At 39.2% G+C, this 144,179-nt stretch overlaps 6 protein-coding genes and 3 long non-coding RNA genes across 11 annotated transcripts in view; 4 read left to right on the top strand and 5 right to left on the bottom strand.

The window, feature by feature from the left end:
• The window catches only part of thsd7ab (thrombospondin, type I, domain containing 7Ab), a 137,133-nt gene extending 121,773 nt beyond the window's left edge, over window positions 1-15,360 (bottom strand). Inside the window, exon 1 of the mRNA XM_067600170.1 lies at window positions 15,225-15,360. Within this exon, the coding sequence (XP_067456271.1) occupies window positions 15,225-15,360 (136 nt within the window). The remainder of the gene's footprint in view (window positions 1-15,224) is intronic.
• Window positions 15,361-30,440: 15,080 nt separating this feature from the next.
• LOC137190912 (uncharacterized) lies at window positions 30,441-37,871 on the bottom strand. Its single transcript, XR_010930320.1, has 2 exons — window positions 37,288-37,871; window positions 30,441-37,204 (listed from the first exon to the last, which is right to left on the bottom strand). It is a non-coding gene; the product is annotated as an uncharacterized lncRNA (long non-coding RNA).
• Window positions 37,872-51,708: 13,837 nt separating this feature from the next.
• On the top strand, window positions 51,709-61,700 carry tmem106ba (transmembrane protein 106Ba). Its single transcript, XM_067600639.1, has 8 exons — window positions 51,709-51,829; window positions 54,245-54,455; window positions 56,125-56,188; window positions 56,334-56,493; window positions 56,856-56,996; window positions 57,672-57,721; window positions 57,817-57,870; window positions 59,769-61,700. The coding sequence occupies exons 2-8, from the start codon at window positions 54,257-54,259 to the stop codon at window positions 59,887-59,889; spliced, it is 789 nt and encodes a 262-aa protein (XP_067456740.1). The 5' UTR covers window positions 51,709-51,829; window positions 54,245-54,256; the 3' UTR covers window positions 59,890-61,700.
• Window positions 59,836-67,718, bottom strand: LOC137190911 (uncharacterized). Of its 2 annotated transcripts, none has more exons than XR_010930319.1 (4): window positions 67,658-67,718; window positions 67,296-67,372; window positions 60,183-60,238; window positions 59,836-59,964 (listed from the first exon to the last, which is right to left on the bottom strand). It is a non-coding gene; the product is annotated as an uncharacterized lncRNA (long non-coding RNA). The 2 variants fall into 2 exon arrangements; XR_010930318.1 differs by lacking the exon at window positions 67,658-67,718 and adding an exon at window positions 67,488-67,546.
• Window positions 67,493-72,338, top strand: seraf (Schwann cell-specific EGF-like repeat autocrine factor). The gene is made up of 5 exons (XM_067600638.1): window positions 67,493-68,028; window positions 68,908-69,003; window positions 69,953-70,057; window positions 71,675-71,770; window positions 72,106-72,338. The coding sequence occupies exons 1-5, from the start codon at window positions 67,530-67,532 to the stop codon at window positions 72,216-72,218; spliced, it is 909 nt and encodes a 302-aa protein (XP_067456739.1). The 5' UTR covers window positions 67,493-67,529; the 3' UTR covers window positions 72,219-72,338.
• Window positions 72,339-72,469: 131 nt separating this feature from the next.
• On the bottom strand, window positions 72,470-107,773 carry vwde (von Willebrand factor D and EGF domains). Its single transcript, XM_067600637.1, has 31 exons — window positions 107,398-107,773; window positions 104,074-104,264; window positions 101,320-101,551; window positions 99,479-99,553; window positions 97,653-97,882; window positions 96,538-96,627; window positions 95,699-95,846; window positions 94,966-95,180; window positions 94,579-94,652; window positions 94,068-94,341; window positions 93,453-93,649; window positions 91,998-92,878; window positions 91,739-91,875; window positions 89,806-89,970; window positions 89,077-89,181; window positions 87,283-87,397; window positions 85,548-85,804; window positions 83,979-84,198; window positions 81,609-81,746; window positions 81,160-81,372; window positions 80,036-80,479; window positions 78,758-78,853; window positions 78,457-78,552; window positions 78,258-78,353; window positions 77,047-77,142; window positions 76,644-76,739; window positions 75,295-75,390; window positions 75,066-75,161; window positions 73,891-73,986; window positions 73,480-73,577; window positions 72,470-73,259 (listed from the first exon to the last, which is right to left on the bottom strand). Exons 1-31 carry the CDS (start codon window positions 107,471-107,473, stop codon window positions 73,245-73,247), a joined length of 5,358 nt encoding a protein of 1,785 aa, XP_067456738.1. The 5' UTR covers window positions 107,474-107,773; the 3' UTR covers window positions 72,470-73,244.
• Window positions 107,774-110,582: 2,809 nt separating this feature from the next.
• On the bottom strand, window positions 110,583-122,797 carry LOC137190906 (uncharacterized). Its single transcript, XR_010930317.1, has 3 exons — window positions 122,760-122,797; window positions 111,199-111,296; window positions 110,583-111,114 (listed from the first exon to the last, which is right to left on the bottom strand). It is a non-coding gene; the product is annotated as an uncharacterized lncRNA (long non-coding RNA).
• On the top strand, window positions 117,710-121,614 carry si:dkey-30e9.6 (uncharacterized protein LOC564083 homolog). The gene is made up of 4 exons (XM_067600634.1): window positions 117,710-118,422; window positions 118,618-118,702; window positions 118,996-119,138; window positions 120,381-121,614. The coding sequence occupies exons 1-4, from the start codon at window positions 117,988-117,990 to the stop codon at window positions 120,465-120,467; spliced, it is 750 nt and encodes a 249-aa protein (XP_067456735.1). The 5' UTR covers window positions 117,710-117,987; the 3' UTR covers window positions 120,468-121,614.
• On the top strand, window positions 122,226-126,065 carry arl4aa (ADP-ribosylation factor-like 4aa). Of its 2 annotated transcripts, none has more exons than XM_067600635.1 (2): window positions 122,226-122,373; window positions 124,579-126,065. In XM_067600635.1, exon 2 carries the CDS (start codon window positions 124,680-124,682, stop codon window positions 125,280-125,282), a length of 603 nt encoding a protein of 200 aa, XP_067456736.1. In that variant the 5' UTR covers window positions 122,226-122,373; window positions 124,579-124,679; the 3' UTR covers window positions 125,283-126,065. The 2 variants fall into 2 exon arrangements, with proteins under 2 accessions (XP_067456736.1, XP_067456737.1); XM_067600636.1 differs by lacking the exon at window positions 122,226-122,373 and adding an exon at window positions 122,626-123,146.
• Window positions 126,066-144,179: the final 18,114 nt, after the last annotated feature.

The raw sequence follows: 144,179 nt of genomic DNA, 5'->3' as shown, positions 1-144,179 counted from the left end.
GTCTTGCAATACAGGAGCAGCACCCTAAGGAAACAACCTACAAGATACAGCAGAACAGTGATACAGGTTCAGAACCACTACCAGCTTTGAATACAGCCAAACTGAACAAGAACAAATTGTCAAAACTGAGTCTTTATTTGACAAAATCACCAACAACACAGTTATCTTCAAGGACTTGCTTAATCTATCTAAATGCAGACTGAGAATGCACCTGCACGCGGTCACTCTAAGTGAAATCATTATTCCAGGAGGACTGAGATGGCAAAAAGAGCCTTCATTAGGCCACCGCACGGAGGTATTTTGTGACCACTGGTGTGCCATACTTAACAAATGTTCTCTAGACTCTGCTGGTAGAACACTTGAAAAAGACATTTACAGAGATAGACCGCATTATAATGGACGCACAACTCTGGAGAGATCTATTAATGATATAAACTGTTTTAATAAAATCATACAGTCCAACCAGGAGACCAGTCACAAGTTGAACTAAAAGAGAAGAAGATTAGGAAATTCAGCCAGGACAAAAAAGGACAAAGAAGACTCCAGAGTCTACTTTTGGAGATCTGCAGACCGAGAATCCTCTCCAGTGACGCAGAGGTACACCTGAGCTCCATCGGATCACCTCTCCACCAGTGCGTCATACCTTTCAAGCCCTGATTTTATTATCCAGACACACATGCACCTGACCCCCTCTGAGAGTTGTGGTGAAAAGAAGCAGCCCACCCAACGTGGGAGGAAGAGGCGGCTGGCACCCACGGGGGACCGACGACACGCTCCTACAAGCAAGCAACCAAGAAAACAACGGAACTGAATATTTTAAACCTCTCAAGAAAGGTTTGAGCTTTTTGTTTCGATTGTTTAGAAATATTAGATTAAAAGAGTTTTTCTCTCCTGTCTGTAACATTAAATCCTTCCCTTAGAAAACTGTTAATACAGGCTTACGGCAAGAGCAAAGAAGTTCTAGGACACCCTTGAAAGGGAAGAGTTATTTGTTCCCCCTATTAACTGGAGCCCTTCTATGGAAACTTTTTGTAGACTAGTGGGGAGAGATGTTGAGGATATACTGCATACTAAAAATAACTATCAAACTTTTAACAATCTCAGTAGGGCAGAAAGACATGCCCTGTCTGACCTCCAATCCGACGCTTCTATCATAAAAGCTGATAAAGGTGGGGCTTTGGTTATTCTCAGTGCTCCAGACAACTGCAAGATACTAATTTTTATATTCATTTGCCAGGTGACCCTAACCCCCCGATTCAAAGTCATTTGAACTCGGGGGAAATTACTAAGCAAGAGTACAACTTTTTAATGGTACAACCCCCTAGGATTCCTGTTTTTTACACTCTCCCAAAAGTCCATAAAAAATCCTTCCCATCCATCTGGACGCCCCGTACTGTTGGGCATTGACTCTCTTATCTTGACTATTTATAGTTTTGTTGATTATTTTATCAGACCTCAGCTTCCTTCTTTTGTTAAAGACACAGTTCATATGATTTATATTTTCCCTGCAGATTGCATATTTGATGTAGAAGCATTGTACTCAAATATCTGGGAATATCTGGGAAAAATAAAAATAAATAATAGTGCAACCAATCCCTTCCTGCCTAACTTCCTGGTTTACAAGAGGTATGTGGATGATATATTTTGCTTCTTTAGGGACACTAGTGACCAACTACAGTCCTTTTGCAGTTTTTTTTAAAAATTCAGCTGCATGCAATAGCCTTTTAAGAGCTGACAGCTGTCATCCTCTTCCCATAAAAGAATAGTCTACCTTATAGTTTGCAGGTTGAAATATATCTGTAAAGACCATTCTGATTTTACTAGAAAAATGCATATAATGAAAGACAGATTTAAAGAATCTTGGCTTAAAGAATCGTGGCTACAAGTGTGTGACTACGTTCCTTCCCACCTGGTTTTTGTTTTGTTTTTTTAATTAATTTTTTGACAAAATATAAATATCACCAGCTTAAGGGGTCAAACAAGTGGTTATGGTTGCTTAAACTTAACAATACTTGAACCAGCTTTGTTTGCTGCAAGTAGATATTAAAGGAATAACAGTGACCATTGTGAAGATACAGTATGAACGTTGTATCTGATACAATACAAGACGTACTGTAATCCTGGTGACATTACATTTCTCTCAGCTTGTGTTTCTGCAAAAGCAATTTTACATTCACACTGCATGATACATCATTTGTAGGAAACAAGGCCGCCCTCACCATCAACTGGTAGCACAAGTTGGAGAATTCTTGATGGCATTAAAGTGCAAGCAGTAGTTTACTGAGCCTGCAGTGGCAAGCAATGGACATCTAAAATGGTACATTTTTGATAAGAGTGGACAATCTGTGAAAAACTGAGGGAAAGAAGTAATCTCCCTTCTTGCTCCCACTGCTTCACTCAATTTAATTTATCCCTGGATCACACCAACGCTACCTCTCTCTCCCTCTCTCTCTCTCTCTCTCTATGTTCATCCACTCCCCCTTCATTTCTTCCCTCATCTGGGCGACTGTGGCTCAAGAGGTAGAGCGGGTCGTCCACTAATCAGAAGGTCAGTGGTTCAATGCCATCACCTCCGATCCCGATGTTGAAGTGTCCTTGGGCAAGATATTGAACCCCAAAATTGCTCCCAATGGTCGTGCCATCGGTGTGTTTGTGAGCATAGAAACATTGTGGGAAGCGCTGTTGAGCAGGTTGGCACCTTGCATGGCAGCCTCCGCCATCAGCATATGAATGTGTGTGTGAATGATGGCATGTATTGTAAAACACTTTAAGTGGTCGATAAGACTGGAAAGGCACTGCAGTCCATTTACTATCTGCAGTCTCCAATCACGTAAACAGCAAAGAGCTGCAGGGTTTTCAAGCCACAGTTTTTTTACTCTCCAGGGACCCAACAGTCAACGAGAAAGGCTGTGAGCATAGACAAGTAGGCTTTAACCATATTAATCCTCTGTAAATTAACAGTGGTCTAAAGGAAGATTTCATCAGAAATGAGCCTCTCTTAAATATATGAGCTTCTCTTAAGTAGTGTTCAAGAGGCGTGGAGAGCTGACCCATTGCTCGCGGTGCTACTTACACAGCTCCCACGCTGGCTCTTCCTACTGTGATTTAGATGTCTTACTGGTGGGCTGCAGTATTTTTTTATGGAGATGGGTATAGTAGAAGATAAAAAAAAAAAAAAAACAGATGGGAGATCAATGGATGGGTGGGTCCACATAAAAGACACGTCCATGTACGAATGCACACATGCCAGTCCAGACTGTCCATACTCTTACTGGAGGGCTCACCAGCAGGCTACAACAGCAGGACTGACCTACATTTCACACATACAAAACACACACGCGCACACACACCAACATCTCCACTGTCGGGGGGGATAATGTCAATGAAACAACATCTGGACCAACAGGGGACACTAAAAAAATTCCCAGCTGATAACAGGAGTAAGTTAAATTCATTCAGGGATGTCAACTCTTCCAGGCAGAGTGACCAACTTCACGTGTTTAATGGAGAGCTCTGGGATACACACTTTCACACCTGCACACCTAAGGGCATAGTGAAGACAGGTTCAGGTAAACACATTTCAAAGCAAATGTAGCACACTGCAGTCTAGAGACGGGAGGTTTACATAAGTACTGTTAATACGTTTGATTTGAATGACTTTACATTTCCTCCACTACATTTCAAGGAAAATATTGTGCATTTTTTAGTCTGAAGTTACTTTGTAGATTAGGATTTTATGTTTGTCATCAGATAAGATCAGAAGATATCGCTGTTGTTGGATAAAACAACTGTGTTTGTCTATAATTCCAGCTTCTCAGTAACTCTGAGAAACAGCCTTGTTTCAGCTTGAGGACAAAGAATATCATATATTATCTAGAGAGTTTTGGAAAGGAGGAGAGGTACAAGAATTTCTCAATAACATTTTCAATGTATGTTTTAAGATAGATGTGAAAAATCTGAATCTATCCTTTAATTCTTGAGAAGATTTTATTGCTAACACTATTTTGAATGCAGAATATGGCTGGCGTCATTCTGTATTTTTTTTTTTATCAACAAATACCATTAAAAAGACCAAAATCAACACAAATGAAAAGTTTCATTTCTAATAATATGGACTCAAGTGTAGTTAGCAAATGTTACTCAAACTGAAATAAATATAACTTTTATTGGGACTATTTTTAGCGATGGATTAAAACATATTGGTGAGTTTTTACTAGAAATAGTGATTTTTAATATTTGCAGAACGGTGATCGTGGGATTGACTCAAAACAAACTGCAGTGACCATGTTCAGGGTAATGAAAGAACGTGACACCCAGTTTAACAAGCAACAAGTGTGGCTCTCTGGTGTGTTATTTCTAACTTTAAGGCGACGATGGAGCGCTATGTCACAGAGGAATAAGGCATGTCAGGCTCGGCTGTGCTGGCACTTCTTATCAGTAAGATCAATTCAGTTTGTTTTGGTGTTTTCCTGGGATTTGTTGACTTGAAGTATATCTTCCCACTGTGGCACTGCCACTTTTTTACTTAAGAAGATATGAGTTCCTCTACCATCCCTGGAATACACTGTCCAGACCTTATTACTGCTCTGTTGCAACAACAGCAGCAAAATGACTTGACAAACAATCAAAATATGAAATGAGAATAATAATGAAACAGAAACTCACTCATTGTGCTCCCACAACTTCTAGATATTGTTTTCGGCTACTAAACGACCACATAATTAACTGCATGACAGTTAAACAAATTCCCATTAAATAGATGTCAAGTGCGCCACACAGATACACACAGGTAGCGTGGCGGAGGCTCTGACATATACACAGTCATCATATTATCTCTGTTGCCATGACTACAGCTGTCAGCAGCTCACAGATGGGGGTGGGGGTGGGAGTAGGGGGGTGAAGGTGGAGGGTGGTGGGGGGGGCGGCTCGAGGTTTGACTGACAGCTGTGACAGCTATATAATCCTGTCGGTCGTGCTTTCAGAGAGAAACACAAACACAATATTCACTGAGGCAGGTGTGCCCGGCTGACGGAGGGCTGGGTCGGCCTGTTTGCTCTACGGCCGCTGACAGATGACAAGAACTTCTAATGACACGCTGTAGCAGAGAGCTGCGGGTACTCGTACCTCGTACAGAGGCATGAGATTTGTGTTATTTCTTTATTCTTGTTTCAATCGCTGCCAAGGAGCAAGACAGAAGCCTGATAAATTCATGATGTATGGTCCAATAAACAGTGAGCAAGCCTCTGCTCACTGAATTCCAACCGGCTAAGTGATGGAGAATGAGGCTAATACACCAGAGAGATAAGATATAAGCTCTAACAGTCCCACAGGGAATGTTTTGCCTTACTACTCTTTATTGCTCAATCATTGCTAGTTTTATCTCCCTCTTTTCTGCAGGTTAAGGAAAAAAATCCACCCAATAAAATGTTTGTCTCGTCATTTTTTAATAACAGTGCCAAACTAAAAGAATGAATAATTCCTGGAGAGTTGAATCAAATGAAACGCATGCCAGCAGATCTGCCAATAAGCTCCAACAATGTCTCTCATTCAAATGAAAATATGCTCAGCGACAACTAAAACAGTGTAACGGATATTTTCATAGCAGCACAAATTGATGTTGTTAAGAATAAATTATCTCCATAACATCGACGGATAATATTAGAGCTGAAGTGTATTTCTAGACCTGCTATTTTCCTCCAATGTTCAGCCATCATACAGGGAGAAAACCATCAAAGATGCGATGATACCAATTCATCAAGTGACGGTAGCCTTTGTAGACTATGAAGAAACGCTGCTGCATCTTGTGTTTTCAGTCAAGAGTGGGACTTTTGCCTTTCGTCAGCATTAAAAACTCTTGCTCTGTTATCATTTTCGTTCTCTCCACCAAATCATATCCAGCTGCAAGAACCTTTTTTCTCTGGTGGTTGTTGAAAGTCATTCAGTGAAACAGGAAATCACTAACTGAAATAAAAGAAAACGAAGCAGGTTGAACGAAAAGTCTGTAACCCAGGAAAATAAATTACAGTGCTCACAAGAAAATAAAAAATAAAAACTTACTCAGATTGATGATATCTAACAGTATGAGATCATCGAGGGTTGAGTTTTTCATTTAAAAGAAAGCAAGTCTGGAGCACACAGCGGTGTGCCCTCCAAGAACTTCTGGCAGGACTGTAATTCCACAAAACTTAGCAGTTTTTATCCTGAGTGCATGTGCGTGCCAGCAAATGGGTGAACGCCTGTAGCACACAGGCAATTTTTCACTGCTTCCAGGATGAAGCGACCCTGTTCTTCCCCTCCTTCTGTCTGACCACTGGGTTTTCAATAAGGGCCCTTTCAGAAAAAAAATGAACTGAAGAAAATGTAAACACGGAGGTGATGGATGACATTTTCTGAAGCTTTGTCTTGCAATTAGTTGTGGTTCAAGAGCTCCGAGGCCCCTTCAAAATCTTTCGGACATTCTTTCTTTGATGACAAAGATTTCCTGCTGTGAAGTTTTGGGATTAGTTTTGTCCAACTACACGCAGGTAAGAAAAGAGTGTCCACTAACTATTTCCCATTCTTCACCCAAAGTGCCAAAAAACATTCATCAAAGAATCAAAGAACTTAACATTTGTAATGTCAAGATGAACAGTATGTGACAAGGACATCCTGCAGTGTTTGCGTGCTACTGAGAGATATATATAATAAGTGCCTGCAGTAAAGGCAGGGGTCAACACAAACATGTGCCACATTTTATCACACAAGTCTCTAGTGACACGCGATGACGTCATTATTGAAATGATGAGATTGCTTCCAGCCACAAGTCCTGCGTGCTGCGTTGGTGCATGGAAAGAGCAGCAGCAAAACGTACACTTAGTGTTATACTGTAGGGCAAACAATAAAGAGGAAAAGCAGGGAGACAAACAGCTCATACATTAAAAATAAAAGGAAATGTAAAAAAAAAAAAATGGTAAGCATATAATGCAATTTGAACATGTTAATCCTTAAACATTTTAATCCGGTATAAATGGTGGCTGCAGGGTTTAAGTATCTAGCACATTCCTGTGTGTCTATGGAGGATGAAGAAGGGCACACAGTGAGAATAGCCGGTGGCATTGAGGAGAGAGGTCACACGTGCCATAATGAATTACAGTAGTCTGGGTTGTCTTGGCTGCTTGTTCATTAGTCCTCTTAGGGGCGTATGCTGTGACAAACACAAAAAGGACACACCAACGCTGCATCGTCTATTCTTTACAGTGCGTGTATGTAATATGCCGCTTGTTTTCGGATCCGATTGTGTGTTCTCACAATCCATTAGCCGATCTTAAAATGACAAAAAAGGTAATTTGCATATTTTCTGGGCGCGCTCTGATTTGATCACAACCCTTAGGACTGGAAAACCATTGACACGGATTACAGGATTATCAAAGACTGTGTGATTTTAGTTTGAAAATTAGACTTGATTATTAAAATTCACATCCATATAAGTACCTCACACACAGCATTTGAAATACTTCATCACCTTTAATCGAGAGTTTGCATATCTGTCAACAAACAGGCTATACATTTGAATTCAAATAGGTTAGACATATGCACATCCTCCACCCCTCCAGCCTGACCATGATAAATGCTGCGGAAACTGCAAAGTTGACTCATGGTCCCACAAAAACAGCTGTCTGGCCATATTCTGTGTGCTCCATATGAAATAATCACCAAAAAAATAAAACTGGATCTACAGTAGAGAAACCTATAAATAGAAGAGGGGTGTCAAAATGTAAGTACGAGGTTGCTAAGGGTGATACTGAAGATTCAGTCAAAGGCATTTTTAACCTGGTTTTAAAGGTAGTGAAAGTAAGGCCAAGTCTCATGTCCTCGGGGGAGTTTTTTCCATCTATGTGACGCATAACAACTAAATCTGCACCAGACTCAGACTCAGACTACAGATGACCTGAGAGGCTGAGGAGGTTCATACTGTATAAGACTGTCTGAGATGGATTTTAGTCCCAAACCCTCCAGAGATTTAGAGACAAGCAGCAGTATCTTAAAGTCTACGCTATAACTCACTGGAAGTAAGTTCAGAGACCTGAGGACTGATGTAATGTGTTTGTAAGGACCCAGGAGTAGCATTTTGAACGAGTTGAAGTTGTCTGGTAGTTTTTTATTTTATGTGTGTGTGTGTGTGTGTGTGTGTGTGTCATATGAATCATCAGATTTATTTAATGATGGTAATAAGCAGACCTACATGGCTTGATATGGCTATTAAAATTTACAATCTGAGTCTATTATTACACTAAAGTTTCTTATGCATGGGACTGTATAATTGCTAGACAGAGCTAGGTGAATCTGAGTATCGTCTGCTTACTTTCAATAGATGATTTAATTGTTTTGCATATTTTGTCCTAATGTAAACATGTTAAATTTAATAAAAAAAGGACTGATCTTTGGGAAACTGCATGTCATGATTGTTCATTTAGAAACATAATTGAGAGAGAGGAGTTCCTCTTCAACTATGACGGAGCTAAAAAAACATCCAGACTGAAAGTCAGCAAAGTAACTTTAAAAAATAGTTAAGTTACTTAGTAGGTGCAATATGTTTTAATCATTCTTTACTAACAAAGATTCTTTGTTAGTAAAGAATTGTTCTAAATGTCCTTGTTTGAACGTCTTAGGCTACACCTTCTCACTCACAGTGTCACTTTTGTACTTCAAATGAATGCTTTCAGCAAAATTTTAGATGTAATACACCAAAAATTAATCAATAGTTATTTAAAAAAATAACATACAATGTGTTTTTTAATGCATGGCTAGTGATAGCATGTATCTGAAACTCAGTAACAATATACAGTATATTTACCAGTGATGTTTTGCCAAAGAATATTATACCACAAATGTTCTGATTTCACTTCCTTTTTTTCCCACAAAAAAAGTGCTAGAAACCACCATTAGACACCAAAACATCATGTGGGCTAATCTACAGCTTCTGCAATGATTATGATGGGACACTTTTTGATTTAATCAGTTAAGACAAGTGTACAAATCATAATCTTAATTTGATGAATGTTGAACAATACCTAAACTCAGAAATGATTAAATATCAAAATCAGTGACTAACTTCTGCACAGAGATGACATGAGAGATAAGAATGGATGAAAAACAGCCTCTCCCACAATCTGTCACATGCTAGCACTGAGCTACATATAACCGGAGGTGTGACCACTAAAGAATACTCTTCCCCGACTGTAACCGCTAAAACACGTAAAAAAAATCTGTCTTGTTATCGACATTGTGTTAAAGGGAAATGCCAACTTTCTCTCTATGGATTATAAGTGTAGTCTTTCTGATATTTATTGTGTGTATGTGTGTGTGTGTGTGTCTGTGTGTAACTTGGGGTAAGTGTTTGCCAGAGACCTAGTGTGAAGTGACACCCATGAGTGCAGGCCCACGCCGTACACCCACAGCACACAATGGGTAGTGAGAGGAAAAAAAAGCTAATGGACGAACAGATGAATAGATATTTGAATCAATAGGTGGATGAAGAGTTGGATGGTGTTCAAGATTGTAGTTTTAGTTATACAAACATTTAAAAGCAGCAGAAATAACCTTGTTGGTTAAGCATCAAAAGACAAAGAACCACTATCTTTTGGAAGCCAAATTATCTACCTGATAAATATGAATCGAGTCCAGACTCAAGGAAATGCATTTGAATTGTAACTGTGGTTTGCACTGACAACCATGGATCGCTAAAAATAAATGAACAATACAAGACAAGCGGATCATTTTTGAGTTTTGAGTTAGATGAATAGAACAAAAGAGAACAGCCAAAGTGAGCTTTTAGATGAAGAGCTGCAGCCGGAGCACCTTCAATTTATCATCAAGGTAAACATGTGTGCTGCTATCCATGCCGCATGAGATCAGCTCATGGTTATTAAAACAACATAAAGTGATACATGTGCACTATAAACAGATACACATATTGCTCTTCTGCAGCTGCATTCCTGACAAAGTGGACGCTCGAGGCGTTTTTGTTGCTCTCAGTGGTCGATACATGTGTGATTTCGAACAATATCCGTCGTAGTGAAAGACACTTACCATTGGAGCCGGTAACCGACCGACTGTAATCATAAGAATTATAACTTTGAGGTCTGATATTTTTAATTTATTAAATTTTACCACTTTTTACAAACCTTTAAGCATGCTGTAATAATAACTGATTGAAGAGAACAGTTGTGTAACCTCTCAATAGAGAAATAAAGTTAGCTAAAGTAGCTAGCACTCGAAAACCGATGTTTGTTGTATGTCTGGGAGATGATAATGTTAAGATTAGACGATTGACTGAAAATTAACCTGAAAATTTTAAAATCAATTAATTGTTTAAGTGAAATATCAAGTAACAATCTCTGCTTCCACCTTCTCAGATGTGAGAATTTGTCATATCTTTATAAATTAAATCTGAGTTTTAGACAGCTGGTCGAACAAAAAGAGGAATTTTAGCACTAAAACTGCACTCTTTCACTCTTTTGTGACATTTTATAGACTAAACAATCAATCAATTAATTGGATACATAATCACTAGATTCATTGATAATGAAAATAATCGTTTGTTGCAGCCCTAAATGTTGGCAAACCTTATCCATCAAGTTACTTTGCATCATGGCTAATGTGCCAGTTAAAGTAGTAGTAGTGTGTATTAGAGTGGAAGAGTTAAAATTCCTCCTTGATTATGTTACTGGTCTTTGCTTCATAAATATACGGGTGGGCAGCGACCACCGAAACACTGACAGATATTCTGCACACCATGCTTGTCTGCTGTAGGCCCGAGGAGTCAGTGAGCCTGATCAACCTACTGGGATATTCGTATACGGTCAGCCCTGCCCTGCCTGGGGCCATCTGCTGCTCTCGCTTTAATCCAGGGGCTTGTCGCTGGTGATTAGCCAGCCACTCTATCCCTCTCTCTCTCTCCCTCTACCATTATATATTTCTGGCTTATTATGTTGATACTAGTGTTTAAGCATGGCGTAGTGTGCTCTCTCACCCTTAACTCCTCTGTATGGATTTTTGATGCTCTCCTCTACGCCTCCTCTGTTTGCCTCTGTCTCTCTCCATCCTTTTTTCATTATATATTTCAGGCCTATTATGTTGATCTTAGGGCTTAAATGAAGTGTGCTCTCACACTATTATTTTACATTATATTTTGTATACATTTTTAAGTCCACAAATTATCCACCTTATGCTATTTCTGTTGACAAGTGCACCTCTCATAGGGCTAAGTAAGTTCTTGGCACAAAAAGATGTGAAAGGCATTTCAGAAGCCATTTCAAGAACTTCCACACTGTATAACAGACTGAATGGAAATGCAATATTATCAATCAAATGATAATAACTGACAGATTTACTATCAACTGGATTTTTGAAATCAGTGTGAAATCTCTCTGTCTTTTTATTATTCCTCTGTGAGCAGTAAGTACTACCTGTTAGCGTGACAGTGAGCTCTTTGGAGAGCACTGGGTAGCAGAAGTGGTAATTGGTAGGATTATTAGGTGAAAATGACAACTCTTTCTTTGACAACAACACTTTCTTTTCTATGCTTTTAGCCACACTAGCAACACATCTCAAAGGGTGACAATATCAGTCTGTCTGCAACTTTACTAAAGACAGAAATACTGAAAACTACTATATAAATTGCCAAGAATTTTGTAAAATATTCAATGTCCCCAGAGGATGAAGCATGCTGACTTTGGTGATCCCTTAACCTTTCACTTAGCGCCACCATGTGGTTGAAATTTTTGCTTTTTGTGAAACGTCTCCTTAACTATTGGATGGATCGCCATGAAATTTTGCACAAACATTCATGTTTCCATGAGGATTTATCTTTGGTGACTTTGGTGATCCCATAGCTTTTCCTCCAGCGCTGGCATCACGTTGGCATTTGTGATTTTGAACAAAATGACTATTGGATGGATCCTCCTCAGGCTGAATTATATTAACTTTGGTGATCTATTCACATAAAAAATTTAATTTGTCCAATCCTTAATACCTGCTAGACTAATGACATTCCCATCAGCCTCATCTGCCTCAGCCTCACTTTGCATTAAATGCTAATTAGCGAATGTTAAAGCACAAACCGATGGTTAATATGTCAGCATCGTCATTGTGAGCGTGTTAGTATGCTGATATTAGAATTTAGCTCGCAGCCTCACAGAGCTGCTAGCATGGCTGTAGACTGTTAATTATTGCCCTGTAATCACTTTGCTTTACCAGTGTGCAGTCAAACTAAACTGATCAGATCAAAAGATCAGAAATCAGAATACATAGGGGTCAAGATTATTCCACAGACCCAACACCATCAAATTAGGGATTGGCAAAAACTGTCAAAAACAATTACCTCAAGCTGGGCACTCTGGTGGGCCTAATGGTTAAGGCGCATACCATATAACTGCGCCCCACACCCTCCCTCTCCTCCCCTGCCCTCCCGTCTCGCCACACTGACTGTCAAATAAAGGCAAAATGCCAAAAAAAAAAAAAGAAAAAATCTAAAGCCACTGTCCTCTCATTGTTGCTTAGGGCACTCTGAGGAATTACTAAACCATTTTTACTCAATGAACAAAGAACGCATGGTCCAAAAACAAGAAGAAAATCATTCAGAAATGGGGTCAAAGCTGCATCAGTACAGTGTGACTTTCAATAACAAAAAAACAATGTGGTTACATAAGATTCAAACCAGCAGCAGCTCAATACTCAGCGAACTTTAATAGCTTTAAAATGCGATTCCTAAGACCACACAGTAGATTATAGCAGTTTGTTTACAGTTCATCACATGATCTGATGATGAATTAATCTTCTTGCCGCACAACAATGAATGTTTTCCAGTGCATCTAGTTCAACATCAGCTTACCCCACTAGACAGCAAAGCAGAAACACCCAAACCACTGTCAAGCAAGACGCTTTCATGCTCAAAAAAGACAATATAAAATATACCCATGACTACCCCGCGAGTGAGCAAAAACAATTGATGGCCAGTGGGAGAGATGAAGGATTAACAACAGAGCTGCTGGATGGACGGGTGGATATTTACTCCTGAGCTGCCTCCATCTCTACGGCTTTATTAGAGCGGCATTGGAGGAGGCAGCACAGGCCTCCTTTCAGGTAAATGTCACTGCTTTATTCGATGACGCCGCTGTTCCTCTCAGCTCACTGAAGCCGCCTCGTAGCCTCTCGTGGGAGAGTCTAGGGCCTGTTTTGAATGCCACTCCCTGACCACGAAAGTACTTGGTTTCCCCACTAGGGGCATATAATTTGTATGTGTTTCAACTTGTGGCTGAGTAAAGATTTAAGTTTGTGAAGAGACACCATAAGGATCTTTGTGAGACAGAAAAACACAAGCCCTCTCTTTATCTTAAAGAAGATTCTGAAGAAAGATAATGGGTAAAGCAGGAGAAATTCCAGATTGGGGTTGTGACATTACTTATAAAACTCCAGGAGCAGACATGAATCAGAAATACACGCTCTGTCTGCAGCAAGTACCAACAAGGCATCTAACCTTCACCTTTTAGCCAACTGCAGCAGATTAGTAGACATGCAAAAAATTGGGCCAGCACACTCAGGAAAATTTACAGGAAGTTAAAAAAAGAGCAGGTCAGTCTTTTCGGTCATATACTAATCTTTTTACAGCGGCAGCAGCAGCACGTGTCACTTTGATATATCAGGTCAAGGCTGATAATCAGAGCAAAAACATCTCGACATAACATAAATCTATCACTGATCTGCTTACTCACGCCATGACCATCCACAAAGTACACTGGTGTTCTAGCTGAATCACATAGTGCCCCGCCGAAAATATGTTATGAGCCATTTGAATATGGTGGAATAAGGCAATGGGAATCCTCTTATGTCACTCTAAATAAAGTTTTTTGGATGAAGTGTAATCTCTAAGCCTGCCATCCCTCCTATATCAGTAATAGCCAGGTCTTAGTGTAAGCTCTGCCATTTAGATTAAACAAACTCTGGCATCTCTTTGGCATCTTTCTCCACTGGATGGATTGGCCATTTCAAAAAACGCAGCAGTCTGGAGTGGAGAGTGGTGGGGTAATATCTCTAAAGCCACAAAACAGATCAATCTGGGTCAAACGTGACGTATTGTGCTGCAAATGCTTTTAAAATCAAGTGCAATGTCATGGTACACTGGTGGCTAGCTGTGTATCATTTCTGCCGCAGCGACGCTGAGCCGCGGACCACTGGAGCTTGAGCCGCGCTCGCTCTTTTTCCACTGAGACCAAAAAGTAACTTTGAAAAATAGCTTCCTTCCTCTTTTTAGCCAGAAAGATGCTGAGGCCACATGGTGACTGCTGTTGTTGCTGCTTTCCTGAGCAAGACTCCACAGGCTGCTGAATACTCAGTTTCCGGTGGTTGTAGGGCCAGACACACATATAACAGACAAAATTAGCCTTCATTTCCACTCCATCTGAACTAAAAAAATGACAACAAAAACACAGGCATAAAGAATTAAAATAAAACCCACTGGCATACCCTGTAATGAAAAATGAAAAATCCCAAGGAAATTGTCTTAATTTATATGCATGGCCTAAATTTGTTGCCTGTTGCTAAGGAATTTAAACAGTGGCTAACCAATTACCTACCACGCTCTTGTATAGCAGGCTCTGCCCTCAGGTGCTATGCTAATGAGGGTCACAGAGAGTCACGTTGAAATGTTCTCACTAAAATTAGGCAGGAATCTCCAAGGGATATTCTCAGGTGGGATGATGCCAGTCACATTCCTGCTGCTATCAAATGAAACGGCTTTACCTCCTCAGTCAGGCGTGTGTTGGTTTCTGGCTCAATTCTAGACAACTGTCTTGACATAATACGCAGGTATTACCACACAGCTATTTAAGGCAAAGGACTCTCAGGGCGCAGAGAGAGACAGAAGGTACTAATTTAAACCTGGGCAAATGAAGTTGGTGTTCAGGTCAGTTGAGGACATCAATCAATCACAGACAAAGAAACCCACTTATAGAATGAGAAGCTGTAAATAAGAACATTTATCCAAAGTAATTACATACACATTAAGATGATCAAGGCTAACTAAAACAACAGGAAATAAGGTGAAATGTGATTAATTAGTCAGAGGCACCTGCAAGACATCAATACTGGACTTTTGTTTTTATCAACCTGAGGGCTCTACTTTTGTCTCGTCTTGTGTTCTGTTACTACGACCGCTTTGGCTGAAGGCATTTTGCCATATTAATGACCTTGCCTTGCTGTATTGAACTTCTGAACCCATCTCACCCGCTCTCCCTCAATTTCCTGGATGGCCTCTTCAGTGGGTCCGCTGTAATAGCAGGTGATTGTGGTAGAGCCACTAACAACCCTTAGCGAGGGCGACATCCTTCACCGCTAGTGCCTCTGTGAAGGGAGGAATGTATTCAGCTAACAATGGCCTGTCAGCGCTAGTCGCCCTGTTCCTCGCGCATTGAAAGGTGACATCAGCGAGACGCGGTGACACACAGCAGTGCGTTCAGGGCTCTGAAAGCTGCAGTGGTCCTCATTGTATGGTACTGTGTAGGACTAATACTCCATTGTTTCTGCGAAGTGACAGGTCATTAGAGATGAGGGCTGATGAATGCACAGACCGGCACATGCAAACACACTAACATACAGACACATACACATACTGCATGATTAATTGATCTGAAATTATCATTAGCGATATAACTACACTAAAAAAAAAAAAACATCTGCCAAGAATATTTTCTACCAGCCTCAGTGATCAATCAATAAAAGACAGGAGTGTTAAAGTTTGTGATTAAAATGCCACTGCTCTGGTGTGTAACAGGTGGCCAATCAGGAGTCTGTTTGATACAGAGGCATTAGTTTGCTTTTATCTGTCTAAACTCTGTCAGCTCAAAAGGTCTCAAAATGTTACCTGTCAATGTGGTGGCTGAAAGACAAATTTTAGCAGCACTTTGTTGGGTATTAACATCAGACGTGCTGCGTGCACTCGTAGAAAAACACACACACACATGCGAGGTAAGTACATCTGTTGGAACAATTAGTTGGATAGTGTGTGTGCAGGACTCAGGTGACTTAACGAGCCTATAGCTGAGAGACACGTGCCGAGAGGTGTGACTTGACCTGATAAAACGAGACGGTAGGTGAAATGGGATTGGCTTGATCAGAGAGCAGAGGCAACTCCTGCGTAATCTGAATGATAGATAATCTGGATCCCGGGAAAGATTACAAGTGAAACAGTGATCACATCAGAATGTCAAATCAGAACTGATGTATGATTTGGCACCTGTTGGCAAATGCCCCATTATATCATCAAAAAAGGTAATTGCAAGGTTGATTTTATTTGCAAAGTTCACATAATTCAAGGACAAGTGGAAAAAATGAACCTGCATCATCATCAAAACTGTACACTTACAGTCAGGCGTGCAAGAGAATGTCAGAATATCAAAATGTTACAGTATGTGTTTGCTTGACTACACCATCACCTACTCCACCACCTGTAATTGCTTTGTCCTCAGGCAGGCATGTGAGGTCTTGACAGCTCAAACCTGGCAACCCTGTCGCTCCAACAACAGACTCTAATGAAGCACGCGAACACAGTACCAGAAAACGCACCTGCTGAGTGTGTGAATGTGTGCCTTTGCATGTGCAGCAGTTCTCTATTACACATGAATACAGAGATATTTGTTTGATCCATTGTCATCCCGGTGTGGAGATTTATCCCTCTTTTCTATTGGCAACTGAAGAGGGTTACTGTGGAATTTCAGCATATTTTATTGTTGCAGTGATTGGAAAAAGCTGCAGATCTTAAAACTGCAATGCAAAATATAGTGTCAGTGCCAGACAGGGAAATAGAGCGATAGAAATGCAGAAGAAGAAGTGCATAGGGAGTGCACTGTTGAGAGGAAGCGACAAGAAGAAAAATGGTGTGAAAATAGCGTCTGAGAGGGAGACAAACTCTTTGCAATCTCTCAAAGGCACCGGAAAACTGTGGCATGCCATTATCACCATCATCATCACCACCGTGCTCATGGTGGCTATAATCATTCTCATTTTTTTTTTTCTGCAGTTATCCTCATCACCACCTTCAGAAATATCACTAGCAGTGTCTGGCGGAGTCTGTTGTCTCTATCTGCCTCATTTGAATAGAATTCTCAGACCCCCAAAAAAAAAAAAAACAGCATTCAACTGTCTCACCTTCCAAAACGGATACATCATATGTTCACAGAAGGCAATAAAAGCAATGCAGGCCCAATTCCCCACAGTTTCGAAGACAGGGGCCGTATTTCAGCTAGACTCATCAATATGCAAAACATCAGAGCATTGCTTGCCACAAGAATATTCCCCCCACTGCACACTCTGCAAATGTGCACAAACATCATCACATTTTGTGTTTTTTTTTTTTTTTTTAAAGCAAGCTTCGATTGGCAAGAAAAGTATGCAAATCTTGTGCAAACATAATCACATTTTGATGAAAAGCACTGGGATTCAAAGCCCTAAATTGCCCTATGTGATTTTAATTCTCTGCAGGCAATTGTCAAACCAAAGAGGCGCAGAAGAAGAAGACTCCAGGGCTGAAATCAATGCGCTACCTTTTATTTGAAAAGAAGTGAACAAACTCCCAACACTGGATTACATTTCAAAGCACAGAGCCTAGAGCTTTCCCGTTGAACAGTATGTATAGTGTGGGAGAAAGGTGCTGTAGCGTGGGAGAGAGGCGTAATCACTATGACCTACAGTAGGGTAGATGTAGGTTAAGTTAGTCCCTCTCTCTGCCTGCAGTGCTCACTCTGCCTTTCTCTTTCTCAAGTCTGTTCCCTCGGCTGTCTTTCCTGGGTTGTTAAATCCCTGCTCCTTTAATCTCCTTACTCAGCTACATCCTCTTTAAAGATGCAGAACCACAGGAGAGACGTGGGATACGTCAACCGGGGACTGGTGCTGGGCGAGGCGGGGCAGGACAAGTGGAGTGAGGGTGTTTGAGTTAGGGTTAGAGAGAGAGAGAGAGAGGGGAAGTTTTACTGGTAATGAGACAGTTTTATGTAAAATGTCTTTGTGTGAGAGAAGAGCAAGCCTTAACCTCTGGAACTTTTCTGCCTCATTGAGGATTATGTATAAATCGAGAGGTATGGTAATTTAATTTATACCTTAAAGGACTTCCCAAATATTTTCAGCAAGACTGCAGGGATTTATTTTATCAGTGTCCATTAGCAATTATCATGGTGATAATGAGGGCTCACTGCATCATCTATACTCCTTAAACTATATGGATGCACGGATGCTGAGCACTAATTTAAGAAGGTGGTGTGTTTCCCAGCATGTCAACAGCGATAATATAATTCAATGGATCTCACTGTGACACTCTATTGACTCCATGATTCCTTCTCTGATAGACACTTAAACACAGCACAGGACACAAGCATGTGTAAAGATAAGAAATACAGTAAACCGTGCATTAAACTCCACAATCTACCACACGTATGGATTTCAAACACATTCAGCACTGATCTCATATCGATACCATCAAAAAGCCATTCCGCTCCGCTTCCCTCCCAGAGCACTTATTGTGCAGAAATGTCTATCAATCATCCGCATGCTGTAACACACAGCGGCAACATTTCAATAATGGTGCATCACCTGAGACTCAGGGAGATGAAAGTAATCCATTCAAAAATGGATCACGGTTGTCCTGCGCGCCACATGCTATTCGGTAAGAGGAGACAGCTCTCTACTGTAGATTTCTGGGTCATCTTTCAAGTGTATGTATCTTTGAAGTTCGGCTGCGTTGAGTCTTATACCTCAAATAACAAATTTATGAGACAATCAAAGTGTGTCATCTAGAAGCATTGTCAACCTACGCAAGTCAGTTAAGCATGAGGATATGTCCGTTTCTCTATTAGATCCAAGAACCTTTTATTTATGAGATAGAAAAACAACACTGTTGGATGCAGTGATTTGAAATGTCTCTTAAAATCTTTATCGCACCCCAAATAATGAGCTGAAAAGCACAGATATGATTAGATCTGACTGATTGTTGTTCCTGAGTGTGGGAGGTCACATAACACAGCGGCACAGACGGCGCCTACGAATTCACCACCGAGCATCACAAACTGCTCTATATTTAAAGCGAGGGATCAAATTTATGTCTGATTAGTGGTTTAGCTGTACCTGTTTCCCAGAAGTAGACAGACTTCCCATCATCTGTCTGTGCGTGAGCCTTCCAGAAACCACAGAACAGCAGCAATGTCACCAAAAGGTACCAGCTCCTCTCTGTCCTTTTTCGAAGGGTCCCTGCACCCTTCCACCCCAGCCCCATGGTCCGCCACAGGATAAAAGTAAATCCACTCAGCTCAGAAGGTCAGTGAAGGCAGTGTAGGAAAAAAAAAACAAAAAAAACAAAAAAAACAAAAAGAAAAAGCACACACACTAGTCCGAAAGGCAACGAGAAGTGAAGTGTGAATCAGTTAACGGAGAGAGTGAAGGTGTGAGTGAGTGTATGTGAGTGTATGAGAGGGGAAAAATAACGAGGTGTGTGTGTGTGTGTGTTATCAGTCCTGCAGGAGTTGAGGTCCGGTACTTGGTCATGTGAAGGACAGAGAGTAGTTTTCTTCTTCTTCTTTTTTTTTTTTCTCCCTTTCGCTCCTAACTTGGCGAGATGGTCCCAGAGGGAGGCTGTCAGAATCGGAGACTGAGCTGCAGACGGATGTTACGGTGTCCCTCCTCCATCGTGTGTCCGCTTCCACTGTTGCCGTTGCTGCCTCTGTCCTCTGGCTGTGGAGCAGTGACAGTGGGAGAGAGTGTCTGCAGTGTTGTTCGCCTCCCTCCCTCTCGCTCGCTCGCTCGCTCACTCTCTCTCGTCGTCTCCTATTCGCTCACTCATTTGCTCTTCTCCCTGTGGCACCCTGCTCTCTCTCCCTCTCTCTCCTTCTCTCTTTTTCTACTCCTGGCTTTTTTCTATTTTTCTCTCCTGCCCTCATCTTCTTCTCTTGTCTCTCTCTCTTTCTCTTTTTTTTCCTTTTATTATTACACTCCGCATGTCTCACATGCTCACTTCTCACTTTCTCTCCCTCAATCTCCCTTTTTCCTCTCCTCTTTTTCCCCAGACTCTCCCCTAGGGCATGAGGATGAATACTCCCTCTCTTCCTTCTCCTTCTCCTCCTCCTCCTCCTCCTCCTCCACCACTCATCTTCAACTTGCAGTGCTGGGAAGGCGACTGGAGACCAGCAGGGCTCAGACTGGTCTGAGGAGCTCCCATAAGCACTGCTCCCAGGATCAGAGCGGCAGAGAGACAAGCGGGGCTTAATGCGGGGAGAGAGTGGAGGGGAGGGTGATGAGGGAAGCAAGGAGGAGCAAAACACTAAAGCAGAGAGGGAGAGAGCGCAAGAAGGAGATAAGGGAGAGGGAGTGTTTATGATAGTGAAAAAGCAGGGTGAAAGTGAAATGATGGAACAGCAGAAGCGACGATGAGTTTTTATTTTTATATTAAAAAAATATAAAAACTGTGCAAACCCTTGTCACTGGTTCTGACAAAGAAATTGTGAGAATTGTGTATACTGACAGAGATTATGGGACAGAATTAGTCTTACCAACATGTTGGCGGTTGCATCTAAGGATAAGCTTGGAGTGTTTAACTTTAAGGTGAGCAACTGACCGATCTTTGACCAACAGTAATTAATTTATTTCAAATACCTGCGCTGTACATAATGTGAGGTATTTAATGTGTTAGTGGGTTATTTTGAAACACATGGATGTCTAGCATGAGCAGTGGAGCCCAGCATGACTGAACAGATAAAGAAAAGAGCGCCACCACTAGGAGCTTTATCAACAAAAAATCCAGAAAAAGACGTCTTACATTATTTTTTTTAATAGAGCAAAAACACTACAAAAATGACAACATAGTGCAAACTATGTCACTGGATGACATCATGTCTTCCATGTGTTACTGTCTGACTTTCTCCATTTAGTTTCTAGTTTCATTTTTTAAAAAGACCAAGTAATTTCCTAAAACATCTGGACACTAGTTTTTAGGAAACATTACCCAAACAGGAGTAAGTGGTGAGTTTTTTGGGGGGGGATTATTTTCAGCTGGAGATTAATACACATTTGGTGCCCTAGTGCATACACACTCACTAGACAGACTCTGGTCCAGATCCGGGCTGAACAACATTTTAATCCAGACCGGGAACAAAATTTAACCGTAATCTGACCAATCTGACCCAGACTGTTTTTGAGAGACACATTACGTCATCTCACCTGTCATCATTCGGCTGCCCGCTAGTCGCCACACTTAGCAAGGTCGTTGTGGAATGCAGTGGTGGAAAGTAACTAAGTACATTTACTGAAGTGCTGTACTTCAGTACAGTTTTGAGGTACTTGTACCTAACTTGGGTATTTCCATTTGATGCTACTTTATACTTCCACTCCACTACATTTCAGAGGGAAATATTGTACTTTCTACTCCACTACATTTATTGACAGCTTCAGTTACTTTTCAGATGAAGATTAGACACAATGGATAATATAACAAGCTTTTAAAATACAACACATTGTTAAAGATGAAACCAGTGGTTTTCAACCTTTTTGGCTTTTGACGTCTTACAAAAAGCAGTGTGTAGTCAGGGTCACATTTCAGATGTCTATGAGTTGTTAACAGCTCCACCAAATAGTGATTTTTCCCTCTAAACTTCTCACATGCTTTCATTTCAATAAATGTTCAAATGATCAAACGATTAGAGAAAAAGTCTAAAAACTGAAACAGATTCAGAACTTCTTTCCTCTCCCATTAATCATCTCACAACCTCTCAGATTTATCTGGTGACCCTATGGAGGGGCCCGACCCCTAGGTTGGGAACCACTGGACTAAACTAGATAACTGTATATAAAGTAGTTGAAACTAGCTCCACTTCCAGCAGCTACAACAGTAACATGCTGCTCTAACACTGATGCTTCAGTATTAATAATCTAATGATGTCATATATAATAATATATCAGTCAGAGGGACCAAACCACTACTTTTACTGCAATACTTTAACTACATCAAGCTGAATACTTCAATACTTCAATACTTTTACTTAAGTAGGATTTTTCATGTAGGACTTTTACTTGTAATGGAGTATTTTTTACATTGCCATATTGGTACTTTTACTTAAAATATCTGAGTACTTCTTCCACCACTGGTGGAATGTAGGAGCTCCGGTTGATAAAGTAAAATGGCTTCTTTAAAACTAGCCAATACAAAAAAAGAAAGGTTGACAGAGAAAAATATGCATTTAAGGATGAACTGAGAAATACACATTCATTTTGCTTGAAGGAAGTAGATCATTTTGTTTGACTGGCAATGAAACAGTGGCCATAATGAAGAGTGGGGACTCAAAACACCACTACAACACCAAACATTCCTGTTTTGAACAAAACTATCCCAAAAACACAAAAGTAAGAACCACAAACTGAAAACTATATGTGGCATTCACTCAAAATAAACTAGAGTCTGTGTACACTGTCATGAAGACACATGACTCAGTGCAGTGGCGTGGCTTATTTGTGTGTTTTTTGACAACAGTGGAGGTCTGCGGCCTTGGTATAAGCTCAACAGGCTTTGAGTACACATGCTTGGTTCATTACTGATTTGTTTTTTGGCGTTTTTTTTCATGGAATTTGTTGAAAAATATAATGTTGTGTACCTTTTGCGTATAATGCATCAAACCAGAACATAAATTAAGACCCGACTGTGTGACAGTGAAAAGCCAACATATCAACAGTAAGCTGAGCGTGACGCTATAGCATGTGGGTGAGATTGTCGTACAGCACACAATCTTCAATCAAAGAGACAGCTAGATTAGAGGGGGGCAATGCAGGTGGAATTCATTTGCCTGAGTTTATTGTTCCTCTGCTGTCTAAACTGTTCTGTCTGCACTCCTGACAGAGTGGCCAGGCAAAGGTTGTGGGAGGACATTTGACTGACAGGCTTTGAGTTTGGCGGAGTCAGCCTGTCATACCTAGTTTTAGATTGGCTTTACTTGGACAAGGCAGCTGAAGGGATGCACAAGCCTACTGTAGTTAAAGCCAGATTCATAAAAGACTGAAGGAAGCCAACTCTTGTGTCACTTATTCTGATTTCACTTTTGTATTATATCCAAGAAGGAGCATTGAATTAGAATAGACAAAAAATTAAAATGAGTCACCAGCAGCAAGGTTGAACTCTCAAGCCAAAGTTTCTCTAATGGCAGCTATGAAAATGCTGGCTTGAAGAAAACTGTAAAGTGACTGTAAAAGAGACAAAGGGACCCGATAAACATACAACTTCTTTCTTTCATATGTGCATCTTGGTGGAAATGAGGTAAGTTTGGGGTTGTGTGTTTATCTGAGGCTATCTGACTCAGTCATGGTAGCTGCTGCTTGCTCTACCAAATGTTGCACGTATTTCTCCAGTAAGAGTAAGCTACTCAAATGAAGACTTCTTTCAAATACAAACATCACTGACACTGTGTCCATATTGTCGGGCACAAGGCAACTGTGATCAATACCAAGAAATCCTTGTCAGGTAACTGCACACAACACAGTCTACCAGCCAAGCCAGTCTGTGATGCTTCATATAACAGACTTCATTGTTCACTTTGCAAGGATGAACATGGGTGTGAGTATTAGTTATTCATATTTTTACAGGCAAAAGCTTTTCAGGAAAAGCTTATGCCTGAAGGCACTGACCGACTTCTTAACCTCATGTTCAGGATGAGCATTGTTGATTCCATCTAGGTCGTGGAGCAGTGAACCAGCTTTTAAAAGTGTACCACGGGGGTCATGGAAGGTTGCACACCCAGACTAAATGTATTTTGTGGACTAGGAAAAGGTCATGACTGTGTCCCTCTTGGGTGTCTTGCGTGGGGTATTATGGGGAATATGGGATCCCGGCCCCTTTGCCCCAAGCCATCAGGTCTTTAGTTGAAGTGAGAGCTGTGTTCGTATCCACGTATTTAAAATGTGGCTTCCTGACTCTGCCCAGGTTGTTCCTGGTTACCGTTTTGTTTTGTAAATTTCATAGAATTTTCTAGGCAAGTTATAAATAGTGTACAGTTTGGTGACCTCATATTCGCAACTCTGCTTTTTGTCAATGATGCAATCTGTTGGCTTCATCAGACTATTATTTCCCGTGCTCATTGGGGCTGTTAGTTGGGAGAATGGTCAGCACTTCCAAATCTGAGGCAATGGTAGTCTGCTGGAAAATGGTGTATTTGTGTTTTGGGGGTTAGTGGCTGCAATAGAAGAAGTCAGTGTAAAACTGAGTGTGATTTTGGCAGGCTGATTGGTGCAGAATCTGCTACAAAGTGAAGTGAAGCAGGTGTTGTAAAGGACTGTGATGATAAAGAGAGAGCTGAGCAGGAGGGTGAAGTTCTCAGATTGCTAGTTGATCTACGTTCTTATCCTCCCCTGTGGGCAAGAGTTCTGTTCATGGACTGAAAGGATGAGATCACGGACACAAGGGGCTGAAATTAGTTTCTCTTACAGGGTGTCTGGGCTTAGGGGAAAGAGTGAGGTCCCCAGAAAAATGCAAGAAGCTCAGAATAAATTGGCTTCTCTCTCACATTTAAGCCAGTTGAGATGGTTCATGCACCTGACCATGATTCCCATTTTATCCTTTTTGCCAGATGCCTCCCTGTAGAGGTATTCCAAGCACAAACAACTGAGTGGAGACTCAGGGCAGACTCAGAGCACACTGTAGGGAGTACATCTGGCTTAGCAGGAACCCCTCAGGATGACCCAGGAGGAGCTGGGAGTAGCTAGGGAGAAGGACATTTGGGCTAACTTGCTTAACCTGCTGCTATAATATGTCTGTTGCCACTATCTTACCTGTCTTACCAGTCACACCAGTACAGTAATGGGGCTTCTACCTGGAAGCTGTGTAGTTATCTGAAATAATACACAACATCCAGCCCAAACAAAATCAAGTATTCTGTGGGGCAGTGGCACAGAGATTATATCAAAGGAATGAAATGAGGAGACCTTTACTGATGATATCATCCCTATAAATTGAGATTTCGACAGCTAAAACTGTCAACCCTATTTCTGTTTGAATGGAGGACGTACAGTATACACACACAGTCAAACACACAACAGCTGTATCTCATCAGGGACATTATTATATTGCTTTATATCATGTGTAGACCAGACCATGTAAATTTCCATATTACTATATTATATAATACAATAATACAGAAAAATTTGGAGCTGATTTGATCTTGTATGCTGTGTGAAGTGCCATGACTTCCATTGTACTCAACTTATTTCAAACACCTAAAAGTACCTTCAACTTTCTGTCAGCCCAAATGACTTGACAGCGTAACAATAGCGTTTAAAGTGTCAGCGAATGACGTAGTGTCTGGATGTCACTGCCTTTGCCATTAAATGTCAACTGTGAGCAGGGCAATGGATTTAGTCAGACAGACAGAGAAAAACAGATAAGATGGGGGCAGATGTGGGTGGAACTGGCAGAGTGAAAAATCAACCAGGCACTACCTAAATACTGGCATGTTAATCTTTAACGGTAGATTATCAGTATACATAATCACCAGCTGAACATACTTCTCCAATCAAAAAATCTCATTTGTAAAACTGCGAGAGGAGCAGCCACGGTCTCCGGTAAACGAAAAACCTGCCCTTAGAGGAGAATCACATCACACAGTATGAAGACAGCAGTCTAGCAGTCTGACAACATCTAGCCCTGAACAAAGCAAAATCAACACTTAGCATCAGTGAGCTGGGAAGAACAGATGACGACTGAAATTTGAATGAGATGTCAGATCATTATCTGGCTGCCAACATGAGGTACAGCCTGCCGTTAAAACACGAGGAAGCACTCCAATCATCAACATTTGTTGTCTTTCTTTAAGGTTTTCCTATGATTGACATGCATTCATAAACGCAACATGTGTGTTAATTTTGTTATGCTCGGCTTTGAAATCATGAGCGACCGCTGCCAAATAGACATCAGTGTTTGTTTGTCTCGTCATACCCAGATGTATGTGGGATAATTTCCTGAGAGGTTAGAACAGAGCTAAAAATTTCAAGAGATGCTGGCTGTAGACACATGATGGCGGACCTCAACTCTGGAGGACATGTGACCTTCACAGCGGATGTATTCGGCTCGATGGCAGAAGTAGCGTTTTATCAATTCCCCATAATATTTTTTTTTAAATTAACCTCATTCAAACAGATAAGTCATTTAGTTTGTTCCATAATCTTATAATTATTAATTACTGGAGTCAAGAAATGTTTTTTTTTAACATTGAAAACATCACACATTTCAGTCATTTTAACAAGTTTGTATCAATGTAGATCTACAGTTTAATTTCTCTATTGAGCAATAAAAATAAATGATTTTAAATTTATACATTTACATTTGGGATTATGGTATTTTGTCAGTTCATTAATAGCTTAGGCTATAAATCCTATAGTATGTGGCATTGGTTGGTGCTCTATACTCCTGGATGCTCCTTATAAAAATAAACATTAAATAAATAAATACTTTTTACAAACATGTCTACCCAGTTTTATTTTATTTATTAATTTAAGTTATTTAAGTTCAACATTTGGTTTAAAAAGCAAGTTCTAACAAGAAAATTATAAAACAGTGATTCCATAAATTGAATGTTAACATGAAATAGACTATCACATTCATGAAGAACATATTCAAAAAATAATGAAATAAAAAATAAAATTTACTTTCCTCCTTCGAGGGTTTTGGTATATGATGAAAATTCAATTACAGATACCACAAGGGGGTCATTGGTACATTTTGCTTTTATTTATGAAATACTGCACCGATAAAATTATATTATTTATAACAAATTGAATTTTTTTGTTCGCCACAATTACCCCATAATGAATATTGTTAAATGTAAAATGGTCCACATTTATTTCTTTAGCTGTAGAACAAGTATTGTTGTGATGTTTCGATATCAGAGTCGCAGAAATGGCAATTATTTAAATTCAGATTTATCAAATTGAAGCTGAATATAATCTTATAGACATTTACAAGCACTCGCTGCTACTCTTTCGGTCAGAACCATGATGAAATAGCCTTGTTTACTGTTTGAACAAACTCCAAAACAAGATTCAAGATTTAGTTTGTCATTTTCTTGTGTATTTGCATACACAAAAAACCAAAATGCTGTTCCTCCCAGCTCACAGCAGTGCAACAACAACAGAAAGGATAAAGATATACTGTATATCTAAAAATTCCCTTTAAAAAAATGATAAAAACATAGAAATCCCAAGAGAAAAAAAAACAAAAAAACAAAAAAAGGACAAGCAGTTAGCAGCACAGTGCATTAAAGTGCATTAGGAGAGAAAAGTACATATCTCAGTTGGATGTAGACAGCTCTTGCATGTGAACGAGTGACCAGCACTGATGGAGGAGTTATATAATCCATTTTACTGTCCAGAGAACATTAGAGAACATTAGGCAACATGATTGTTGGGACTGCTGTATGTTTTTATGGGTTAACAGTTAGCCTAGCTTGCACTCCTCGCGCTTGCTTCGCTTCCAAGTCCTGTCGCACCACTTTCGATATTTCCTCTCCGGTGCAGCTCCAGGCAAGACCGTGGTCTCCTTTGGGCTCACTGGGTGTAGCAGACCAAGCTCACTCAGCTGATTAAGCTCCTAGACAGTATTTCTCATAGCAAAAGTCTTTGTTACGAATGTCCAAAAGAAACTGACGATCATAGACATATTTCCGTTGCACTCCACACAATGACACAGACGTAAACGTAGACATGGACAAAGACACTGCAAAGTTGGAACTAGGAGAGGCCGCCGCAAACCTTGGTCGCACCGCCATCACACCAGTTCATAGAGAGAGAGACAGAGAGAATACCACCAACAAGGACCCCTTAATTTCTCTTCTTGTTTTCACAAAATAACTCTTCTGTTAGCTTCCTCAGTGCAGTTTCTCCTTTTGAATGTTGGTAACAGTGGCAGGTAGCAATTAGTAGTTGACAGCTAGCTAGTTGCTTTGAGTTAAAAAAAATATATCCAAAAATGATAGTCTTTTCTGAAGATTATTTGAAGGTCACTCTGCAAAATGTCCAACTTTTTAGGTCCAAGTTTGAGATGTATTCAGGAGCTTATCTCTGGTGTAGCCACTCTCTCTCATAGAATTAATTAAGTAATTTGCTCTTTTACTGCATCTATAAGTCTTCCAATTTATCTTCTTCTTCTTTCAGATTCATTGACAGCCTGCAACCAGCATAAGGTGCATTACCGCTGCCTGCTGGACTCACTAATGTCTTATGAAAACCACGAAAAAAGAACCTCATCCGCCTTGGAGAACACGTGTCCTGTCCATGGTTGAGATCCATCATCTTGTCTGCAGACAGGTTCCACTCAAAAATTTTGACAGGTAGACTGGGCCAGTTAGTTTCATTAAGCTGTTGCTTTTATTTAGCAACAATAACTACTGTAAAGATAATAAATACAGCACACTGGTGGCACATTTGCAAGATTGTCCTACTATATGTTTGATGTTTGACCTTTTCTGTGCAGAATTATATACGTGCGGATTTGTTATAATGGACAATAATTACAGTACTTTGTTTTGCACAGATGTAGTTTTGTTCATACAGTAACTCAGTCTCAGTGCTTTGTATTGTACACACATAACCAATTCAACTTATTCTGTACATATGCTCCTGCAGTTGCATCTGTAACTGAAGATGTTGACTAAATGTATTTTTATGATGCATACCCACGCACTGCAATGACTTATATGCATATGTATGGCCATCTGTAGGCTTATTAATATGGTGCATATTTTCACATCTTATACATTGCTGTAAATTCATATATGTGCTGTTTCTTTCAGCAAACATGCTGCAACTTTTTAATGATGGTTCCAACATTTCATGGTATTTTTACTGCCATACTGTTTTTACTGTTGAGATTCATATTTTGGCAATCCATCAATACAGTCCCTTATTCTATTGTGTGTCTTGTACTTTAGTTTGCTTGCCTGAGTTTCATTTAGATGCATTTTATATCATTTCATTATGTCTTCTGATTGATTAGATTTTAGGCAGGGTCCTTCGAGACATTCTTGGAATGAAGGTTCATATAGAACAATTTCCTTACATCCATTCAGGTAAATAAATTAGACTCTGTGCTTTATAGTACACTGCAATACATTCAGGGAATTTATTCTGCAATAAACTTCTTTTCCCCCTGGGTACCATTACAGCTTCACTATATTTTGAGTATTATAAGCTAGTGTTATTTAATTCATCATTAACCCATAGTTTGTTAGGGTTATATTTAATTATTCGAAAGTGTTGTCCTGTGTTGCTATGTTCCTCCGAGTAGTTGCTTATCAGGGATTTGGGGTTTCTTGACTAATAGAGCAGGATAATCTACCAGCTGGCCTGAAGCACTGAGGCCACATTTAGTCTCTGCCTCTGTGTGTGTTATTTAAAAACCTCAAATGCAAGTCTTATCACATATTATATAATCTTTTGTATACATGATAAATTAAGACTTAATTCAAGTTGTATTTAGATATTGAATAGGGGGTGAAACACACTTCCCAATGGCTGTTATGGGATATAATTTCAAAATTTTCAATCTTTTATGGTTTAATTTGCAGTTATAATTACTTATTCTACCAAGTACATTTCTAAATATTTACAAGGATAGACTTTCCCCAAAGCTATAGAATCTGCATTTCTCTATAGCCAGCAGTTTGATTAACAGCAGACTGGGTAGATGTGGAGAAAAGAGAAGATGATTGAGATAATGATAGAGAACATTTTCACTCGACAGGAGATTACAACTATTAAAATTGGTTAATCAGACATGTGAATAAACAAAAAAACATTATTGCACTCCATGTAATGAATTTAAAATCAGCACTCAAGGAGTCCCTGCAGCATTTTATTTGGCAATCAGAGCAAAGCAACATCAAGATCAGGTTTCTAACAGCAGCACAGAGACTGCTACCTTCATAAAATGTGGATTTTATTCTTTCTACCATCTGTCTTTCTTTTAGCTGAAGTAGAGTAATAAGTTGTCAGTCAAGCAACTCAAATATATCATCCTGAGATTGATGCGATCGTTTTCGCAAATAAACAAATAAAAGTATTAATGTAATAAATCAAAACCTCATTTTGTGATTACTTTGTTTCTAAAAAAAATATCATCCATTTGATGAACCTGACACTGTCACGCTTTAAAAAATGATTGACGGCAAGACATTTCAACAAATTATAACTCTTTTGACGTGACAGCAGATGAAAGGCGGTTGTCAAAACTGTAAGACTTTTAAAGATCGAGTCTTTGTTGTCTTAGAGATACTGAGTATCAAACATGTCATGAGTTGATATTAGAGATATTAATATCACCTCATGACATTTTTTCTAAAGTAAACAAGCTTTTTGGAACTGATGATTAAAGAGGATTCTCAGGCTTGAGTGCGTGAAGGTTACTGGTTTTAATACAAATACTCTGCAACTGTACAGACGACAACAGATCATTATTATTGTGAGTTTGGCTTTGTTAACATGCACAGATAGGATAAAGTTATTGGCAAGCAAATGTTATTCAGCTTATGCAAAAAAAAGCCTCCCTGCTGCAGTATGCAGAATGTTCCTGTTAGTTAGTCAGCGGCGCTTCGTGCACAGACTCAACAGTTTATCAGCAGTTGTGAAAGCAGCCACCGACTGGGTAAAAAATAAAGGACAAATAAAAGTATAGTAATTACTGCTCATCTCCATGTTTTTGCTGACACTGAAATGTGCCTATAATGCTCTGCTCAGTATTCATAGATTTATAGTCAGCCATTCAATCTTTTTTAATGTTTTATTATATTCTAGTCAGAATGATGTATCACAAGAGGGGGGAAGGGGGACAATGAGTTGCAGCTTATCACAATGAAAAAGTTTTGAAGGAATGAGAGTTGTTGTTTTTTTTTTCTGCCCCCATTTCAGATATTGGTTAACCGATCTGAGGTGATTTGTGGTGTTTCTTCAGAAGTTAACCTATTTCTTTATTTCTTTTGTTTTTTTTTACCTCGCATTCTGCAATAAAAAAGGTAAAAACCTGCATTCTTCCATTGAAATATAGCACATGGAGTTTAAAATAATGTGGGGTTTTTCTGTGACTCTGATATTCAAGCACTCTTACTTATGTAGGACATTCAATAACCCAACTGATTACTCATAAGCTTGTTCTATATAATTATTTTTTGATACCATACTAAAACAGTGCCATAATAATCAGCAGTAATAATACATGTTTGATTAGAAAACTGAAGTACATCCTCAGTAGTTCAGTAGTAGTTCAGTAGTCTTGCTGACTACTTGTGTAGACAGCAAAATGAGCTCCTGTCACATTGTCACAATCAAAATATGAGTTTATCCTGGTAACTTAAAGTCAGTAGTGATATTTATGACCCAAAAACAAGTTAAGTGCAGGAGAAACCAGGATGGGAACTCAGTGCATGTAGAATTCTTAATAAAATGAAATTCTAAAACTTGCAGATGTTCTCTTAGCCAAAACATTACCCGTGCACTGCATCAGGGATGTTTTTCACTTCAGCTGAGAAAGACCTTCAGTGTCACACATAACAAACTTGTCATGCTCACGTCTGTCAGTTTGTACAAACAATATCAGAGCTAATCACTAAACCTTGGAGTTAATAAACTGTCTGAATCAGCGCCACACATGTTTGAAGTCTTTTGTACTGAAACACAGTTTCTACAGAGAGTAACTGGTTGTCAGCTGTATACCAGGTGCGACTGCTGTATTCTGCTCCATTGATCCACTGTAGAGGGGGACTGAAGAGTCAAGTCATCACAGTAAGCTCTCAGAAGCCCAAACACCATTTCAAGGTAAACTGACCATTATCACCTTGTTTGGGGGAAAAAAACAGCTTATTTTTTACACAACAAATGCTGTTGTGTGAAATGTCCTTAGACCTCTAAGAAAAAATATAGTTGTGGAATTAGCAGTGACTGAAGTGTTATGAAACTATGATTAAATGATGGTTAGACACAGATATTTTCATTAACAAGGACTAATTATTTAACATCTGTATACAAGTATATATCATTCATTGACTCTCTTTGCCAGTAGTTAGCTGCTACCTGCCGTTCTATGGAACTGTGAAAGGATATATTATTATTATTATTATTATTATCATTGTTGTTATCATTGTTATGTACTCTAGTCCATGGTTAATTTGCTGTGGGTGACAGCATGACTCACACACAGCAAAGGACAATGACAGTGTCATCAATGCTTAAGTCAAACAGAGCGGGAAGCCCAGGATTCCCTTGAAACTAGGTCTCGAGAGGATGACTCATGCGGTGGAGGGGGGACAAAACGCTACAACAACACTTTGAATTCTCATATCAAAACATACCCGTACACTAGCGCCTTATGGAATTGGCGACCGTGCCCTAGTATATGCTGCAGAGCATGGATGCACCACTTGTGACACAGTGAGATGAGATGTGCTGTAGCCCTGTGAGAATAAAGCTCCTGGATCTATACATGGCCACTCTAAACTTTATTTGTTTGAGTTAATTTACTTTGCACGGTGATAAGACACTGAAGAGAAGCGATACAAACACAATAATGAAATACAATAATAAAAAATCTATGACAGTTTATATCACATACCACCTCTGGCACTGTACGTGCACATCCCCGCTGTATTCTTCTCCTTCGTGAAACTTGCTGCAATATGATTTACAGCTGAATGAGCTTGTCTCTCTTGGCAAGTTTAAACTAATAATGAATTTTATGGCAGACGCAATAAAAGCTGCCTTTGCTTTGTTTAGTCAAGATTTAATAGGTTTGTGAATCTGCTGGTTCGGTAGAGGACTCGTGCATATTTTCATTGTTTGAGATTAAATTTTGTTCCCTATATTATGCAAGCTTCATTTTGATAATTTCACTTCTACTCTGAGGTTGTCCAGAGTGAGAGTCGCAAAGTCGGAGTGAATTTTTATAGTAGTAGGAAAAGAAAGAAAACACTGTGTGTATGCATTTAACAACAGGCAATGGTGGTTTACTGTAGCTGCCTACCAACATAATTTGAGCGGGATGGGGTTGATTTAGAGTGACTCTCAACTCCAAATGAGACTCTCAAATCTCTGTCAAAGATGTGGCTTTTAGGAGTTGTAGCCAAAGCGTGTTTGGTGTCTATCAGGTGGAAGCTGGGATACAGATGGGGCTCATAAAATGTGATATGAGCAGCAGTAGTAGCTGAAAGTGATTGCAGCAGTTACAGCAGAGTTCTGATTAAGCCCTAAACAGCAGCACTGAAAACAAAGAAATAAGCTGAATCTCACTTAACTAATATTTACCATTGATGCATTTCAGTCTCCACAAATTCTAACAAATCTTCAAGTCTGTGTTGATTTAACGGCCTTTGTTTTCTCCAGCTGAATATATAACCAACTGTCTGACCTTCTAGGTAAACTTTAAAAGTTCCCCATGTTCTTGGTTAGAAGACTGAGCCAATATTATGCTCTAGAAAGTATAAATAGAGTTGCACAGATAGTTGCTCAGCAAAGCTAACCCATGCTGACACTATTGTCAATGTTCTTGTAAAGAGTACAACTCACCCGTGGCTTATTTCACAGAGGGGTTTGTAGAGAAAAGTTTTTGCTACTGCTCCAAATCTCAGATTCAAATCATGCAGGCTGACAAAAAAATAACTGAGCACAGCGACGATTAATTTCAGAAAACCTATATACTGACTGAGCGCTTCACACCAACGTTGCTTGTAAGTCGTTCAGACTGCTTGGGGCTCTGTTGCCAACATGATCCTGAGTCTGACCCTGATAATCAGTCAGACGGATGGTTAGATAATACAACATTTCATTTATACTTCCTTTTCAGAATTTACATAAGCCCACAATGTGTAAAATTAAACCTGCAGTGTGGAACTTTTGTCTCCCCTTTCTAGCAATAAGAGTAATTACACAAACGCCGTTGACCCCTGACCCATTTTACCTGAGCCAGTCACCGCCCTGGTGACCCGAGGTTGGAGCACACTGAGGACGGTCCGCTCCAGTTAACAGTCGCAAACCAATCATTGCTGGTTGACGTGAAATGCATCACTGGTGTGCCAGTGTGGGAGAGTCGCAACAGAAACCAGATTTAGAAACTCTGGCATACTGCGAAATACAAAGAGATTTACGTGGCGTTGATAGGCTTAATCAGCATTGTGTTAACTCATTTGGCAAGGGCTTGAATGTAATGAACGTTCATTTATATGTAAGAGTCCTGCACTCCAGCTTTAAGATGTACTCTAAACTCAAGCTCTGCATATTCAGCAGTGTAAATCTGCAAATAGAAAGTATTGTGAATACATCATATCCCAACAACAATACTTAAAGCAAAAATTCATCTTGACATGACATATAGAGCTCAATATCAGTCCTGTGGGCAACATATACCAACATCCCACATTTCAACACAAAGATTAGATGATTTGTTTGGGATAATTTACCTGCTACAAGTCTCTTCTAGTCAGAGAGATTTTGAGCCAAACAGGTTTAAGTTACACACACCAATGGCCTTTCAAATGGATGTAGTACTGCAACGCTCCATTCTGCAGCAGGAGGAAGAAGGAAAGTTGTGTTTGATTTGTTGACCACCATGTTACGGAATTGATTAAATGCTGAATTCTGTGAAATGGTCCCTATATATCTTTCTTTGGACAAAGCTTTTATAGTGATTGCCTGAGCTAAAAGTCAGCACCACATTCACAAGGGACAGTTTCACAGTGAAATATCCCACATTACAATTAGCACAAACAGCAGTGTTATCCAGTGAATGTGAGATTATTCAGCAGTAACATTTGCAAGTAAAGCATACTTGACAGTATATCTCTCTGATCTACCTGACATAGAGTTTTCCCTTCTGGTGCCAGTGAGTAAAGGTACGACTCTAAAGTACAACTCTGCATCCTGTTTCCAGAGAATGGTACTTAATGTAATTAAGCCCCACCCATCTGGCCCTGCTTGTAAATGCTCGCCACTTTTACCTGACCTAGGTCCAGTGTTCATTTCAAAAGCCAGAAAAGAATCGACTTCACATAAATATATCCATCTCAGTTTTATACATATTTGGTTCACTTCAAGCTGAGATCTGATTTACAAACATTTGGATGCCAAACTCTCACTGCAGGCCTCATTAAAGTAATCCAATCTCTGAGTATGTGACCTGTAATCCATCCTAAAGAATCTTTCGGGAAGCACAAGGTGGGTAATGGCTTAATTAGATCAGCCCTGAGGTCAGAGCACTTCTAAGTCTTTACAGGAGTCTTTTGCAGCCCGGATCACAGATCCTGGCATGCCAACAGGGAAAAGTACTGCTGACATTTCTAAACATTTGACTAAAAGCCATATGGCAAGATAAATATTTACTCGTAGTTCAAACGGATATACAGAAACCATCAGCATCTGCTGTAATATGCGAGCTATGATGATGTCAAGGCTAATTCTGCTACGGCATCTAACGTCTATACATCTTTCCATCTCCCTCAGTCTCTTCCGCTCCCTTTCCGTCTCACGCACAAAAGAACATAACCACGCACGAGTCGGGGAGGAGCTAAGGCCAGTACGTGAGACCTACAGTAACACCTCAAGTGCAGCTTGCACACCCACACACACCATGCTGATCCTACTTAGGGAGGAATCCAGACCAGTATGTGTGTGCCTTTTCATTTCAAATGCAGCTTAGTTAAACACACAGTATGCTAAGGTGAGTGTATGTTGTAACCATCTGAAAGTGTTGTTAATAAAAAGGGTACTCAAGAGGTTTAGCAACGTACATCAATAGCGTTGGGGGACTCACAAGAGATATATTAAAACAAAACAAAGAGTCTACAGATGGCTGATGGCTCTGTGAGGCTGTAATGCTCATTGTAAGGAAAACCTGGATGTAAGATAGATAAAACAAAGAATTAGACAAATCAACATTTTGACCTGATGATGGTGCTAGATGAAAAGTCAAGGGATCGCCAAAGTTAAAAAGACCATGAATGTCTACACCAAACTGACTTCATGGCAATCTGTCCAATAGTTATTGAGACATTTCAGTCTAGACCACAGTGATGGACCAATCGACCAACCAAACCACAGACTGTCACTGCAATCCCAAGAGCCATACTGCTACTGTGGTTAAGAAAAACAGCCAAAGTTGAAGCATAAGAGGCTGCAATATCCTGACTTTCAGTCCTTAGCATAGTTCAAGCTCCAAAAACACTGGATCCTATATTTTCCCGTGATGAAATCAATATCATATTTTCATTAGACCCTGCCTGCCTGGTAAATGGCCATGTCTTCCAGACTCTACACCTCCAGTTTGTGTCAGGCTTTCTGTTATACATTTGTAATCTCCAACCCTGAGCTGACGACATCATCAGGGGGTTATTTTCTCAGACTTGACAAAGCTCCTCCAGAGCCACTGAAGACATTGCACTATTTTTACAGGCTTGTGTAGCACTCAGTGGAAAAAAAGATGCTTGGGTCCAGTTTCACAAATCCTTTAGGGAATAGCAATTGGTAATGACAGATAGCTCAACTTTTATTTTCAATCACATATTTATAAGTGTTTTAAATATTGATGAAGCCTGCCCTATCAGGATCTATTAAACATGTCACCTAAACCTAAATCAGAATGTTTCCTGAGACTACCTCAAGTGTGGTCACTGTTGACAAATGACAGAATGAAGTATACTTAAAAATACTTACAGAAAATCACTTGAATTAAGTGTGATAGGCACTGTGGACTCAAATAAACCTATCATGAAAATGAAGCAGTAACTTAGGGCTGTAGAGATGTGAAAAACGATTCGGAGACTAATTGAGGGAATGAAGAATTAAAATAATAAATACTAAATTTTACTAGCTTTTAATGACATTTTCAAATTGGCAGTAGAGTTCCAAGTTTTTGTTTAACATCCATTGGCACGTATTGTGCAAAATTGAAAAGTACATTAATGTATTCTATAGTAATTGGAAGAACAGCGGCAGAACAGTCAACATTAGCACATAGTGTATACTTTAAAGTAGTAGTATCCAGTCGAGGCTGGTGTGAAACTAGGTCATGGAACCAGGCTCTTGTAGAGGCAAGAAATCCATAAGATGAAGGGTTTATTCTATCTAACAGACCACTCCCCTGTCGTCCTCATCAAGTGGTCACCAGCCAAAGCCAATTAGTCTGATGACACACAGGAACACCATCCATTAGCATCACAGGGTCTTCTCAGGGAAAAAAAAAGGCTGCTACTTTATTTAACTTACCATTGATTACTTCTTCTCTTGGACTCAGACTTGACTTTCACCCTCCGCTATGGGAGACAGCAATTAAATCAATTGATGAACTCCTTGATTAATATGTTAAGACATTTATTAAAGCCTCGCTAGAAAAGGCGGCATATTAATGCAGTCATTAATCTGAAGTTATTTATTTCCAAACTTTTTTTGAATTTCTTTGGAATTAGCCAAATATAAACATGAGTCAGGCCAGGCAAAACATTTTTATCTAATATACATATCCTAATTTCTCAAAGATAATCCATCAGTTCCTCAAGCATACATGTCTTTTCCACTACTACATAAAAAAACTACCCCTTGTTGGTAAACTTGAGTGTGCTGTATGCAGCTCGCTGATGTTAGGTCACATGACTGATGGGTATGGATATTCAAATATTTCAAACAGGTCACAGTAAGCATCAATTTGGTAATTTGGAGGTGGAAAGACATCTCTGCTTCTTACACATAACTGTTGTTTCACTAAACACTGTAGTTACAATCCGCTACATACTGAAATATGGTCATTTTAATACTGTTGAAACAAAGTTTATATGTAACCTAGACATGTAAAACTTTTCAAAATAATTTTGACCAGTTTTAACATCCTTTAATCTGCAAAATCAACAAATCTTTGACAAATGCAGATCCAGTATTAAAATTTCAGGCTTGTCTCAAAAGGGCAAATTAATGAAATGTTTTTGTATGAGCAATATTTCCTGTAATTTAGTTTAATTACATTTGAAGATGCTTATTATGCTGTGTCAATATAGTACGTTTGATTAGCTAAGACGATATTCTGTCACTCTGAAACTGCTTCAGGTGTGTCATATTAACTGCCACTAATCAAACACTGCTGTCTCTGACAATCACCAAACACATCTAATCAATTTGAACAGTTATTTGCCTTCTGAAAGCACAATCTACAAGCTCTCACATGTTTCTCATTTCACTAGTCAAATAATTTGAAAACCGTTGACATCAATTTCCCTGCTTTCAACTTTGTTAGACTGACAAGCAGTTCTTAAAGAACCTGCTTTAGCATATCAAGCTAACTAAATAAACTAAATTTCAAGTTTAAATGAATGGTGTGGAAAAATCAATATGTATAATTAGAAATATGTTAATGTAAATGAGGCAAAAGTATCAAAAACCTACAAAATAAATATTTGCACATGTAAATTTTCATCATTAATCACATTAAATAATTTCATTGTTAGTTTTGCTAATGAAAGAATTAGTTTCAAGACTACATGCTGGATAACACTTGTTACACCCTTAAATTATGTGATTAGTTTAAACATCATATTATAATTTAGTGGGTGCATGGAGGCTGCTTTTTCTTCATTCTCATTTGGTTTAAACAGAGGGGTTTCTGATTCCCTCTGCATACATTTAGATAAAAAATTTAATTTTGGACAAACAAACTTGCAAACAAAACAGCACACAAACATTTGCAGCAAATATGGGTCAGTGTCATTATCAGAAGCGACCAAAAAGAGAGTGAAGCAGAACGAGGTCAGATAGGACTGCTTTTTTAGTGCCCACTCTGCCAAGCCACTGGAAATACAGAAAAAAAAAAAAAAAAAACCTCGACCCACATGCCAAATCTCTGCCTCCACGCCACGCCAGCATACAGAGCACCTTCCTGATATGAAAGCTTCTACAGCAAAGGATCATAGGATCATACCTATTGTGAATTACATTCAAAACAGAAACTGTGAAGGAGTAGTTATATACCAGAAAGTGCTAATAGTTGCCACTAGAACCTTACAGCTACCTGGGATATTTACAGAATCCTGATGCTCTGAGAGTTGACATCACACAAAAATTGCTGTGTGTTTATTTGTATTAATTTATTGTCCTTGATTAAATAGATTTTGATTTCTGACTCCATTTGTGCTGTCAACGACTTGTGCTTCCGGGGTATGACAAAAAAAATCTTGGCATGCTGCACTTGACTTCAAAGCAGCAAAATAACTTGGCATCATGACTTTGTCTATGAAATTATTTTCAAAATTTGACCTACATAGTCACAATCTGCCAAATGAAACTAAAGTAAATAGACTGCAGAATTCCTCAAATTCATGACTTTAGAAAGTTAAAGGTATGCTATGCAGGATTTGTCAGTTGGTGTTTGTAAACACACAGCATTCAAAGTTGGCCCCTCCTCCCCGGCTCAGAGAGAGAGAGAGAGAGAGAGAGAGAAAGAGAGAGAGAGAGCGGCGGTGGTCGAGTGAGGTAGGCTTCTCTGTTTTGCGGGTGTGTAGTTCAGCCCCGCCCTCAGTCAAGCCGACACACAGACCTGCAGCTCTTTATAGATCCATGACACAGAGACAGAGAGCAGAGCAGAGCAGAGCGGAATCAAGCGCGTATTTCCAGGTCTGAAAAGTGAAGCCAATGCCGAAGTGCCTTAAACCTGCATTCCTGCCATCAGCAGGCAACTCCACTGGCTCCAAAAATAAGTCTGATTGTATGGAAGTCTATGAGAAAATGACCCTACTTCTCACTTGATTTATTACCTTAATTTTATGGTCTCAATCGCTTGTTTCAAGTCTTCTTTAATACAGCATGATGTTCATTTTGTAAATTATGTTCCCATTTAATTTAAATTTGACAATAAAGCACAGTATGCTTTAGGGCGTGGCTACGTTGTGACTGACAAGTCGCTATGAAGGCGATAACGTTGGATAGGTAACATAACCATAGCGTAACCCCAGACTCACAGAGTATAGGCATAGCATTAGCCGTCGCTATTTCAGTGTTTTCAGTTCACAAAAGTTAACTGTAACATTTTGGTCACCTAAAAAAGTCTTGTGCAGCGTTTGGTTGTACTAAAATACCCTGTAAGGAGTCAGATGTTCAGTTTTTTCAGTACATTTTTTTAAAATCATTTTAAGCCTGTTTTTCATTAGCGAAAATTAGCATTAGCATTATCACAGTTAACCATAGACTGTAAATGCACTGTGCTAACCAAACTAGCAGCTAGCAGCTAGCGTCAGGGTCAGTGCCACCTTCTTGTCCAAATATGGTCACATCTCTCACTTCTGGCTCCAAAAATCCAAGATGGTGACGCTCAAAATGGCAAACTCGAGGCTTTAAAACGGGAGTCCACAAACCAACGGGTGACATCACGGTGGCTACGTCCATTATTTTTTTTCACAGTCTATGAGTAGAGCAGAGGAGAGAGACAGAGACAGCTATGCAGTGTTTCCCCTAGGGTGACTACTTTGGCCTGGCGGGGATGGGGGGGGGCCAAAAGCCGGGAGATTCAGCAGCCACATATTCCTCCATTCTCTATTTCTCTTGTTGCTAACTTTGGAGCTTATCCCTTCACTTTTCCAGCACTCGGTGAAACAATAGACGTGACTTTTCTTGGTCTTGACAAGCTGAAGCATTTATTAACTGACAAGCTGTAGTCTGTACTGTACATTTACTGCCAGACTGACAATTTACTGCTAACCTTTTCCTCTGCTCCGCTCGCATTCACCGTCACTTTTCTGCCACTCGCTCTCTCACTCAACCACTCACTCACCCGCTAGGCATACATATTACAATTATAGTGGAAAACACTGCAATGTAACCCGGTCGCTACGCTACGAGGCCCAACCTCACGCCCTGCGTGCTGTTATTGGCTGGGGGCTACACAGCCATTGCCCAAAGGTTGATGCCTAGAGGCGTCCTGAACACAAATCACAAAAAACACAAAATAATAAGAAAATACAGGCAGAGGGCAGGGAAACATACACCACCACCACACACTTCTAGTGGGTCATACGTGATGATTACTTTTGTATGAGTCTAAACATGCATAGTACGCTTTTAAAGTGATTGAGATTTGATTGAGTAAAAGTAAAGAAATTAGCATGTTTATTATTATTGTTACGTAAATTTGGATTATTACTAGCTGATCATCATTTAAAACATATCCTATTTAAAGAACAAAACATTCAGGGAAAGGGAAATAGGATAAGAAGAAAGAATAATTCATGTCACTACACGTCCAAGACAATTTTACATCCAATCTGGTCCTTTATTAGCTCACCTAGATAGCCCTAGTGAGAGATATTAACAGAATAAACTTTATTCTGGTGCTTTTACAATACTCTTAATGGATAGATGTGGAGGCCTGAAAGCTTTTGACCCCTTTTTGCAATGACAAATTGCAGTCATTTCATATATATCAACAGCACTTCAGTTATTCATGCGTTTTTTGAGTCACACTCTTACATTACATTAAGCACAGTGATGGGGGAGCAATCTCTGGTAGTTACAGCAATCTTACTGCTGCAGTCCTGTTGTTGGAGACGCCTGTAGGAACGGCCCATAGACGGCCATTTTTCTCTCACTGCTGCCATAGCAACCAGCTCAAAAAAAAGCAGCCTGACCTGATGTTAATATGATTTGACAGCCAAGAATGTGCATGTGTGTGTGTGTGTGTGTGTGTGTGTGGGTGGGTGTTTTATTGAGAGTATATACTTTGGTGCGTGTGCGTGTTCTCAGCTACACTGTTCTGTTGGTGTGTTTCAGTGTGCATGCATGTCTGTGTTTGTATGTAAAGCTCATTAATTCCTCAATGTGCCGTTGCTATGCTTCTTAGCTGATACTTAAACAAAAATGAGAGTGGAGACAGCCCTTAGTCCCCACGCTCGCCCACAAGGTTAGAGGGTTCGTGCGTGTGTGACACTTAAATTAATCTCTGCTTTCGCGGAAAAGCCTCATTACTGCAATTTGGGACATTTTTACATTTTCACATTGTGTGAGGGAATTTTGTTCAGCCCCTGAAGCACAAAATTATCCTAATACATCTGTGGGGGGTTGATAGGGTAGATGATCAATACTTACTTCCAGCCCACTCTCAATTTTAACATCTGATTAATGGGAGGACACACCACAAGCGAGCAGCCACTGTTAGTCCAAGTGTTAATATTTGCTATCTGGCTACTTCACTGAGCCTGACATTTATGATCCTAGAAGTCTAAAAAATAAAGTTATTAACTGGCTCTATTAACCTTCAATTTTATCTTTCAGTGTGTTCTAAAAATGCTGCTGTTTTTAAAGACATAATGTGCACAATTACATGCAGTATCAACAGATCAAGAGCAGCACATTTATTGTGAGATCAAATGTGACTGTTGATCTTTATACACCGCAGTAAAAGACATCATCAGCTGTGGAAACGGTCTTACTTCTTAACTCTTTTTCAGACTTATTTAGACATGGAGTTTTACAAAGTATTTGCTGCAAGGATGCAAAGCGTAATAATCATTTCAGCCTACCGAACTGCTGCCACAGCAATACGTTGTCATCTGAATTGTCATGAACATGAGCTCCTGTAAAAGCCTCCGTTAGAAATCTAGTTAAGGGTAACCAGCAAAAATTTTACCATGTTATCTGGGTTTGTCTAGTCCTTTATCCTGACTAAGGAAAGCAGATTTTGAGTTTATATGAAGTTTAAGAAATTATCACAGGGATGATAACAACCAGTGTGTTTATGTAAATCCACTGTATTTGAGAAAGAGACCACTGGGGTCTCCTTTGACCTCCATTGTTGTTGTACCACCCGAGACATCTTTTCCTCATGGTATGCCGAATATGACCGACAATTACCCAGCCAGCTCTGAATCAATCCTGTGTCCTACTCTGTCCCCCGTCCTGTCCTCTCCTGTTCCCTGATCAAGCTGCAATTTGGAAAATTAAAAGGTGATCAAGCAGATTAGAGTAACTGCAGACTGTCACATCCCATTTGCCATGCTCACCCCCAAAATAGCCTCTCAGACAGAATAAAGAGTCTTTTTATTGAATTACACCAGTGGCTGTGGGACTGTCAAACAACAGTATTTTAAAATCAGAACCTCTTACACCGTGACAATAAAGCTCTTTCCTCTTGTATATTCTGCATCTCTTAACGCTGCACACAATTCGTGTCACATTTATTTTGCATTCTATGTACTGTATAATTTCCAAAATCCGACTAATGTGAAAACATCTGCAGGGCTTAAATGTAAAAGTTAAGTTTTAAAAGTGGTGACCTGCAATAGTTTGTTAAAAACCCCAAAAATATTTTGTTTAAAGCAAACAAAGGGACAGACTGCTGAAGAACAAATAGAAAATGCTTTCATGAAATGTCTATAGTTTTAATTGCTATTCAGCTATGTCAACTAATGACAGACATTAGCAAACACACGTTTATAATTATGATAATATTATTGGTTACAGTTTTTTTTAAGTTTATCTAGGCTTCCATTGCTTGCATGCTGATGACAAGGTCTGCTAAGGCATCTGCCTCACAACACTGCCAATGACTGGGCTATCAACATGGCATCCTAATTTCCTCTATTCCTGATCTGAATACCACTACTGATTGGTACATAATGAAGTCTTCAGCCAGGGTTTACTCTACTATTGGTATTATTTCAGTGAGCACTAGAATATTTTTGTATGCCATACAGTACATTCAGCTAGTTTTAAGCCCAAACTTTGGATGCTCATTATGAATTCCTGCATAACCATTATTTGCAGTATAATAAGTTTGGAGTTAAAAGTATTTCCCATACACTTCTTCCAGTGGTAAATGTAGTTTCTGATGCTCCAAAGCAAGATTAATACAATGAACTCTAGATGACTGAATAAGTAATTGACCTATGTGGGAACCCAATTAGACCAGTCTGCAAACCACTGAGTTTAAGAAGACAGAAGAGATATCTATACCACTGACAGAGCTAAAGCCTCCCTATTAAATGAACGACTAGCTGCTGATCCTATAAGACAACTCTATATACATTTCTTATACCATATTGTGGCGATTTTTATAGTCTTACATGCTGACTACAGCATTGTTAAGCAGACATGAAAATACAGTATATGAGTTGAATAACTTGGATGCTTCTTCCATCTTCCCCTTCCTTATCTATTATCTAACCCTCTTTGTAAATCCCTCTGATAGTTTTTTTTTTTTTTCTTGCTGCGCTCCAACTAGAGTGCTCTCTTTTTAAAAATAGAGCATCAGATTGGATTCCAGGAGTTAATCAGAAATGCTGCATGGTGCTCAAAGATGACATGCTTTATAAGCGGGGTGGAAAATAACCATCAGCCTCCAGCCTCCAGACAAAATCCTGGCAAATTCTGACAGAAACCGGTTCGTGTATCAACCAGCCACTTTGGCAGGCACCCAACCAATGTGATACTATCTTTGAAAGTAAGTGGGCAGTCAGCTTTACAATACATTAATAGTTTAATGGTAATAAAAGTTAATCGTCTCTTGCTTATGACCTATTAGTCGCATTGTGGCTCCATTGGCAAACATGCAGCTAAGATGTTTTCCTTCAGCGGGTATAAGGAGGGTGAATCTGCGCCAAGGTCGAACAGATGTGAACACCTTGGCTCTGCTGGCCTGGAGTTGAATCGCAGGTCAGCTGCAAGAGACAATGACAACCATGCCCTAACATGGTAGATCAGCTTGGAATGATTTGACAGACTCCCTGCTGTGGTCTATCCGGTCCCTAAAGTGTCACAGCGCTGCCAGTGATGAGTGCTGGTTAAGTGCCTGGAAGCGTACACCATCCCTGCTGGATCTCACCCCTCTGATTCCTTTCTGCTGCATCTACCATACGCTGGGTTTTTTTTTTTCCCTCTCATGCCTCATGATAAAGAAAATATTCAGAGAAAGAAAGGGAGAGTAGATGCTCTGGTTTTGAAAAGAAAAAGTTTTTAAAACTCTTGTTATTTGATCTATGAATTACTGATTTTTTTTGTGTGTGTCTAAAGAAAGACAGTTCTTCAATCTGTTGACACATAATTGCAGAACAACAACAGCGTGAGCATCAAGAGCGGTGCAACAAAGCGAAGGCAACAAATTGTCTGTTTAATGTTGACACACAAAAAAAAAAAAAATACTTTCAAGTTTTCAAATTAACCCTGCGACTATTTCTTGTGCAAAAATGATGTGTTTATATTTAAGTGATAGAAAATAAGCTGTCAAAGACTCAAGACTCTTATTAAGATTTCTACTCATTTCGTTCACTTATCAGCAAACAGTACATTCATTTACAAATTGAGGATTCAATTTGTTCTACATATTTAGCAGAATCAAACACTGTGTTCAGTCGCATGGACATTTTTTTTTTTTTATATCCTTTTCTCAACGCTTACTTCTTCTTTCTGCTGCATAAAATGTTTGGGTGAGTCCTGTTCAAAATAAATCCCCCTACTGCTAGGTCAGGCCATGATGAATGCCTCTTAAATTTCATTCAATATGCAATTTATCCATGCTGCTGTTTTTTTTTTTTATTAGGTCTCTATTGGGTGAGTAATACTCCGACTTCCATTTCGAAAAGGCAAGATTTTGCAATGAGTAATCCCATTTTATGATAATTATTGGGATGATTCCACAAGCTGTGTATATCTGAACCCAGACAAACACTCATGATGAATATTTATGCCACCATCAACCCGGGCACGGCGATTCTTCTTCTCTTTTTATTTTATTTTACTTTCATGAACTGGTTTCGCATCAGTTGTTACCAAGTAAGCAATAAAAAACAAGTGCGTTGCGATTCACATGTTAAGACTGTATGGAAAGCTGGGATATAGCTATCTATCTTCACTGTCTGGTTCATCAGCCTTCTGACAGCTTATCTCTCATTGATGCTCAGTGATTTTCCATTAATTGAACAGGCTTGGTGTTAAATGCTATCACGTTTGATCACTCTAGTGGCCTTACACTGTAATGTTATAAACTGATTTAATATGCCGTAAGATGGATGTAAGCATATAAAATGTGTGCTTTCGATGTGCCAAACTATTGTAAGAACAATTGTGAAAAAAAAAAAAGCAGCAGGAAGCTTTCAAGAGAAGAAATCTAGCGAGTCACCACTCAGAAGATTCTTTTTTTTTTTTTTTTTCTTAAGGTTAAGAACAAGTTGACATCAGACATCAAATACTACAAACTCAGAATATCCTCCACTTCACCTCTGCTATATGGAGTTTTACACATTCCCTGTGAAGCCGTGTTTCCAGTTTGAAGTGCTGACACCTGAAGTAGGCTGACGTGTCCTCGCCACTCACTCCCTCTTATCGGGGACACGCAGGCATCTTTTCTTCACACAGTGGACTGAACCAGGGCTGCCGCTTTTAACATGCTTCCTCAGACTACTGCTGAGGTGTTTTCATATGCCTCGCAGTAATTCAAAATGAATCAGTCCTCTCTGTGACTGTATTGGTACTGTGAGTTGCGGTGATGGGATTGGGATTCTGAGATTATCAATAAACAAGGCGAGAGGTTGAGCTGTTTAACCAGTAGCTACATTGGTAAGCATCAAGTTTATAACAAGCATGATAAGAGCATATTTTCTTCTTTTAGTTTGGGTTATTTGGCAGGTAGTGGTATCAAATCTCCTCACCACGATGGAGGAAAAATTCAGATCTCAGTGCTCTCTGAAGCAAGCAAACTACAGCACGCTTCATTAGAAATCAGAATGTGATGCAAACTAACCTCAAAAAACAACCACAACACAAAAAGCCTGTTGCAAATAACCATCATGGGCACAAAATTTAGCTTTGCCGCAATTTTCCAACTTAGCAGAGTAATGATAATAATAATTTTTGCATCAATGGCAGCTCATAAAGCTCTGATACTGGGCTGTTGTGACATGGTTCGTGCATGTCTGAAAAGTAATGGGGGGTAAAAGAAAGTGATTTCTGCTGCTGAACTGTGAATACTAGCTGAAGAAAAGACATTTTAGGAGCTGCAGGCGCCTTTATCTCACAAGAAGAAGGCTACACGCGAAGAAATATTAGTTTAATAGCTTTACTTTGTCAGCTTAACAAAAACATTTAATTAATTATAAAGACAGTGTGGTAGATTTTTGGTAGAAATCCTGTGACTAGATTATTTCTGTCAATAGATAAAATAATGTTTGTATATAATGCAAAGGCATAAGTCAGTATAAATATGCAGGAGGCAACTGTGAGAAAACAGAGAAGTAAAGCTGCGTGGAAAATGACTTTGAGGTTGTTGTATTGCTGTGCTTTTGTCTTGTGGTACTTTGGTAAAGTAACTTTGTAAAGCGTCTTTTAAATTTGCATTTTTTTTTCCTCACTTCTCTTCTCTGCTCTGTCTGTCTCTCTCACTCACCGTTTCACCTTAGTCTCTCGCCCTCCATGTGTGTCCAATAAAACACTGATTTTACACCCAATTCCCCCAGACTCAGCTCTCTCTGCCCCAGTGGTTAGTCAGCAGTGATAAATTAAGTGCAGCAGATATGTATATGAATTTTCATTCACTCCTCCCGTATTTTGTGCCTCTGAAACAGAAATGCATGACACCAAACAGGTAATTTTAAGCAGGTGCTGCTTTTCTTCTGTTTTACAGGCGTAAAACCTTGGTGCAGTCCTTAGTAAATAAGCAAATCTCAAAAATAAAAGGGGCGCCACAAATCCTACATATCCCCCAAGCTATAAAGGCTATAAGGGGAGGAGTATTTACACCTGAAAGCCTTGGAGAGTAGAGAGTATAACAAAATTATAAAAACAGGAAAGCACAGTCAGCATTGATGCTACTATTTTTTTCACGAGTTCTTAACTGGAATGAACACCTGAAAAGATAGTAGTACAATCTCTCATGCGTGGCTAAAACATTGGGGAATGAAATCAACATTTCAAAATCTCTAACCTGGTGAGATGTAAGATTACCAGAAAACTTTTCCATGATGCTTCAGATTAGAGGAAAGCAAACTGCAGTGATGGGCTCCTTTGGATGCAACTGGAGCTCTGAGCAGCAGCTGTTTTCCTGCCAAAGTGCCTGGTGAGTTGACAAACCCACCACCACCACCACCACCGACTGGTACATAAAGTTTCCAACCCAGTTAATAATAGAAGAGGAAGTATTCTCCTCCAGAACTCTTATATCAGCAGCAGTGAATCTGCACTCTTAATCTTTATTTGAGTCCTCCAGGTTAGTTAATGTTGTTTCTTGCTGTACTCTAAGCATTTAATTATTGTGACACTTTGGTGAATTCGCAGTCTGGACGGTTCATAAAACATTTGGAAGATATTGTGAATGCACATCATTAAAAACATTTTTCCTCCAAAGTAGTAAATCCGTATTTAAGGGGATATTCAGGGTGACTGCTGATGCTGATTTCTGTCAGTTAGCGCTGGCGTTATGACAAACTTGTTGATGATGCCAAGTAGGTCATTGTTAAAGCCAACCCGTGTCAAATGACATTCGCCTTTTATTTTTAGCACTTTTTTTAATGTGACTACCAGATGGTTGCGGCACACAGCGATGCATAATGACTCATATGTGTAAGTGAGTAAAAGAATCACAGAAAAGTGCAAAAAAATCTAAAACATCTGACTCCTAAATTGCTGAACTCAATCCATCTGGCGCTCAAAACAAATGCTAATTGATATTTGCTGTTGAGCACAGTTGGTTCAGAAGCATTACAGATTATTACCTTTACGAGCCATTTTCCATCTCCTTGCCAGGTTAAGCATTATTCAGAGTGGTTTCTCAGAATTTAACCGATTAAAATAAATCTATTACCACTATAATTTGATGTTTGCTCACAGACTTTAACGACCACGTTGTTGTTGACAAGAGGATTCACCAGACTGGTGCTGCTGAGTCATACATTCACACATGGCAGCACACTGCCATCATCTGGCTGATGGAAAACACATCTAAACACCATCAGGAACCAAACAGTCAGTTCTTTGATGTCTGTTGGAGTGATATTTCAGGCTTTCTTAGTTCTTGTTTTTTTTTTTTTTTTATTTGTGGTAAAAACACAATAATTCATGAGTTAATCTGACTTATTTGTATTTTATTTTTAATGAATTGAAACAACATTAATGGTAAGTACTTTTGGATGGTTTTAATGAGTTGTGTTTTTCACTTTGCAGTACTATTTTGAAGGTCTAGTTCGCCTGTGTCTTGGCTAAACTCTAATGTGTCTAAAGATATTTTAATTGGGACGCATAAGAAACGCTGCACTTTGACTGACGCATAAAATAATGTTGTGCTAAATATATATACTGTATATAATCTATTCTTTGATTTTCTCCTGAAATTAAGTCTGAGTGTCTGTATTCACTACCAAACCTCTTGCCATCTGCTTGTCAATCCTCAGAAATGCAAGTAGCACAGAGAAACATCTGTTTTTTAAGTAGCTTAATGAAATAATACAGTAACTTCTAGCTAATTGAGTGACAATGGTGGTGCTTGTGCCAAAACCTGCTTACACAGAAAACTTCTTCAACATGTTTCTGTCAGCTGACAAGGCTTTCCAGGAACTGCAGCCGTCCTACATCCAGGATGTTGTCTGCTTCACCGAATCTGAGACAAAGTTTCCAAACGCTGGCCGTGATGCCTCTCGGTATGAGGAAAGGGCTAATTTTAGATTTGTTAACAAAAAGACTATGTATTGTTTGTACACTGAATATCCTGCCCAACAGTCAAACATGATTTATCTTGTTATCATGTTATTGTGATGCTCATTGCTTTAAAATTAAATATTATATATCAATTTGTTAACTAATTGAATACATTCAATAAAGATCACCATCTAAATTTGATTTTATTACAAAATTCAATATTGTTATCTCAGTCACAAAGCTGTATTTTCTTCTTTTTTTAAGTTATCAGTAATGGGTTTTACTGATACTCATGAAAATTACGGTAATTTCAGAATTTTCCTAAAGTACAACGTTCCTAGTAGAACAGTTTCTCAATCTTGTGATCAGGTCATCACATGAGGTTGGCTCATGGCCGGGCAGGGTAGAGAGAGATTTATCAGTCTACAGACAAAAACGCAAGTATGGAGGTAATAACAGGTCTAATTTTCTTTCTTTTAACTGATAGTGAGCTCAGTCAGAGTGACCAATTTTCTCAAAGGTCTATAATTGTACAACATTCCAGACAGTGGATCTGTGTCAGTGGGTCCACGAGTGCATTTACAGAGAACTAACCGCATTTTATGGTATTTAGTGTTTTCAATGGAATCACAGTAAATGTCCTATGATCCATCTAAAGTCATGTATAGTAAGTATGTGGAACTCATCATGATTTTACAGTGACTTTAACATTCAATTTCTCTACTTTGTACTTCATGTAGTATTACAGTAGCGATACTGTCATTCCTATCAGACATGGTGTACTTATTAAGTATCTATTAAGTTTGGTGTTAATAGTATTTTACAGTGGTGCAAAGTAAATACATTTACTTGAATACTCTTCTAAGTAAAATTGTGAGATACTTGTACTTTACTTGATTATTTCAATGTCCATTTTACTACATTTAAGAGGCAAAATATTGTATTATTTACTCCACTACATTTATTTCACTGCTTTACTTTTCAGATTAGGATTATAGAAATGAACTTTGAAAATATGATGCAATGTTACAGATTTAACAACCCAGCAGTATATAAAGTAGTTCAAATTAGCCCCACATCAACCAGCTACAACATTTAAATGCTGCTTATACGATAATACATCAGTAATAATAACCCAATAACATAATACATATACACCAATGTTTTCTCTACTACTATGCAATAGGCCAGTCTGCCCATAAAGGCAAGGCAAGTTTATTAGTATAGCACATTTCAACAACAAAGCAATTAAAAGTACTTTACACAGAGCATAACAGGCATCAAGACACAATATAAAAGCATCACAAGGCTTTTATATTCTGTCTTGTTAGTAAAAGTACTTTCACTAAATGATTCTCATAATGCTTTTGTTATTCTTTTTTAAGAATAGTACTTCAGTAAAAGATCAGAGTGGGACTACTTTTTCCACCACTGTTTTTTATAGTAATAATGGTATGTCAGGGGGATATAACATAGTAGATATGTAGTAATCTCATTGTAATTTAAGATATTTTGTTCATCATTTATGTCATTTTTTAAATTCAAATTTGCTTTATTGGCATGAATGTCACAACAACAATATTGCCAAAGCATCAAGAGTCAATGAAACAAAACAGCATTAACATAACGTTAAGATTGACAGATATTAATTACATTTAGTATATTACATATAGTATATCTATATGTATAGAGTATATCCTATGCATGTATTTGTGTGTGTGTGTGTGTGTGTGTGAAGGTCATTCACTGTCCCTAAGGTATAGTATAGTAGATATATTGATACATATAGGCAGTAACATATGCCCTGTCTCCTTCTCCTTGGACTATTTTTAATTTTGAGAGGTCATTAAGCTCTTTAAAATCTGAAATTTTACATTTAAACTTGTTAAAGTAAATATTCCTTATTTTATTGAATGTCTTACATGTTTTACACTACTCAGCCTGATGAAAGGCTTAGTTGGCTGGTAGTAAACGTCCACCTGTGTTGTTTTGGTGGAGTCTGCACGGTTGAAACCGATGCATCCATCAACGTGTCTGTCCAATGAGGAGAGGAGGGGGCGTTCCCATCGACCTCACTCGTCACTGGCGTGTAAACCACAACAAACAGCGACGATAAAGCGAATGGCAAGCAAGTCAGAATAAAACAAAAACACAGGTAAGACGTTAATTACTGGTAAAACAATCATAACGTTACCCACCGTCTGCTGCACATTTAACAGCTCCGGTGACGTATGTACGCGGTGCGGACTGTTGCAAACAGCGGCCGTTTGCTCGCGCGATTAATTCATAATAACGACGGACATAAATTACTGTTTAACTGAAAATGTTAAAATAACAATTTAAAAAATCAAACGTCGCTTTTACTAGTAAATATGACGCCGTTATAACAGTTTTCCTGCGGTCGGTACGTTGTGTTCCTTGCGGTGCGGCTCAGCAGCATGGCGGCCCTGCTAGCGATCAAACTGTATGAAGACAGACGCACATGAGACAGACATCATGTTCTGTGTCTGTTTCTAAGCAACAGCTTCTTATTTTCATATTCAACCAGAACATGCGGCACAAAGTAAAAACCTACAAAGCTGCTTGAGCTTACACAATGTAGTAATTATCAGCTGGTGTGGCCTAATGTACAGTGGATAACCTGAGTATTGTCATCCAGGCTGTTATATATATGTTAGGATATACTCTGTATTATCTAAACATGATGTAATATGTTTAGAAACATTAATAACACAGTATTATCAGTGGTAGAGGACGTGTTGAGGTCTTTTACATAAGTAAAAGTTGCAATATCACACTATATAAATAATGACAAGTCCTGCATTCAACATTTTACTCAAGTGAAAGAAGTATTATCAGCAAAATGTAATTCAAGTATCAAAAGAAAAAGTACTCAAAGTGCAAAATGCCCCCTGTCAGGGCCAGTAGTATTAGATCATTATTATAGGTGTATTGACATGTACTTAAATGTTGTAGCTGGTTGAGTTGGGGCTAATTTTAACCACTTTATATGTTTTGGGGTAATTTAATCAACAACAGTGCATCATTTTATATTAACTAATCATGCCTCGGATGTAAAATCTTAGCTTTTCTCGATTTCTAAGACACATTTCTTGAAAATATGCTCCATTTCCCAAATTTCTAAACACAAATGCATCACTGCACAGTCATCTTCACAAACTTCCATGTCAAAACCAAACTCTTCCACTCAAAACCATGTTTACATCTAAACCAAACTTTGCCTTCAGACATCACACAAAAGCCATCAATGACACAAACATTACAAAATAGCCATTACACAGTGGTGAGATCCATTCAAAACAATACCATTAAAAACCTGCTACTGCAATGAATAATGAATAATGAACACAATACCTCGCAGTACTGTAGTAAAATAAACTGAAACTGAGTGAAAAAGTAAACGTACTGTAAAAGAACGCAACTGATAAAGAACGTAGAATACAGTTAAATCATTTACATGTATTTACCAGTATAAACCAATGAAAAAAACCCAGTTTGTACATAAAGAAAGAAATCAGATTTATTCTGCCTCAGGTCTTTGTGAACTGATCCGCGGCCCTGTTATCTATCTATCCGGAGCTTCTGATTGGTGTGTGAACACTCTTTAGTGTTTCCAACTGGGAATTGTGTGTTAATTGGGTTCCAGCTGTGATGACTCGAGTTAATGATACTGAATGTCAGTGCTTTCTAAATGAGCGCATGAGTGAAAACAGGGGAATAGTGTTTATAGTTTTGGGAAATGTCTTCTGGTAGACGGCATCATGTTTTGGGACGTGTAGTTAATAGGCCCGGTTATGGTGTGTAAATGATCGAGAAAAACTGTAATATGAAAAGTAATTAGTGGCTACAGCTGTTAGGTAAATGTAGTGGGGTAAAATGTAGAATATTTCCTTCTGAAATGAAGCGGAGAGGAGGTATAAAGTAGCATTATATGTAAATACTCAAGTAAAGTATAGCACTGTACTTATATAAATGTGCTTATTACTTTACCACTAAGTACTACAAGTGATTTAAATACCATAAAAACTTAAAGTCAAACAGTAGCATCTGGTAACCCGAAGTGACAAATCTATAAAGGTACAATTGTGTAGTAAAATATTAGTAAAGGAACTCTAGAAATAGATTAATTTATTCCTGTATCTTTGCTTGTATTCTTGTTGTTGTGTTAAGCACTTTGTATAAATAAACTATTATTATCACTCTAAATATTTCAACAAATCAAATATAATTGAAAACAGTCTTTTTTTTATCCAGTATTAGTGTCCCTCCCCAGATAATATAGGCATTCAGAATATAAACTTGATATATCTTCAAAACCTTTCAGGGAAATATTAGCAATAAAGTCCCAACAGAATTATTTCAAAGTATTTTTCATCATGGAGGGTGCCCCAACTTTGTTTGTTCTCCTGGGAGATGATTCTTGGCCTAAGTCCAGGTCCAATTTCACATTCAAGTGGCTGTGTGGCATGTGGTTAGTCAGCACATCCTGCTGCAGCTACATGGCAGTTCCTGTCTCTTCATGCTATCTTTTTTTGTGTGTTGTGTACAGACGGTTGCAGCAATGGGCAAGTCCCAGTCACACTTGGCCAAACACAAAGACGAGAGTCAGGACGCGCTGACGGCTTCTGCCGAGTACAGAGACAACCAGACAGAGGAGGATGGAAAGAATGGAGATGTGTCCCAGTTCCCCTATGTGGAGTTTACTGGACGGGACAGCGTCACATGCCCCACATGTCAGGGCACCGGCAGAATCCCCCGAGGTAAAACTTTTTAATATTAATTATCATTACTCTTATCAGTATTGATAGCAAATCTATATTAGGAAGAGTTTCTTTAAAGCCCCTGAAAACTTCAAATCTTAAGTATTTTGCTATAACATTAAATATTTATGGCTACATAAACTATAATCAAAGTTAAAGTTCAGAAAAACATTAATTCAGGTATTATTTATGAAGGGTTTAACAGTCAGAAGCTAATCTGCTTAATCAGGTCTGTGTGGATGTGGTTTAATCACATTAAACTGACAGTTATAAGCAAACACAATTTGCTAAACTCTGATTGGTGCAAAGGAGTATGTGATATAACCTCCCTACCTAACCTCACCCACTTTGAAGCAGAGAGAAAAACAAGGGACAAAAACACAAATACATTAAAAAAAAGTGTAGTAGACGCACACATCCACTAAACTTCAAACAGGTGCTGGACCAACGAAACAATGTAAAAAAAAAAAAAAAAGATGAAAGTCTGCACACTGTAGCTCAGACAGTTATGTGAAATAACTGTTCTAGCTTTGGAACAAAGTGTGCATGTGTTCATGTAGGAAACTCACAGCATGGAGATGATGTATGTGCTTTCAGTTCCTTTAAAGTTGCAGGTGAGGAACCCGCACATGTATGAAGAAACGCTGATTCATTCTTAGTCACCAATACGCAGAGATTCTGTAACATAAAGTCAGTAATATACAGCATACACGTTCATGTTTACCTACCAGGCTAGTGTGTAATGTTTTATACTAAAGGTATTCCAACAGCAAAAGATCTAAACTAGTTATGGACAGAGTGTTCCCTCTCTGCTGTTGAGGTTTGAATTTTATACAAGCTTACAAACCTCTACCAGGATTTTATTGTAGCAAAAAGGGCGACCATGTAGTTGTTAACAGGTCCTGTGACAACCTATTTCAATCCCACTCAGTCCCCCTCCTCTCAGAAATGTGTTTTGCTTATTGTTACTTCACTTGGACTTCTGACCTTCACTGTGCAGAATGATATATGTGCAGAATTTCACACTAGAAGGCTGATTGCACAGGGGGAAAGTCTCTCTGTGCTCACCTTAAAGCTCAGTACAAGAAGAGTACCTTCGAGCATGATTTTTATACTTTCATGCATTCAAATATGCCTGGCCCTTAAATGCTTATAAGACACATTAAGTTTATGTAAACAGATCAGATGTGGCAAATATAATACTGTTCAGGAGCAATTTAGAAAAAGACTAAAGATAACTTAACCTACTTAAAAAGACTCTATCCATGTCCATGTTCAATTATCTGAAGAATATGATGTGTAGATTTTATTTAGTTATAGACAATATTTAGTTTAAAATGCTATTTTGGCACATTTTCCCTTTAACAAATATTATGCCTCCTACGATTTGAAAATTGCAGTAGGCCATATTGCAATTACAATAACATTTCGACTAATTGTTCAGCCCCACCAGTAACTAATTCATCTTTTCATAAAACATTATAGTCTTCACACAGTTGTTTGCGTCACTGTGGAAAGAATAAACCAGTCATACTAAAAAATCCATCACAAAGGTTAAAGACATGACTGACATTCTCAGTGTTGCATAGTGGAAAACTTACAACATAAGCCTTTCTCAATCCAACAGTAACACACAGCTTTCTTTTCCTTTTTTTTAATTATTCAACAGGTCAAGAGAATCAGCTCGTGGCTCTGATTCCATACAGTGACCAAAGGCTCAGGCCAAGCAGGACGTAAGTCTCTTTTTCTCTATCAGGGACTTCCACAGACTGTGTTAGCTGTCCACATGACAAAACTAAATGAATACACAGTAGCATGATAGACTTTGAAGTCATCAGTTGGTTTCAGGGTCTCACTTCTCTTTTCCTTCTCCTGCAGAAAGCTGTATGTCACAATATCAGTGTCTCTTTGCCTGCTGCTGTCTGGCCTGGCTGTTTTCTTCCTATTCCCTCGCTCTATTGATGTCTCCTATGTGGGAGTGAAGACTGCCTACGTCTCCTATGACCAGGACAAACGAATTGTCTATCTCAACATCACAGTAAGCTTGTGGAGCCGTTCTCCCCTCATTTAACTGTAATAATACCCTGTATGCATTAAAGCTGCTATAATAAATATAATATTGGATTTATATGCATCATTCATCATGTGGCCAGAAACTCAGATTTAATGCTAATGTTGCTTCAGAGCTGCTGGATGTGTAAACAGGCAACTGTTTGCTAACCATTTTGCCATATCAACTTCAAATCTGACATGTCAGCTTGTTTCCACAACCCCCAAATGGCCATAAATACCAATTATTGCAAAAAAATCTTATAAGTTTGCAAATGAAGTTAACGTTGGGGCTTGTTCATCAAGCACTCTTTTGCAACAGTCTCACGTTTTCTGTCTTCCTTCGTCCAGAATACTCTGAACATCACCAATAATAACTACTACGCCATATCTGTGACCAACATCACAGCCCAAGTGCAGTTCTCCAAGACAGTGATAGGCAAGGCCAAGTTTAACAACAGCACACTGATCATACCACTGGATGAACGGCAGGTAGGTTGAAATACTTTTTACTGTACACACACGAAAAAAAAAAATACACTCAAAAGAATAATAAATAAATAGCCTACCCTAAACAGGAGGGTATTTGTATCTGTATTTGTTGAGGCAGCAAAATTATTTGTATTTGTATTTGAATAAAAGTGGAAATAGGCGTAAGAATCCTGTTTTTGTTTTTATTACACTTCTAAGTTTAGGATATTAAAGTGTTAAAATATGTGTTGTTCAATAAACTATTGTAGCGAGGGAGGGTTCCCACACCGGGTCTCAAGACTATGGACGACAAAAACAGGATTGTCAACGCTGACATTTAAGCAGTTTTCTTCCTGAAAACAAAAAAATATTTGTACAAAATAAATATTCATAAAAAGCCGTTATTTGTGCTTTTCTGTACTCGGGTTCGGTTCCACCCCTACTGCACGGCCCACACAACAGCTCATTGTTACACTGCCAGTCACAATACCGAGGAACCACGTCCAACTTCACTCACAGACTTGTCACACGACTTCTGAAAAATAATATCAATTGTGTTTCTGCAAAGCCTGGACCTCAAACAATCGTTTTATAAGCACCATTAAAGCCTTATTATCTTTAACTCTTGTGACATTACAAATCTTGGTACCACTTTTTCTTTTTCCTCAAATGCTTTATAAATTGTGTTTATTACAGATCGACTACACGGTTCCCACCACCATTGCTGATGATATGAGTTATATGTTGTAAGTATCTTGCTACAAGTCCTATAAATGTACTCTGTACATTATATATCATATGATTTATAATTTCTTTTCTTAAATTGCTTGTTTTCTCACAGTGACTACTGCACCCTGCCAACCATCAAAGTGCACAACATAGTGGTCATGATGCAGTAAGTACGTCTTGATGTATGATATTTTTAAGGGTTTGTTTTTTTTGCAGTTATACATTTTCATTCTGAAACTAATCATGACACAAATGACTGAGCATCTGACTGTTTTTTTTGCACAACACCTCTCTCCTTCACACTCTCATAGTTTCACCCACACATACTGAAGAGCTACGCAGAACAAACAGTTGTCTGCTGTAGATTACCGCTCAGACCAACAGGAGATTTATGGGCCTTTAGGGGCTTTGCTCATTTACATGTCAACACTGACATTTAAGCAGATTGCCCATTTGTCAAAGCAAAACTTTCTCTAAAGCAGAATAATCTTCATTAGTTGACTTAATCCACTGTTGTCAAAGCCAAATAACACATTTCTAGCCGACTATCATTAGACAGAATTCCCAGTGAAAATAGGTAAAAAAACAAAAAAACAAGTAGCTGTTATCAAGACGCCTACTCTACTACAATTCAGTGGTTTTACATCTAGACCATAATACCCTTAAGGCCGGTTGTGAGAAGGATTGTCTGTTGCAGGATTCAGTTTGATGCATTTAACAAGAGAAGAAAGTGATAACAGGTGTTTATTCTAAAATCCATTTAGTCCGTGTCTAAATGTTTTGGAAGGATGAAGCGAACAGCTGTCTTTACTAGGAAAAAAAAGGGGGAAAAAAGCATCCGTAACAGGGCAAAAAAAGGTGTAAACAAGTAATAGGTTGTAATCATTTCAGCACTGCTTTCAGCAAGTCAATGTAAAACCACATCATTAAAATAAAAAACACATTCTAGTCTTATGTAAGCTTTGTACTTAATCTAGTTAGCAAAAAAGACTTTCAAAGCTCAAACTGGCCGTTCACAGTTCACACACATCAACTAAAGAAATGTAGTTAATGAGTCTGCTGACCTTTTAATATCATGGATGGCAGCATGGTCATGAATTAATGTGAAAAAGTCAGGGTTTCCCCCGTGAAACTGGTTAGCAGAAGTGAAAAGTGCTACCTTTCACATATGTGTGTATATTTAGCGCCTGGAAAAAAAATATTCACCCCCTTTTTTTGACACAGATCAACAGAAAACGTGAAAGTAGAAATAAATCTCTACCAAGTGATCTAAAATACAAAGTGCTCTGAACTACAGACAAAAGTCCAGCTGTTTGGTAATCTAACCTTGAACTAACCTCGACTCGATGCTGACTCTGATGTTGCTGTTAATCATTAACCTTAACTTCACCTTGCTGTCTGACTGCTGGGGCCTTTTTTTCCTCACACATCCCCACCTAAGTACAACTGATAAAACAGTTTGTATCAACTTCTTTTTTTATCAAACGTGCTGCTCTGATTAACGACCGCAAAGCAAACGTGCGATGTTATGATTTGATCATCTGCAGAGCTGAAGACAGATGATGACGCGTCTCGTGTCGTGATAAATTCAGCTGACGGTTTGAACACTTGTCTCCCTCCCTAAATATGTGGTCTTTGCTGTGTGATGTAGTGCCTCTGCTCCTTTTCCCTGAAGCTTAATACATTTCTTAAAAGTGTCATAATTTCATCTGATGTTAGTGGAGGCACTTTTTTATTTTAGGCAATGCACCCTGCCTTTGCTATAATTCACCCTAGTTCAATCTTTCCCATTTCAGTTATCTAAGAATCTGGTGTATTTTGGATAAACCCATTGAAATTTGAGCCAACTAAGAAGATAAATTATTATTATTATTATTTTCTTCACTCTGGTTTTATTCTTTTTTCCTTGCTTCTGTTGTATTAGTATTGTATTGTATGAAATATTTATAATTTACTGAAACTCCAGTCTACATGTTAAGGAAGGGAGTTAACCTATGCGTTGTCTCTACTCACCTTGTTATCTAATGTGCAGTAGTTGACTCTAGCTGACATGTTATTTTTCAGGGTGACTGTGACCACGTCGTACTTTGGCCACGCGGAGCAGGTTTCCCAGGAGATGTACCAGTATGTGGACTGTGGGGGGAACACCACCTCCTTGCATGGACATGTGCAGGTCTACCAGTAAGGCGAGCAGAAGGACGCAGGCATCGAATACTGCTGGTCTCACAGAGGTCGACTGGGCTGACGTGCACAAGGAAATCTTTGCTCGGTGACGTTGTGTTAACCAGGACGGGGGGAAAAAAAACAAACTTTTCTTCAACTAGTCTGAGTGGCTCATTCATTATTATAGTCCCAACCACTTTCCTTCTTTTACAGCTCAAATATGCTCTTTAGAAGAGATATTTTTTCAATAAAACCTCCAAATGATGGTTGGTGGCTTGCCAAACAGGCTGTCAAAGAGAAGAGATAAAAACTTACCTGCCAGAGCCTGAGTTTAGCAGGATTTGCCTGGAGGTTTGTGGTCATTTTCCACCCTGTTGCCAACAGAACAGACAGATATAATTTAATATTCATTTTTAATCAGATATGATGCACTTTAGCCTAATCTTTAACAGAAAGTAATAAGAATGATTGTATGAATGCTACCCCGCCGCACAATTCTCTACCACTTCTAAATACTTCAAATGAGTAATAAGTAAGGTGGTGACAAGGTGACAACCACTGAGCCAGGGCTGCAACTTACATTTATTTTCATTATCAATTAAATAAGCCGATTATTTCCTTTTTCGTTTTGTCAACAAAATGTGAGAGAATAGTGAAAAAGTCCAAGGTGACGTCTTTGGATGTCTGGTTTTGTCTTAAAAATGATTTAAAATCCAAAGAAATTCAGTTCACTATCACGTACGGCACAGAAAAGCTTCAAATCCTCACATTTGAGAAGCTATAACTAGCAAATATTTGGCATTTCTGATTAAACAATGACTAAAATTATTTGTGGATTGATTTTCTGTTGATTAACTAACCCATTGATTGACTATCCATCGCAGCTCTACACTGAGCAGTTCCTAACCACTTCTTACCCTCTTTTCATTCCTTCATACAGCTGCCTTTTTATTTGTGTTTTGTTTCATAAAATTACGATTCTTGATATTATGTAGTGCAATATGGATGGTGTATTATCTTATGTGATTTGTTTGGTTTGGGTTTCTTTTGTCGTAGGAGTTGTGTATTTTCAGCTCAAGTAAAGGTAGTTATCAGGCGTTTCTTAGGTTCATCTATCATTCACTTTGGTAATTTAGACAAAAATGTGATAACTGTTACATGAAAACTATTACATTGAGCATATTTTTTATGTATAATTGAAACCATTTTTGCCGTTTAAGAGGAAAAATAACTTTGGAAAAGGGATATTCTTAATTCCACGCCGAACGTGGGAATTACAGTGAGCTATAAAATATAAAAATGTGTAAATGTAAAATATGTTCTTTCCTTCTGGCTTGCTTCAAAACATGTCCTATTTTTTGGTGGGCTATGCTGTCATTCACAATGTGTTTGCTGTTTTAATCCTCTCTACATCTATAACATGTATCATCAGTTGACTGCTAGTCTTGAGTTTTGAAATGATTTTGACTTCCTTATGTCACTTTTATCATGTGGCACTATTTTGAATCGGCTGATGATCATCAGAAGTGAAACGCACACATGCTCTGATAATTAACAGTTTTAAACAGCATAGATAAACGCCTTAAATTTGAGTTCAAAGTTTCTAATCTGTATTATAATTTATGATCAGATGAGCAAGATATGGTAGACTCCAAAATGCCACGATGTCAGTTTTTCTGACACTTGATACAATTTACACGGTCGTCATATGAAAACTGTAACACAGATCTGACTCATGTTGATATTTGATGACAGTGTAGATGTGAATACCTCGCTGTCACTGCCCTGTTTTTCATGCATGAAGCTGAAAATAAAATCATGATTCATTTTGAAGTTCTTCTCTACTTCTTCATGTGCTTGTAATATTCTCTGTACACACAGGGTGGCGCTGAATATTCTGATAAACTACAGTATCATTCACCCCGATGAAGATCTATAAACTGTTATTCAACTACATTATTATTGCAAACTGGTACATCTATCACATAACTAAACAGACAGCCTCCTGTTTCAATGAAAATCATTAGTTATGTTTTTATTATGATAAAAATAGTTTAACCTAGTATTAATCACCATTAATTTAGGAGAGCACATACTGTATGTGCTGATTACTGTATTTTGGCAATTAAAAACCCCAAAGATATTCAGTTTATTATAGTAAAAGACTAAAAAAACGTGCAAATATTCACATTTCAGAGGTTGAACCGGTGAATTTTTGGCTTTTTTGCAAATGGTTTGATAATGGATTCATCCTTTGGGGTTCACCTATGTACACGGCAAATTTCATGGAAATCACTTAAGACATACTGTACTGGGAGGAAGTCACTGAATGTTGACCAAAGGGGAGGTGGTACTGTGGTACAACACAAAAGGTAAGAGGGGAAACAATCAATCAATCATTTATCAATGACCACATAACCAAGATCGGTTGAATTTGCTTTCGGTACAGCATGGAGGGTAGGCTCAATTCAACAGTGTCAATAACATCAAACACAGACAGAGATCAACATCATATTAGACACATGACCAGCACAACACACAGTAGTCACAGATTGCCACAAGACAGAAATCACAAACAATATTTACAAGATTGACACAGGTTTTAAATGCAGGTTTATCTGTCAGGCTTAGTGAGAAAAGTTCAGAGTCCTTACTGCAGTGTTTTAAAATGGGATGATTTGATGGGTAGCGACCTGTAGCGCCTCCTAGAGGGCATCAGCCTTTAAAAGGAGGTGAGCAGGGTGAGGGGGGTCAGAGATGATCTTTTTTGCCCCTTTGATTGTGCACAAGGTACGCAGGATGGTACATTCGTGGCATATTCGTGGGCTTCAGTCAGGTGGTGCTGCAGGTGGTCTGCAATTTATATTTTTATTCAAATTTTTGTTTGCTCGGTATATTCATGACTTAAAACGAAGCGGTCACACAGAGAGGATGACTTAATAAGCAGCAATTATTGCATAAAAATAAGCTGTCCCTCTCCCTTTTTCCACTTCTGCATTTTTGCTTGACTCCAGAGTTTTGGAGAAAAATGTTGATTTGTTTGTCCGTCACTCGCGTTAGAGCTTTTTCTCTTTTTAGGCGGTGCCACGCTCACGTTAGCCAATCTGCATCCCATACACTCTCGCTCTGAAGTAATTTTAAAAGGGACCCTGATAGCAGTGGCGCTCCGTCACATCAAGAGTTTCCAAGGCAACAACATAAAGGTTGACTCATGTTTCGGAACAGTGATGCACAGAGGCTCCCAAATGCATATGATTATTGATTTCTGGATGAATGGATATTTGGCGTTAGTTTTGGCATTTTTTTTTGGCCTGGTGGGGGTTCTCGTTGGCCCACCAGGCCTGTACAATTATAGGGGAGTGATTCAACCAATGGGAGGGAGCTGCCAATAATCTTGGATGATTTATTGACTATTCGCTCCAGTTTTTTGTGTGTGACTGTCCGTGCTGCCGTACCAGACTGTCATGGACGCTCTCAATGATCGCTATGTAAAACTAAAGGAGGTTTTGTTTTGCTTTGAATTTTATGAGCTGTCTTAGGAGAAACAGTCTTTGCTGCACTTTTTTGGTAATGTGGTTTGCACTGATGTTCCACGTGAGTGTGTTGCTGATGTGTGTGCAAAGATGGTATCGGTCTTCGTTGGTGTTGGTTCTAAGTCCAATTAAAGTTGTGTCATCTGCATATTTAAGAGTGGAGACTGAGCTGTGGTGGGATGTGAAGTGGTTTGTGTAGAGGGAGAAGAGCCAGGGTGAGAGGATGCAACCCTGGGGGGCACCTATACTGAGGGTCAGAGGTCGAGGTCAAAGGTCTGTTGCCTTCTCAACAGGAAGCTCTGGATCCAGAAGCATATGCAGGGGTCAATATTCATGTTCAGCAGTTTACTGTATTGAAGGCCGAGCTGAAGTCGATGAATAGGATGTGGGCGCAGGTGTTGGGTGACTAAGGCCGTATTCAGACCAAATCAGGCGGTGTGGTGTACAGCTGCAGGGTTGAGCGGAGGTGTGGGCGTGTTTATTTGTGCTCTAGAACATAACCGCTATGAAACAATCAGAAAATAATGTTTTATTTATCTGATTCACCGGCTTTCTCGCTACCAGCACTCCCTCTCTTCATTCACTCTCTAGCTCACTCAACCACAGCTGCTCTCTCTCTCTCTCTTTTCTTCTCTGGTCTTTTTTAAAATGAGTTGGGAAGCCGACAGCAAAGCCTAACTTTACTTTCAACGTTATCAAACGAAGAGAAATGTCCCCCCCCTCCTCCCAGTAACATCTTTGTACTCCCTCATGGCAGAGTTTACAGCTCTGATCAGTCTGATCTCCAGCTGTAATTGGCCTCAATGACAGTGAATGGGAGGACTGGCGTTTTTACAGCACCGCCTGATTCCATCTGAATACGGCCTCAGTGTTGTAGCGTACGGTAGAGGGCTAGGTTAGCAGCATCCTCAACAGACCTGCTGGCATCCATCATCCATCAGTATCCATCAGAGGGGTAGTGTAGGATTTCAAATAGGAGAGGATGATGCACTCAAACACCTTCATGACCACAGATGTTCAGGCAATTAGTGCGAAGTCGTTGAGGCAGGAGATTTTGGTTGACTTTGGCACGGGGATTATGACTGAGTCCTTGACGCTCTGTGGTAGTGTAGTGTACACTGGCACAGGGAGGTGTTGAAAATGTTAGTAAACACTGGAGCCAGTTAAGCTGCACAGTGTTTGAGTACAGCTGGACCGATCCTGTCCGGGCCTGCAGCTTTCCTCTTGTTTGTTTTCCTCACCTCCTCCTCATTGGATGTAGAATAGAGGGGATGGGGGGAGGGGTGGGAGAGGAGTAAAGGAAGGACAGGAAACTATTCAAACCTCCCACAGAAGTCAGTGAGTTTGTCTGGGAGGTCAGTATTGATGCCAGGTGTGTGTGTGTGTGTGGGGCTTGTTTTGTAATTGGTCTTCACCTTTACAACGGACATGATGATGTACTAACTTATTGTCCAGATATGCAGCTCTGGACCAAAGTGTTGAATGAATGGACAAACCAGCTGACTGAGCAACAACATCCATTGGCTCCACCACTAGGAGGCTAAAAAAGCCTGTCTCCATAAAGCAACAAACCACATGTAGAAGAAGAGAGAGCCACCCAGAGAACCACAGAGAAATAATGAGAAATAAAGTCTTATCTGTTTCTGGATTATATTTAAGACTGTCTGTTTCATACTTATTGTTCAAATATCAACAATGAATCCGTTCTTATCCATATGTAACATCAGTGCAGATTATAACTTCAACAGAGCATTTCATTATCACATGACCTACTTTTGTGCTCTGCTTTCAATACATCATCCTGATGGTATCATATGTTACTGTGACTCTGTACAGGCTCTCATATGTTCCTCACTGAACCAAGAAGCACCAGACGTCTCCAGCGTATCATGATATGTTCACATCTGTTGCGCTCATTAAAACACCAGTTCACTTCCTCTCTGAGATCCAAGTCACTGGTTTGGACCAGAGGTACACTGGAATACATGTGGCCAAAAAGTACAACACACACACACACACATAAACATCAAGCACTGTCAGTTTTCTCCTTATGTTTAAGGCATTTTGCTTGTATAGATTATATTTTTGTGTATAGGAATATGCATGTATTATTATTTTTATCCAATAGGAAGTCACAAAATAGGACTATCTCTGTCCAGGCTGTCTGGAAAATGAGAATCACTTTAAGAGCTTTATCTCTGCCAAGACTGGACTCATATCAGCGGTGTTCAACAAACCACTTCTTGAATCCTTTGTTTCCTGTTGTGGTCAGTCCAAAGGATGAATTGTCTGCTTTTTATGTCAGACAATCATTGTAGCTGTAGCTGCATATCCAGGACAGCTTGCAGTGAATGAGCAGCAGAGGTGATTGGATGCTTTGCTTATAGACTCTTTGTGTAAATTTAACCTGCAACTTTAAAGTTTCAGGATGATCTGCTTTACAATCTGGTAGCCAGCATATAGAAACGCGTGTGAACTGCCATTGTAGGTTTAAACACATAAAAAGTTAAAGGCTACTAGCTTTTTATGGAAACATGATAAAAGGTAAGTTTTGAACGTGAGCCACGTTCGCCATTGATTTGGTTGTGTTTTTGCCATTAAAGCAGACCTTCCCCTCACCCCATAGTTCATATAGGCCCAGCATTTCCTCTCACTAGGTATAAGGAAATGGCTTTTGCACATGTGCTCTACATGAACTCACATCATGGGTCTTGCTTGCTGAAAATAATGAGGTAGGTGGCTCCACAATGAACCTTTTTTTATGCGTGTCTCATTCACTGGCTGTAGTTTAATGTGGTTAGAAGATAAATCAATAAACCGAAAATTCATTGCCAACTATTTTGATAATCGATTAGTTGTTTTGAATCATTTTATAATAAAAAATGTCCTAATTCTCTGGTTCCAGCTCCTCAAATGGGATTTTCTATGTTCTCTGTTTTTTTTAATCTTCTATGATAGCAAACCTAATATATTTGTGCTGTGGACATTTTTCTCCATTTTCAGTCACTTTACAGACCAAACCACTGATCCATTAATCGAGAAAATAATCAACAGATCAATAATGAAACAGCACAGTACCAACTGTACCAAAACCCTTTACATGGTATACAATAACAGTACATAGATACTGTTGTTTATCTATTTTCATATCTGACAGTCTGGACATATGACATTTATGTTTTGTGTGCTTTGTTTAGCTTTGTCTTTGTTTAGTTGTATATGTGAGTTCTCAGCAGAGCTGCAACGATAAGTCGATTAATCGATTAGTTGCCAACTATTAAATTATCCACCAACTATTTTGATAATCAATTCATTGCTTTGAGTCATTCTTTAAGACAAAAAAGCTCCAAATTATCTGGTTCCAGCTTCTCCAATGTGAATATTTTCTGGTTTCTGTGATAGTAAACTGAATATTTTTGGGTTGTGGACTGTTTTGGTCGTGACAAAAGAAGACATTTGAGGACATCATCTTTGACTTTGAAATATTTATATATTATGTATGTGTATACATGAGTTCTCAGTGGGAGCTACTGAAAACCAGAGTCTCTATATATTTTAACATACAGTATTTTCACAATACACTGGGTTAACCAGAGTTTTTAGCTTTTAATTTCATAAAGGCTATAATGATACAAACTATTTCAACCCCTGCCACTGCACAACCATACTTTGGCCTCCTGGTTTTTACTAGCTAGCTTATCAAACTTTTTCACCTCAAGGACCCCTAAACTGACAGAAATTAAACCACAGACCCCCATTTCTTAAGATTTTGTCCGCGGGTCCCCCATCTGATAAGATGTTAGATGTTTTATTACAGGAAGTCTATGAAACCCATGTCATATATTCTGTCATTGTGAGACTTATGGATGGAATTATAGTGAAAATATGTTATTACCCTTTTTACTGGGGACCCCCTGGGGTCTTTGAGGGGGTTACAGGGGGTCCCTGGACCCCACTTTAAGAACCACTAGGCTAGAAAACAAGAAAAAATGTTAACGGTTAGACACATTGATGCTAGCTAACGTCGCTAGCTAGTTACCATTAGCTGGCGTAAACGTCAGTTTAAACTCCGAAAAGTTAACGTTACCGTTTTTTATTCAGTGCATCCACAAACATTTGCCTCCCGGTAATGTTTGTGTATCTTACACGCTGTTTCAAAACTTCTCCCCCCCCTCACAATCTCCACTGTCACTGTGTAGCCACCACCCACACACCAGGACGCTCTCCCCGCCCAGCCCCGCCTGCTCGCCCCGGCACCTGGTGGTCGTTTCTCTCTGTGCGCAGCAGCGGGGGCGCCGTGAAGAGGTCTCCGTGCTTTGTAGGGGACTTTCTCCTCCATCTCCGTCCACCGCACCGCACCGCACTCCCTCCCTCCAGTCTCCAGTCTCCAGGCAAAACAAGGACAACCATGGGCTTCGTGGGTCTGAGCTCCACGGTTCTTCTCGCCTCTTTGGTCACGCTCGCCGGTCTTTGCTCCGCGCGCTCCGACGCGCCGCGGGGAGTCGCGCTCGGGTTCGTTTTCGACCCCAAAGCGACGTGCGACCCGCCGTGCGAACACGCAGGAATCTGCACCCGCAACAACACATGCTTCTGCTCCCGGGGCTATGAAGGAGAGACCTGCCAGTTTGGTGATGTTACAATTTTTTGTCTATGTTTATGTTTAAGTAAATTCAGGTTGTAAAGATGGGTGAAGTTTTTTTTAGTATGACATTATTTAGTTTCGACTTGCCACCACAAAATTCCTTCTCCTGTAGAAAAGACAATGCTTACAGACATTTGTGGATACTACACTAAAGCTCATGACTCAGACATTGAGTGCATGACCTATGTTAAGACAAGCACCTACAAATAGCCTCTAAACCAAATTTACTGCATTTTCAGGAATGAATTAACTTTATTTATATAGTGCCTTTCGTGCACACAATGCAGCTCAAAGTGCTTTAGATTCAGCAGCACAGTTTCTTTGGAAAGAAAGAGAAGACAGTGCATATAAAATAGTTAGAATCATGAAAAAAATAAATAAAAAAGTCATTAAATAAAAACAAGAGAAAATCATAAAAGACCAAAAACAGGCAGCTGCTAGTTATAGGCTAGATTAAAAAGATAAGTAGTTGAGTTGGTGTTTAAAACTGTCCACTGAGGAATGCACTTTATATGCTCGATCCCCCCTTAAAGCATGTTTTCATGTAACCTACATCAGTTTAATGCAGAGGTTTGGTCACAAATATTTATGTCAACATAAGCTGAGCACAGCTCCACCTCGATGGGAAAAACATCCTGATTTTAAGACATAAAGAGTTGCTGAAAGATTCCTTATGATCATCACTAATCTGTAAAAACACTATGATGGACCCAAGGTATCATTTTTCATACAGTACTGTAAGGACTTAATTTGCTGCTGATCATTTAAAATGTCTTAAATGTGTGATTGAAATATGAAGAGATAAAAGTTGAACTGGACTACAAACAGTAATGTCAAAAACGTTTGTGTTCTTGTGTGAATACAGCCAACTGTTATCCCAAATGTAAGAACGGAGGAGAGTGTCTTCGCCCTGGAAAATGCAGATGTCCTCCTGGATTTGGAGGAAGATATTGTCACAAAGGTAACTATCCAGTTGCTCCAGCAGTTATGAACTAGCTGAAAATCCAGTTGTCCCTGTGATTTGGAAGCCTGGAAGCTGCACTTTTTGTTAAAGCATTTTTTTTCCTGCACACTTTATGTAGCAGTAGTCAGGGTGAAGATCCATCTTCATAAATTTATTCTACAGCATAACTAACCAGACATTCCCACACACAGCTGTCGGTCTGCTACCAGACATACAACAGGTTCCTTCTAACCTTTTTTTCCTAGTTGCTCCTCTTTGTGATGGAACAAAACTGCAGGAGTAGTTTGGTAAGCATGCAATAAAAACTCCTCCAGTCGCTCAGTGTTTAAGTGCTGTTAGTGTAAATGAGCCTAAAGGAATATTATTCTGTAAATTTGGGGATTTTGCCAACCTGTGGAGGACTGTACATTATACAGTTATAGTCAAATCTCACATAGTGGGTTCTTAAAGGATTTTATTATTATTTAAAAGTCAATATCTTTACATGTGAGTGTTTTTGGCAAAGTTAAATGACAATAAAATCGATCATGTTCTTGGAGGTTGGAAGACTTATTTGAAACAGCAAGACAATTAAGAGGACAGAAACCAAAAAACACACCAAATTATCTTCATTTTTTAAGACTTTTTGTTTAGTCTTTAGTTTTTGTCTTTGTCTAGTCTCTTTTCTCCAGTGAATTACTGAATACTTGTATATGTGAAATACTTGTATATGTTTTACTTGTAATTGTTAACTTCTGTTTGATTAGTTCTTCTTTTTTGTTGTTATTGTTGTTGTTGTTGTCCCCTACCCTCTTTCCCCATTTCAAGTGTCTTCTTTTTCACCTAGTCAGGCTCCTAATGCAACCAGTGACAAGGGGTAGCAAGTCAAAAAACAAGGTAAAACATAGACAGGTAAAACTATCTCATCTACATCTTTGCTGATAGGTGTGGTTTGTGTCTTTGGTAGTGACGTGTGATGGCGGATGTTGGAACGGAGGGGAATGCATCGCTGTCAACGGAGTGGCCAAGTGCATCTGCCCCTCAAGCTGGGCCGGCTCAAAATGCCAAGAAGGTTTGTTTATTGCCGTATCTAATTACCCTATTAACAGCACAGGTCAAAGTCACCAAATGGAGCCGCTTTCTCTGCAGGACCTATTTATCAGCAAGAGCTTAACTAAAACATTTCTCATGCCTTCCCTGTTCCAAGATGCTGTCAGATGCTGAGGAGTAACCCCCACAACAACCCATTTAATTATAGTGGTGATGAATGATACTTAAGTTTTACGACTTGTGAATGGTGATTGAGACATTCATGGCAATAAATTGTAGTTTAGATTTGGCTTTACACACATTTTTAAAGGGGCAGTGCTGCTCTGGAGGCAGAACAAAACAATGAACATTTTCTAATATTATGCACTGAAGTTCAATGAAACAAGACCTAGTTTACAGTCATGCTAATGGCTCTGTGAAACTGTACTTGAGCTTAAAAGAGCTGCAAAACCCAGAAGAATTTCATTAGTCTAGTTTTCATTGAGGAGTTTTACGGATAGTGTCCCATATTGGATTAGCAGCTGTTTCAGTGAAAAGAATGAAACCAAATTCTTGTACGTTAGCAGGAGAAGTTAGCAGCCCTGTGAAATTGTACTCAGGCTGAGCTAACATGCTCACAATGACAATGCTAACATCCTGATGATGTTTAGCAGGTATAATGTCTATTATGTTCACCATCTTAGTTTGGTGTGTGAGCATGCTAACATTTGCTAATTAGTGAAAAAGTACAACTGAGGCTGATGGGAATGTCATTCATTTTCAAGTATTTAGCCACAAAGTATTGGACAAATAAAAAAATTTTGAGCTGCAACAATGAGTCAATCAACAAGAATGTAATCTGTGACTATTTTCATAACCCCATAATTGTTTTAGTCATTTATTAAGCAAATATGCCAAACATTTGCTGGTTGCAGCTTATCTCAGATGTCATGATTTGAAGCTTTTCTGTGTCTTACGCGATAAAACTGAATTTCTTTGAATTTTAGACTGTTGATTTGACAAAACACGACAACTGAAAACATCTTCATGGGCTCTAAGAAATTTTAACATGTATTTTTATACATGAAATTTTATAGACAAAACATACATTTTGAATAAATAAAGTGATAAAATAAACAGCAGATTAATTAATAATAAAAATAACTGTTAGTCACAGCCCTAAACCTGACCTTTGACCCTTTTGACATGATGATGGTACCAAAGGAAAAATTAGGGGATCACCAAAGTTACAATTCATCCTGAGATGGACATGACTGTTTTTTATTTTCATAGCAATCCATCCAAAGTGGTGGCCAAAAACCAAGCACCAGACAGACCGACAGAGCCATCCATGGCTGAAAATTATGGATTTACCAATAATAAATCAATGCATCTTATGCTGTCTCGGTTAGATAGTTTGCTTAGATGACTTTTTATATTCAAAATATCCTTTTTAGCTTTGAGCTGTCTTATGAAGACCACTATGATGAGTGAATGAAAGTTGTTACCATTAACACCCAGGTTCACCCTCTACCTAACCTGCAATCAAAAACATCTCTGCCTACTGAGATTTAAATAGTAAATATGTGTACCGTGTAGCTAAAGCTCAGATATTCCCAGCATGTTGATAATGTCTGTCTATGGTTTGTTCCCCATGCAGCGATTTGTCCCCAAGGCTGCAGGAACGGAGGAATCTGTGTGGCTCCAGGAATCTGCAGCTGTCCGGAGGGCTGGCTGGGCGGTGCCTGCCATACTGGTGAGTTCAAAATGAACACAGTCGCACTTTCATATACTGTAGATCAATGTACATAACTAGAAGAGAATACTGTTTCATGTATCGGTCTGCCAAACAGACAGGAAGGATATAAATTATGTGTACGTGTCTACTGAGGGAAAGTTTTAACCTCAGTGTTTTTCCAGATGTGACAAAACAGACATGGAAACACTTCTCACCTCTGTGGCCAGTTGCGGGATTTGTGGCGTTATGATTTATAAGCTGCTCATTCGTTTCCGTTGTTCTTTCTCAGGTTTTTATAAATGATTAATACCTTTTTTTGTTTCTTTTGTCTGTTTTTTTTGTCTTGGCTATAGCTGTGTGCACTCAGCCCTGCCTGAACGGAGGGAAGTGTATTTCTCCTGACAAATGCCGCTGTCGCCCCCCTTATTCTGGCGCTCGCTGTGAGGAGAGGAAAAATTCCCACTAGTGTCAAAGGTCAATGAGGCCCAATCAGGAGCTTTATGCTGATGAGGACAAATATTGTTTTTTTTAGCTGAACATTGGTAGTTTTTATATTGTTTACCATATCATGTCATTCTTTTTTTTTTTTTAAAATACATTGAATCTGTTTAATGTTCTTATTTGACTGTATAAACTTGTTATGTACTATACTGTAATTTGTGTTATTAAATAAATAAAAGTGTGAATTGCATCATTCAACGAAACGAAAAAACCATAGAAATAGTATATTTTCTTTATTTAGACACATTTTACTTGTACCAAAGTGTAATCTGGTGTTGATGGAGATTTTTTTAAGGAAACAGAAGAAGATGTAACTCCAACATTAGTGGATGTTACTTTGATTGACATGTTTGACATCAGTGTAAATGGATAACAGTCAAAAACTAAAACAGGCCTGATCAAACAATATATTAATGAAAGCAACTGAGAAAAATAAACAAATGCAGTTTTTGTAAATCGCAACATCTTCAGTCTAAAACAAGTTACTGATGTGTATCATCTACGTTAGGCATAATTCATAAAGCAGACTTATTTGTATTTTTCTCATAAGTAAGAAACAAACAGTGCACATCAGTTTTATAAAAGCTATAATTTTGGTTAAATTGTGAAAAACACTTACAGCGTGCTGGTAATAACCTACAGCTTATGAATTTCATTGAGACAGATTTGTCATTTATTTCTTGTACATAATACTGTGCAGTAACACTCTGTATAAAACGTCCGTAAGCACTGCCGATGCATTTAACAGATGTGTTACCTTGAGCCTTGAGGTAGTGATATACAGGGACAAAAAGACAAGTGCAATACATCAAGTCCCTCCGTTAGCGTTCAAGCGTGCCACACATTCAAGCACATGCCAATATCCATTATCCACTGACACACACACGCGCACACACACTCACACAGTCATACGCGCAAACAATTTATGGTGCTCTCTTCTTGCTTTGTGCATTTCGTAGCCTCTTTCATCCCACTTTCCATTTCTTTTTCATCACACTTGTGGTGCCTGTAAACGTAAATTCAACAAAATTAGATTTCACATACGACACTGTTCAACACAACCTACTGAAAGCCTTTTGATCCTAAAGGTATTATAGTAACAGTGATTTTTTTTTTAGTGTTGGGAGCCTCAGAGGAAATAACCTTGGAGTTATTGGTACCATTTAATACTTTTCCCACTGCACAGAGCCATATACTGTATATGAGGTGTGACCCCGACTGCTGACCTTTATTGCACAGGTGAGGCCCTTGTAGCCTTTCCGACAGTGGCAGTAGTCAGGAAGCACACATCGTCCTCCGTTAAGGCATCGCTGTTTACAGACCGCTAGAGGGAATCAACATCACAGGATGTTTTTTAACAACTTGATCTTATTTTGATAGTATATCCTTACTAGCTACAACTACACAAACACTTGATATTAAATAATTCAGGAACAAACAGATCAAAACACTAGTTATGTATTTTAATACAGTAATATTTTAATAGAGAGAGTCTTCTGTCAACATACTGCAAAATGGTAATATGACAGTGATGTAGAGATAAAATTGGAGGTAAGTTAGTAACTGTATGTCCTAGCCAGAATGTACTCAAACTGAACCATCACTGTGGGATATTATAACACGATTAGTACACTCACGTGTTTGACACTGGAGACCTTCCCACCCGATGGGACAGTGACAGGTGTTCGGTCCCACACACTCGCCGCCATTTTTACACTTTTGCAGACAGACGGCTACAGTGAGAACAGAGAGGGAGGCATAAACAACACTTGAGCAACAGCTTGGCAAATGGCACCAAATCTACCACATGACATCTCTGACTGGGCTGAAATCGCATCCAGTGCCAAAGATTTTGTAACGAACTGAATTCTGTCAGCCAATAATTACAGCAAGAGAAAGTTTGAAATGTTTAATTTCTTAGAAATATCAGTAGACAATGTAGACTGTGTATTCCTTGGACCTTTAATGTTTCATATTTATTTAAGCCTGCTATGATAGGCATAATGGCATAATCACTAAAGATACATGTTCTTGCATGGATGAAAAGTGATGTGATTTCCATAGTAAAACACAGGAAAATGGAATTAGAATTTTTTGCATGTATTGACAAATATATACAAACAGGTGACAAGTAAGGGATAAAGTACAGCGAGTGGATCATTATTGTGAAATGACCCCCGCCAAGGTGATGCAGGACTTGATCTTCAGGTCTTGAATCACCCTGAAGGGACATGTGAATTGGGGCATTGTCATCCTGGAAGACACCACTCCCATCAGTATGTTTCATCATAGGATAAAGGTGATCACTCAGAACATCTTTGTATTGATTTGCAGTGACCCTTCCCTCTCAGGGGACAAGTGGACCCAAACCACGCCAGCAAAATGCCCCCCAAAGCATAACAGAGCCACCAGATCCCCTCACTGTAGGGGTCAAGCATTCAGGCCGTCACCCGTCTGTATGTGTATATAACAGAATACAAAAATGTCAATGTGACTATATGACTGTTTCAGTTCACCACCATTAGACTTCTGAATATTTGATTTGAGCCTTTAGTAGGAGAATAGATTCTTTTCTCTGTTGCAACCCAATTTTGCAATAAAGACTGATGATCGGACTGACTTCCTGTTTAGTTTTCACTTCATTATCTGAATCACTGAACACATCTTGACATGTGGGAAGCAAAGTAGCGGTCTGGAAGCAGGTTAAAATTAACCAATCCTACGTCTAAGGAAAAAAACAAGTTAATGTGCAGACTTTTTATATTACCTGTGATGCATCTGGTGTGTATGAATAAAGCATGGAGTCACTCACGTATGTTACACCTCTTCCCTCTCCATCCTGACGCACAGGAGCAGGTGTTGGGTCCCACACACTTGCCTTTGTTCATGCACATTGGCTCACACACACCTGGAACACATTTACACATTCAATGACCATATTTTCCCTCCCCAACATATTTATAATTGTGAGCTGCCAATGGCAACCATTATTTTAAATAAAGCTGCATTCAAATATGCAGGTGGTGATGTTAGTGACTTACTCTTTTGACACCTCTTTCCTGTGTAGCCTTCAGGGCAGGAACACACATTGTTTCTCATGCACTGACCTCCATTCTTACAAGGAGGACTGCATACAGCTGAAACACAACAATATTCAGCTGTGAGGATACAAGGAGGCACTGTACACATGGCTGATGGCAGAAATTTAAATCAGATATAGCTAGCATTGGGAATTATTGATCATCTCAAACCTCTTGTGCATAATTATGCCAATTTCTGAAAAGTCAAACTGAAATGTCACATTTTTGTTCTCAAGGACTACATGAGTGGTTGCAATAAAAAGCCTTAACAGTAAGCTGCTGTATTCATTAGGAAGAAAGGCCCCTTAGCTAGTTCTGGGTTTGTGTAGCTGACCCTGACCTCTGACCTCTCTGTATAAAGGGGACGTGAAGTAAGCCTTCCTGCAGGGATTTGTGAATAATCACCATATTATGAGTAAAAATAAACCCTTTAGCACTAGAACCTACTGTATGTTTTCTTTCAGAAGGAGCAGAGTAAGTCTGCAGAGAGTTTTGTATTACAGGTGCAGATGTTTCCGCTAAAATAATTCTTTAAATTTGGCAAATTTTGGCCCCGCTAGCGGCACGGCTCTATGAATGGCAATGTCAGTCTCTCAGTCACTTTGGTTCAGACTGAAATATCTCAACAACTATTGGATGGATTGCCATGAAATTTGGCACAGACATCAGTGTTCCTCTCAGGATGAATTGTAATCATTTTGGTGATTGCTTAACTTTTAATCAAGTGCCACCATCAAGTAAAAAATTTGTCCAATAATTTGGTTTATGACTAATTTCCTGCAAAACTAATGACATTCTCATCAGCCTCAGTTGTACTTTGTTTTTAGTGCTAATTAGCTTACATTAGCATTTAGCTCAAAACACCTGTGTTCCTTAGTACAGCCTCACAGAGCAGCTAACTTGGTCGCTAACATACAAGAATTCACTTTCTGTATAAAGTTAGGGTTAGGGTGACTCACATTTAGTAAATGTAAAGGGGGAATTTAGAAAATGTTACACTCTCACATGAATAATTATTTCACCAAAGAAAAACTGACCATAAAAATACCAATACGGGGTTTACAATCTGTTTTTATGTAGTCAGAAAGGGATCTTCATCATATAGGTTGACTGATAATATCAGAGTTTAAATGAAAAGACAATATCAGCAAAACAATATATTGTATTGCTTTAACTCTGATTCTTAGTGTATTAAAGAACCACCTCAAAGATCAGGTTACATTTCCTTTTTTCACAATTTCTCTCAGAGTTGGAACAGCAGAGCGGTAAAACGCGTGTGTCACTGTGGTTTGTATTTATCATCGTCTTACCGATTTGACACTGAGAGCCATAGAAGCCACTGGGACAAGCACAGATGTTGGGCTTTATGCATGTTCCTCCATTCAGACACACAGGGTTACAAAGAGCTGCAGAGGGTACAAAGAGCCATATTTAGATTCCAAAGATTTAATATTTGCATTTCAAAATATGTCTTTTGAATCCACAGTCTATGTTTTGCTGTCTCCAGAGCATAATGTAAGATTTACTTTATTGTCATGGCAACACTGACAAGTTTCAGTTGGAGTGCTCAAATGCATTCAGATCCAATTTTTGTGGTCAAAAGCACCCGCTGTAAAATGTTAGATCTGTGTTACATGTGAAGAAAACACTGAAATGGAGACACTTTGCAGCTGCAGTCTGAATATACTCTTAGTTACAGATGTCATGTTGTACCTGAGTTGCATGTCGGTCCGTACCAGCCAGGTTTGCATTTGCAGACATCAGGAGAAACACACTCGCCTCCGTTTTCACAGTGCCTGTTACACACCACTGAGACAGATAAAATGATTACACTTCCAAATGGACGTCTAGAGCTACATGAACTCAAAATTAATCGCAGAAAATATCTTCCCCTCCTTGATATGCTCAACTGAGTCACCTTCAGTTATCACTGTGTGAGCTTTATGAGCAGCAGCCAGTGATTGGTGGAAGTTTTTTTGCCCTCAGTTTCTCTGGGTTATCTACAGACTGAGTGAACCAGGCTGTATGCAGCAAGAAGATTTGCAGATACTAGATAAAAAAAAAATGCATGTTTTTTTTTAATTTTATCTATTAAAGAGTAGAACTTTAAAGATAAGGGAGTAAAGGACAGTGTTTTTCAGTAATACAACACGATCTATCTAAATATCAGGACTCTGTCAATTTATATAGCATTCATTATTAATTCATTTCATTTCTAATCCTAGACTCTGGAAATCACAATGTGATATCTATATAATATGTGTAATATGATATTAATCTATTTTTAAAAAATACCTAAATACGCCTACAAGAACCTATAAAATTCAACCTTATTAGATTTAGAGGTCTTCCTGCTCACTGTTTTCCTCCAGTCTTTATGCTAAGCTAAGCTAAGCTGAGCTAAGCTAAGCTAATGGGGTGTTGGGTGAAGTAGCATACAGACATGTCAATGGTATCATTTTTCTCATCTAACTCCGGGCAAGAAAGCAAATTAGTGTATTTCCCAAACTGTTGACCTATTCCTTTTAAGTCTGCGCTGTAAATCTGAACAAAGTCTGTTAGTAATACATCTTGGGGGCAGTGGTGGCCTAAAGGTTAGAGAAGCGAGCTTATGACCGGGAGGTCGTCGGTTCAGTCCCTGGGCCAGTGTGGGTGGGGAAAGTTAAAAAAAAGCAGCGCATGCCCCTCCCTCATTACCACCACTGAGGTGCCCTTGAGCAAGAACCTTAACCCCAACCACTCCAGCAGATCAGACTGTGGTTGTACTGGGCAACTTCCAGGTGTCAATGTGTGTAACTGTGCAAAATGTGATCTGAGCATTCCTGCAAAAGTGAGACTTCCTTGAATAAATAACAGTTATAAAAACTCACAAACACATCACAAAAGTAATTAAATACCACAAAAGTAATTAAATAGCATCTCACTGATTTCACATCTGGGTCCCACGTATCCATAGGGGCAGGTACACAGGTTTCTGGCCAGACAGGTGCCTCCATGCTGACAAGGCGGCTCACAGCTTGCTACACACCGACACGGGGTTGTAAAGATACTCATGAGTATTCTGTGAAGCAATGTGTGTGTGTGTCATCATGTTAGACTGCTATGAATATGAGCTCAGATTACCTTCCTCACAGGTGGGCCCACTGTAGCCTGCAGGACATTCACACACATTAGGTTTTACACATTTTCCCTGGTTCTTGCAGTCAGGTCGACACACAGCTGAGAGGGAAGAAAAGTGGCAAAAAATCAGTCAATGAGTTAAAGTAGCCTCATTTTCACAAGTGATTTAACAGTAATGAGTCATGACAGAGTACAAAGAACTCTGGGTTGCACCGTTTCTTTCAAGAGTGATATGATTTAATAAACTAGGTTTCCAGCACATAATTTAACAAATCATATTCTGTCCAACCTCCCTCGTTCTCACCTATGTGACAGTTGTATCCGGTGTAGCCTTCCTTGCAGGTGCAGGTGTTGGGCAGAGTGCACTCCATGTTCCTCCCACACTGATACCTGCACACAGCTGAAACACATCACAGCAGGTTTACTGGAAGAAATCCAACCATTAGGACACGTGGACATGCCACAAACAATTGTTTAATCCACTCAAATCAGTCAATCCACAAAGTATTAATCAAAGACTAATCAAAATCAAATATTTATCTTGTTATAAAGATACCAAACATTCTGTGAAGATTGACAGTTATCCAGGGTCATGGTATATTCAAAAGGCGTCTGAAGAAGCCTTTTGGACGAGAGTTTAAAGCAAGTTCAGATGCCTTTGTCTGAGGCCATCTGCATGTATTTTTGGTTGGTAAAAACAAAAATGAGCAAATTAAGGGAATCATTTTCGTCTCTGGAAACTTCATGATGGCTCTTTGTCAATATTATTTCCTCATTTTAAAGCAAGACAGTATAACTTTTGCTGAACAGCAGCCAGTGTGGCCACAAGTGAGATTTTCCATTATCAAGATAATGGAAGTCAATGAACTGAGTGTGTTAAATTAAACAAGAGTGTCTGCTTCTGAATTCAGCTTTTCATTCATAGGAAGAAGAATGTTATTGCAAAAGTTGTTTAAATACCAAATGATAAATTGATTAATTGAAAAAATAATACACTATTTGATAATGATGGAGATGTATGTAAATAAAGCAGAGCTCCAAACAAGGCCTTGAAAAGGCCGTTATGTACGGCTATGTCAGATATGCCTGTTCAACTTATTTCACTGCAAAAGACACAATATCTGCTTCTTACTTTGGACAAACGTGGTTATCTTAAAATGTGCATTGTTTTCTTAAAATCAGTAGATATTTTTCTTCTATTTTGTTAAAACTAAGTGTTTGAATTGCCAAAACATACTATACTGTATAATGATCTACTGTACAAATGCCCCTTATAACTTATAAATCATTCATATTTGATGTTTTGCACAATTTAAAAAGTTGGTGTTTGGAAGTGTTAGTGAATTGGGAACAATCTTGATTAAAATAGCATCACCTACAAATAATATAATAATGGAACTTTCATATAATTAATGTGCAGCTTACCAGCCATTTTACATAATGAATGAATAGTATAATAGTCTGATTTGGACCATTTAGTGCCACAATGTATTTATTTTTCTTTTGGGCTTGAGTGTAAATACTGTTTGTACTGTTTTAAATGTCTGTAAACCAGGAGGCTGCATCTTATAAGCCTCATTACCTTTACATGTGACTCCATCTCCAGTGTAACCATACGGGCAGCGCCCACACCTGAAGGATCCGGTGACAGTGGGCTCACAGGGGACACCGGGGAAGCAGGGAGAGTCAGCGCAGGTCACGTGGTGAGACGGTAACCCCCATTTGACCCCAGTGTTGAGGCCGGGGGTCAGCTCCACCTCACTGGGCTGACCTCGGTGGAAGGTCGGCGTGAAGACTCTGGTTGCAGTTTGATTCTGGGGGGTCTTTCTTACAGTGGAATGAACTCTCCTGATAGTAGTGTTGGTGGCGGCTTCCGGTCTTGTCCTCCTGTCAGGGAGTCGTCTGGGTAAGGTGGGAGACGATGAAGAAGAGGAGGAAGAGGAGGAGGTGGGAATCGTTTCCTTGCTGGAATCTAATTTGGTGATATGAATATGCCCGTCTGCTCCAGTGGCGACTGTCCCCTGACCTGTAAAACACTGGAAGTTAGAGGATATGACTTAAAAAATAACAGAAATACAGCTTTCAACATTACCATATCAACATATTTAGATTTCTTTTGTTTGAACAAACAAGTGATACAACTTCAACTACAATCAGATAAAAAAATATATACAGTAAGACAAAGAAATATTTAAAAAATGTTTTGTTTTTTACTGCAAAGCCTTATCATAAAAGACACTGTGTCACAGAAATGCTATTTAACAAAAAAGTAATAATTTTGACAATATTGTGCAACCCTCAATTAAATCTCAGGTAAAAATTTGTGAATTTGTGAAGTAAAAAAAACATGTACAATGCCAGTCTAAAGTTTGGACACACTTTTCCATTCACTGGAATGAGAAAGTGTGTCCAAACTGTCCAAAAATCATATAATGGCAAGTGACGTGGAACTTTTCACACATGAACAGCATTTTCCACATATAGGTAAAACATGTGAGAATAAAATAAAACAATTTACACATGATAATCAACATGTGTCTAAATAGTATTTACTTTTTCAAATAGGACTTTCTGAAAAGGTAAAGCCTACTGTGCTTCTTTCCATTTATAAATATCCCTTAATCAAACCTACAAAACATAAAACATGGTCACTACTGTCCTTTAACCAACATCAGTTTTGAATTGAAAGAACTGCTTCACTCTCACCTGTTGCTGTGCAAATCCATCCGTTTCCATGGAGACCGGGAGGACAAGGTCCACAGACAAAGCCTGCGGACACATGTGTGCTCTCAAAACACTGAACGCCCGGGTAACACGGCCTTCTAGCGCACGGCGACTGGCTGGACGGTTTGGGCCTCAGTGAAACCTGCGGTACTCTCTCCGGTGTGGTCACCGCTTTGATCGGAGAATCTTGGTTACCTTGGAAACAAAAGGATGAGGATGACTTTCCGCTGGACGATGGAAATATCCTTAATGATGTATGAAAGCATGAATCCTAGAGAAAGAACTAGATAGATGTACAACTCTAGAAATGAACCAACAAATGAACATATCTTTGAGGTGCACTTGCTGCCTATGAAGCTGAATTAGCAGTAGATGAACATTATTAAACAAACTCTCCATTTTCAAGATAAAATTTGAGAGAGGGGTCTTACGAGTGCAGTCCTTCCCATCACCGCTGTATCCTTGAGGACAGACTCCACAGATGAAAGAGCCCAGAGTGTTGTTACAGCCCACTCCAGGGAAACAAGGCTGAGAGACGCACTCATCTATATCTTCTCTACATGTATGGCCTGTCGACACATGAAACACCAGACAATGTGATGTGGAAACACTTACAAAACAAGTATGAACCAATACTTGAATATTACAAATATAAAGAGGATTGATAGAACTGCTGATCATAACAAATAAAAATTTTCAGATTGATTGCATTTTTGACTTTGGAAACTAACAAAATCAAGTTTATTTAGTGTATTTACCATATTTCTCTCATTTATGATAACAGAGATCTGGGGATGCATTGACAACACGTAGCCTCTGCTTATCAACACAGTCCAACGGGAAAAGTGCCACAAACAGTAAGAATCGAGACAGATTAAAAACAAATTCCCCAGTAATTCAAACCATTTACTGTTTTTGGAAGTAAAACCAGTTCTGAAGTTTTGGTTATAATAAATCACTCCAGTATTGAAGGTCAAAGTTGAACCCGACGATAATGTCAGATTTAATGATTGTTTTCAACAGTCTAGACAGCATTTGCTCCCATTTTACCAGAAAAATCAGTAAACTTATTAACTCTGGAATTTGTAAAGCAGTCTCTAGCATGACCGTCTGCATTTCTCAGCATTGAACTTGATGAGTAAAGCTGATAGAAATGATGGTCACAACTTCAAACATAATTCCTCTGAAGCCTTCTTCTTCTTCGTTGGATTTTTAGAGGCGGTTTGCATCCAAAATGTTGCATCACCGCCTTCTACTGGATTGAAAATAAGTAAATTCTCCTATCTAATCTAAGTTATTGTATATAAAATAAAATAAAATGAAAATAATCATCCCATTCTCTAATATAACTTCTCGATTTAGACTCTGAGAAGACCTAAAAGCCTCTCTTGCACTTCCTCTCTGGTAATTTCCCTGATGTCAAGAAACTTTCTCGCAGCATCAACTATCTCTATTCTCTCGGATTTCCTTTCTGCCTCAGCGGCACAGTTTATCGCCATGGCCAGAAAATGCTAAGAACTTAATCTTGTCCTTACAAAAACAATATCCATCATGCCTACCTGATTTGTTCTCCTTTACTTCTTGAATCTTTCCATTCCTAGCTGCTTCCTCATGGCTAAGCCTTCTCTTGGACCTGATCCTCATGAATTCCATCTCTCTTTCTTTCTCTTTGGACGGTCTGCTTGCCATGCCTCATGACACATTGATTACACTTGGGTTCTTTTCCACAGTTTCTGCTGCTGCACTTCTCATCTCCACATTTACCCACATATCCCCAAAATCATGTCTACACACGAGCGAGCCGTGTCCAAATTTCCAACAACGTCTGCACTGAATGGGTTTGGGAACAAAAGGCCGTACTGGGTAACTGATATAATCTAAGAATACTTTTGTCAGGTAGGATTTCTGACTCAAAATGCAACATAACAGATCTTGTTTCACACCTTTCGACCATCAACAACACCATTTATTGGAACTCTTCTATGAAGTGGGAAACATAACACTTGGTAACCATCTAACTCAGATATTTCCAGCTCCTTCTACAGGTGTTTCTGTGACACGCATGCAACGATGATCACTAAGTTGACATCGCCAAGTTTGTCCTTAATCCAACTCACTACTTCATGTTTGTCTCCATCTGTATGCATTCATGTAACATCAATGCATGTCACTAACTTTGCTTTTTTTGTGCTTTCTCATCTCGCAGGAAACCCTGGGTTGCAGGCCGAGCCTTCGCGGTCCTTCGCAGTCCTGTTGGCATCCTTCCCTGCCAACTGGCTCCCCCTTTCCCTCTTTCTTTCTCTCTCTCAACCCAACCGGTCAAAGCAGATGGCCGCCCACCAAGAGCCAGGTTAAGGTTTCTACCCGTTAAAGGGGAGTTTTTCCTTACCGCTGTCGCCAAGTGCTGCTCATGGGGGAACTGTTGGGTCTCTGTAAATTAAAGAGTCTTGACCTGCTCTATGTGAAAAGTGCCCTGAGATGACTGTTGTTGTGATTTGGCGCTATATAAATAAAAATTGATTGATTGATTGATTGAGAACGCTAAATCTGTCCTTGCTCCCAGTCAAACCAAGTGGATTTTTCTTAGGTTCTCACTATCATCACTGTAACGTGAAATTTCTTCTATTTTCTTCCCTAATTTTTTCCTGCTGCTTCTTTCAAACTCATCAACCTCCATTTTCCACTTGGCAGCCTGGCAGGTAATACTCTTTAATGCTCTTTACTTAAATAAAAACATTAAACCTTTTATTATGTGTACTGTGGTTGTCTGAAGGGAACAGATCTGCAGGGTTGATCAGTACCTGTCATTCCAGGTGGGCAGATACAGGAGAAGGAGTTGGGTCCGTCAATACAGCGGCCCAGTCTGCAGGGGTTGGGTTTACAGTCATCGATGTCCACCTCACACCTTTCTCCTTTAAATCCATCCAGACACACGCAAATGTATTCCCCGCTGCCAGCAGGGAGGTTGGTGTTGGTTACACAAGAAGCACCATTCAGACAATCACAGGAGTGCACAGACACCTGAGGAAAAACAGGAAAAGGCACATTCACACACAGATTTATTCTGATTCATTATTTGGACACAAGTTTGTGACCTGAAAACAAGATTTTAATAGATGTAGTGTATTTCATGTCTCTGGAAATGTTCATACTGCTAGAAAGACACTTAATCTTACCTCAAGTTTATCATTTACTATTGCTAAAATAAAGAGGGTTTTAAGAGGGTTTAAAGAGGTAGTTTTTCTGCTCACTACTCCTATATATTACTAGTATACTGTATGTACTGTTTACCAGTTTTCATGGTACATTGTTTTTGCAGTTAGTATACAAGAAATCAATCCTTGTTAACATTTTCTACTAGCAGGAAATTATACAAGATGTAAGTAAGTAAAGTTTATTTCTATAGCGCCTTTCAAAACCAGAGTTACAAGGTGCTTCACATAATACAAAACCACAAAATATAGGTGCAATTTCTGCACATATATTTCAACATAGAGAAATAAAAGGTTAGTAAGTAAGTTAAGTAAAGACTAAAAGAACAACATACACAGAAAATACAATAAAAACAAGGATTTCAAGGAGTGGTCAAACACAGAGAAATAAGACAAAATATGAAAAGAATAACACAAAAACATTTGAGTGGACATTATAATATTGCCAAATGACAGTCTGTACAGGTGGGTTTTTAAAAAGCTTTTTAAAAACTGAGTCACTGACTCAGCTGATCTGGTACTGAGGAGTTTCTTCCACAGCGTTGGAGCTAAAACAGCAAAGGCATGTGTGCACAATTATGCACGCGAATCAAAGTGTGACTTTGAAACGCACACTGCCAACGACATAAAAAGAAAGGAAAATGTTTTTCTAAAGATAAAATCCTTAATTTTTGTTTTCTGAAATTTTCCTGGAGCTGTCTCACCACCATCTGCAATTTGTTTGAATGTTTTGCAAATGTGAGCAGCGCTTCCATTTTCTTTTGTGCATTGCAAAATCAAGAACATTCAGTATTTATGCATCCTGACATCTTAGTTTTGTCACTTTTTCAGTGTAAATGCATTACATATTCAAAACCTGCATAGCATTAATGTGTTTTATGGAATTGTGACACAGCAAACCTCCTTTAGCAGATAACAATATATCATTAGCCCCCTCTAGTGGCAGGAATAAGTAAAGGCTTTGAGAGCCAAAGGCCTGGCAGGCTTATAACCAGAAAGTTTCCACTAGAATGATAATTTTTTGGTTATAGTGAACTGATTAGCTATTGTCATTTTTTCCACCTCTCAAATGAACTTGCACTTCACACTTAATGAGAATGAAAACTTCAAAATGGTTGTATGAAGACTGTTCTGGTCACACTAAAGAAAAAGCCTTACCTGTACAGAGGCTCTGGTCTCAGCGTTACAGTCGTCCGTCACAATAAACTGGAACGTGTGTGTGTCAGTGGTTTCAGCTGTGGTCTTCCAGATCAGCAGGCCGGCCGGAGACAGAGATGCACCTTCAGGACCCGATACCAGAGTGAAGAGCACCGCTGAGCCCTCGGGGTCCCGGGCTTGTAGCTGGTAGATGAAAATCTCTCCCTGAAAGGATCGGAGATGAAACGGCAACGACTGCAGCACCGGAGGCTCGTTCTCTGATGGGAAACACAAAGGAGGGGGGATAAGTACAGTAAGAGACTCAATAAATCTATAAGTGAGTCGATATGTGGTGAGTGAAAGACTGGATGAAAGGGTGGGAATCAGAGAGTATGAGCAAAAGTCTAAATCTGCACAGGGCAGTTTATAGAAGTTTTTTTTCACCCAGGTTACAATTAAAATACATAATACATATAAAGTGTTGATTTTGTTGAAATTAGGTCATTGAACATAAATCAGACTCTTGCCAGACAGTGTAATACAGATATACAGACAGAATAAATCTGTGTTAATTAGGCCAATTTGTGATAGAAGCTGAAAAAAGGTCATTTTTTTACATAAGAGTTCTGCCCAGGATTCATTCTGATGGAGCCCAAACTTCATATTAGTCAGGTGGACATTATCACCTGATTTCAGCTTATCACAGAAATGTCTCTACTGGTGTAAACAGACCAATAAGTAACTTTTGCAGAGCTGGAAATGCACATGAAAAGAGTAGATGTCATAGAGATGAATTTGGTGACGGGCTATTTTAATCAAAAAATTAATATTCATAATGCAGCCTCATCTACACCACACAGTACTGAACTTGCTGTTTATGATAGTTTAGAACATGGCTGCATTTTTATATATTTGAGTCGAAAAGTTGAGTCGCTTATAGTTTTTATTTGTAATATTTTTGGGGAATTTTCGCCTTTATTCAAGCAGAGAGGATACAAGAAATGAGGGAGAAAGAGACGACATCACAATATCAGACCCCGGCTGGAATCGAACCAGGGATGTTGCGATCAGAGTATGTATTTTAACCACGAGGCAACCAGTTATTGAAACTAATTTAATTTCCTGTCACATTTAGTGTTTACATGTTTACTGTTACATTTGCTGTGATTGTTTTCTTTTTGACAAGTTTCAACTGACATATCTTGGTCAAAACTGCTTACTAACCAAACTGCAGGTGATCAAAAGGTTTATATATTGTTATCAGATTCTTCAACAGTCAAATAATCAGTGTCTGCCTCAAAACTCCAGTAGTGGTTTAATATAAAAATGATTAATTGATAGAATTCATGCATGATGAAATCAGCCTAATCAATTATCATTACACCATGTCTTGTCATCATTATACTTTAGATCAGTGATTTAACTCAAGTTAATGCTACATATTTCATCATTTCATCACCATCTGACCTACTTTGAGTTAAAGAAGTAAAGTTAGTCAGAAAGTGTAACAATGAAGTAAACTGTCCTCGTTTGACTGAAGCAACATCAGTGGCTCCAATCTGCACAGAGCTGCTGACAAACGATCAAAACAACCCTGAGCGACTACCAGCCACAAAACTCACTGATGGTCGTCCAACGTCGGCTCTACTGAGGAAGTGACACATGAAAAACTTTGTGTGTGGGATACATCAGAATGTGAGAATGCGATCTGTGAGGCAGACCAGATTAGAAACATTGACGTTTTTTGTGCACGTACTCTCTGCTATGGACCATGTGTGTTTGGAGGAGTCAGGGCGGCATGTGAGGCAAGGGATGCTGGGATTGGACTCCCCCTCACTGTAACAAAGGCCGTCAATGTTGCAGGTTTTCTCCTGGGAAGGAAAGACAATAAATAACAAAAAAAAAAAAAATGTTCAGTGTTTATTTCTCTTTGAAACAAACTGCCCTTCATAACACAAAACATTTGGTGGCCATTTATGCAAGACCTACCTCAGTGAGCCACACAGGTTCATGAAAAGCATAAACAGAACATGGCAACAGGAGAACAAGGACAGTTTTGTTGAAACACACTAACAAAGTCAAACTGTGGATGCCTCACACATTCAACATCACTGAAAGACTGTTACTATTAACAGCTGCTGAATGTTCAGTCCTTGCTCTTGCAGAAAAAACACAAAACCTTTTGTCATAAAAACACAGGTGATATAATTTGCTTCTTTGAGGGGGTATGTTATACCCAAAAAAGGAAGTGTGTTGGACTTTAACTCAGTGAAACATGTCAAGAGCTATGTTTGGTTTGGGGCCCCCTGGTCTCCTTTGTTTTATGGAGGTTAAACTCCATGTACGTGTAACATGCATGACGTGAACACATGATCAGGTCATGTAGCACCTCATGGCCTTATGCCAATTGGTTGAATGTATGTAACCTTACAATGTTATCCAATCAAATGTTGTTTCTTTGTCTTTGGGAAAACTATATAAGGTGTATTTCATTTTCCTTTCTTTGAGACTGCCTGACCTTCCTATTGAGGTTTGTCTCAATAATAGTTTTTAATCTTCAACCCAGCAGTGTTTTGTGTATTATTTCATGTGTGTTTAGTGTTTTCAGACAATTTCCACAACACTTTAACATGTTAATGCATTAGCTCTTACTGCTGAAATGATCTGTTTGCATGATGATAAAGGAGCCTCATAGGCACTGCCTACACACTGTTTGAATATTATTTCTTCAGGAAAGGCTGACAAGGCACACATGCTTGATTTCGGCTCATTTCTTGTTGACACTCACATTCACATAAGGCTGAAGCTCTGAACATGACTGTCACCACAATGCATGCTGTGAGCTGTGAGCTGTGAGCTGTGAGCTGTGAGCAGCAGCAGCAGCTATTGGCAAATTCTCAGGTCACCAGGGAAACAGATAAATGAACAATTTCAAAAATGCAGTTATACGTGCAGATTTCAAATCGCACCCTCCACATCATCGGTGGATGACTTTTTAACCTGTATTTCTGCCTACTCAGACCACCTGTTATAACAAACACCATCACAAAGATGGCACGCCAAAAAAAACATTCAGTTAGAGAGTTTTGCCTCACTTTGATATATATTTTATCACATTTAGGTGCAGATTTAAATGTACATCTGTTCTGAGTTAAATTATCTTATACCAGCATCACATCTGCTGTCTTATTTTCAGTAGATTAAATACCTGTAGTAGTCATCATACAACAGCAGGTTGCATATGCAGTCACAAATTTTGTATAATTTATGCATATCTGGAACAGATCTGTCCGAGGGCGCCACCTCGGCTCGAATCGGCACTGGTTCTGAGCATTGCTAAAGGATTTAAATTCTACATTTCCATGTTGTAAACACCAAATTTCTGCAGCACAAATGGCATTAGAGCTGTAGAGCTGATGCAGAGCTGAATGAACCTGAGGTGTTGGTGAGGTGATGGGGCGGAGAGCGTGGGTGAAAATGTATCTGAGGAGATATTTCAACTTTTTGATCCATATTTACTAAATTTAAACCACCATCAAGACGTCCTTACCCTCAGGGTGCAGAGGACTTCGGTGTTGAGGCTGCAGATCTGGCAAGCTCCATCATACAGAGTCAGTATCTTGGCGTTACTGTAGCTGTAGCCATCATTGGACACCTGCCATCAGCAGAACCGTGATTACAGTGGATCACTGGGAACATAAATAAACTGAACAAGGTGAACTGCAGTTGCTCACATGGGATCATTTTCAACAACTCAGATATTTTAATACACTCCACTGTACAATCTGAGAGCATCTATTTTCACTTTGAGGTTGAAACAATACAAACTGCCGGTGCTGCGGTGCTAGAAAGACTCAATTCAGTGATAAATGTTCTCAAGTTTACCAAATCCGACTGTTGTGAAAAAGTATTCCCACACTCTTTCATTGACAGTCAGGTAAACGATCCAATTTCCACAGTTTCACACCGCTGAGTCCATTTTTCTCCTAAACCAAGTCAAAACAGGACAAAATGTTCAGCTGCACTCTGTGGAGCCTTTACACAAGCAGCAGCCAGCAAATTAAAACTAGCAGATCTATTGCATCTGTCCACTTTTCATTACTTCGGTGCAGATTTACTGTTCACGCTGATACAGAGACTATCCTGAGATAATTAAAATGTCTTTCAAAATAAGAATAGAGGTTTCTTGAGGACTCCGGGATCATTAGAGAGGAGAAATTACTCATTTATAGCAGATTCACCAGTGTACAGTGCAGAAATGACTGGAGACATGACTAACTTTGATCTGCCAGCGGGCCAGCGGTCTGTTTGTCACTGTTTCCAGGTCCACGTCTCCAGGAGCCTGGCTGCTCTCCAGAGGCAGCTGGCACTCCAGAGCCGTCACATCCAGAAAGGTGGCCAGAACAAACTGGGGCTCATCCAGAACCCACTCCCCATCCACAAACTGGACAAAAGATAGGGAGGGAGAGAAAGGGGGGGGGGCATGAGTGGGAGAAGGTGCAAAAGAGAGAGAAATTAGAGATGGGAACAGGGAGGGAAAAGGATAACGTAGCAAGACAGAAAGAGACAAACGACACAGTGCAATGAGAGTGTTAGCCTGTTAGCTGTAATTCTGAGTTATACAGCAGCAATGGTAATTATAACAAGCACATAACGTTGTATTAATTAACCTTAAAGCTGTACTTAATATATTCCTACATTAAAAATGGCTCAAATTACTATATATAATGTGAGAGGAGTCACTTGTAATTATGAACAAACAGACTCTGCAATTCTACTCAGCTTTAAAGAGTATTTTTGTGAGTTTCAGATCATTGTTTTGGTTTCACGGCCTGCAACCCGACTGTTTGGGTTATTCTCATGGCTATTATCAACCTCGTCTCCAGCTGCAGCAGGCAGAAAAAGCTCTAATAAATTCTGTATGCTACCTGCTCAGCACCAGTTAAAGGAGAGTAGTTATACACACATCACGTAGGTGCAACGCTATTAGAAAGCAGTATGAATGAACGAAGGTAACACCTGCACACTTACTCTAAGCCACAAAATTTAATCAACATTTCAATCCTATTCGGATCTTCGTCAGGTCAGAATGTTTGTGACACAGTTAGCAAGTACCTGGTGAACATAGTGAAGCATTTAATGGCTAAAGAGTCAAATATTTCCCTCGATAGAGACCAAAAATACAGCTGAAAGGAGAATAAATATTGGACTTAAATTTGTCAGTTTGTCAGAAACATGACTTGAAATGCTAATGTTGCTCTTTGTCTGCTGGATGTGTAAATAAGATACTGTTCGCTAACACTTGGGTCATATCAACTTAAAGGACAGGTTCACAATTTTTCAGCTTGTCTTAAAACAACTATCAGGTGCAAAAATGAATGTTGAAGTAGGTTTTTCTCTTTCTCTTGTTCATACTGACCTTTAGAAGATCCCTTCATAATGCATTTACAGTGTAAGTGATGGGAGCCAAAATCCACAATCCTCCTTCAGTGCAAAAATGTATTTAAAAGTTTATCTGAAACTAATATGAAGCTTCAAATGAGTCAAATCAAGTAGATATCTTTCAAGGTTACAGTCTTTTTAGTGCCAAGGTTCCTCTTTTTGTTACTATATTTCCACTGCAGCTCAATAAGGAAACACTGTCTGAAGAAACACAAAGAGGGAATTTTAAGCTAAAATGTGGCAGATATCCACTTGTTATGACTAACTCAGACTGCTGAAGCCTCATATAATCTTCAGATAAACCTTTCAATAAATTTTTACACAAAATGACTGTGTGGACACTGTGGATTTTGGCTCCCACAACGTATATTGAAAGCATATTTGAAGGGGATCTTTGAACAGCCTGTATGAACAGGAGGAAAACCTCTTTCAGTGTTCATTTGGGTACCTGACTGTTGTTTTAAGACACACCTGAAAAATTGTGAACCTGTCTTTTCATAAAGTGATAATATGTTACTGTTGTGAGTCACACTTGGAAGTTTCTCGTGTTTTGGTTGGACTCAAAGAAACTAGATCGATAGACTCAACTGAGTTAAGCTATTAGAACTTCTTGAGCTCTCCCACAGAGAATACTTGGATATGTAGTTGAGATGAAATCATCCACTGGACCAGAATGTTTGTCAATAAACGGGAAATCTGACTCTCTGGAAAAATCTAGGCGGAGCAGGTCGGAAAAAAGAAACAGAAGAAGAAGCAGAAAAACAAAGTACCTTTTCTTTAACAAACTCACACTTGAGCTCGTAGGAGTCCTTAAAGCCTTGACCGTAGACTTGGATGGTGGAGCAATCTCCCTGTCGGACGTCACACAGACCCTCCTTCTCCAACTCAGTAATCTCTGGGATCTGGTCTTCACACCATGAACGACAAAGAGTGCAGAGAAGCAGGCACTGTTACTGCTAATATCGGCTGATTGATCGGCTTTACCTCTATAAGATGCGTCTGTGTGTCAGTGTATGTTTAGTATGTTACCAGACAGCACACTGCAGTCAGAGGACCCAAATCCCGGGAAGCAGACACAACCCCACTCCGAGCACTGGCCATTCCCGTTGCACAGATTAGGACACTTAAGGATGGCCAGAACATCCTGGTACTCTTCTTCTCTCTTCCTCTCCTCCACCAGCCTCCTCTCACACTCGTTCTCCAGCAGCGGTAACGTTGCATTCAGCCATGACTGGTCATCCTTCAGCTGTAGGTCGGTAACACACATGGCGGCTGCACGACTAACTATCGTTTCTTCTAGAAGACGCCTGCAACCTAAAGCTATGCTGGAGTTTGCCACAGCCTGATGGCACTGAGCTCTGGCCTGCTGCTCCGTCAGGCCAGAAGGTGTCGGCCATATTGGGGAAGAGTCTAAATGAACTGCTAGTTCATGGTCCTCTGGGAAGAAATAAGTGAAGCCTTCCAAGTCAGACTGGCTGAGGCTTTGGTGTGGGGAGTTAGATATGTAACGGTGGGACTGCCTCCTGCCCCTACGCTGCTGCTGCTGCTGCTGCTGGGCTGCTCCATCCCTGGAGGCTCTCGAGGACGAGCTGAAGCCTCTTTCATGTGGCTGAGCATCCTGGGTGTGTTGGCTAAAGAGGCCCGGAGGCAGAGACTGTCTTCGATTCCCCTCACCTCTGAGTAGTTCTACCGAGCCGATGTACTCCGCCGTGACGTCCAGAGTGGGGATGACACTGGGGAGTTGCACGTTGCCATAGTGAGAGCAGGCGGAGTCGGACGAGGTGACTGCTTGAGAGCGACTTTGTGGAGATGTGAGGCGGGGTTCTGCCTGACAGTTACAGAACTTGCGGGGGTTCAGTGTACTCAGAGAGGAAGGCACAGCATCAAACAGACTGGTGCCTGGAGGGAGCCTGACAGAGGAAAAAAAAAAGAAGAAGATATCAGTGAAGAAACACAGCTGGAGCCAACAGCGGGGTGACAGGAGGGTCTGTACGAGGCTGGATCAACCTGTTAGGTGGCTCCGGGGAAAAAATAAGTTGTTGGACCCCTACTGCTTCCTATTTTAGTTGATATTGTGATGAGTGGTGCAAATGTCTAAACAATGTCTAATCAAATTACGTACATCCAACTGACACCCAGTGAACCTGAGGCTTTTGTGGCCCCTAGGGTTTGAGGCCTTGGCTCTTTGGAGTTAATGTATACTAGAACAAAGCTTTGGTGAAGATGCTAAACGACTACTTAAAATGTCTAAAATTTGTACACATACAAAATGGCAAAAGGCATGTTTAGTGCAACAACAAATATATAACTAAATGGCCAATCAGAGTTTATTAGGCAGCTAAAAATGGTGATAAGCATGGATGAGACTGACGTAGGTGTACAAGCTGTAAGTGGACTTTTGTCTTTGATCACTGTTGAAAATGTTAACTGCTCCTCACAGCCGAGCTTTCATGTCGACTGACAGACACGACAAAATATACTGACCTCCATTCAGAAATAAAAGCGTGCAGATGCTCCAGTGTGGCGCCCCCTGCTGCGTGGAAGTCGTTCTCTGACTGTCCGTCGTAGGTCCCACACAGGCCTTCAGTGTGGCTCCGGTCTGAACTGGGGGCTCTCAACGTCAGACTCATTCCCCAGTTGGACACATCGGCACGAACAAAAGCTCCTGATGAGAAGGTCATCTGCAAAACAACATCAGAATTATAACATGGAGTGAAGAGAAAATGTTACAGTATCTTCAACAATAAGCGTCTGCATAAATTTTGAAACCAAGGCAGTCATATTTCAATAGTTTTTTTTTTCTTTTCACACATCTACTAGCGTTATTAATAATGTTTTCCAAACAGTTTAAAGGAATAGTTGCTTTTTTGAGAGTAAGATGAGAAGTCTGAGTAGTATCGATCTTCTCATCTCACTGTCAGCAAGGAAGCAGATAAGTGAATTTCCCAAAACTATTAATTTAAAATCTTGCTGGTACTGTTCTATAAGTTGATAGGTTGGGCTGTGAATAGATACCAGAAACTGTGTTAGTTTCATAATAAATTTAGGTATTATTATATTTGTGTTAAGACAGATTTTTTCTGACTCATCCTCACTCACAGTGACTTTGCGTCCCTGATAGGACTCGGTGATGCGGATGCCACTCTTGCTCAAGTCTCTGTTCTTCACAGACAGGTGCGGCTTGGTTTCACCCATCTCCCCGCTGCACATGTCAAAAGCGATTACATCGCCTCCGTCCCTCGCTACGAAGCCGCACACACACGAGGCGGCGTGCACCAAACTGCCGCACTCCCACTGACGGACGTGGACTTCAAATGGCCAGAGGCTGCTCTTATAGAGAACAAAGGTTCCTATTTGGTAGTTTTCATAGTGCCTGTAGGTAAACAAAAAGGAACATTAAGTGATTTTTTTAACCTGCCTGTTCCTGTGAACTCTCTATCCCAGCATGCATCAGGTGAATGAATTACTCTAGATATTTGCTACTGCATTAAAGGCATCTTTCTCCATCACAGATCCAAATTCCTACATATAATGAAAACTGCAATAACACATAGTACAGTGTATAATATATATATATAATGTATGTTTTCTGTATATTTGACTGAAGTACCTGCCGTCAAATGTGATCATGTGAGGATCAGTGAAGGAGTAGCAGTAGGCTGAGGGGACATCCTTCACCTTTATCTGTAAATGAGAGATCAGTTTCATTCCTTCTTAAATTAAAATACTCAGGATACAGAAGCACAGTGCAAGAATAAAGAGTTAACTCTTCACTGCATGTTTAAAAACCAACAAAAAATGCTGCAGCAGAAAAATCATTACAAAACTTATAAATCAGATGGTTAAATGGGAATACTACAATGTGCAATGAGCTGCATTGTGTATATAGAGAGATGAAGAACTATTTGATATCTAAAAATCCACATCTCATGAATTCATACACCATGAGCAAAATATCAGTTTTTCCAAACACCCCAGGATAATCTGATCTGTTTACCTCAGCAGGTTCTGGTGAGTATCCGTTCCAGAGGAAATTCTGTGTGACGATGGGTTTGATAGAGATCTGAGTTGTCCTGTTGCCATCTTTGACAAAGTCAGTGACGGGGCTGAAGTGGACCAGAGCCCGGCCACAGATTCCGTCCCTGCAGGGACCCCGGGACAGATGCACCACACATGAGGACAGAGACAGATCTGCACCCAACAAAACCTCGTCTGCAACACAACAAGGATTTAGACTCAGTGTTATTTACATGATGATAGAAGAGAAAAGAACAGAAAAGAAAGAAAAAGTGTTATTTATTGTTTATGAGCTAATTCAGTCAGCTCCTCTGCATGGTCTTACCCTTTGTCTGCTGTTATAGACATTTGAAGTGAAGTAAAATGACACCTTCTTTGTAGTTACCTACGCAAATTTTAAGTTACAATTTCCCCCATTAATTGCACAATTATCCTTTATATGCATGTTAAGGATAAAGGAGATAACATGCAAGGTGCATCACTCATCCAGTATGTCTGAAACAAAAGGCAAAAATAATAACTATCTAAAACGAATTATTTAAAATGTAATATCTGACGATTTGTAAGAGGAAAAGAGTAAGGGAATGCATTTAAAACAGTGTTTGTCTGCTTTAACGTGACCATGCCTGGCTAACTAGTTACTTAAATAAGTAACGTCACACAGCTAACAACCAGTTATCATGTTTCGTCGTTATCTTGCCGTACATCCTCACCTTGACTGCTTGTGCTGAGCTGCAGGGACACAGTGCACTGTTCTGTAGAGGAGGAAGACTCTTCCAGACATGGGATGGGAACTGTGCTCTCAACCACCAACTCATACAGCTTCCCATCCTCAGAGACACTGCTCACCTCCGGTCTTAGCTGCAGATAACGGTTATAGAGGGAGAGATTACATGACATTCTGAAGGAGAAGTTTTAGTCACACAGATATATCTTGAGACAAATAATTTCTTTGCTAGAGTTGAACCTCAGCGAGTAACGTCAAAGAGCGGCAGCTGCCAGGCTGAGAGGAAAAGAAGAAACTTAACAAAATCTAAATTAAATATAGTTCTAGAAAGTTTTATTGCCCAACAAATGAGTCCAAATCAGTCTTGTGGAAATAATTTCCCTTTTTTGTATTACACAACATCTCTGCAGCCAGGTGGCCGACTTCTCACGGCTCAGCACTAGGTCATGACCCGGTAATTAAATCAAATCAAATAAAAATCACTGAGATTAACACTCAGGGCAAATATTAAGCTGAGCAGTTAAACATCAAGTGTGTAGTAGTTTCCATTTTTGTCTTCACATTTCTTTTTCTTTGTTTACACGGACAGAAAAAAGAGACAGTAATGTTTTAGAAGTTTGTGAATTGTAAGAATGAATTGTACAAAAGACCAATTAAACAACATAATTAGCAGCAATATTTTTGTTTTTTCGTCTATGATGTTGGAAGATCAGCAGCTTTCTGTTTTGTCCGTATTGTTGTCACTGTGTGGTATAATTGGACAAATACTGTTCATCAAGATACACCACACACACTGTTGTGAAAGGTCAGATGACTGTGATATACCCTGATCCCAGCGAAGAACTCCTGACTTTCCACTGAAGGACTGCGGATGTCGGGCGAGTCCAAGAAGAAACTGGAGGTGGAGCAGTAAATCTGAGAGAGTGAGTGAGAGAGGGAGAGATCATTTTCCAATGATTTGTCTTTCTATGAAGTAACCATTTGTTGTCTTGTCTTAAAATATTTCTCAAAATTATTACAACTACTGTATATTGCTGCTTTGGCAATACTGAACTAATCGCACACATGGCAATAAAGAAAAATTTGAATTAGTGTGAGAGAGAGAGAGCAAAGGGAACGACACGGCAAATAAAAGGGGAAAAAATCTTGGATGTATAAAAGATTTTATAGCTAAGGTCAGGTCACAGACACGAACAGCACTGTAAAACAAAACGGCATGTTGACAGGCTTCAATAATAGCTTCAGTCGCTGTTGGCTCAAAGTCAGGAGCAACATCTTTGATTTATACAGTTATGTCTTATTTCCAGTCGGATGGGAAGTCGATTGTCATAGGAATGATCTATGAATGATCTGACTTCTGATCTTCAGTTTCCTTTTTTTAAGATACGTAGTCACTTGGACTTGGATCTATCTTTGGATGGTCTTCACTATTAAATGTTGAAATATACTGTAGAATGTTTCCTTCGGTTACCCCCTTTTGGTTTTCATTTCAAATATGGGGATTTTTAAGATCCACAATAGCCCCGGGATAACATACGACTTTGAAATGCTCAAGTGTGAAATTGCACAGAGAAAGGCCATTATGACTGTTATCAGAGCCAATAATAACCCTGAGCTATAGATCGTAAACAGCCAGGTGTAAGTTTAACTCAGACTGAAATAAGATTAAGTTAGCCATGGATATTATTAGCCCAATGCTAATAATATTAGCCCAATGAAGTATAAAGCCTTTACTGACATGTTAGTCGTTCTTAAACTACATTTGCAGGAAATGTACAATATCTGTTGCCTATTTTATCTTGTTTTTTTCAGTGCTTTGTTTAGTTCTCGCTCTTGTTTTGGGCTCCTTTAGTCATCTTCTTGACTAAAAGTTGAACGAGAACTCATCCTGAAACTGACCCCAACAAAGATCATGTGAAACCACTGCAGCCCTGCCTCACCTTGTCCCCCAGCCGGAGGTTAAAGCCGTCCAGCTCGATGAAGGCGGAGGTCTGGATGGTGGTCTCCTGTTTGAGCTCTTCGTTCCTGCCCTGAGGTGAGAGGCGGGACCAGGCCACCACGAAGCCCAGGGAGCTGTTGGAGCTGCTCTCAAAGCTGCACTTCAGGTAGACGGAGTTCCCCATCACCTCTGAGACAATCTCTGGTGCAGATGGAGTGGGAGGCTGCTTGGCTGACAAGGGGAGAAGAAGAAAGGGTAGTGGGGTTGATTAGATGACATTTATGCAAATTGTTCTGTGGATGTTGTTAAAAAAAACACAACAGAGGTGGAGAAGGAAGCCAATGCAACTGTTTGAACTTTTTTTAGAGATCAAAACATATGGTCATATGTTGAACACTCTTCATCTTTTGTCAAAGTAATCTGTAATTTGACTCTTGAATCTCCTCCTATAAAGGTTTGTTCACATCTGAAAAAGTTCAAGTAGACACTCAAAAGTATGTGGACACTGTGGTCTGGGGTTTTTTCATGGTTTGGACCCTTTCTTCCAGTTAATGTAACTGGATGTAATCTTTAATCTTACAGCATAAACAGATATTTTAGACAATACATTTACATTTTGTTACTTGGCAGACACTTTTATCTAGCGAGGACAGACAATCAAGCATTGGAGCACAGTGACTCAAAAGAGCCTTAGTACAAAGTTAAAAAGTAGCTGACCAGGTACAAGTGCAATGAGAAAGACTGTTAGACAGAAGCTTCATTTGTTTTTTTTTTGTTTTTTTTTTTACAAAATTAATGTAAGAAATGATTGTAAGTAGACAAGTGCATGAGAAATACCATAAACAACAAGAAAGTAATGTAAAAATCATCGAAGTGCTAAAAGGTTAAAAGGTTTCCAACTTCGTGGCACAGTTTGGCCCTCGCGGTCAGGTCCATAACAAAAGTTTTCCTGAGTTTGGTGTGGAAGAACTTGACTGACTTTATCACCAACCATCACTGCAGACATCACTAACACTCTTGTGGCTGAATGGAAGCAAATCTCTGCAGCCAGGTTTCAAAATCTTGTGGAAAGTGTTCCCAAAAGACTGGAGGCTGTTATAGCAGCATATTAATGTTTGAATGAGATGTTCAATAATAACAAATAGGTTTAACATTTAAGTGTCTATATACCCAGGAAAATAGCTTTGTTGTTATTGGTTCAGTATGTGGTATCATTAACTTTTTTGGTTAACTGCTAATATTAAATTTATAAATCATACACACATAATTTACTAACATTTGGCTGGAGGCTAGCGCTAATTTCCATTCCAGTTGGAGTGAATGAAAAAAAATTCCCCACTCTGAGGAGGTAATACTAACGCTACTTCTAAATAAACTAGTCGTAATTTATAACGTAGCAAATAATTATGTAGAGGAAAGCAGCTAATGCTTCATTCATACGAGCAGTTCTATCCAGGAAATATTCAGCTTGGTCTGTTCTATTAATTCCAAAGTAGAAAAGTGAGCTTGTGTAATTTATTTAAAACAAGTTAATGAACATGTTTAGTGATCTTTTGCTCACCTCTAATTAAACCTCCCTCCTTCCATCTCTGCCAGCTTCCTAAAAACCTGCCTTGGCATAATTCACAACCTGGCCGAGGGCCGTCACCATGGAGACGAGGCCCAGCGGACACCGGGACACATGCTCAGCTCATTAAGAGGAGCGGTAAGGGGGCCGGCGGTGCATTCCTGACCACATGGTAACTCCCTGACCTCCTGATTGTTTTGGTGTTTGACCTAACACGAGGAGACAAGCGCGGGCCATAAACACAGCAACAGGGTCCTTACTTTTACATGTTCCTCCGACGTTCACCTCATTAGGGCCGCAGGTCAGTGACGTTGTGGGTAAAGTGTCCAACATCTCTGTTAGAAAAACAGGAGAGTGATTACAGCATTCAATTATAAACCAGTGGAAAGCCTCAAAGCGAGGTTTAATTAACATAATAGATTATACTACATGGAAGAGAGGAGAATTTGTTTCTAAGTGCTTATCTGAGAAGCAGTTCAGTCTTTTGCTGAAAAGTGTTATTCTTCCGATAAGGTTGCGGTTTTGTTTCCACTTTTAATCTCTGTCTCGCTGCATGTTGGGTTGGGAGCGTTGTCAGGATCAAAAAATGCTTTGATGTTACATCCTATGGAGGGGGAAGCTGCACACTCATAACTCTGATGCGGTCTTGTTCTGCATATTGATGTGGTATCCCGCTTTCTGTCTGGGCTCTATGGTATGTTTGCATGATGTCAGTACATCTTTATTTCATGTGAAGAAGACGTGAGCTGTCTCTAAGATGTTATGACAAGTAACAACCACATTATCCAGCCATTATAGTTAATAAACCATGGCCAAGGAAAATAGAGTTGTCTGACTGACTGGCAGGAAACCTCAAATGTGGCTCCAGTCGACAGTTCAACCACACTCCGACTTTAAATAATGTATGACAATCTGTGTACATCTTTTTGTCTGTAAGTGGTTATTGTATAATTTACTGTAAGTGCAATAATACACTTTAAGCCCTTAAATAGAAATTAATAGACTCATAAGAATCTACAATAATTGATGTAATATGGGTAAAGTGGTGATGAAATATTGTGATACTTACATTTCAAAAAATATGATCATACTGTGACTGTTTTTACAAGGCATCATGGCACATTATTAAGGTATAGAGTGATGTATTATGTTTGTGTGATGTTCTTTATAGGGGCTTCACAGAAAGTAAATACTCACTTGTTAATTTGAGGGTACCTCAGCATTTGTTTGTTAATTCAGAATGACTCTCTGAGAAGGACCAGGCCAGCCAGCTTGACAAAATCTAACACTGAATTTACTCACTTGGGATTAGAACCAGTGGGAACTGCCTCTCCAGCTGATCTTAACTCACATGTTGCAGTAGTCAGACTCTCAGATTGTGTAGCTTTGTCCCACATTGGCACATACTGCAGCCTACATGCACTAATTTATTTAGACTGACACAACCGACCAACAGAGCGACTGCTGTGCTGTACTAGCTGCTGGTCAAAGCTACAAAGTCACAGAAAGTCACTGACAGCATGTTGAGTTAAAAAACATTTGGAAAACACAACCACAAGAGCTTGAATCAACATTTTTCCAATATATTAACAATGGATCACAAGACCACTTGTATATGAAACGGGTTGCTCACCACAGAGTGTAATCATCTCTGCAGAGCTGGAGCTTTATAGCGTCTTTCAGCTCATTTTTTGGGTGCAGACTGACAAAGTTAGCAAATAGACGGTGAACGTTTTGGATGATTTAGCAGCTAAAGTGAAATATATTTCCCTGAAGAGTTAGTGGAGACCAATAATAGAGCTAAAAAAGAGAGTGAATGTTGGACTTCAACGTTTCAGCAGTGGCCAGAAACACGACTCCAAAGGAATGCTAATTTTTCTGTGATGCTCTGTGTTTGCAGGATGTGTTAATTGGTGACCTGTTAATCATACATCAGCTTAAAAGGTGATAATTTGTCAGTGTTAAGTTTAGAGCTTGTTACTGCTGCCTTTAAGTGGGCAAGAAATCAGCTATTGCATGTTTAAAATGGTTGTTTTGTTTTTAGTGGTTTGTATAATATATTTTTTAATGAATATTATGTCACCACCATGCTCTGACTTGCCCTGAGCGCAGTATCCCATGCATCCCTGCGTAGGCTGCAGCAGGTAAACGTAGAAATCTCCACAGTTGCGGACGGTGACCGGGATGCGGAACAGACAGCAGTCCTTGCTGCTGCTCGGGAAGAACTGCCAGGCAGCGCAGGCCGTCAGCTGCCTGACCTCCAGCGGACCCGGCAGGGACTCACCCTCACCCAGAGACAGCCACACTGGGGCCTGGGTCCCGCAGTGGTTAACCTGGACGGACAAAGCAGAGAACATTCAAACAGTTTGGTGAAAGTGGAAATATTTCGGGTGCAGTTACTTTGCTGTAAAAGGTAAAATGTGACATATTAATGAAAGGTTATACATTTGCTATTCTCAACACCTGATGTTAAGTTTCAAAACCAAAAAAAATGCTTGGAATAAGAAAGAGAAGAAGAAATAAACTACCAACATGACTGAACAAAGAAAGAGAACAAACATCCTCGAACACTAAAAGCTGACAAAATTAAATGAACCCATTATTCATGAAAAAAAGCAACAACTCAGCAAAGAAACAGATTATAATAATAATGCCGGCTTTGCACCAAAGATGTCACCACTGGGAGTATATTTGACAAAAACTACTTTGTACCACTTATTTTAGTTAATTCCCCTTTGAAGAAATCCTTGGCCTGACAAGCCATTTATCCGCTATCTTCATAAAGACATCGCCTTATTATGTAACAACTCTCTCTCATCCTCTCTTCCTTCCTCCGCCCCCACTCCTGTGGATATCCATCACCCAGAGAGAGCGACGATGCCCTGGGAAGGCAGAAGGAGGCTGACACTTCAGACGGATCCTGCAGGCTCTTCACAGCAGGCAGCCCGCAGGAAATGAGACACATTCCAGCTCTCCTTGCTATCTCCTTCATAAATATGTACACACACACACACACACTGATAACTGTGTGTGTGTCCGTAAGTGTATATATCAGTTTTTGTGTATGTTTGTGTATATCAGACAAAGCTTGGAGGCCACCTCAGAGTTTTTCTCCACATGAGGTCACAAATGAGGTCTCAAGAGATTTTAAAGACTGATGTATTGATATTTGTAATCAAAGAAACGTGATTGAATGAAAACTCCTTAATTGCTGGGGTCATGAGAAATTTACGACCTTGGACTAAGGTCACAGCTGGCAAATGGTTAAAAACTCTGGGCTACCTGAAGTATGACTTGACCTGTATGGAATCTTTTGGAGACCAATTTCAGTCATCTAAATCTGTGCCAACATTTGAGTTGGATGACTTTTCTGCCAAAGAAATTCCCAAAAAACACAAGTATGGAGATTTTTTTTCTTTTTCTTTGTGACCCAGAAAAAAATCTCTCTCCAAACATTTGTGAGGAAATTGTTTGCAGCGTCTTAACATATGTCAGCGTGACCAAATCAGTCTGTTAACATTGCTGCAGCTCAGAAAGCTGAATAAGCTGAAGGGTTAGACGGGTGAACTTCTAGCTGGAAGTCAGTTTGAATCCCATAAATGGTTCTAATAAGGCAATCTTTCATCATTACAATCGTCTCTGGCAAACAGGTATCACCTTGGGGTCCTTGAGTAAGTATCTTAATGCCCAAGACTGATGAAGTGAAGCTTCTGACAGCTGGCTGAAAAAGAGCTTGCATGCTCAGCAAACCTCCGCTGGATCTCTACAGGATAAAGGAACAGTTTGACATTTTGGGGAAATAGCTTTCTAGCTGAGCGTCAGATGAGAAGATCAAAACCGCTCTCACATCTGTCTATTCCATATGAAGTCTGGCTCTGTCCAGAGTTTCAGAATACACCCACAACCCCGAGAAATAGTTTCAGTATGTAACTCCCGTGTAGAAACCACAACATGTCATTTTTTACAAGAATGTGCAAAGTTAAGCTAATCGCCTGCTGGATCTAGAGTCATATTTACATTTACATTACATTTATTCATTTTGCAGATGCTTTTGTCCGAAGCAAAGTACAAATGAGGTACAATCCAAGCTACAGTCACTCAAGGAGAAGCCATTGAGAAAAAGTGCCTCGACATTCAGTTCCACTGTTTTACCTGACAGAAGTGTTGCAAAGCTTGCAGGTGCTTGAAGTAACATATACTGTAAGTGCATAGCAGAAACTGTATTACATCTCATATAATTATTAAACTTATATTTAGTGCACAGATGAAAGAGTGGTATCAATCTTCTCATCTAACTCTCAAGTCAAAAAGCGAAAAAGCGTATTTCCCAAAATATTGAACTATTCCATTAAAAATAATATGACAATACAACATATATACATTTGGACTTACAATGAACACAATATCAGTCAAAGATTACATTCATACTATTCTTTTCTGTTCAATATGAAGAACAATTAGCAGAGTTTAAGTGCAGATTGATTTGAAAAGCGAGCTTTCCATCACACTATGACACTAGTGTAACTTTGGGGAAAAAAAACACAGACTTGATGTTTATTATGATGGATTGCGCAACTCAAGTCAGCTAATTGATTTTCATAACATACTCAAATGAAGCTGTCTGGGAAGGTGGATAAAATATGTTCAATTTTATGGATTTGCAGATTATTAGTTGTAATGTAAAGCAGACATGATTTGCAGTAAATTAGTTAAAACAGACAAAAACACCGGTATAATCCTTTAAATCCCGTAACCCACAGCATAGATGTTTCTAAATATTTCTGATAGTTGATATAATGTATAACAGATACATTCCTGTAAAACTCTCCAGTGTGTTTTTTTGCGAGATGTTTACCTCCACACACTGGGTGGGCATGCTGGCCGGCTTGTCAAAAATCTGAAACTGGTACCAGCCCGGAGTGAGGGAGTGATCACAGATGAAGTCCTGCAGGGACGACTGCTGCAGCCAGCTGGAGCTGAAGGTGGTGCTGCGGTAGGGGTTGTCGAGGACCGAGTGGCCGCCCGGCGCACACTCCGGAGGGAGAACTGCGAGTACAGCCAAACAGACAACATAAGCACTGGATGTACACCAAGACTGTCAATACCAATGATCAATATATGGAAGGCTTTCTTCAGGTTATCCAAATAGTGGATTGTAGACATGCATTTTTCCAGCTGGTCTGCGTTCAAGATAAATGTTTGAAATTGAATTTCAAAGCTGATAAATAAGTTGCAGCGCTGCCCAGCATGGAGGTTTGCACACAGATCATGAGGGAGAAAGAATGATGTTATCATTTGATTTTATGTACAAAAAAATGTGAACCCAATAGTAAAAAAAAGCTTCGGCTAACACACCAAGATGAAATTATCTTTTCACACCTGCACCCTTTTGATCTATTCTCCCCATCAGGTCATAATCAGGTATGTCATCTGTAGTTTAGAGGTTTCAACTAATGAATCACTTCATCTTTTTATTGAATAAAAGAGCTTCAGAACGATGAAGATCTGAGCTGCAGCCAAACCTAACAGCATTATTATTAATACATTTCTAAGCAGGATGTGACCGTTGATGTCCATATGGTTCATCTTAAGATACGGCTTCACATGAGATGTATCATAAAGGGAGGAAGTACTTGGTATTCATCAGCTTGTCGTAACACTGTCAGAGACATCAGTCTTTTTTGTTTATGATAAGCACATTTTAAAAAAACTTCAAAGAATCTTGTACTTGAATATAAAACATGAAGGCAACTATTTATTTGGATCATACCAAAGTAAATCCTGGGGGGTATTTCAGAAAGAAAAAAAAACTCTAAATGAAAGACATCCTCTTTAAAACTGTGCTGAGTGGAAGGAAGTCCTAAATCTGCAACAGAGGCAAGAAAAAGGTGACAGCAGGTTAAAGGTTAAAAGACGACTCTTAAACACACAGTTTGAGTGCTTTGTGATCATTAGAGCAGTCAATAAAAATAAAAACAGGAACATTTCACATCTGTACAAAACTTTGACCGAGGATTATGAAAAGATGTCGAGGAAACCTGTTGACTAGAGGCTACAAGTGTTTTGTTGTGACCATTTCCATGTGTGAAACTCAGATGGGACTGTGACTACAAGAAGTGGTCAGAGAGAAACATGATTTTAAGATTTAACCTCATCAGCACGGCCAAGTTAACCTGCTATGGGGTTTGCTATGTGCTAAATTGATTAAAGCCTGGTTTCAAATCTTAAGTCTTTCTCTGCCACATTAAATATCCATGAATAAATGAGCAACAATGAGATTTACAGTTAAGGTTTAAGTCAATTTGGTAAAAAAACAAACATTAATTCATTTTTTATTGAGATTTTAACACCCAAAACTCATCTAATCTGCATCATCATGACTGTGCTGTTAGTCAGATTTGATTGCAAGACTCCATCGCTGAAGTAAGAAGCTCAGAAAAAATTTTTATCAGGACCTTCAAGCACAATTTAAAGGAGGCATATCATACTTTTTGTGATTTTATGTCATTTATATACTGTTGTATTGTCAGATATCTATGTTAAACATAGTTTAAGTTGAAAAACTTGAGGTGAACATATGAAAAAAACTTTCTGCACGTGAAAAGCCAGAGCTTCAGCCTGCTCTGAACGTTCCTTTGACAAAGTTACCTCTACTTCCCCATCGAACTGACGTCAGATCATTTCCACCTGCCCACAAACATCCGGCTATACTGTTGCTAAGGTTGTTCCACAGGTTGTTCACCTTTTCCACCCGCATATTTCAGATCAGATTTCAGCTCGAACATGTACAGATGTATTTGAGAAGGTGACATTTTGAATAAAAAAGAAGTGAAAATCCTACTATTACTGTTTGTTTTTGCAGCCTCCGGAGCTGGAGGAAGCTTCCTGAAGCTTCAGACAGAAGCTGAACTGAGGGGCTGCAAAAAGAGCCAGTATGAGATAAATAAGTAAATTATGTAAAGATATTCCAGTAGAGCCCCTGTGTATAAATACAGACCTGGAAATATGCATGATATGTCCCCTTTAACTTTGGAATATGCAACAACACACAAAACTGAAGTACCAGATCTTCAAACTAGGTTATGACACAGGGCCCCTCTTCAGGACGAGGCCTCAATATCAGGTAAAGCAGGATCCACCTTAAGGCTCTTTATCTGCATATTCTCGAAAATATTTTAATTATCACAAACCTGTTGCTTTCTGGAGCAATGAACAGTGAATCCTAATAAGTCAGCTGAGGAAACAAATCCAGAGAAAAGACAGTTTTCTGGGAGTTGCAAGTGGCAAAAGGTGACACATTTGCCTGTTTCTCAGATATTTTTAGGGGGAGGAACTCAAATAGTAATATAAATTTCAGTCTAATGGCTACAGGGTGCAGGAAATTAGGGAGGGATGTTAACTCGAGATTAGGAAGTGAAGACAGGTGATGAGAGAGGTCAAAAAGAGGAGGCGTGAAGTTTATGATGTGTGACCATAGGAGTTGAAACATGACCATAAAACTCATAAAAGTATACAACCACAAAAAGTCAGAGTAAAAAGAGGGAAAAAGACACAAGCTGGGACCCAGAAGTACCGGCCTCTGCTTCATCAAAGAGCAAGTTTTCGGCCCTGACCTGAGGGGTCAAGTGAAAGGTGATAGTCTGACTGAGTCTGCCACAGCGGTGACAGGCGGACGAGTCGCTGAGGGTGACGACAGGTGATGTCAGAGCTGACCAAGACATCCTTCTATCTTTCAACCTCAGCACCTGGTCACTTCAGTCCTCATCACCTGAACAGGAACTCACACCTCCTGTCTGCCTGTCTGAGGGGGGGGGCAGCCGGGAGCTAAAGGCTAATGATAGCTCATTAGATTACAGTCTGACCATGAGACTTGGAGGTGCAGTATTTGCCCTTGAATGACAGCTCCATGATGGATGAGATGGTGTCAGCTTCTTTTTGGCAACAGGACAAAACCTACCAGAGGCACTACTTGATATAAAGTGATTAAATCTGATTTTTCATCCCATTTTTGGTTTGTAAACTGTGATTTTTCTTACTAAGGAGAGGAATCCAGTCCTCATCATCACCAGAGAGCAGTTAAACAAGATGTTTTGTCCATTATATGTATGAAAACAGCACACAGGGAGGCAATTCTTTTATAAATTGTCAAAGTATTTGAATAACTTAGAGTTGAACTTACCTGCTTGAGCGTGCATTGCGAGAGGAAGTAACAACACAAGGCACGGAAGAAGTTTCCAAACTGTTTCAAGTCTCATCGTCTTGCAGCGGTCAGCGCGCGACTTTGCCAACCAAACAGCGCGAGCGAGCACCAAACAGCGCGAGCACTGGCACCGTTTAACCCCCAAAGTCTTGTGTCTGTTCTATGGCACCGTCTTCAATCTGTTTTCTGTCTCTCTTTTTTTTACGTTTTCCCAACACAAACAGCTGCAGCAGGAAATCCGGAGACACTTGACGGCTTGTTAAAGTCACTTCTTGTTGCAGAGTGGAAGAAGCTTGTCGGCTGCTCCGACACGCCGGACTGCAGCGGCTGACCACAGACTGCTGCAGCATCACAGAGGAGGGGCATCAACGGTGCACCTTCCCATGACCCACACCTCCAAACCTCTGCACACATCTGCCACCGAGCTGCAGGACTCTGACTGTAGACGAGCTACAAAAAACTTCAATTACATTTTATCTTTCTTTCATATTTTGTTTGCTTTCCCCTGTGACAGGAAAACTAGTTATCTTATGCAAGGACCATATGCATTAAACAGTACTAGGGGCTGTAATTTAAGAGTATTTTCATTATCGATTAATCTGCTGATTGTTTTCTCAATTAATTGATTAATCATTTCAAATTACACTTTCCAAAAGCCCCAAGGTGAAATCTTCAGCTTGTCTTTTGGTTTTGGACAAACAGTTCAAACCTTATAGATATTCAGTTTCACATAAGACAAAGAAATGCAGCAAAATATCACAGTTGAGAGGCTGTAAACAGGAAATGAGACTTACTAATGTCTTAAACCATTACCCAACTATCAGAATAGTAATTTTCTGTCAATTGACTAATCAATTAAAGCTGATTAAACAATGTGAAAAACAACAACGAAGAGCATATGTGAACTTAAAATGTGAATAACATGATACCACTTTAAAAATAAAAGTAAATCAGACAGAGAAACACATAATTATGGGAATTAAAAATGTTGGACATCCTGATTCATTCTTGACAGTCAAATTTTTGTTTTGACAGGTTTTCTACAAGTCAAAATGCATCAAGAATGAATCAGGATGTCCAGAGGAAAAGTTAAAAATTAATAAGTCGAAATGCACCTAAAACTAATAAAACTGCTTCATTACTAAAGTTTTACATTTGTAATATTAAACAGACAGATTTACGGGGGTAAAGCATCATAAACCTAAATCACCATGACTACCCAAACAATAGGGATTTCCAAAACACCTACGTGTTTGGCAAAGTCTTTAGAATAAAGCTTCATCAATCATGCGATGATTCTGAGCCATTTAAAATCAATAATCTGAATCAATTTATGCGTGTACAACTCTCCAAATTTCTTTTCTCCATTTCTAAAGGGAGAGAGAAGCAGACTGATGGTCCAATCATGTAGGCTCACCACTGGCCAGCCAGTGATATTTCATTAGTCACCACTCCAAACCACTAAAACAGATGCTGCATTTTTCAGGGAAATGGCCTCAGCCAAAGAGTGGGATTTTGGATAAGCAAGATATCACATTCACGTCCTTTTCCAAACTGCTCGTTTTCCATTCTCACGCTTTAACTGCAGCCGTGCTCCTCAGATAGAGTTTCACCGGGAGGAGCTGGAGAGCTGGAGCTGATTGTTCTGTCAAACACCTGAAACTGATCTCTTTCCGAGAGGAAATATGAAACACAATTCTGGGGAATTGTCAATTCTGGAGGCATTTTGACAAAACTGAACTTCCTCATCAAGTGGTTTGGATATTAATTTGTGGGATTAACTCAGAGATGTTAGATAAGAAGAAGGAGAAGAAGCTGTGTGTTGTTTTGGACAGTTATATGCTGATATGATAAGAGGTTGCTGTCATCAAATTATTATCATTATAAAGTCAATTACAAACAGGAATCAATATTTTCTTTTCTATTTTGTTTGCATGTTGTAAGAATTAAGGGTTTCAACAAACAATTATTTCCACCATCAATTAATCTGCCAATTATTTTCTTAATTAAGTGATTTATCATTTTATCTATAAAATATAAGAAAATAATGAAAAACGCCCGTCACAGTTTCACAGAGCCCAAGGTTACATCTTTAAATGTCTTCTTTTATCAAACCAACAATCTTAAACCCAAATATATTACATTTTTGTTGATTTAAAACAGAGAAAAGCATTTTTAAAAGGCCACATTTAAGAGGCTGGTTGGCATTTTGTCTTCAAATGTCTCAGGCTGATGATTTTGCTAAGTATCAACAGGAGGACAATTTCTGAAATAAAGTGAACAGTTGACGTAAACTGTAAAGTTTCAATAAAGTCAGTAAGACAATATTCTGTGATTAACGATGAATAAACCTTTGGACAGTTATTTCAGAGGATTTAAAGAGAACTAATGGGAAGCTGACAGCTGTGCAGGTCGTAGACTTCTCCCAGTACATGAAGGTGCCTGACTGTCTTGTTGAGACACTCGCCTGTTTTACTCCCAGGCGGAGGAGGGATATAACCCCTCCCTCGTAAATCTCTTGGACCATCAACCTGGTAAGAGCCTGGAATAGCCATCAGGTAAAAAACCTTAACCCACTTTCTTCCTGTCTCCTCATGCCTCGACTTACACAACCAGCAATTAAATCTCAATTGGCCCCCCTGGATGGAAAATATGAATCTGTGTCAAGTGAACATATAACACACAGTACATGACATGCATGAGTTTGTACCTTTCAAGTTAAATCCAGGGAGCAAAAAAAAAAAAAAAAAAAAGAAGCAGTAAACAAATGAGGATAATTACCTCGTTTAATACCTTAATCTACACACAAACTCATTTTGTGCAATTTTCTCTCATTATAATCAGTTTTGCAGACGTGGGAGCACTTCAGCGTCCCCCGGGGAATGTGATATCAGCTAAATGATGCAGGGACTGCAAACTGTATATAATTACCTTAACCTCTACCGCTGACAGGAAAACTGATTGCACAACTTTAAAGTCTTAAAATGTACACGAGGAGAACACAAGAAGAAGAAAAGCACACGAAAATAACAGACTCTGGCACAAATAAATCATTCACAGGCGGTTCAATGTCAAAAATTATTATTTTTATTTGTAACTATTATAGCAACATATATACATATATACATACATTTACATATATATGTGTGTGTGTGGACATGGACATTTACCACCCTAACATCTATGCTGGACTGGACCTTGGGACCCTTCAAGTCCTCCAGGTTTATTCTGAAAAAACTGCCTTTATTTTTTATGCACCAAACACATGGAATAAACACATCCTCAAGATCAACACTCTCGCTACCCCTGGACAATACAAGACTATGATCTGAAACCACTTCACCTCAGTGTGCAATTGTTTTCACTGAGTATTTTTCTTCCTCTGATCTATTTAACCCCACGTGTTTTGTTTTTAACCCAGTATTTCAACATCATTGCAAATGAGGACAACCTCAATGAGGTTTGAATGAATGGATGAATGAATATATGATGCATACATGTAGTGAATCACCTATAAGCTCCTCCACTTACCACTGACAATTTGAATAATGATGTGGTTTACAGCAGTCGGACCAGAACCAAGCCAACATGTTCAGAAGCCAGGTACAGTAAATCCTCCAACACCATGTTGTGCAGGTACATTTTCCCAGTTTTTTTCCTCTGTGTCTTCTTTGCTGTTGTGTCTCCCTCCATCACCTGCAGGGAAATCACAAACATCAGCTGAAATTAATAATTCAACACATCTACAGGACTAAATCAGCTCTCTGATTTATAGCCCACCTGAGGCTGCTCACACTCAGTAAAAAGGTGAAAGTGCTTATTTTGTAGGTCTCAAGCACATTGGGGTGATGGGCTTCCCTACTGCCTTTGTTGGGCCCCTGTGGGGAAGATTTGGAAAACATCATGTAATAATTCCTCAAACTGTCTTGTTTAACAAGCGCATGTTGTTTTGACAACAGTTGGAGAAGTAAGGTTTGTCTTAATCATCCAGGTGTTACGATGGAGAAAGTTGAACCCAAACTACTTGGATTCGGATTGTGGAGCCAAACAAATTTCTCAAATCCCAAACTTAAGTAAAGGTGGCATCACCTTAGTGGAAAAGTGGTGTATTATATCAGTGTTTTCCAACATTTTTTGGTCTGATGTTCATTGGCACCACTCAAATATGTGTTTACTGTATGAATCGATTACAAACTGGATGTTATATAGCACTATTATTGATCTAAAACAGATATTGTAGGAATATATTTTCAAATAACCAACATACAACAATTTAGCCCTTACTTTCAGCTAACAATTTCAACAGTTTATCCATTACTTCCATTACTTACATCCTCGCGATTTCAACTGTTAGATCATAGCTTTGAGCTAATTACTTTTAACTAACTATTTCAACCATTTTTTTTCACACACTCTCATTGCAACACATGGTGTTAATGTGTTACAACTGACTCAGGTTGATGGTCAGTTGTACAGTTGAGTTTAGTGGGTTGCAGAAGGACCTTTTGGGGTACAAGTTGGGAATAACTGTGCTATAAAAAAACAGTCCTGCGTTTTAATTTTTACTTTGGTAAAAGTTGTAAATGTACTCAAGTGTGAAGTAAATGAAAAGTAAAGTACTCATTGTACAGAGGAATATAGTTAGTTTTTCTGTTTGGATTTACAGGCTTTTAGATACATTTGGGGCATTTTGTGCCTTCATCAGACAGAATGAAGGAATAAACTTAAATGAGGGGTGTTGTTACTACAAGGTTAGTATGTTAAACCTCTAGACCACTAGGATATGCTTGCTGTCAGATCTCCTGAAGAAGGAGAAATATTAGGAAAGAGGGAGGGGAGACAGGACAGAAGAAAGGAAATAATGAAAGAAAGAAAGAAGGAAGAAAGAAAAGACAAAAAACAAAATTATATTTGCATTTTTTCTAGAGCTTATCTCATGTTTTAAATGTAAAGTCTACTTCTGCAAAGTAACTGCAGCTATCAGATGAATCCTTTGTCGAGTACTGAGTTCAATATTTCCTTCTGAACTGCAGTAGAGAAAAAAAATAGTCTCCCAAAATGAAAATGCAATACTTGATTACTGGTAAATGTACTTAACATATCAGAACTGCTGAGTTTGGGTTTGTTTTGTGATTGGGCCACGCTGCAGAAGGAACTGTTTTGTGTTTGGTTACTGTAGAGGACAAATGTGACCTCAGAGCAGCTGGGTCATGACACGAGCTATTCCTGCCTCAGCCCCCGACATCCAGCCTCCCATCACATGCCACAAACCAGACTGACCACTCATCACTATCTACCAACAATGCAAACAATGTCTACACACTCACTCTGATCCAGTAACAAATCAATATTCTTTCAGAGTCAAACATAACTTAAGACTATAACAGTTATAAAATAGTTAGTTGTGACATAACGAATAATTCTGGGACTATCTCTTGTTTGTAGGTGTATTTTTCTTTCTCCTGTAGATGCTGAATTTAGATGACATGATGACTGACATATCTCCAGTGCAGTTACAATAAAATTTGAGAGTCTAAAATGTTACAGAAACTAAAACTATGACAGTAAACTCCACAGTTTGGTGTCAGCAACTCAGAAACAAAGAGCAAGAACTTCTTTCAAGGTTCTCCTTATTATTTTAAACTGATACACAACAATTACACGCGCAGAAATACATACAGTTGTAGAATATGAGGAGATACACATTTATACACTAACACTAGTATCAATAGACTTCAATGCACATTTTTCTTCTTTGTAGATTTATAAGGAACTCCTCACAATGTGTATGTGTATGAGGTAAGTTCTTGCTACATGTGGTCCGTCTAGTAACAATTTTGCTTAAGAATAGATGTTAAAAATACAACTATGGTTAGTTTGGCTGTTTTGGTGCTGAGGAAACCCGAGTGGGATGCCTATTTTAGTCCAACTGTTTCATCAAGACCAGACAATGTTGCACAACTTCAAGTTTACTTTGCAAAAGTACTTTTGCGTTTATTTGTGCTTAAATTCTGAACAAAGCTTGTGTTTTAAACAAATTTGACTACTTTTTAACTTCAGATTTCAACCAAAACTACTGTAAAATGCACTGTACAATGACTTGTACTATTGTCTTGTCATTTCCTGAGCTCAGGAATTAGGAATTGCTTATGGAAGTTGAGGTAGATGTGGGAGGTTAAGGAAAATGTGCACTGTAAAAAGTAAATAATGCCGTTTCATCACAAAATAGCAAATCAAAAAGCCAAACCTATGAATGAAATCAGTATCACAAATTCATAACTAGCCCTGTATGAGTCTGTTTCATCCACATTTATTACATTTCAGGATTTACCGCATTTCATTTAACATTGTTTGATTTACAGCATATCCCCTCCTCCATCTGAGCCAAGATGAAAGCAAAGAGGAAAAGGAAGGAAGAGCGTCTGATTTGATGGGATGGGCAGTGATGGCAAAAACCAGAAATCTTCTCTTGTCTCAGTAACGATGCTCAAACAACAGTAAAAACAGATGGAGGTCCTGACACACAGTCAGACGTTGGAAATGAGTCCATAAATGAAACCAGTATATGGGAAACCATGTCTTTAGCTTAGCCTCGGATTCTCAATCTCAGCTTGTTTCTACTTCCTCCAGCAGTTACGTAGCTATAATTTACAAGCTTCTGTGTGTTGCAGCATTACTTATCTGTAGTGCTTTTTCTCTGTGTTCAAACAACGATGCAATTAGGCACCATCATGTTGTCAGAGTGACGTAGAGACGACTCTGAAAAGCAGGGTCAATAGTAGCATCTCGGGCTGTCACGTCTGACAAAAGGCTCCCATAATTGTTTCAGCCAAACCACTGATTGCACAGTGGCTGTAAATGTCACTGGATACAATGGCAGGACTTTTTCAGACACAGAGCTGCAGGGCCAGAGGTCGAAAGGAGCCTATGTAGGTGGAGGCTCCTGGTTTTACAGGGGCAAGGAGGTCAGCTCCCTGACAGGCGCTGTTTGGTCTCAGCTCAGGTTTCCTGTTGCCTTTGCCCCCTTGAGTCAGCTGTCCCAGTCGGTACAAACAAAGTGATTGCCGTGACAACTGTCTGGATAAACTCTCAAGCATACAGATCAGTGTTTACATGAGGGGATCTCCTCTGCCTTTGTAAATCACAGCTATGACCTCTTATACTACTGTTTTTCTACCATTATGACCTCTCATAACACATTTGGTCCTGATCAGTGACAAAAGAGAGACTGTATTTTTAAAGGATTCCTGACCTCTAGTAAGTTATGATAGCTTTTAATGAAACAGTGAAATGAAAATTAAATCATTTCCAGGTTTTGGCTGTAGTCAAGAAGGAATTGGAAAAAATATATTAGCAGTTCATCATGGAGTTAGAAAAAAATCATCCACTTGATCTAAATGCTGTATAATAATCCATTGTTGGCTCTTTCAAGGCACAGTGTGTCCACCAGCTCCGTCCTCCATGTTTAGAGCAACCATACATACAAATATATGTATGAAGAAGATTTTTTTATACCATATGGTATTATTTTAGTGAGCGCTCATTCTGTACTGTCTGCTTATAGTTACATGTATGTATTATTTAAAGCTGTATTTTATTTAAACACCTGTCTATTTACACATTCAGCAGACACGGAGCAACATTAGCATTCATTTGTTGTTTTTCTGGCCACCTGCTGAGTTCTTTTATTATATATTCTTTCTCCTTCTAGCTCTGTTTTACTCTCTACCTCTAACTCCTGAGGGAAATATCTGCTGTTTTAACTGCTAAATGCCTCACTATTGTTGTTTGGTGTTGGGCAGGTAGTCTGCTGTCGCCTTATCAGAGATTTTTTTTTTTGCTGAATATAGTTGCTGTAGCTGGAAATTGGGTTGTTGAGAGCAGTGAGAGTGAAACAAAACAGTAAAGTTGTGGGTCCAAAAACCAAAACAATGAGCTGAAAGACACCAAATCACTCTGTTGAGCTGAGGGGGAATTGCAGGGTTGGGTGATAAATCTCTGAGTAGTCTTTTCATCCATTACAAAACTATTGATAAGTGCAGCTTTAAACTCATTAACACACTGACGGCAAGTACCCTCTATCACGAGTGTGCCTCTTTCTTTGTTTTTCACAAAAAAGAACGAGATTCTAATCATAATCATGATAAAAGTCTATAATAATCTATAGTCATAATCATAATAAAAAGGAAAGCTTTCTGATAAAGACCACAATGATGTTTATAGATGGGATCATCAGTAATAAATCTAATTGATGAGTCATAAACAGCATGCAGGGACTTTAACATAGTGGGAGCTGCATGTCAATCATCTCCTTAGTCCAACATGAAAGAAAGGTTGATTAACAACCAACCATAATACAGGAAAAAGGGGAAAACATTTGCTGTACTGTAATATTTTTGATATTCACATATAGTGAGATTTGATCACTTCAGAAGCCAGATGTTCTGCACTAATTAATCATTCAAAGCATAAAGGAAAAACAGCACCCTTTCCTTTTTACTACAAGCTCCTTTCCAGACTATTTCCCTGACTTTTCTGGGAGGTTTAGTCTGTAAAAATGTCTTATGTAGCAGACATTAAACAGCTTTCATCCAGAGTGATTGCAGTACGGAGGGCATCTGGAAGAAGCATCATCTCTGCATGCCAAGTCCCTGCCTGTCTCTCGAGACTCCCTACATACGTAAGCATTCATTATGCTGCAGTACACTGAGTTACCAGGACTGTTTCAAATGAATTTAAAGTCAGGTGGCCAAAGCTCAACCTTTGTTCCTCTCAGTCTGTTCACCTCTTCACTGCCACAGAGGCCACAGACTGGATCCTACTGCTTACTTAGCTGTGTTTTATCTTCTCTGCTCAGTCTGAACTTTACAACTATTTTATAAAACCAGAATTAGTGAGGGGACTGAACTGTCTGTTTCTATCTAAAAACTGAAAATAGCACTCAGTATCATCTGTTTTCTGACTGTTCACAACTGCTTGACTCCGGTATCTGCTGCCATCTAGTGGAGTCATTTAAACATTACACACACAATTGTTTTGTGAGAACATTATACAGACTGTCCTGAGTTCCCTGAAGACTTAACTCAACATTAAAGGCCATATGTGATAATTAAAATCTTATGAGATTATAGGATCTTCCATGTTATTCTGACAATATAAGTTTTTTGTTGGTAGAAATATGAGACATCGCTTGCTTTTATATTCTGCTCCTTCCCCCTGGAACAATGTACATTTACATTTTCTGAACTTGTGTTTTCTAGTTTAAGGTTTGGAAATACATACCTGTTTATGAATTTAACTGGATATTGTCTATACCCTTTCATAGCATGTAGCAGTTGTCTTAGCCTGTATATGTTTGTATTTGTTGTAACAATGTTTCATGCTGCTCTCTTGGCTAGGTCTCTCTACAAATAGAGGTTTTAAGACGTTTACCTGGTTAAATAAAGGAAAAACAAAACAAATCCCAGTGAAACATACTTCATCCATTACTGCTACATGCCTAAACCTTACCCTTACCCTAACCTTGATCTATGCATCATTTCTACTTTAACCAAAAACCAAGTCTTAACCCTAAAGTTATGACAAGCCTTTTGGATACCTAAGATGGAAGACGATTCCCCACAATGTGACAGATTAAACAGGATTTCTATTACGCCTCTACAAAATCTGAAAACACAAATTCCTTCCTAAAGAAATAACTTCAACAAAGTTCTTGCACACCATATAAGCTTAATGATGGGTGTGCAGGACCAAAAACTCTAAACTATAAACAAAGATCTGAACCAGATATCCTGCACTCTGCCTGTCACTTGTACTTGCTTTATTTAATTACTAATGTTTGCTTACGTCATAATTAAATAAAGTCAGTACGGCTGACTTGCAGTGTGTGGGGGATTTTTGGTTCACTCAGTTTTCTTCAGCAAGGAAAGCATGACTATCTACTGGATTGTTTACTAACCTAAATAGGAAACTGTTTTGGATTTGGAGTTTGTTAATCCAGCAGAGTAAAGGTTTACTCCTTGAGGCATTTGGTGCACTCAAACTGATCGCAAACTGGCAAATATCCATGTCTACATGTGATGATCTGATGATGTTGTCATAATCACCACTGAACAACATGAGTGTTTTCCACATGTCAAATTTATAAATGTAAAACTACATTTAAAATTTAAAGTTTTGAAATACACATACAATTTGTTTCTATGGGTTTTTAAAAGGTGCATTGCTATTCAGAGGGCACATTGTTTGCACTGTTGCTAAGTTCCTGATTTCTGCTTTTGTTGAATGTCCAACTGAGCTCGGCCCACTTAACTTAATTCTTTTTGTTAAGACTAAAGCTGCTGGTTACCAAGCAGCACTTTTTATGTGTTGTGTCTGTAATCAGCTCTTGTGCCACACTGTCTCTTACTTTCTCCTGGGGCCACTGCTATGTTCCTGACGTATGAAGTAACAGTTCAACCTCAAACTCTGTGGATTTAAACTTCTAAGTGTCTAGAAGTGACAGGCCAGTAGATATCTCCATGAAATTCAAGGTAAGCAGATAACTTATTTGTCCATCAACAAGTCAAAATGATTCCATATGGTTTGTTGCACCCGCTGTCCTCAGTCCGCTTTGAAGAAAAAACCCAGTTCTCTGCAAGTCAGGATCTCTCCTTAGCAAGAAGCAAATGGTTCACAGTCCCCGAGACTGAGAGCCGAGGCGATGTGTGGAGCATCAAGCCGCCCGATTTCTCTCTTAAACTGTACAGGTCTCTGTCAGTTCCTCAAAAGAAAGAAAGAAAGCCACATCCAAATCTAGCTGTATCACAACCAAGTGAAACAAAGTGGAGAACTGGAATATTTCTGCCAAATGTTTTACACAAGAGTCACGAGAGGAAAGACTCTCCAAAGTTCATCACATCATATCGGCCTCCTGATGCTCTGGAGTCTGAGCTTATGTTCGTCAAGAGGGGGAAATACCCTTCTGGGCCTTTCAAGAACCACAAACCTCATAACTTCAGACCGGTAAGTGTCTGTAAACACAAAATATATATGTTTGCTGTGTCTATCTTGAAGACAAAATAGTGATAAATATACAGACCGAACTGAATATGAGAGAGGACAGCATGTTGTAATGTTTGATTTGACCACAAGATGGCGATACACACAAATGATTGACCTGAAGAAAATGAACTTTTTCTTTTTATTACCTCACTTCAGCTTGATGAAGACCTTCCAGACGTAGTAACTGCTTATGAGAGGGATCCTGGTAACCTCAATTTAAAATTAAGGCACTTGGACATCAGTAAGTGGTTCTTTCTCTGAGTTAATTGTGGCTTCAACTTTGTCTCAGACTCTTGTAGTCTGAATTTACTTCTAAACTGTGTCACCACCAGTCATTGAACAAATACATTTCGTGCCAAAGTCTGCACACAAAAGAAAAAAATGCCTGTTATTGGATCATGAGTTGAGAGTTTCACTCAACAGGATTTAAACAAGAGTTGTTTAGTCTTACTCAGTCAAAAGCTTATTTCCGTACATTGTTGAATACAATGTCTGCACCAACAAATTAATAAATAAATATCTTTTATATTCCAGTGCGTACCACCAGATCAGAGTCAGACTTTAGTTCGAGGGACACCAAGACAAGGATGAACACCTATAAACCTGCAGAACCCAGATGGGATGCGAGGCTCATGCTCCCTCACCGACCCTGGCCTCCAAAATCAGCTTCCTACACAGTCAGTGTTGCAACATCATAGCTACATAAAAAGGCACTTCTAATACTTGTATGTAATGTAATAAACACATAGTGTGTGCTGTAAAAATTAAAGGGCAGTATTTACTTATGTTGATTATAGTGGTCAAGTGAAACTACAAATTACAAGTGATTACAGTAAAACATTGTCAGAGGTACATTTCCTGGTCTATAGTTTTATTCTGGGGCCCTGACTTTTGACTTTCAGGGAGCATTTTTACATACGTTCACCTCAAGTTTTGGTTTGACTATGTTTAACATAGAGATCCAACATTATAACAGTATATAAATGATAGAAAATAACAAAAAGCATGCTATATGCCCTATAAAGGGGACATATTATAGACATTTACAGGTCTATAATTATATTCTGGAGCTCTACTGGAATATTTTTGCATGATTTACAGTTCAAAAAACTCCTTGTTTATCTTATACTGGCCCTTTATGCAGCTCCTCAGTTCAGCCTCTGTCTGAAAGAGGCCATTTTAGCTCCTGTGTCTGTAAGGCTCCCCTTCTGATGAGCCCAGTCTGTTCTGATTGGCTGGCTCCACGATGCTGCCCCTTGGCAGACTTCTACCGGCTCTGGACGCCATATAAACAACAATAGTAGTCGTATTTCACTACTTTTTCTAATTCTTTACTCAAAATGTCAATTTCTCAAATACATCTGCACATGTTCAAGAACTATCCAATACAAAATATGAGTGGACAATGTGAAAAAGCCGTAGAACAACCTTAGCAACAAGGTTGTTCAAGACAACCAAGGCAACCAAGACAATATGACAACCACAATCTGTCATCAGTTTGATGAGCAAGAGGTAACTTTGCAAATGAGGCGTTCAGAGCAGGCTGAAGCTCTGGCTTTTGACTTTCAGGAAGCATTTCTACATATGTTCACCTCAAGTTTTGGAAGTTTGACCATGTTTAACATAGACATCCCACATTATAACAGTGTATAAATGATGGAAAATCACCAAAAGCGTAATATGTCTCCTTTAAGCTGTACAGGACCACTGAATAAAATAAGATCATCAAAGTATTACACATCCATGAGAATATATACTCAGAAAACAAAGATATACATGTAATAAAATAATTAAAACCACGTGGCTTCTGGTGGTTTATATGCTTTAATTGTTTGAGTCTACCAAACAGGAACAGTGATTGCAACAGTTACAACTGTTTACCGTTACACCTATACTGACACTAAATGTCTGTTTCACAGAGACACCGGCGAAGACGAGGAGCCTACAGTGCGTTCTTGGACCGTGTGGAGGAGAAACTCTCAAAATCCTGGAAAAACAGATCATGATTCTCTTTTTAAATGTGTTTTTTAAATTAGTTTAACATGTGCATATTTGTTTTCCTTTAAAAAAAAGTGTAATGTGGTTCCAAATTATAGACTGTACAAACAGGAAATAGGGATGAAAAACTTGATAAAATACAGTTGTGATCATAAAACACAGCAAAACAGTGATGCTTTAGGAAAGAAATAAGAGTATAAGACATTGTTAAGGAGCACAACAGTGACTATGCATATAGTTTTATGTTGTAGCCACAAGGTTTGGATTTGTTTCAATACAGTGTAAATGAAAAACAGCTACAGTATGTTATTGTTGAGTGGTAACGCAGCTGAAAGCACAAAAAAATGGAAAAAAAAGGTATTATTAGAGATTATTTTAGCTTTAAGATGATGGCAGAAGACATGCAGTGATTGTGGTGTCATGAACCACTTTAAGAAGCCCACTGGTCCACTGACAGCTGCTCATTCGGCACCCCAAGAAATATAAACACATGAAGCCTGCACATGTTCGAAGCATATCTGAAATAGCTGCGTTGAATGAACCATCTGTGACTCTGTGCATAACTCACACACTAAATATAAAATCAAAAGAATATCAGCAACTGCATTAAACCGCATGACCCCCAAAGGCTGCTGTATGTTTTTTCTTATCATCTTTTCATAACATAGAGAAATAAAATCTTCCATCTCATTAAAAAAGGCTTATTGCAGCATGGATAATAAAGATTTTATTTACTAGTGTCATTGATCTTTACAAAAAGTGAACTATATGACTTTTAAAGTAGACTATAGTATCATATTAGGACATATGATCTAGATGTTTATATGTTTTTTGTATGTTTTTTCATTCTTTGCTACTTTTATATACTTTGTTCTGTTTTATTGCCAAATTTATTGTTTTATTCTATTCTAATGGAAAACATTTTAATATTTGCTAATACATTTTCTTAGTGTGTAGTGTGGAGAGGGCTACAGCTGCATTTCACTGTGCAATCCTGTGTTGTATAATGACAATAAAACTGAATCTTGAACCTAAAATATGTACAAAAATGAAACATTTTAGAGCCAGTTTAGAATTAATGAAAGATGACTGAATACCTTAAATAATAGTTGTTGAGCCGCAACATTAAGTTGATTAATGAGTTGTCAACTATTAAATTAATCACCAACTATTTTGATGATCGATTAATTGTTTTGTATTGAATTCCATTTACTTGACCTCTTTTTTGTCATTACTCCTAGTTGTTATCTGTTGTTTTCTGCACTGCACACAAATATCTAGGGATCAATAAAGTTATCTAATCTTATTCTATGACAATAAACTTAATATCTTTGGGTTGTGGACTGTTGGCCGGGACAAAACAGGACATTTGAGGACATCACCTTAAGTTCTGGGAAGCAGTGGTTGACATGTTTCACCATTTTCTGACATTTTATAGACCAAACAACTAATTGATTAATCGAGAAGATAATCATTAGTCACTATTTAACTGTTAAAAAACTAATAGTTAAATGCCTAATGAGCAGGAACTAACATAATGTATATAATAACTATCCCTTATATGATACATGGTTATATAATGGTGTGGCTGATGCAAACTGTTTTATGTGTTATATTCAGAATATCTGTGTGAAAATAAACAAATCAAACCGACTAAAGATGACCTAAAACAGAAGCAGGTTATGTAAGCCAGTTAGTGTTTGTTACACTTCATGCATGGAGGGCTGCAGTGAGCTGTGGTGCTTTTCCTCTGACCAATCATTTTAAACAAAAACACGCGGATGAATGGGGGCGGTACTGCAGCACAAACACACACACAGTCACACACACTTTTTCTCTCTCTCTTCACACACACAGTCACACACAAACGGACAGAAAAGTGAAAACATGCTGACTCGCCGAGCTGCATCAACGGTAAGTTTGAATTTAGCTTTTAACGGTCAACTGCTAACGTCCAAAATGTCCGGTGAGACCACCAGCTAGTTGGCTACTATCTGAATATTTGTTTATGGTTTAATATGGACTACAAAACAACGCGAATGGACTACAAAACAGCGCTATTGATTCAGCACCTTTGGTTAATACATTTTCCTATAAACGTCTTCTATCTGCACGTTAATGGCACGACAGATTTTGTTATGAACGTCGTCGAAATGGAAGTTTGAACTTTTAACTTTTTTTTTTTTTTTTTTAATTTATGTTCCTTTAATAAGAACATGGAGTTCACACACACCACCGGCTACAACCTGTCCGCAGCTCAACAACTAAATATTAAACGTAAAATGGTGTGACAGACTCACTGAGCAACAGGTGTTCCTGGTTCCCGGGCAGAACTGTGATTGACAGCTGTCTTAGCCAATCAGCTGACAGAGAGGGATGCGTTCGCACCAATCGCATACTCCCGCAGTGTCCGTGTGGGCGTTGATCCAAACCGGGCACACACACACATACACACAGGGAGACGCACACACACACACGTACACAGCAGCAGTGTCATCAGCGGTGGATCCACACAGGACGCCGAGGACAGGCAGGGAGTGTTTGACCGTCTCTGGCGAGGGTTTTCAGTCGTCGTTGTCGACATAAGAGGTGGAAATACACCGGGACTTGAATATCTAAAAGGTTGTTAGACGCTGGAGGGACCGTGATTGTGTTCAGAGCAGGTCTAATGTTTTCTCTACAGACTGGTAGGTAACCAACTGAACTGTGTATGTGTGTTTGTTCACCTGCCATGTGAATACTTGGATGATTCAGGGTGTCAGCCCTCTTGTGATTTTAGTGCAACACCCATCTATGACTGCTATTCAGATAAAATACTGAGTAATTAGAGACTGAACTCAATTTAGCATGTAAAATAATTAAGAAGGATATCATAGTTTACTAATTCCCTATAGGAATGTAACAGTCATACCATATCAGATAAATGAATTAAATGTAGTGTAATAAGGTGGCTATAAACACATTATTTTCTGACTGTTTCAGACATTTTAGGCTATGTAGTAAAATTTGGTGGCTGTAAACTCCCCAGTGTGTGACTTAAGACGCTACAAGTATGAAATGAAGTATATTTCTGTCATGGAACGTTTGATCGTTTTGGGCTCTGTTCAAGCAGGGTAATAAATCAATATAATATAAAAATGGTGATATCAGAATGAATATGATATGTAGGTCACAAGTCTTTTCCTGATCATAAAGGCTGTTTTATATAGTAAGTGACGCACAACTGTGTAGTTTGACTAAATGAAAGGAACAATAAATACCCTTATCTCTGTCTATATAAATAACCATTTCTAAGAATTGCATTGCATGTGAAAATCAAGCACTATTAATCATCCCTAAAATGTCATCACATTTCCTTATATCAACACATGAAGTAAAAAATATTTGTTCTATATGCTGTTGTAATTTTACTGCTCACTTTACAGTGTAATTTTGATGGTTTTTCTCTGTAAATGTGGCCTCACCAAAGTAAATAACCTTCTGTTAGTACTCAAGTAGTTAAGGCTGCATTGATTGATTTTTTTTTTTTTTTTTTTTTGGCCACATGGGTGAAAGCACAACATCTTACATAACCTTATCAAGTTGTTATGCAGAACGTGTTAGCAAATGGTCCAGTTGATACGGAGCAAGTTTAGCATTAATTTTGAGTTTCTGTCAACTGGACGAACAGAAGTCTAGTAGTGACTCTCCTTCTAGCTCTGTATTGGTCTCCAATCACTCTGTAGAAGAATATCTGTCTCTTTAGCTTGCTACATTCTTCACAGTGTTCATTGGCTCGTCACTAACTTTGTCTGCCATTTGGTGCCGGGCAGCCAGAGTTCAGGAGGTTTTTGCTGAAAACAGCAGCCTCCTGAGACGAGGTTGTTGAGTTATGTAATTTGCAGGCCGGAAAACCAAAATATAAGCTAAAAGAGGCTAAAAAAGTGCAGTTGAACTGAAGGCAACGGCAGTTCGCTTTTAATTCTCAGTTGGTTTGTCATTACGAATGATACCTTTCTCGTTACTCATAGTCATGTGATCCATTGTTAATATAAAAATATTGATTAGTGCAACTTTTAAGTGCTACTGCTTCTGTAAGCCTGTGTTTCAACCTTAATAACATGTGCAATATGCTTTCAGGTAATTGCTGCAGTCAATTTGGAATATAAGCAACTCTGAGGATTATTGTTGGACGATTGGATCAAATCTCCCAAATCACTAATCCTTCCCCATGAGGAAAGATGGGGAATGGATTGTCAGAACAACCTAGCATGCTCTCAAGCATCCCGTTCTTCCAGTCTTTTCACATCGCCATCCTCGGGCTGGACTCTGCAGGGAAGACCACCGTCTTGTACAGGCTGCAGTTCAACGAGTTTGTGAACACGGTTCCCACCAAAGGTTTCAATGCAGAGAAGGTCAAAGTGTCTCTGGGTGGCCACAGGACTGTGACGTTCCACTTCTGGGACGTTGGTGGCCAGGAGAAGCTACGCCCTCTGTGGAAGTCGTACACGCGATGCACGGACGGCATCATATTTGTGGTGGACTCTGTGGATGCAGAGCGCATGGAGGAGGCCAAGACAGAGCTCCATAAAATCGCCAAGACCTCTGAAAACCAAGGGGTACCCCTGCTGGTGGTGGCCAACAAACAGGACTTGAGACACTCTCTTGGACTGGCTGAAATCGAGAAATTGCTGGCTCTGAAAGAACTGAGCCCCGCAACACCGTGGCACCTGCAGCCAGCCTGCGCCATCATAGGAGACGGGCTCAAGGAGGGCCTGGAAAGACTCCATGACTTGATCCTGAAACGGAGAAAGGTGCTTCGACAGCAGAAGAAAAAGAGATGAACTTCACAAGAAAGACTTGTCTACTTTTTAATGTGTGAAGGAAACATAAAGGATGTTCTCCTGAGTGGATACAAGCATCCACTGCAGGTCCAGATTCAACACGCTGAGTTTTATCAGTCCAAAATTGAGCTTTAGGATTCCCGGTCTTGGTCTTGTGAGGATGCTGTTGATCAGGAAGTGACACAAAAAGGAATATAGTATGAAGATGAGAAAGTCTCAGACATGTGTGGGTATAAAGAGTTTATATGGTTCAAAAAGCACGGATGGTTTGGGGTCTGGAAGGGTGATAGAAGTTGTTTTTAGGATGCTGTATGATTCATTAATGGCTCATGGCTGTTCCAAACATTATTACCAAAAATAATTTAAGAAAAGACATTGACTAGTTGAAGGGTTATTTTGGTAAATGAATGAACATCATTTCACCAGAGGGGCAATGAAATGTCATTAACATCACATTTTATTTTACAGTTTTATGTTATTATAACTTGTTATTTTTTTACACTGGACTTTCTTTGTGAAAGAAAAGTATTATTGTGCATTATTGCATTATTATCGATTTGTTTGCTGTCTTATATCTCTCAAGTTTATTTTTCAAAAGCACTTTAGAGTATCACTTTTTATTGAGTTTACAGTTTTTAAATAGAGCATATTGTGTTGAATTTTACAGAAATGTTTGGGCAAAATACAACAGATGCTACTGTACAGTAGGTGGTCCTCATCGGCCACATTGTCACTAGACAGGTTATGCATTATGTTTTGCTAAATAAAACATATTTAGACCAATGTTGACAATGGTATGGAGGCTATTATTCTGTCCACTGTGTTATTAAATAGCTTTTATTTAAAAAGCAGCTGATCATAGATGCTAGGATTGTAACCCTCAGTTCATTTGGATGATAGCAGGCTTGAACATTAAAAGTCTTGTTTGAATCTGAGAGGGATGATTAAACCACCACGAGTCCTCCAGTACAGGACTGCTTGTACTGCCACGTGTGAATGTGATGCAAGGGGTTTCCGAAAAACAAAATACATGCTCAGTCAACCTACCCTCTAATTATCACTTTGAGAAATCTTCCTCGGTTTCATTTTAGGCATCTTGCACAATGATTGTGCTGACACAGGAGCACGCCCAAAGCTTCAAGGTCCATTTAGATGATTGTGTGCAGATTTAGAGACCTGTACTGCCTGTTAAAGCGAACTTCAACATACCTACAGTATATGTCTGCTATGTTTCACATCAAATACTGTATATGATGTGCCGCATTGTTTGCATGTCTTGTTATTAACTAATGATATACAGACACAGGTGCTGTCAATCTAATGGTGCATATCATACACATCAAAAGCAAAGTTGGAGCACATCAATGAGACCTAATACTGACATCTAAGAAACAATACAAAGCTGTCCACAGTAAAAAAAAAAAAAAAGTCTTTCAACTATTGGCTGCTGCTTTTCAAAGGGGTGAAAAAAATGCATTGATGCATCACAGCACAGACAGGTCGTCCTTAGGGCTTGAAAATGTTGTCAAGGCAGTCTGGAGTCCAGACCCAGTACAACAGGCTGGGGTGGGAGACTGAAGCCAGAAGCATTACTGAGTATTTTTGGACTGAGTTTTGCGGATATGTAGCCCAGTGTATTAATGCCATTTGCTCTCACAATTAATGACTATAAGCCCAGCAGGCCAGTGCAGCAGCTGGCTTTCCAAAATAACTATGCGATGCAGATTGGTAGTTTACACCGCTCAGTGGCTGAATCACCAAACACCCTGACCATATAAATATCTGTTCCAGTTAAATGTGATAATTATGACCTACATGTGGGGTTTTGGTGCTGTATCTCACAAGGGGGTTGCATTTAAAAATAGATTGATAATGAAAAACCTCATCCTTTGCACTAGATTCCAAAAAAATGCGTGACCTTAGGGCTACAGCGGAATATAATTGAAATCAATGGAATACGACCTGATTGCTATAAATTGTTTTGGGCTTTTTAAAACTATATCAGGCAGTTTAAGCAGAGTGGAACAGGAATTATGGCTGGAAAGTGAAGAGTGAGGCATGAGACAAGGGTCGTGGCTGGATTTGAAACCCAAAGCGTTGCAATTACATGATTGCTAAACTCCCAGAGTGCCCCGTTTTTTTGTCAGATGTTGATGAATGATGTTTTTGTGTTGAGTAGCCCAGGTGCCTCTTCACAACTTGTTTACCGAGAAAGGAAACTCAAGAGGGCAAAGGCACATTCACACTTTTCCTCATTCTCCTTCCTGTTCTTTGCAAGCCAAGTCAGTTGTCAGTGTGTGTGTGTGTGTGTGTTTATAAGTCAATCCATGTCTGTCCTGCTTTCCTTCGCTGTATGTACCTCAGGTCATTTCCTTTGATCTGCTGAAGCGCTCACCAGGGGATTACGTGTAGTTATTGTCTCTGTAAATCACGAAGCTTTTTTCCTTTCCTTTTCTCCGTTTTTGCTGACTCATTTTAATATGTCATATGAAACCTAACACGACTATAACAACCGTAATCACTTTTCTTGTTCATATGTTCATTTCCTCTACGTGGATAGGATTCCCCCTGTCCTTTATCTCAGTCTTTATCCATTCTTGTACTTGTAAAGTCCTCAGTGAAAGGTGGATTAGGGTGAATAAATCTCTTTGTCCAGGGGCCATCCATTAACCCATTAACCTCAGATGGTGTGCTTGGCACGGAAATGCTCCGACCAACATTAAATAAAAGCACACTGCAGTGTCGTCATGAGCTTGTCTTGTTTGGAGTAACTCATCCGTACAAGAATTCCCACCCATTACTGCTTTTGTACTGTACTGGAGCGATCTCAGCTGTTCTCGCTGAGAGCTGCCTCAGGCGTGATAGCGTTCGGCAGTTATTTTCAAGGTTGGGCAGCATACAGCTGAATACTGTACAAAATGTTCTGCTGTGTATGTGTTTGGTGAACACATGTGTAAAGCAATGATATTTTATATGCTACATCTTGCATAGGAGATGAAAAGTGGGAGGACTGTTGATTATAGAGGTATTTCGCCCCACTGTGAATTCCCATGTCATATTTTTAATTTAATGAGATCCTCCAATGTTCCTCAGCGTAGACACACCCTTGAAACACGCTCAACATAAGAACACAAATTATCAAAGAGTCTCAAAGATAACTTGAAGAGTTTATGGTGTCATGGCCATCAGTTTACTTTATTTCTAAGAAATCATGTTTTTGTTTGTCAGTTTGTATGGCTGTAAATACTACAGTACTCACAAGCCTCAGTTTCTGTTGCCATGGAGAAGAAGCCAGTCAAAAGCTATTGCAAATTCAGAGGGCGTCTTTGTTGACAACAAAAACCAGCACCATAGTTCCTGAATTCAAGGAACATTGGCCCAGAATCTGTTCCTTGGGAGTTGTTGTTGACTTATGTTCTTAAGCTCTTACGTGCAAAGGCTTGTACCTTTGACTTTTTGTCAAAGGAACCCTGATGTTTTCTAACATCTTTTGTACTGGCGATTCAACAGGGAGTTTCTTGTCCATCCAAGCCTTAAAAATACTTTAACGTATGCAGAAAATGAAAGAGATTTCTACTTTATGAACCCTGGATGCTCAAAACAACTTTTCCCATCTCACTTTTAGCTTCTGTTTCACATGCCTTAGCTAGTATGTATATTCTCACTGAAGGCTGTCTTTCATCAGTTTTTCTAAATAGCAGTAACATAACCATGAAGTAAAATAATACTCTTGTTAGTGTTCAACAACAATAACAACTAGCCTACATGGTGGAAGAGAATCTATGAGTTTCAAGAATAAACATCCATTCACACAACACAGCTTAGCTCTTGAGTTGCTGCCAAAGCATAACTACAGCTGTAGTTGTTGAAATCTAAAAACAACATATCATTGGTCTTCCTTCAAGAAAGAATTACAAAAGATGTCCCCAGTTAAAGCTCAGAGTTAAGCTGGAGGCAGAGTGGGACTTTGGCTCTCCATGATATGCTTTAAGGTTAGATTTAAATGATCCTAGCTGGGAAATAAGGTCAAAATATGTATGAGCTAAAAGGGAAACGAAATGTGAGTGCATACATATGTGGGTGGGTGTGTGAGACAATGGGTAAATGCCCTTTTCCAGCTCTACAATTTTGACCTTGAACCCTGGGGTACACTGTTGACAATTGCCCAGCCTCCAGAGAATTAGCATGCTCAGACACACAAAGGTTCAAAAAGAAGCCTTTGAAATCTGATGTCTTCGTTTAGGCACATTTGATGTACTGCAACAAACTGTTGGTAGATGAAGGAGGTAAAATTATAAGCACATAGCATACGACTCTCTTTCTGCATGGCCATGACACAGTAATGTTTGTGTCAAACTGCACGACTGCACTCTCCCATAAACCCATCTCTAGGGGGTTCTTATTCTGCTGAGTTTAGATTTATCCTGTTGTGTAATTAAAAGGGGACACTGCAATATATGCATACTCTTAGCCTGCTTATTATGCAAGGTTATCATGACGGGATTCATTTTTCTTCCCCGAGTCTACTGAGAACGAGTGGCCTATTTACATGTGAATTCCTCCCACAGCCCTGCAGCCTTGCTCAAAGTAGCGAACGGGGCCACCTGCAAGGGGAGAGGGGGGAGGAGGGGAGAGGCTGTTTGAGGAGCTAGAGAAGTGTACTCCTGTTTTCTTTGGAGCACAGAAGAGCCGGTTTCATTAATCCTTCGAATCCATGGAGATAGACGGAGAGAGCTGTGGCAAGATGAACAAAGGCAGAAAAGACAGAGGTTCTGTTTTATAACCTGAATACACTCACTAAGATGTGCAATCAGTTAAGATATTTTTTTTGGGGGGGGGGGGGTTATTATTGATTCCAGTAAAACATCTGCAGATTTCATAACCTTTGCTGAAAATGAGAAATGGTAGAGGATAAACCAGACTGAACAACCTTATCTCCTGTAAAATATTTTTAAATGGTAATCTGCCTTGCCAAATACATCTTGCAGGAAACATAATTTCTGCTTGGCTCATGTTAAAGGCCTATGCTTCAAGTGCATAATAGACTGTGGAGCAGCGTCTTAAACTCACTCCCCTCATACCTTTCTTACACTGGAATTGGTTGGGCTGCATCCTGTCCAGCAATTCTTCCAACTTCCCAATCTGGCAATCTGATAAGCAACCGTTGGCCAAGTGTGTGGAGGTGAGAAAATAAGCAAAGTTTATTATTACAATTTTGAACAATTGTTTTTTCCCTGCCTCTCTCCATGACAGCAGGGTTTTGTGCCTTTAAGTGTGCCTATTGAGAGGGCAATTTTGCCTTTAGAAAAGGTTGGACAACATATTGTACGAATGTTTGTTTCAAGAATAATCCCTAACTGGCAAAATTTTGTGACATCTTGCACTGAAGTCACAGGGAGGAGATCAGAGTAGCTTGGTGTATGAAGCACTGAACTTTGACACCAGTGACTGAGGTTCACATCCCGCATCCCATATGTTATTAGGTTTAGGCTACTAAAACATTTGGTTAAGCTTGGGCAAAGATAATGGTTTTAGTTATATATTAAAAAAGGTAACGCATTCTGTGTCATGCTTCAAGTCAAGAGAGAGACGGGACTGAAATGAACAGTAGAGTTTCGTCTGCATACATGTTTTTACTATCCTTGTAAAATCAGCACACAAAACTCATTTCATGCACCAAAATAGATGTAATGTAGACTGAAATGCAAGCAGTTGGGTCAGCCGAACATCAACATTAACCCCTTCTAAAACTGACTGGATTATGTTAATGCACTGCTCATTGGGCTTTAGCTTGGTTTTTACTGTGGGTTTTCAAACTTGAAAACATCAAATTTTGCGTAAACTATCCCCCAAAAGTGGTTTCTGATTAAATCTGAATTCATGAATCAGCAATGAAGTTGCACAGTCATGCTTAATTTTAGATCTACCATTTCAAACAAAGAAATACAGTTGCACAGGCAACACTTTGAAACACTTCCATTTGCAGGATGAAGTGATATCAGTGCAGTATACATAATCTAATCTGTTTGAGATTGGTGACAATGACTACATTTAAATGCACAAAATATTTCGGTTTTTGCCCTTATTCCAAAAATTTCTACTAAGCTGTTTACATTTCTAATGAAAATGGATATTTCACTAATATTCCCTTTTACATACAGGGGGTTTTCAGGATTTGTCACTGCTCCAGTGGGAATGGGAATCACAGGATCTCTGCAGGCAGTGAAGTAAATGAGCGAGGTGAAAAACATAAGTTTATAAGTGATATTGACTGATATTATAAAATTATAGGTACAAACACATTCAGTATCTAGGTTGTCCCATGATGTTTACTACACTGCTCAGTGTTTTTGGTGCATCACACAGAGTCCGTCACCGTCAGTCCATGGCTACATGTCAAAATAATAACCAACCCCCTCCGTCCCCATCGTGGAGAAGGCACGCTCTGTTTTTCCAGCCCACCCTGAACAGCTCTCCACTCTCCTCTCCTTCCTGTCCTCTGTCTGCCTTCCTGCTCCAGCATATGTCAGTTTGACTGCACAGGGGTAAACAGGCAAGAGGGCTGTGTGTCACAAACTGTGGTAAAAAACCCAATTGAGACGCATATTCTGAATGCGCTGTATACATTTCCAAAGAATGCTTCTAAAACCTGAATAATATTGGCAAATCCCACATCTAAAGTAGGCCGTAATAAGGCCTAAATCAATCCAAACGGAATATGCTGTTTACATGACCCATACCAAATTCGGAATATTGGCATAGTTGCAATAATAGTGGAATATTAGTGTGCATGTAAACATAGTCAATGTCTGTGGGACTACTGTGCTGTAAATAAAGCTCTTTGCTAAGTGAACTCTTCCAAATTGCAGCCTGCTCCAAAAATCTGATAAACTCTAACCTTCAATCTTGAAGCAAATCCAAAATGAGTTGTTACTTGGACGATATAACAGTTAAATGTTTTTTTTTTTTTTTTAAGAACAGATCCAAACGATTAGACGCTACTTGTTTGCTGCAACAGTGACTTTTGTCATGGGTGGTTGACAGTGCTCATGCAGTAGCATTCCTTGGTTCAGCGTGTGTGAAAGCCTCATTGTTGAGGTGATGATTGCTCTTTCACCTCTCAGTCTCCGTCTGAGAGAGCATGACTGAAGGCAGCTGGAAGGGCAACGGGGGGAAATCTGTGCGCGTGGGTGCGTGCACAAGATGATGAGCAAATGACTTTTTCATTCTCCCTACCATTTTGACCTTGAACCCTCTGCTACACAGTTACACCCACTCAACATCCATAACGCACCCATGTCCAGACTCAAATCGAGTCCACAAAGAGCTGTGTCCCCTGCAGTCTGGGTATTGTGAAGCACAAGCCTGTGAAATCTGTCTTTGGTCTTGTTTGGGCATGAGGGATTATGGTGGGTTTAGGCTGTGGTGTCCAAAGCTTTATGTTCACACATTGGCTGATGGGGAGATTCATGATGAGCAGCAGACTCGTTGTTGGGTACAGTTTCAGCATTCCACTGAGATGAGAGGTCCAAAATAGTTTAAAGATTTAGGATCCGAGATTCAGAGCTTAAAAAGGATTATAATACCACAATCTGCAGCAATATGGACAGTACAAATTGCAGGAAAGACAAATACAACACACATCTAAAACCCAGGATCAACTGGTAGAGCTATTCAAACCTTTTAGTAAAACAAAAGTAACAATGCCACAAAAAGGCTCCATTACAAGAAGTTACAGTTAAAAGTTTTTTTTTTTTTCATGATTTCATGATAGTTGAAGAATCAAAGCAAAGAAGGAAGGAATGAGGAAAAGAGATGAACAAATGGATGGATAGAAGAAAACAAAGGAAAGTAAGGAGAGAATGAGGAAAGAAAAACGTAAAATATTAACCAACTAGCTACCATCAGATAAAAGTACAGATAGTACAGATAAGTGGTAAAGCAATAAAGCAAAGATTAAAGGTCAAAGTCTAATAAAATGGAAATATGCAAGTTAAGTACCAGTACCTTAATTTTATACTCAAATACAGTGCTTGAATAATTGCACAGAACGTTCCATCTTAAAGCAGCCACAAACAGTCACGACATGGACATAATCAGATCTACAGTTCACATGTGGGAGCACTGACATTGTTTTGAAGGGACAGATGTCACAGATTTAAATCAACTGCCATGTAGGATTCAAGAGTTAAGATGTCTGTTGTGTTGTGCATCCTAAATTATTTACTGCATCTGTTGCAGGTTTATACACTTGTCAGAAGTCTTTTTTGTCAGTTAAGACGCAGGGCAGTTGTTTTGTCTAGACACTCTGCCCTCTGTGTGATAATTGAAATTCAAATCAGATACTGTCTGTGATTCATCTAAACGCCTCTTAGCGGTGTCAACCCTGAAATTAATTCCCAAACTAAAGAAAGAAGCCTTACCATGGGTTCACACAGAGGTCATATGTCCTCTTCTCTCCAAGATATTTTAACTGCATGTCTGCATTATGAGATAGTGTATAGACAGGAGGGGGAGAGGAATGATATGCAGCCAAGGTCATGAGTGGGATTTAAAATGTATGTTGTATAAGCAGATAACATCAGCCTTGTAGACTGCTGAGTCACTTCGATGCTCCAGGATTGGGTTTCACCAGATGTTCTTAAATCTATCACTAAGTTTGTGTAAAGTTCTTCCTAGGTTCTTAAAAATACTAGCTAGTTTCAAACTGTGATTTACTAAATTGGGTTGTACCATTAAAACTTAAAAAAAAAGTCCTAGCTAGTAAATAGACTTCATATATCATGAGCTAAACTTTAAGGAGGCAAACAATACCTTAAACCTAACCCTTAAGGGTATGTCTTATATCAAAGTATGTCTTTGTTTTGTGTTTTATGCACATGTGGAGAAATAAAAGTGTGTTTCAGACTTGGTAGTATTTGCAGTTTAGAATGATTGGGAAATATCCAGTTGTGCTAACCTAGGTCATTTGGTTCTTTTGTCTTGTTGGCAAAAATTATTGTAATTTGATTATATTTTTGTTAAGATCTTCCTAATTCACAGCAGCATTTTGATCAAGTGTCAGGTCAGATGTGTTGAGCATATCTATCCACATCTAAATCAGTATTAGCAAGCTCTTCTGTGTTCAGACAGAACGTGAAGCAAATTTTAGACATGGTGCGACTGCATATAAAGTCAATGGAAAGATGTGAGTAGAGGTGAATTCACCCATTGGGGCACGAATTGATGCATCTGTGCAATTTGACAATGATTCGACTTGAGCGAAAAAATTCACATATATCCTGGAGCTTTATGAATCTGCCTCATAAACGTATGAGACGAGAAAGGAGAAAGACTGGAGGAAAATAACAGAAAGAACTGGAGTCTGGTGAGTTCAGTCAGAAACTGAGCTCAACACAAATACACAGACACAGTTGGTGCATCAGTTGATAGCTCTCTTAACATACAGTTGGTACATTGGCTGGTACATTGGTGAATAAACACAAACAGTCCAGCGGTCAAACTTGCACAAATAGTGTGAAAATTTGCTTCACATTCTGTCTGAACACACTTTCACACCTGGTAGTGGTTGTAATTATGACAAATCTCTAAGTAAGAACTTATTTTTGGGGTTTTCTTATATCTAAGTCTGAAATCATGAATAACTGGTGCAACCAGCTCCAGCATTTAGTCTGTGTAGTGATAAGATTTCATGTCCTCTCCTTAGAGGAGCCTTTTGGGACACCAAATATAGCTGCTCTCAGTAACACACACTAAACATTACCTCAAAATCAAATTGTTCTTATTGGAATCACATTGGACCGTAATCTAATCTACGGCCAACGCTAAACAACACCATTTCATTCAACCTCTAAATGAGAGAGGTTGATGTCTCAACTAGTGTGTTGTTTTTCTTCTCTCCTCGTGTAATGAAGCTAGCTGCTGCTGACCTCCTCTTGGTGTAAACAGCATGACTCCCCTGATACTGGCAATAAGACTGACGGAGGTATTTAAACAACCACAACATAAGGAGTCTCTACCAGGAGTTCATTAACTGCAAAGAATGGCGAGTCTGAATAATGAACTGGGCCTTTTTTTAGCAAGGATGAGGAAGGGGTGGGGGTTTGTTATATTGATGTTCCTGAATGATTAACACTCCCGAGTTACCAGCCAGAACGTCTCAATCTGCTTTGATTTCCATGGCAATCAGGGCTGGCCCTTCACCGTAGGAACCTGCAGCTTTATAAAGCTGAAGTTTTAGGCCTGGTTACTCTGATCACAGATATTTTGAAATGTGGTACGTTTGAGGACCATCTGCCCCACAGCTGAGCAGAAGTTATAGATAAGAGAGGATTGATTGGGGTTTTTTACAGAGTCTGGGTTTCACAGTCGTCTGCAAGCAGGCATGCTCTTTATCTGCTCACCGTCTGTGGGATGCCTGGGGATACCTGCCTGGTGGATAGGTTGCACTTCGTCTTGTCAACTGCAGGGTGTCAGATTTGTGACCTAGATAAGGTCATTATCTTTAAAAGAAACCCCAGCAAAAACGAAAGATTTGAGCCCATCAGAAATCTTATCAACTCTACCCTGCTGCTGTATCAGGGGCTGGGCGTGGAGCGGAACAATCAATGCAGGTTTTCTATGAGAACCAGACTCTTAAAACCTCTGGGTGAGGGGGAGGGGAAAGGGGGTCCACGGGTGGGCTGGGTTATGTCCTCTCGCCCTCAGAGCCATAAATCAAAATAAATTAAAGTCAGGCTCACCCAGCACATATGGTGCCCACAGTAACAGGACTTTTCTAAACCGGGACTGGGTTGATCCCACTACTCGTAAATCCATGACTGAGTTTTTGTGTATTGTCCTTCCTAAATTCTTAGTAACTACTAGCTGTTTTCACACTAGTAGTATACCAAAGAATGCTTGGAAACATCTGTAACGCTGTATAATCAAAAGAAAACAGGAAGTCAAAGAAGCATCACAAGCTATAACATAACTTTAATCAACAACAGTTTTAAGGGCCCAATGATATCTTAATCTTTACTTCCAATAATAATAATAATGTAAATGTAGGTATAACTGTTTTATTTACAAGTGTATACTACTACAAGTGTATACAATACATACTTAGTCTAATTATATGGCATTTTGTAGTTTGAGCTCTGTTATGTTTAGCAAAAGTAATTAAAACATTTCTCAGTTTACAACATTATTAAACAGCATTTGGATCAAGTGTCAGGTCAGAGGGGTCAAACAGTATGTTACCAAGTGAATGTTAGCTTTGTCAGTTTCCTAATTTCACTACACCTGGCATTTACTGTGTGTAAATAAGTAACAACTGACCTCTACATAAAAGCCAGTTTGTGTGGTGTAACCCAGTTTAATTTAATCATGCGTAAATCTCCCCTTAATTACCACTTGAGTTATAACGTGGCTAAGTTACAAACAGCCGGTGCATCAGGCTCTCCAGGACCTGATTTAGAAAACTTTCTTGTGTACAGTATACATAGACATTCTGTGTAAACTGTACTGTATGTAGATAATTATGATCCCTGAAGTAGACATACATCCATGGTCTTAATCACTGTTGCAACTAATTACAGCTCTTCCCTTTAAAAACATGGGAGGGATACACCTAAGTACATGTAGCCATTGTTGAGAAGTTATTACTGCATGCACCATTATTACAGCGCTGAAAAGAATACTATTATACTGAGAAAAAACCCATTTAAGCCTTATTTTTCAAAAGGAATCAAGCCACACTCATTTGATTTTTTTTAATAAAAGTACCTTGTTAAACATTTATATGGACAAAATTGCTCTGGAACTCCAACGTACTTTAATATTTTGAAAACAACTGATGCTTTGCAGGGTAAAAATGCAATAAGAACCCCCCTGCATGACAATCACCTCCCTTTTCTTTTTCTACTCTGTCTCATGTGGCAGTAAATTCACTGCACATAGCATTCACTGCCACTGAGCCAACGTTAAGCCTCTTATCATTTTCTCTCCCACAGTGCTCTTTTGTTCGTGCTCTTTTAACTCTCAGTTAAACCTTGCATGTCTGATTTCTGCTCTGAGTGAAGTCAACGTAACATGAAAGACCCATCTACAGGACATCATGGGAACACAGCATAAGACAAAGCATTATACATACTGTACGTCAGACGTTTTCGCTTCATATTTGAGGATTTTAATATGAATTAATTAATCTGTCAGATGGCTGGAGTTTTATGCTCGAGTGGTACAGTGAAGCAATTTCGAATCCCTGATTGTGCTTTCAGCCTGACCCTACTCCGTGACACTGGGACCACTCAGTGAGCCTGTGGCTTAGCTAAAGGGTCGTCCTCGTAAATTCATCTTATCTCGTTAGAAAAGACTGACAGTCCAGTTAAAGCTGAGTAATCTTCTGTCCTTCACATGTAATTAGCTCTGTCCTTCATACAGCTGACTGACCCACAAGGATCTGTCACCACCTTTATTTGGCACTGACTGCCACAATGAGTTCTTTTACATTGAAAAACCCCCAACTGTAATTGTTCTGATGAACGCTTTTTGTCTGATGATAAATGGTTGACATGGTGATTGTGGGTTGCTAGCACATTCAACACAAGTAGAAGAAAATACAGAATTTATATAAATATGTATATATATATTTTTTTGCCTGAACGAATCACAAAATAATGTAATATTTTTGCAGCTTGCAACAGCTTCAGCTCTATAATTGTCTACAATTCCCATAGAGCTATACGCTAAACACACTGTGTACTGGACAATTGTTTTCTTCCAGGATTTAATCTACTGTGCAGCATATTAGAGATTCCAGTAGTGAATGTTTGAAGGTGGATCAGACTGATATGTTAACATCAGAGGGGACACATTATGCACATTTACAGGTCCATAATTTTGTTTTGGGACTTTACTGCAATATCTTTGCATGATTTACAGTTAAAAAAAACTCCCTATTCAAGTCATACCGGCCTTTTAAGCAGCTCCTCAGTTCAGCCTCTGTCTGAAGGTCTTTTTAGCTCCTGTCGCTTTAAGGCCCCACTCCTGATGAGCCCACTCTCTTCTGATTGGCCAGCTTCGATGGCTACGTACAAACAACAGTGGTAGGACTTCACATCTTTTTCTCATTCTTTACTTGAACATGTTCAAACCAAAATCAGATCTGAAATATGAGAGTGGACAACGCCAAAAACCTCAGCAATAAAGATTACGGAACTGATGCATGTCCATTTATAGACATGCATGACAAACTGACGTCAGCTCGCTGGGAAAGTTAAAAGAAAACAAACATTGCAAACAAAGTGTGCAGAGCGGGCTGAAACCCTGGCTTTTGACTTGCAGAGAGCATTTTTACATACAATCATGTTTAACATCGACATCCAACATCATAACAGCATATAAATAACAGAAAATCACAAAAAGCTTTAAGTGTCTCCTTTAAAATCTTTTAAAATCTGCTTTTTTGATCATGTGATTGGACAAGAGTATAGTTTATAGCTATTATAGAAGGCACCATAGAAATGCAGATAATGCGAAAAACCTATTTTATAGCTTTCAGCTTATTTTTTAAGGACATCATTGAGCAAACACTCACTTGACACACATCTGCTGTAATCAATAACATATGCAGTCGGACTGCTGACTATACAACCATAAACGGTATGTGTAAGTTTTCCACACACATGTAGAATATTAAAACACACAGGTTCATTCTGTCTCACAACACAGACAAGTGTTGATAATATCTTCAATGTTTAGGATGGACAAAATAACACAAATACCTTTAGAATAATATGCAATGCAAAGCCTGCTGTTCCTGGGAATTGTTGACCGACTGTCCTGTGGAGTTCAACACTGACAGTCTAAATGAGACATTATAAAACTTTTATTTACTGCAGCAGTGTTGTATTGATTGTGTTTTATTGTTCAGGTGTTCACATTATTGTAGCCCGCTTATGTAATGTTTGCTGACCGTTCTGTCAAAGAAAATCTGGGTCGATACAGATCACATTCAAGCAACTATGCAAACCCGTTTGTCACCCTTGTCTACATTCACAGACACATTTCCTCCCAGATTAAATCCTCTGTTTTGTTCTCTGTTACAAACCACGAGGTCATTTCCCCCTTTGTAGGTGAACAGGTTTTTCCAGTGTTTTGTTTTTTTTTGTATAAAAATCGGTTCAGCAAACATATTTCATCCAAGGTTGAATCTACAGTTAGATAAATCATACTGTATGGTATAATTTATACATAAAGAAAAATAATACATAAAAAAACAACATCTTAACTTATTAAAGCCTGCTCATCTATATTCAACACCCAAATCTAACTCCCAGCAAAGAAATTAACATTTCTACTCCAATACAACTGTAAAAATTCATCGTAAATCATTTAAATGGAAGTTTAGATAAAAAATACCTTTTTCTTTATGAGTTTTACAGATTGTAAAGAATTAAATATTAACGGAATAATGTTCACAACAAAGTCGACTGAATGAAAGAAAGATCAAAATTCAACACTGATGCAGTTTGTGTATTTAAATATATTCTGAGAAACCATAAACCACCCAAAGAGATATTTAAAAATCCCTTTGAGCTTTACTTGGGTTGCAGAAATGAGAGCAGAGTGATAAAGTCTCTGTCTTTTTTTTTTTTTTTTTTTTGCAATGTGAGCTGAAACCCGAGACAAGAGTCTCAAAGCTAGATCTGAGCTCAGAGACTGGAGCCTCATTAGTAATCTATCTTTGTGGCCATGAAACAAAAACACAAAGTAGCTTTGTCTTTGGGCAGCGTTTGAGATGCTGCAGCGGGGCCCCTGAGCTCAGAGACACAACGAGGACTGAAAGTAGAGACTTCAAAAGTAGCCAGTGTCCACCTCCACCTGCCTCTGAAACCACAGAAAAGACAGATGAGGCCTTGTTCAGCATGAAGAGCAATCAGTACATTGCAGTGGCGCCCACGTAATCACAATGCTGAGTATCTAAAACCTCAAAATACATTATTTTGTAAATCAAATATTAATGTAATGATTGGCATGAGTCCAAATTCTAATAGCTTTTTATTTGCTCGTGTCAAACATGCTCCAGGAACTTCAGTCTGGGGAATTCAGGGGAAGTTTTTCTTTCTTGCAGATGCGGTTTTGAGTGTCTGTCAAGCATGTTGACGGGAAAAACTTGAATGGAAGGAAAAGTGAATGACGCAGAAACAGGAAGTTAAATTAAGAGGTTAAAAAATGAGGAGCATGCTCAGGGATGATGGCAATGTTTTGCAGTGCTGTTGCTAATTTACAAAACTGTTATTTTAGGATGAATGCCATTTTAAAAGGTCATACCCTAAGCACTTTTGGTATCCCTTGTCTGAACTGTTGTTTGTGCCAGTGTGTCACAGAATATCCATAAACCCTGGCAGAGATAACCTGGCTCCAGACCTCTAAATTGCTGTTGACATCTCTGATTTGTTCGGTGATTTACACAGGTCTGGTGTTGTCCTCGTTTCCGCCGATGAACAGATCACAACTTTGTAGGCAGGATTAAGAACGGGGACGTCATCAGTAGCTGTCTAACTACCTTACTACGTTCATAAAAAATAACAACAAAAAAATGACGACAAGCTTGGATCAGATTGACGCAGCTGTACGTCGTTGTAAGTCGATTTACAACTTTTAAATCATCAACATATTTCTGTGATGAATGTGAACAAATATTTAATAACCGGTGTGACAGGTTTGCGACTTTCAACTCGTGACTTTTCATTTTCGATTGCAAATGACGTTGTGGGGCGGACACGTCACTGACTACTCACTTGTTGGATTGTAATGAATGAAGTCAAACAAAACGGCAATTCAGTCTAATTAGAACAAAAGCAAACAAAAACATCCTTTTCCTGTTTTGTAGCAGTGGCATTACACACTTTTAGCAAAATCTGAACTGTTTTCTTGGTGTTGGTCTGAAATGTTTTTAGTAAACATTTAAGCATTTTAAAATTAAAGTGGCTATGATATATAATCTTACAATGGTGCACACTTTTTGGAGAAAAAATGCAAAGAAAGACATTCATAGGAGCTTCAACATTTCCATATTGGTTCAGGACCTTTATCTGCACCTCATGAGCTTACACTGAGTTCCATTCAAAGAGAGAAAAATAAACATTGCAACAACCTGCAGCAGCTTGTGACTGTGTTTCTTGACACGTAGATTGTGTTCTACAAGTTCAGCAGCATTTGGTACAATAAGCTTCTCCCACTGGGGAAGGCCATGACGTGATTGCCGCCGTGAAGACCTGTTTAACCAGAGCAGGTGCATCCTCGTCCTGTCTTTGCTTTAAGTCTTTGCTGCAGGCCCTGCACACTCTCTGCTGGAAAAACACGTGGGCAGAGGCAATTCTGGGAAGGAAAATCAAGTAGCGAACAATCCCTCATCAGCTATTGTCAACATCTGCATTTCAGCATTTTTTTTTTAACCTTAACTCAATGATCCTGCCTAAAGGATTTCATGCAGTATGTTGTGCCATGACACTGAATGTGACATTTTGAGGACTTTCTGTATTCCAGTGCTTTAAACCCCAATCTGGGAATGCTGACAAAATATCTCCTCTGTTTTGATTCCTTTTGTCTCGTAGCGTGTTGGTGTTTCTATGACTGCTCGGGTTGATAAGGCTATTTTAAATTCAGAGTAAAGCTTTTTTTTTTTTTTTTTTTGACGTCTACATTTGAGAGCTGACAACATGTTTTGCTAAAAACACCCCGAGGACAAGTTGTGTGGACCGACAAGATAACCTGAGATATGACAAGATGAACTTTATGGAGGCCCAGGAGGAAATTCAGTCACTGCTTACAGCACGGCAGGAAAATACAGGTTGTAAAACACAGAGTTAAAAAGGTAATAAAGGCTATAAATGTGTCCAGGATGTACGGTAAACATATTGCTTCCTGATGGCTAACGTGAAATGAGGGCACTGGGATGATAAACACACAGTATATTAGCTTCCTTGTATGTTTACAGCTTCAAACACTAGATCTCACCAGATCTCAAGCACTTTACATAAATGCAGTTTTGAACTTCATGTACTTTTTTGAGTATTTGCATCTTAGGGGACTTCATATTTGAATTTTTCTATTGTCATCTTGAATCAAAGCATAAATGCAAGCATTCTTTGTGGCAATATTAACAAATTTCAAAATATTGCATAAATAAATTAATAGATATTAAGATGAGAAGGAAAAGAAACAATATACCAGTCAATAAATCTTATAAACAAAACACACACCGACAAAAAAAAAAGCCCCAAGCAACCAAAAACCAAACAGACGCAACACCGTTTACATTTTCATTTACAAAGATCAAAATACAGTATACATATATACCATATACATAACAACAACAAATAAGGATGATGCCAACAGTCCGATACACATTAATTTATAATTATAGATATTAAATAGAACTATGATGTGTGGGTGTATAGTTGGTTCAGACACATGTTTTTCATAATTAAACCCCTTTTTCCATCTTCTTTCATGTACTTCTAAATTCCCTTTGGGGGACTTTCCACTTCATATTCACTACATGTAAGAAGGGAAAAACTGTTCTTTTTACTCCACAGCAGTAGTCTGATGCCTGGTAGTAGTTAGTTTGCATGGTTTTATGATTTAATATAAGAAGAATCACTTTTGTTGTATAAGAATATCTATTTCTCAGGAGCAGTGCTGTACAGTACAATACTGTTTTGACAATATCTAGTTTTAAAATAGAAAGGAGATTAGAGAGATTTTCTCAGCCTGTAGAGCAGCATGTAAAGATGAAGTTTGTATGAAATGTCTGGTTGTGTCTAAAGGCTTGGCTGAATGGCCACATTTGAAGATGGGGCAAAAAGTCTGTTGAGAGGATGAAGATGCGTTAATTTTTCCAACGGTAATAATTGAACACACTATCAAACAGTCTCTCCTGGAAGATACTGTTGCACTCGTCTGTACATACAAAACTGACAGTAATAATGTTTGAAGATGGAAAAAAGGGAGCGTGAGAGAGAAGTTCAAATTCCGCCTACTTTCTCAACCCAGCACACCACATCACTGCGTGTAGTGGGTGTGATTGTCAGAATGTCAGTTTCAGAAAGTCACAAAATTAACGGACAAACCATAACCTCCCCAATTCTGATGTGGAAAAAGTGTGGGCAGAGGGGGTTTCAGACAATTTTGGTTTGACGAGTCGACAAGCATTTCATCTAAAGCATACTGACAAATTAATCCTGCAACAAATCTGAAATATAAAAATCCTGAAAACTGGATATTGGATATTATTTTAAGGGACCATTCATAAAGTTTAAATAAAATAGTACATTTGACCACTAATGCATTTATCAAAGTTTTGAATGCCTGACTTTCATATGCTTTTACATTGAGGTAATTTTACCTAAAGCTCCATTAATCTGTTTTTGACCTGGAGGAGGCAGAAAAACATCCAAACAACCTGACAGATAAGCAGCCACCATATGACTGCCTTATAAAGCTTTGAAGGGAAGTCTGTCAGTGTAGATAACAGTGAATACTTACACACCCAGTAGATATACAGAGAAACATTAACATTCATTTGGAGTCGTGTCTCTGTCACTCGATGAATATAACTCCAATATTTACTGTCCTTTTAGCTCTGATTTGGTCTCCACCAAAGGCCATTGATCAAATTTGCTGCTATGTACGCCTATAGCTTGGTGAAACTAAAACTGGGAATGAAAAGGAGAAGATTCACCACCGTGGATGAAATCCAGGAAGAAATGCTGGAGGCTCTGGACACGGTGACAAAAGATGACTACAGGAAATGTTTCTAGGAATGGGTCGAAGCGCTGGAACAAGTGTATCGCATCTCAAGGGGAGTCCTTTGAAGGGGATTAGAAAGGTACGACTGAAAGATTTACA

This window comes from Thunnus thynnus, chromosome 10, assembly GCF_963924715.1.
Source record: "Thunnus thynnus chromosome 10, fThuThy2.1, whole genome shotgun sequence".
Lineage (NCBI taxonomy): Eukaryota > Metazoa > Chordata > Actinopteri > Scombriformes > Scombridae > Thunnus > Thunnus thynnus.
The sequence above is the reverse complement of the archived record's forward strand: the minus strand, read 5'-3'. Positions and strand labels throughout refer to the sequence as shown.

Coding starts and splice junctions, on each gene's coding strand:
- tmem106ba (XM_067600639.1), top strand. CDS start 54,257: ATGGGCAAGTCCCAGTCACACTTGGCCAAACACAAAGACGAGAGTCAG. Junction 54,456..56,124: donor CACCGGCAGAATCCCCCGAG/GTAAAACTTTTT, acceptor ATTATTCAACAG/GTCAAGAGAATCAGCTCGTG. Junction 56,494..56,855: donor TTGTCTATCTCAACATCACA/GTAAGCTTGTGG, acceptor TCCTTCGTCCAG/AATACTCTGAACATCACCAA.
- seraf (XM_067600638.1), top strand. CDS start 67,530: ATGTTTGTGTATCTTACACGCTGTTTCAAAACTTCTCCCCCCCCTCAC. Junction 69,004..69,952: donor AGGAAGATATTGTCACAAAG/GTAACTATCCAG, acceptor TGTCTTTGGTAG/TGACGTGTGATGGCGGATGT. Junction 71,771..72,105: donor GGGCGGTGCCTGCCATACTG/GTGAGTTCAAAA, acceptor TCTTGGCTATAG/CTGTGTGCACTCAGCCCTGC.
- vwde (XM_067600637.1), bottom strand. CDS start 107,473: ATGAGACTTGAAACAGTTTGGAAACTTCTTCCGTGCCTTGTGTTGTTA. Junction 94,653..94,965: donor ACTCACCAGAACCTGCTGAG/GTAAACAGATCA, acceptor TCTCATTTACAG/ATAAAGGTGAAGGATGTCCC. Junction 81,747..83,978: donor CTGCCCACCTGGAATGACAG/GTACTGATCAAC, acceptor ATGTGTCGACAG/GCCATACATGTAGAGAAGAT.
- si:dkey-30e9.6 (XM_067600634.1), top strand. CDS start 117,988: ATGATTCCATATGGTTTGTTGCACCCGCTGTCCTCAGTCCGCTTTGAA. Junction 118,423..118,617: donor AACCTCATAACTTCAGACCG/GTAAGTGTCTGT, acceptor ACCTCACTTCAG/CTTGATGAAGACCTTCCAGA. Junction 118,703..118,995: donor ATTAAGGCACTTGGACATCA/GTAAGTGGTTCT, acceptor TTTATATTCCAG/TGCGTACCACCAGATCAGAG.
- arl4aa (XM_067600635.1), top strand. CDS start 124,680: ATGGGGAATGGATTGTCAGAACAACCTAGCATGCTCTCAAGCATCCCG.